The 144,179-nt window shown below is 36.8% G+C and overlaps 3 protein-coding genes across 7 annotated transcripts; 1 reads left to right on the top strand and 2 right to left on the bottom strand.

The window, feature by feature from the left end:
* The first annotated feature begins 30,715 nt into the window (after nt 1-30,715).
* LOC131152905 (F-box/LRR-repeat protein 4) lies at nt 30,716-42,016 on the top strand. 3 transcript variants are annotated; one of them, XM_058104856.1, is made up of 2 exons: nt 30,716-31,432; nt 40,938-42,016. In XM_058104856.1, exons 1-2 carry the CDS (start codon nt 31,102-31,104, stop codon nt 41,831-41,833), a joined length of 1,227 nt encoding a protein of 408 aa, XP_057960839.1. In that variant the 5' UTR covers nt 30,716-31,101; the 3' UTR covers nt 41,834-42,016. The 3 variants fall into 3 exon arrangements, with proteins under 3 accessions (XP_057960839.1, XP_057960838.1, XP_057960840.1); XM_058104855.1 differs by having other exon boundaries at nt 30,830-31,441; XM_058104857.1 differs by lacking the exon at nt 30,716-31,432 and adding an exon at nt 37,093-40,711.
* An 8,452-nt stretch (nt 42,017-50,468) lies between these two features.
* Nucleotides 50,469-57,725, bottom strand: LOC131153174 (protein COFACTOR ASSEMBLY OF COMPLEX C SUBUNIT B CCB3, chloroplastic). 2 transcript variants are annotated; one of them, XM_058105302.1, is made up of 3 exons: nt 57,303-57,725; nt 56,557-56,604; nt 50,469-51,090 (listed from the first exon to the last, which is right to left on the bottom strand). In XM_058105302.1, the coding sequence occupies exons 1-3, from the start codon at nt 57,537-57,539 to the stop codon at nt 50,614-50,616; spliced, it is 762 nt and encodes a 253-aa protein (XP_057961285.1). In that variant the 5' UTR covers nt 57,540-57,725; the 3' UTR covers nt 50,469-50,613. The 2 variants fall into 2 exon arrangements, with proteins under 2 accessions (XP_057961285.1, XP_057961286.1); XM_058105303.1 differs by lacking the exon at nt 56,557-56,604.
* Nucleotides 57,726-58,735: 1,010 nt separating this feature from the next.
* Nucleotides 58,736-119,868, bottom strand: LOC131153173 (protein S-acyltransferase 11). Of its 2 annotated transcripts, none has more exons than XM_058105299.1 (4): nt 119,685-119,868; nt 107,153-107,375; nt 91,642-91,940; nt 58,736-59,392 (listed from the first exon to the last, which is right to left on the bottom strand). In XM_058105299.1, exons 1-4 carry the CDS (start codon nt 119,691-119,693, stop codon nt 58,910-58,912), a joined length of 1,014 nt encoding a protein of 337 aa, XP_057961282.1. In that variant the 5' UTR covers nt 119,694-119,868; the 3' UTR covers nt 58,736-58,909. The 2 variants fall into 2 exon arrangements, with proteins under 2 accessions (XP_057961282.1, XP_057961283.1); XM_058105300.1 differs by having other exon boundaries at nt 107,237-107,375; nt 119,685-119,859.
* Between the last annotated feature and the right edge of the window lie 24,311 nt (nt 119,869-144,179).

Raw genomic sequence — 144,179 nt, 5'->3', positions numbered from 1 at the left:
GAATAAAATAAAAAAATCAAAGGGGTGACCCTAATATTGCTTGCAACATGCTTGATGCCCATGAGGCCATGCAATGCTTCTTTTTGTTACTACCAATGTTTCTCAAGTGTGTGGGTGCAGTTACATACATCTTCGCATGGGCAATTGTTTCCATTGAGTTAAAAAATGTGTCTTACACGCAGCCAACTTATATATGTATATAAGACACTTATGTAAATTTCAACAGGAAAATCTAAAATCTCCCAAGTTTCTTGAATAAGAAAGTACATCACTTAAGTTTTTTTTTAACTACTAATAATGGAATATATTTTTTGTTAACTGAATGAAAGGGAAAAAACAAGATAATTTTATTAATGATGCAAATTCTTTTTTTAAGGTTATCAACTCATGGAATTTTGATCTATCAATTAATTGAAATATCAAAAGGCTTTTTGATAATTGTCAAAAATTTGGGGAAGGGGGGGGGTGGGGGGAGGGTTTGCTGTGTCATATTTTAAAAAAGAAAAATAAAACCAAGGACATTCTTTGGATTTTACTTTGTGAAAATCAACCCGTTTAAAGTAGAAGTATGGAGATCACACTTGAATGCTAGAAAATTTTATAATATTTATTGTTGGCATGAGCTGTCATTGTAAACAACCAAGAGAAATTTGAGGCATTTGAAATTTGTAACATCCCATAAATCAGGGTGGTTAGCGTGAGCTATCATTGTAAACAACCAAGAGAGATTTGAGGCATTTGAAATTTGTAACATCCCATAAATCAGGGTGGTTAGCTTGAGTCTAGGAGATGAAAAACTGTATAGCAAAGTTAAGTTTTTTGTATATAAAAAAGGACAGACGGCCAAGAAAAAAAAAGGAGTAGAATACAAAAGACAAATTTTTTACATGGTATCAGAGCCAAACGAGTTCTGGCTACCTGTATTGCATCCTAACCATACCTCTATTCATGGTGGACTCTGATGATATGAACTCTTTTGGCAACACGTCCAATCTCTCTGATTCTATCCTTGAATTAACTACAAGGATAACCGAGGTTTTGAACAACACTCGGACCCTGACCATCACCACTGAAACATCCGCTGCTCTGATCGGCATTAAGTTGGATGGTTCCAACTATGCATTGTGGTCCCAGGTTGTTGAGATGTATATCTCTGGCAAAGATAAATTGGGGTACATTAATGTTGAATTTCCCTAGCCGCTATCCACTGATCCCTCCTTTCGCAAGTGGTGCACCGATTATGCCATTATTAAAGGTTGGTTAATTTCTTCCATGGATTCATCCTTGATTGGCAATTTTATTCAGTTTCCTACGGCAAAGGTGGTTTGGGATTCCATTGCCACTACCCTCTTTGATGGTAGTGATACATCACAAGTGTATGATCTTCGACGCCGTGTGACACGGCTAAAGCAAGCCGCTGGCTTGCTGGAAAAATATTATACTGAGTTGCAGGGTTTATGGCGTGAAATTGATTTTCGCTGGCCAAATCCTATGGAATACTCTGTTGATATTCAGCATTATAATTGGATCATCCAGGAATACCGTGTTTATGTGTTTTTGGATGGTCTTGATGATCGGCTAGACAAAATACGGGCTGATGTTTTGCAGATGAAACCATTTCCTACTGTCGAACAAGCGTATGCGCGTGTTAGATGGGAGGCTATTTGACAACAGGTTATGACTACCCATGACCCCGATGGGCTCCAGGGGACTGTCTTGGCCTCAAAATCACTTACGTTAAGCACCTCTGCCCCTGGTAAATCTTCCAAGCCCCGAAATTCCACTTATTCAAAAAAATGTTCTCATTGTGGAAACCATAAGCACACACGTGAAACTTGTTTCAAATTGCATGGGTGCCCTGATTGGTGGCATGACCTTCAAGCCCGTAAACGTCCTGTTGGAACCAAAATGAATGGAAATTCAGGCACAGCTGCTATTGCTACTGCAGAGCCTCATCTCTCCCTTATACAACCAACTACAACGTCCACGGAGACTCCTCCTAATTTGAACTTAGGTATCCCTAGTCTTGCTTTTCCTACCTCCCACTGAGATGCAGACTATGGTGCATGGCTTCTTGACTCGGGGACCACAGACCATATGACTTTTTCTGCCTCGAACTTCTCTCATACCTCTCTTCCGCAACGCACCAGCATAGCCAATGCAAATGGTGTTATCTCAGCAGTCACTGGCGCTGGTTCTGTGACTTTATCTCCATCCTTGCATTTATCTAATACTTTACTTGTTCCGTCTTTATCCCATAAATTGTTGTCTGTAAGTCAGCTTACTGCAGACCTTGGGTGTGTTGTGCTTATTTATCCCAATTTCTGTCTTATTCAAAATATTCTCACCAAGGAGATAATTGGACGTGGTACTAAGAGGGAGGGATTATATTATATGGAAGACATCAGTATCGGCCAGGCCAATCACATAAACCATCTGTATGCCGATAAAGAAACACTACTTTGGTTGTGGCATCGACGCTTGAGACACCCATTTTTCCTTATTTGAAGCATGTTTTTCCTAATTTGTTTAAGCATTTACAGACTCTTGATTTGAAATGTAACACTTGTATTTTGGCTAAGAGCCATCGCGCTACTTATCCTTTAAGCATGAATAAAAGTGACATTCCATTTACGTTAATTCACTCTGATGTATGGGGGCCCTCACCTGTTACTAATATGTCTGGCTTTCGTTGGTTTGTGATTTTTGTGGATGATTGTACTCGTATGACATGACTTAACTTGATGAAACACAAAGATGAGGTTCTTAGTGTGTTTGAAACGTTCCATGCTATGGTTGGTACCCAGTACGGTGCCACCATGAAGGTTCTCCGCTCTGATAATGATGGTGAATATGTCAATAAGCACCTTAAAGCGTACTTTACTCAACATGGTTTAAGTCATGAAACTTCATGCTCACAAACACCTTAACAGAACGGTGTTGTCGAGAGGAAGAATAGACATGTTCTTGAGACTACCCGTGCTTTGCTTCTCGGTGCTCATATGCCTAAACGTTTTTGGACTGATGTTATCTTAACTGCTATCCATCTTCTTAACCGAATGTCTTCCAAGGTTTTATCCTTTAAGACACCACTCCAATGTCTTTCTACTTATGTGTCACTACCTATTGCACTAATGCTTCCTCCTCGCATCTTTGGGTGTGTTGTCTATGTGTATCTCCACAAGAACCAGCACACTAAACTTGATCCGTGTGCATGTCGGTGTTTGTTTTTGGGCTATGGCGTCCATAAAAAAGGGTATCGGTGCTATGATCCTACCACCCGTAGACTCTATGTGACTATGTATGTCCAATTCTTGGAGACTGATATGTTTTTTTCCTCTTCGGCACCTACTTCTCCTCTTCAAGTGGAGATGCATAATGAGAAGTTGAATTGGTTCCAACATGAGGCGCTAAATGAGTTTGATTGGTTGGCGCCAAATGAGGGGCCACGTGAACATGAGGGGAAAGATGGGCCGAATGATCACTTACGCATTGTGAACTGTGAAGCTGAGATATATCCTACTACAGAGCATGCAACATCTAAGACTGAACCTATATCCCCTCCTTCTAAAGTGCTAGTCGAATCATCTCCTAAGAATACTCCTAAGGTACTCAATGTTATTACACTCTTACATACCGATGACATAGATACAATTGTGGCAAGCCACCTAATAGATACTCTCCAGATATTGAGGAACGAAGGTCAAGGTATCCTATTGCTAACTATGTATCCACCAAGGAACTCTCTGAACCTCTTAAGAAATTTACACAAGAACTCTCCATATGTCAAATTCCTACCAGTGTTCATGAGGCATTGGCAGATCCAAGATGGACCCGAGCTATTGAGGAAGAAATTGAGGCACTACTAAAAAATGATACATGGAATCTTGTTCCATTACCTAAAGGAAAACGAACTGTGGGGTGCAAATGGGTGTTCTCCATTAAACACAAAGCAGATGGATCTATTGAACGATATAAAGCACAACTGGTAGCGAAGGGATATACGCAGACATATGGTGTCGATTATCAGGAGACTTTCTCACCTGTAGCCAAGCTAAATACAGTTAGGGTATTATTGTCTCTTGCCACAAATCTTGATTGGCCTTTGCATCAATTTGATGTAAAGAATGCTTTTCTCAACGGTGATCTCCAAGAAGAGGTTTATATGGATGTTCCTTATGGTTATACAACATCTTCAAAGAATGGAGTGGTGTGCAAATTGCAGCAAGCGTTGTATGGACTGAAGTAATAACCACAAGCGTGGTTTGGAAGGTTTAGCTTGGCAATGAAGAAATATGGCTTCCAACAAAGTAACTCTGACCATACTTTGTTCTTAAAGGATTAGTTAGGCAAGTTAACTACTTTGATAGTCTATGTAGATGACATTATTATTACAGGAGATAATGAAGACGAAATCTCTCTACTTCAAAAGGCATTAGCAACTGAATTTGAGATGAAAAATCTAGGAGGACTCAAATATTTCTTGGGAATTGAAGTTTCTAGGTCTAAGAAAGGCATATTTCTCTCCCAACGAAAATACATACTAGATTTGCTAACCAAAGTAGGGATGTGGGAGTGTAGGCCTGCAGACACCCCCATGGTTTAGAATCACAAGCTTGGAGAATACCTAGACCAAGTACCAACAGATAAGGGAAGATACCAAAGGTTAGTTGGTAAACTCATTTATCTCTCCCATACTCACCCAGATATTGCCTATGTTGTAAGTTTCGTAAGTCAATTTATACATAATCCAAGTAAGTGTCATATGGAAGCAGTGATTCGAATACTTCAATACTTGAAGTCATCCCCGGGCAAGGGACTTATGTTCTCAAAACATAACAGTCAGCCGATGGTTTATGGGTATACGGATACAGATTGGGCAGGTAATATCACTGATAGAAAGTTCGCATCAGGATATTTTACATTTGTTGGAGGAAATCTTGTAACCTGGAGAAGCAAGAAACAAAAAGTGGTACCCTTGTCAAGTGTTGAAGCTGAGTTTAGGGGAATGGCTAAAGGTCTTTGTGAACTCCTTTGGCTAAGAAAGCTACTCACTAAAATCGGGTTTGCCCCCACTTGCGAGATGGATCTCTTATGTGACAATAAAGCTACAATTTCCATTTCTCACAATCCTATTCAACACGATCGTACTAAACATGTGGAGGTAGATCGACACTTCATTAAAGAGAATCTTGAAGCAAAAACAATTAGGTTTTCATTTGTGAAATCCAAAGATCAATTGGCAGACATCCTTACAAAAATTGTATCTAGCAAGGACTTCTACAACTCACTTGACAAGTTGGGCATGCGAGACCTTTATGCATCAACTTGAGGGGGAGTGTTGGCGTGAGCTGTCATTGTAAACAACCAAGAGAGATTTGAGGCATTTGAAATTTGTAATATCCTATAAATCAGGGTGGTTAGCATGAGCTATCATTGTAAACAATCAAGAGAGATTTGAGGCATTTGAAATTTGTAACATCCCATAAATCAGGGTGGTTAACTTGAGTCTAGGAGATGAAAAACTATATAGAAAAGTTAAGTTTTTTGTATATAAGAAAGGATAGAAGGCCAAAAAAAAGAAAGAAAAGGAAGGAGTAGAATACAAAAGACAGATTTTTTACATTTATCAATTCTAAGATATGCCTGGTCTAACTCTAAACATTGCGTTGACAATTGGAAAAAAAAAATCCCTAATTCATATCATCTTTTAGTCCATTTTTATCATTTCATAGCGTTTCTACTCATTTTCAATCATATTTTTTTCCATTTTTTGGATGACTTGAAAGGGTCCGAAATTGTTAGGATTAGTTCAAGAAGGTTTTTGATTTTTTGCACGAAAATCAAGAAAAAATTTTCTTCTGAGGTTTGTCTCCTTTTTCTTCTAATTTTAGCCTTTTTAAAAAAATTTTTACAAATTTTTTTGTATTTTTCTTGGGTTTCATTCATGTTTTTATTTATTCTAATAAATTATTTTAAAAAAGTAATAATAAAATAATAAAATTAATTAATTAAATATTTGATGCATGGCAGCACGCGCTACACGTGGACAACCTTGCATACACATGTGCAAACATGTTGGTAGCTATAAAAATAATGTCGTTATGGTATTTTGGTTTTTAAAGTTAAAAAAAAAAAAACTTATTGTGTATGTGCTGACCTATGCAAGCCCATGCTAGAGCACCCAAAATGGTGTCGTTTCTTTAATTTTTTTTCCCAAAAAAATAATAACATATATGTTAGGGGAGCCTAAAATGACATTGTTTTGAGACCCGCCTTGTCTTCTTCCTTTTGGCTTGCTTATGCACACTAACTTGCCACTATCAACTACTTTTATGCCATGAAAGCTAGCAAGCCAATTATGCTAACCTAACTAACACAGCCCTATTGATGAAACAGTAGAAAATAAAGTAGAAAACATAACGAAATGAAATGAAGGAAGTGTTATTCAATTCTCTGCACAGTGCAATTACAACAACTAGATATATATAATGGAGAAACAGAATAATTGTTGCAATATATTTCAGCCACAGCAAATGAAGACTTTCCATGTGTATAACTGAAATTATTCTTTATCATTCTGACTTGGCACATGGCTAGGTGAGGTGTCCATTGAGAGTTGTTCCTGTGTAGTAGAGGCAGTGCTAATATGCCCCTATGAGCCAAGCATGTCTAGAAGAGTAGTGAGACTTGATTGAAGAGATGAAAATTTGGATATAGAAAAGGGCTTGGTAAAAATATCAGCCAGTTGATCCTTGCTTAAGAGAAAAGAAACTTGCAGAGCATTGGCCTGAATCCGATCTCGTACAAAATGATAGTCAATATCCACATGTTTGGTACGAGAATGTAGCACATGATTCATGGATAGGTAAGTGGCTCCCATATTATCACAGTAAAGAGTAGGAGGTTTTGATAAGAAGATTCCCAACTCATAAAAGAGAGATTGAAGCCATAATAGTTCACATGTGGCATGAGCAAGGGCCTTATATTCAGCCTCCGTGCTCGATCTGGCTATAGTAGATTGCTTCTTGGAGCTCTATAAGACCAAGTTTTTGCCAAAAAATGTACAATAGCCACCAATTGATTTTCTATTATCAGGGCACCTTGCTTAGTCGGCATTGGAGCAAGCAACCAGGCAAGAGGTAGAAGATGATTGCAAAAAATAAACCATAATGAAGTGTATGATTTAAGTAGCGTAAAATACACTTAACACTCTACCAATGAGATAGGCCTGGGGCATGCATGAACTGACAAACATGGTTGACAAAGAAAGCAAGGTCTGGCCTGGTGAAGAGCAGGTACTGCAAACTGCCCACTACACTTCGATATAAGGTAGGATCTTCCACAAAGGTGGAGTCAAAAGTAGACAACTTAGTGGAAGGGGACATAGGGCTGCCAACGGGCTTATAGTTTAACATGTTCGTCTTCTTGAGCAAATCCAAGATGAATTTCCTTTAAGAAATCATAAGTCTGATAGAATCAAGGCGACATTCAAGACCTAAGAAATAATGTAAATCACCCAGATCTTTAAAGGGAAAATCAGCACGTAAAACAGAGATAAGATGAGCTAAAACACTCGTACTGGAACCAGTAAGCAATATATTATCCACATAGACTAGGAAATAGACCACCACAGATTGATGTTGATAAATGAATAGGGAGGTGTTTGATTTTGAAATAGTAAAACCCAACTTCAGTATCCGAGTGTTGAGACGTGCATACCAGGCCCGTGGAGCTTGTTTAAGGCCATATAAAGCTCTATTGAGTTTGCAGACATAGTTGGGAAATTGAGGGTGTACAAACCCTGGTGGTTGAGTCATAAAAACATCTTCATCAAGAGTCTCATGCAAAAAGGCATTTTGAACATCCAACTGATGAATCAGCCAACCAGAAGACATGACAATAGAGAGAACTAACCTAATGGAAGTTGGTTTGATCATAGGACTAAATGTTTCATTGTAGTCGAAACCTTTAAGTTGATTGTAGCCCTTAGCAACCAGTCTAGCCTTTCGTCGATCAATGGAACCATTAGATAGGTGTTTGGTCTTAAAAATCCAGCGACAACCAACAATATTTTAATTATGATCAGGAGGAACCAGCAAACAAGTATTGATGGACATAAGGGCATCAAATTCCAATTGCATCGCACGCCTCCATTCTAAAAATTTAGAGGCTTGAGTAACAGAGGAGGGTTCGTTGGGAGTAGTCGTGGAAGTGGCATGAGCACAAGACCGAGGTCAAGAAACAATGCCATCAGTCCGTATTTTAGGGCAAGATTTGTTTGCTTTGGCTCGGGTTTGCATGGGATGGATAGAGGTGGAAGGGATTGCGAAGGGAAAAGTGGATGCAAGAGAGGATGAAGGTAAGGGTGCCATAGAAGAATTAGTAGAAGAGCTGGAAGGAGGGGAGGCGAGTGAGATGATGGGAGGATGAGTTCATGGGCCAGCCGAGAGGGGAATCGTGAGATAGAGACAAGAGAGTATTGGGGCGTGGAGATAGGCTGGGCCAAGGAGAGAGTTGATTAAAAGAAGGAAAGGCCCATGAGACTAAGATGGATAAAATATGAGTAACTGAACATGGAATGGGGTGGGCTGAGATAGACAGGCGGAAGGTGGACTGGAAAGGGAAGCAGAGAAGGGGAATTTGGTTTCATCAAAGAGAACATCCCTAGAAATATACATTCTGGTAGTAGGGATATGGAAGCACATATAGCCATGGTGAGAAGAACTATAGCCAAGAAAAACACACGGGAGAGACCTAAAATTCAATTTATGATTATTAAATGGCCTAAGATTAGGCCAACATAAGCAACCAAAAGTTTTAAGAAACAAGTAATCTGGTTTTTGATTAAATAGAACCTCAAAAGGTGATTTTTGATGTAAGGTGGGAGTGGGAAGGCGGTTGATTAAGAAAACCATAGTGACAAAATCATTGGACCAGTAAAAATGGGGTAACAAAGAATGAGCAAGGAGAGCAAGATCTATTTCTACAATATGTCTGTATTTCCTTTCAACTGAACTATTTTGTGAGTGTGCATGCGGGCAAGAAATTTGATTACAAATACCAAAAGGTTGCAACACTTTATTAAGAGATCAAAATTCACCACCCCAATCTAATTGGAATGAACAAAGTTTTGCATTAAAAAGTGTTTCTACATTACGCTTGAAGGAAAGAAAAACTGAAACTACATCATATTACATCGTAATGGAAAAATCCAGGTAAACCTATTGAAGTCATCAACAAAAGAAAGATAATATTTAAAACCACCATGAGAGAGCACTAGAGCAAGACCCCAGACATCAGAAAACATAAGATGGAGAGGCATAGGAGAGTGATAGGAGGACCGGCCATATGGGAGTTGATGGAGTTTGGCCTTGCAACACAAGGAGCATAGACTTGAGGAGGTGGAGGATATGATAGGTAGAGATACTTTAGAAATTATTTTGTGAACAAGTTGCATGGAAGGATGACCAATTCGAAGATGCCACTGAGTTGAAGAGACACGTTCACAAACAGAAGCTTGTGGAGAAGGATAGGATTGTGGAAGAGCATACATGTCATATTTAATAGAGCCGTGAAGAAGAACTTGCTAAGTTCGGGAATCCTTTACACAGAAAAAAGAAGAGTGAAATTCAAAATAAACAGAATTATCTTCACACAACTGGCGGATAGAAATTAAATTCTTAAAAATTAAAGGAACATGATAGAGTTTAGAGAGAAGAAGATTTTCGTGAGTCGAGGAGATGGATGAGTTGCCAACATGTTGTATAGGTAGGGAAGTACCATCACCTACACGTACTTGTTCATCACCCTTGTACTTAGAAGAAATAAAGGAGAGATTAGAAAGATCATGGGTGAAATGATGAGTCGCAGCTGAATCTGGGTACCAGTTGGTGTCTACAACGGTGGGAGAAGGTGAGTGAGAATGGGGACCTAAAGTCTAGTAAGTTGTGAGGGAAGTTGGAGGAGGAGATTGAAAGCTATAATCAAATTTGTGATAGCAAGTAGAGGCTCTATGACCTTGCTTATGACATACTTGACAAGTAGGCCGATTAGATGAAAAGAAGGATGGGGAGGGGGAAAAACCACGACCACCATTTCGGCCACGACCAACATTGTAGAGACCCAAAAAATTATAACTATTAAAATAATTAGGAAAGATAATAAATGGAATAGATAAATAAATAATAAGGGAAAAAGGGAATATTTAAAAGGAAAAGACAGCATACCTCGTCGACGAATCTTCTGTCTTCGTCGAGAAGTGTCCTTCTAGAGATCGTCAACGAATTTCAGTTCCTCATCGACGAAGAGATCCCGAGTGAGTGAATTTCAGATTTTAGGTTTCGTCAACGAATGCAACTTCTCATCGACGAATTTCCTTATGTGGTTCGTCGACGAATCCTGTCTTCTCGTCAACGAAGCCATGTGGCAACATCATGTATAAGAAGATTTGAGGTGGCTTCTCTATGAAGAATTCACTTTTTCTTCATTTTCTCTATTTAAAATGCCTCTCTCTGCCTTCTCTCTATGATTCCGGCATTCGGCCTAGATTCAGCCGGAATCAACAAACTAAAATCGCTATGGTATTCTAGGGGAGATTCTCTACACATCTAGCATAATAGATTTTTAAACTGGGCTTTCCAGGCATCGTTCCAAGTTTGAGGTAAGGGTTAGGATTCCTAGTTTTGGGGTTTGAAATGTTTATTTGAGGTTTATGGGTTGAGGAAATGTTGAAAAAGTAGGTTATTTGGGCTTTATTTGATTAAACTAGGGTTTTTTATTAAAGGTTCGGGTGAGTGCCGCAGGCATCATTTTGAGGTTCCTACTGACGTAGTTCAGGAAACCAAGTAAGGGAATATATTATATCAGGATTTTTGAGGAAATAATTGGTGAAAAATGGAAATACTATGTATATACGTATATGATTTTCACGTGGGTTTTAAAAAGCCAACCAAATTGTATATTTCTGAACCTAGGATTGTGCTACTAGATATTATTTGTGAAAATCAAAAGTTAAAATGACATATTTTCTGGTTAATTGTGTAAGAGATTAAATGTATATTTTCAATATATTAATGATGAATGTGGGTTGGCTTATTTTAAAGTAAACGTATAAAACATGTTGTTAAATTGTGTGGCATGAGTAAAAGGAAGTTTTTGTGTTAAACTATAATATATGTGTGAGATGCAAGAATACTGGAAATGCATCGAGAATTTAAATGTTATATGATTTATTTTGCATGTGTTTGACAATGTTAAATTACAATGAATGGTTTGAGAACTCCGGTGGAGCAGAAAAGGGCACAGTATTATTGCGGATATATATGGTAGCACTAATGCACCCACACATCTTAAATAGAGTGCGGAGACGGGATGGTTGATTGTGTTGGGAAGGGTAGAGTCCCCTTGGAGTCTAGACCAGTATGGGAACAACCAATCAGACCTATAATGGGGCGGAAGCATGACTATGGTTTTTCATTAGTATAAAGGGTTTTAAACGCATAATTGTAAGTTTAACCATGGATAATATGAGAACAATGGATATGGAAATGGCTTATATGGGAACAATAGATATAAGAACAATAGAAGGAAATGATATGAAAACAGAATATGTGAAAGCAGACATGAATACAGAAATGAGAAATATAGAATATGAATGTGAATATAATGAATGACACAGAGATAATAACATAAAGAGTAATGTAAAGTATTATCAGTATTATAGTAGTATTACATGTATTTGGGGTGGGATATACTCTTCGTCTAAGGGGGCTTGCTAAAAAAGGTGAGTGCCTTGATAGGTATCAGATGCAGCTATGGGCTGCATAACGTATTCGGGCAGACGGAAGCTACTTGTATGGACGGGTAAACTTTCTTATTCTCGGGAGCCTTCACTATTAAACCTTTGTGTGAATGTGTGAGTACGAGATAAACTAACCATCTAAGGGCTTACTAAGTAAGGTAAGTGCCCTAATATGCTTCAGTTGTAATTGTACGTTGCTTAGGGTATCAGAGCAGAGGGATGCTACTTGTATGGACGGGTAATCACCCCTATCCTTGGGAACTCTCGTTGGTAAAATACCTTACATTAGTTTGAGTAGGAATAGAGAATGATTTCTTAATTATGGTTCCACTTGAAAATAATGAATATTTATGTTGTATATAAACCTTATGATAGCCACATTGATTTAATGTATTCCATCCTTATTGAGATGTGTCTCACCCGATATAAATTCTATCTTTTCAGGATCTTCATGTGATCGAGCTTAGTGAGCTCAAGGCTGGTATAGCATTTTGTTAGAGAGAAAGGGTATAACTTTGGATATAACATTTTGGGGTTGTAATATATTTATGTTTTCAAAATTATAATGTTGTGAATACTGGATGTTGGTTTGTACTTTTGAGATTATACAGATGTAGAAACTTTGGTATATTATTGAGGATTTGATATTGTTTCCGTTGCGTACTGATATAGAGCCAGATACAGGTAATAGAACACAGGGCACTTAGGCCCCACTTGGCGGGTTCGGGACGTCACAAGGTGGTATCAGAGATATATTTCATATAACACTCTAGACCTTGGTTTTGGGTTCGGTGCGTTACAAAGACACCCTCTAAACCATCCTTTGCCATGAGGAAAACCACGTCCTCGAGGGGCTGTGTTGCCAAAGTGTTTTAGAGTGGCATTAGCCGAGAATTCAGGAGTTGCAGTAATACCAGTGAGTTGATGAGTTAATCTGGACTCGTGTGTAAGAAGATGACTATAGACCTGAGTTGGAGTAAGAGGACGTGACCACCGATTCATAGCCTGAGCCTAAGCCAGCCAAGAGAAAGGTAATAAACTCAGAAGATGATAATGTTTTACCAGTCAGAGCAAGGGTATCTTGGAGAAGTTTGACATGTCGATAGTAATCAGCAATGGAGTCCGAACCCTTTTTGAGTGTGGTGAGTTGTAACATTATTTGCATAACACGGGCTTGGGATGTTGCATCAAATAAATCTTTGAAAATTGCCCATACTTCTCGAGAAGAGGAGGCCTCTAGAACATGAGCAATCAAGGGTTCAGAGAGAGAAGCAATGAGTACACTTATGATGGCTTGGTCTTTTTGTTGCTAGGCCAAGAAGGCAGGAGATGGTTTGGAACTTTCGTCGAGCAGTTGGGGAGCAAGAATAGTGCCATCAACATAGCTGAATAGATTCAGGCCTCAGAGGTAAGGAATGATTTGCCCCTTCCATAGCTGATAATTGTCATTGGTTAATTTGATAGAAATCAAATTAGTAGGGAAGGGAAAAGAGACAGTTTGGGTGGAAGATTTCACTGTGGCAGGAGATTCAACCATGGAAGCAGGTGCTGGAAGATTAGACTAGCGAGAGGAGCCGATTGATGTAAGTCTGAAGAGGCTCTGATACCATGATGAAACAGTAGAAAATAAAGTACAAAACAAAACGAAATGAAATGAAGGAAATGTTATTCAATTCTTTGCAAAGTGCAATTACAGCAACCATATATATATATAACAGAGAAACAAAATAATTGTTGCAACAGATTTCAGCCACACCGAATGAAGGCTTTCCACGTGTATAATTGAAATTATTCTTTATCATTCTGACTTGGCACATGGCAAGGTGAGGTGTCCATTGAGAGTCGTTCCTGTATAGTAGAGGCAATGCTAATACCTATCAATATGTGCATATTAGAATATGACACCTTGATGGAGATGACTATATGAAGATATGTTTATGGTCTTTGTCTTGCACTTTGGAGGTTCACGGAGTCACCATTAATAATTTTTATGTTGGTGTGGTTAAGTCAGTTCACCTAATTACTATCAATTAATTTTTTTTAATTAATCTTAGGGTCTAAGGAATCAATAATCAATAATCTATTTTCTAAAGTCATGTTTGGTAGTTTAGTTATGTAAAAGGAAGGTACTAGTAGCGTTTATACGCTCATTCTTTCAAATGGTACCAATTCATAATATTCAAACATTACTAAAAAAAATGTCTTCAATTCTTCAGTGAATTAGGTTACCTTTTCTCTAAATATTGTTCCACCTTACAACCATTGGGTATCCCATTAGAGTTGTAAAGTTTCCCTCACATCAAGACCACATGAAAAATAGTTATAGCATGCCATTTTGGGGATCCATCATTGTTATAATGTAAGTTGGTATGAAAATTTTGTTTGATTACTATATATGCATGTTAATATTGAGTGTAAGCATGTTATCTAGGATTCATTTATACATAAAAAAAAATTTGCACAAAACTCTGCATAATATAGAATCATGTATGCAAGTGGTTGATTGCCTTCTATGAAGCAGTCGATCGACTTGGCTAGAAACCAAGTTGGTTTTTTTTTTTGGAATTTTTTTTCTAATCTTCTAAGTTGTTTCAAGATTAATATGTTATCTGATAAGATTGGTTAAGTGTTCTAATAATTGATTTGTGAAATTTTTATGGTTTTTCATTTTAAAAAACCAAAAATCACCATTTTTCAAGTTTTATGGTTTCTCCATTTAAAAATAAAAAATCATTTATTAGAAAATTTACCATTTTAATATAATATCCATGATGTACCTATTAGGTAGCTTAAAAGGCCTTTATTTTATAAAAAAATTAGAGATTTCATGTTGTCCAGTTTTATGATATTTCACTTAAGAAAACCAAAAGTTATTTTTAGAAAATTTGTCTTTTTAATACACTATCCATGATGTAGCTATTGGATAAGTTAAAAAGCCCCTTTTTCTAAAAGAAAAAATCAAATTTTCAAGTTAAATTTTCCTCCCAAAGGAACCAAAATATTCCTATTTTATTAGATCATTTCCCTTTTATACAAATACCCATGATGCAACAATAGGATTAACAAAATGACATTTTTTTTTTTAATTTTTAAAATTTTTTATTTTTATAAATACAGTTTGTAATGTTTTCAAGGTGAATTTCAAAAAATACAAATTTTCCATTAAAATTTCAATTTTTTAAAATTCAATATTTTTCAAAATAGAATGGAAAAATGTTTTTAAATCAGAATTAAAAATATTTTTGGGAAACTACATTTGGCTTCATCCCATTTCCCGGTGTCACGGGCTGACTATTTTCATACCTTTGTGAAAGGGTTGTGCGGCGCTAGCTAAAGCACTCTTGTTTAACTAGCCAGCCTATTGTTTACCAACATTCATCTACGAAACACTTTCATTAGCATTCAATCAAAGGGAAGCGAAACCATTAAGCAATCATGAAAGCAGTGGCAAGCAAGCAGTAAACATTGAATCTACGCAATCCATTAACAACACCTCTGTTGACAATATGTGTTTAGCGAGGGAGGCAAGCAGGTTAAACACGTTGACAATAGCTAGTAAGTTTTACAATGACTGATGAACACTCATCCTCCTTTAAAGAGGTTTTTATGTAATTATCATCCTGGCATTGAGGAGTCATACTGCCTTATTTGTCGTACAAATAAACTACTAGCAAAAAATAACCCTACACTAGTATTTACATGATGGAAACCCATCCCAAGCATACAAGACAAGCGGTCACAAGCAAGCATAATGCCCTGAACAAGCTTAGCTCGTGACACTCCCCCACTTATGTAGTCAACGTCCTCGTAGACTTTGGCGCTAGGTACACTTCAACTTTGTCCACAAACGGTTGCATATATTCCGCATAAATCCAGCTAATTTCTTTGTCATCAAGGCATTTCCACTTCACTAGGAACTTATGCCGCTTCTTCCTTAAGGATATGAACTTTTTTCCTACAAGGATCTTTTCAACTTCACGTCTATTAGGTTGCACTGTCTTCAACTCTACTATGTTTGACTGACTTCTGCTTAGATCATCGGTGTCGGCATTGAACTACTTGAGGCAGTTGACATGAAACATATAATGCACTTTCATCTGCTTAAAGTGTTGTGGTCTTCTTCCCTGATCTGCCCTGGGACTCTTTCCTCTGTACGGCTCACCCACTGTGTAAGGTAGCATCGACTACTGGCCTGTAATAAGCTCAAAAGGGTTCTTGTTATTTGTTGAGCTCCTTTGGGCATTGCCACAGAACGGAGCCACATCAAGTAGTTGCACCCCATTCTTTTGGTTGTCATTGACAAACTGGCGCAAGTGCTTTTCTAGTAGCTCTTTGAATCTCTTCATCTGTCTATTTTTCTGTCAGTGATAACTTGGAGAGATGTCAAGATGTGACCTAAATATCTTGAAAAAATTATGTCAAGAAGTTCTTAGTGAACATTAAGTCACGGTCACAAACAATAACTCGGAGAACACCCTAATATCTTATAGTAGTCACAAGGAACAATTGTGTCATCTCCTTTGCCGAACAGTACTTTGGTGCGGCCATGAACGTACCATACTTGCTCCTTGTCTTATTGGCAAGTGAGACAAGTCCTAGTATAATAAAACACATCATCATGCATGTGTGGCCAACAATACCTCTTCCTCAGTAGTCCTATCATTGGAGTCATTCACCATGAATACCCCTCAATAAACTTCTTGCAATAGATAGTAAGGCCAAGAAAGGAACGCAACTCCTTCAATGTCATGGGGATCCTCTATTCTTGAATCATCCTTACCTTCTCCAGACCCCTCTAGATACGACCTTGTTTAACCACATAACCAAGGAATTTGTTACTCCACTAAGCAAAAAAGCACTTCTCTTTCTTCATACACAAACTGTTTCTCCTCAGCCTGTCGAACACCTTCCATGGATGCACTTCATGTTTCCTCTAAAACAACATCGATGCTCCCAATAGGGCTTTAGAAGGGCGAACACATCCCATTTCCAATTTATCAAGCTGGCTCCTTAACTATGCTATCTCTAGAGGTGCCATCCAACATGGCCCTTTAGCATGTGATTTCAATCCTGATAACAACTCAATCTCATGCTCCACAGTTCGTTGTGAAGGCAAATTGTGAGGCAGCTTCTAACAACACCTCCTTGTACTCATCCAACACCACTTGGATGATCGTAGGCACTAGCTCTTGGCCTACTTCTTTGTCTACCACTACCATAGCTAGACGTGTCTGCTCACCCTTTCTCAATCCCTCATTGAGTTGTATGGCTGAAAGGGACTTCTTGTCGTCTCCTTTCATTGCAACGACTTGCACCATGCATGAGTGATCTCCCATCCGATATAGGGAACTAGCCGAAGGCATCAGCTTTGCCTTCGTCCCCCTTAGGAACTCCATTCTCAAAATTACTAGTAAGTCATCCAATGGCACTAATGTGAAATTTGCATGACCTTCCCACTGTCCAAGCTTCACAATCACTTCCTTGGCTACTCCTAGAGTAGGTTGGGCTGCAAAATTAACTGCTTTCATGCGTCCTATATCCTTCTCTAAGGATAAATTGAGTCATCGTGCTTCCATCCTCGAAACAAAATTATGAGTAGCCCCCGTATCTATCATAGCGCGGGTACTCTTCATATTTATTCTCAAGTCCACAAACATTAACCCTTTTGCTCGTGTAACTTTCAGTGCTTTTGCCTGCTTTTCCAATGCATTCACCTACCGCATTGCACCTACCTTTGAGGCATCATCCTCTTCCTCCTCACTTTCCATCACTTGTCTCGAAGTGGAAGCTTGTAAGGCATTGAGTAATCCTTTGTGTTGACACTTACTCAGTGAGGTCCTCCACACAAGTAGCACGAAATTTTACTCTTCCCCTTCATAGCACACCAACTCGCCACATGGGGCCCGGGGTGCTACTTTAGGGACGTCTATGTACCTTATACCATATTCCTCAAATAAAAGCAGTAGAAATAAATGATACATTCTCTAAAACATTACCAAAGTTCTAAACTGCTAACATACATAGAAGTCTCCCAATATCCATATTACATCCCAGCCAAAAGAAAGAAACCTAACTCAGTCCATACGCCCATATTACATATCTAGGGATTTCAAACATAACTAAAATACATTAGAGTTTTTACAGACACACACACAAAACTAAACTAGCTTCCACCTGACCCCGGAGTTCACTAAGCTCGATCTTAAGATGGTCCTGAAAAATGATTTGCATATTGGGGTGAGACACTTCTCAGTAAGGCAGATTAAGTTAATATCAGTGTGTGGCCAATGTGAGTTTTAATTTATACAAAATATCATCAATTGTTAATTAACCACAGTTATAAAATCATTCTCCGACCATACTCACATACACATACACACACACACACACACACACACACACAAACACACACACAATTATTTAACGGCGAAAGTTCCTGAGGATAGGGGAGATTACACGCCCATACATGTAGCTCCCCTCTTCTCTAATATGTTATGCAACTTGGTATGACTATAACTGATACTTATCAGGGTACTCGCATTTCTCGGCGAACTCTCGGGCGGAGAGTTTACTTCGCTATAAAGATTCATGCATTTTAATTCATGTACAAAAACTCACACCTTTACAGTTGAAAAATATGCATTTGATTCCTCAGTATAAACCAGTTTAATAAATAATAACACCATTTACATAAATTATCAAATATGCGTAAAAGACACTCCCTAGGACTAAAAACTATTTACTTCCCCCATGGTATGAGTTGTGTAGCCCGAAGGCTAGACTTATGCCCTGCGGGATCAGCCCAAACACAGTCAAAGTAACCATTTGCAGTACGTCTACAGGCATCCACAACTCAATTGCAGGTCTGCTAGCCTTACCACTTCTTGGTCCGGCCCCGAGGAAAGGTACTCCATCCTTACATAGGCTAAACAGCAGAGACCACCGTGCACTTTTTAGTACAGAGGGGGGCATATGATCTTAATAATTCCCTAGCAACGGTACCATGCTCACCATACAATTGGTCCTCAAGGTTCTTAAACCATATCACGCAATTTAAGTAATAAAAACTGTAGTTTAAATCCCATTTCATTACAACCTGCCATTTAATAAAACCCAGCCCCCAGCCGTTAAACAAAACCCAGCTCACAATCGTTAAATAAAACTCAACCCTCAACCATTAAATATAACCCAGCCCTTGGTTGTCAAGTAAAACCCGACCCGCAGCCATTAAATAAAACCTAGTATTTTGAAAATGCAATTCTAGTATATTTCACAAACAATTCAGTATTTTTCACAACCATACCCAAATTCAGTTATACCATAACCCATACCGATTATTCACTTGCCACACAATTTTAATATTTGAATATAGCCATTTAAACAACCAAGAAAATACAGTTTGAAGTTCATAAGATAAAACCCAGTTTTCCATTGTTCGTTTTATCTAAAATACCACATCATATATCCTAAATTTATAAAGTTTACTTTGAGCAGTTGGTTTTTGAAATAACCCGTGTGATCAAAAAAAAATATATATATATATTATATAAAGCAGTTTAATCGGTTCAAACTTAATAAAAACTTGACTTAACTTAATCCCCTTATCTGTTTTCCTAAAGCTACGCCTACAGGGATTCCAAAACTGCGCCCGTGGCACTCACATACCCTGAATTCATAAATCCTAATTTAATCAACTCAATCCCAGGAAAAATATTATTTTAACATTTCCCAGACCCACAAATTCCAAATAAATGATTAAACTCCCAAAAATATCAAATTTTCTTAATTCCCTAAATTTTACCCTAGCCTTGGAGTGGTGTCTGGAAAGCCCAGTTCAAAAATCTACTCTGCTAGACTTGTAAAGAAGTGCTCCTAGATCATCGAGGTGGTTTTTGATCGTCAGTTTGGCTAAATATTGGGGAGAAATTGAAGAGAGAGAGAGAGAGAGTGGGTTTACCTTATCCTAAGAGTGGTGCTTACGACGCTCCTACAACAAATCCACTCCAGTTAAAATGTCAGTGGCTAAGAATGGAACCCAGGGGTATTTTCCGTTCTTCGATCGATGCACGTTTGGCTAAAGAAATCAAGGAGAGAAAAAGAGATGGTGAGGAGAGAGAAATGGAGTGAGAGGAGAGAGATGAGAGCAATTTGGCAAGAGGCTCTCTGGATTGAAAATTTTGGATTGAAATGGATGGATTCAAAATGGATGGTTCCTAAATCACTAACCTATATATATATATATATATATATATAAAATATAATATAATATAGGATTATTATATTATATCTTTATATTACTTTTATCCTTGTATATCTATCATTCTACTCATTTAATTAATTCAATTTAATTAAGAATTAACTAATTAATTAATTAATTTATAATTTTTTCTAGGTTACTACATTCTCCCCTCCTTAAAAGAATTTCGTCCTTGAAATTTTCTAATCAATCTTTTTTCCTAACCATCCTCAAAATCCAGTGCACACGCCCGCAACATATCCTCTAGAATTTGAATGGTCCTCTCAGACTTCCCATCCATCTGTGGGTGAAATGTAGTACTAAAAGAGAGTTGAGATCTCAAGGTATCTTGTAAACTCTTCCATAATAGAGAGGTGAACAGTGGATCTTGATTTGAAACAATGGAAACTGGGACGCCATGAAGTCGTACAATCTCCTGCACATAAAGTTCTGCTAGCCTATTCATAGAATAACTAATTCTAATTGGAACGAAGTGCGCAATCTTCGTCAGCCGATCCACTATTACCTAGATGGCATTTTTTCCATGCACCACCGAAGGAAACTCCGATAAGAAGTCCATCGAGATATGTTCTTACTTCCACTTAGGGATATCAAGTGGTTGCAGTTGTCCTGCTAGCCTTTGTTGCTCTACTTTTACCTGCTGACATGTTAGGTACTGCTCTAAAAATTAAGAAATCTCCCTCTTCATGTTACTCCACTAGAACGATTCTCATAAATTTCTATACATCTTCTTACTTCCCAAATGAAAAGTATAAAGAGAGTGATGAGCCTCCTCCAGAATCGTCTTTTTAATCTCTGCTTCGTTAAGAACACACAATCTGGCATGAAATCTGAGAACTCCATCCTCATAAACATTGAAGTCCGATTGTTGCTCACTCCGTACTTTCTCCATAATTTCCATTAACTCCGCGTCTTTCCTCTGAGTGGCTTTAATTTTCTATTGCAAGGTTGGCTGTGTAATGCCCCAACCTGGGTCTGCTAGGGAGTACTGCGTCTCTCCTCCTCCACCTAGACTAGAAAACAAGGGGGCGAGCCTTATCGGACTAATGACTAACCCCATAGACCAACACATGTCCTTTTCAATATGTTTTGTCCTCACTCACACACTTCCTGAGAAAAATTCCTAGGAGGTCACCTATCCCAAGATTACTCCAAGCCAAGCACGCTTAACCATGAAGTTCTTATGAGAAGGTTCCCAAAAAGATAGGTGCACCTTATTGATATGGGTAGTAACATCTAATCTTTTAAGTTTTTCATCCATGGGGTATCACATTCTCCCCCACTTATAGAACGCAACGTCCTCATTGCGAACCCACATTTCCAAACCTAGGCGATATGAATCTCATCACACTTCTGGCTGGGTGTTGGCTCTATACCATTTGTAACGCCTCAGCCTGGGTTTGCCAAGGAGTACTGCGTCTCTTCTCCTCCACCTGGACTAGACAATAAGGGGGCGAGCCTTATCAGACTAATGACTAACCCCACAGACCAACACATGTCCTTTTCAGTATGTTTTGTCCTCACTCACACACTTCCTAAGAAAACTTCCTAGGAGGTCACCCATTCCAAGATTACTCCAAGCCAAGCATGCTTAACCATGAATTTCTTATGGGAAGGTTCCCAAAAAGAAAGGTGCACCTTGTTGATATGGGTAGTAACATCTAATCTTTTAAGTCTTTCATCCATGGGGTATCACATTGCGTGCTTGGCTTGGAGTAATCTTGGGACAGGTGACCTACTGGGAAGTTTTCTCAGGAAGTGTGTGAGTGAGGACAAAATATACTGAAAAGGACATGTGTTGGTTTGTGGGGTTAGTCATTAGTCCGATAAGGCTCATCCCCTTGTTGATATGGGTAGTAACATCTAATTTTTTAAGTCTTTCATCCATGGGGTATCACAGGCTGAATAATCAAACTAGAAATGAACGCCTGTGAATTCCCTTCTACTAACTCTACACCCAACCTCTCCAGGTCTATCCTGATCTGATGCGATACAAAAACCACTGAAACTGATGCACCCACCGACTTCTGACTCAAAGCATCAGCTACCACATTAGCCTTTCTTGGGTGGTAACTAATGGTACAGTCGTAGTTTTTAATCAACTCAAGCCATCTTCTTTGCCTTATATTCAATTCCTTCTGGGTGAAAAAATATTTAAGGCTCTTATGATTAGTAAAGATCTCGTACTTTTCACTGTATAGGTAGTGCCTCCAGATCTTTAATGCAAAAACTACAGCTGCCAGCTCCAAGTCGTGCATCGGATAATTCTTCTCGTAGTCCTTGAGTTGGTGAGAAGAATACACAATAACCTTTCCTTGCTACATCAAGACACACCCAAGTAGTTGTTCTTCACTGTCATCTTATTAATTTCCTAGTAGTCGATGCACATTCCTCATCGACCCATCCTTCTTCTTCATAAACAACACCGGCACTCCCCAGGGTGATACGCTCTGTCTGATAAGTCCCTTATCAAGTAGTTCCTGCAACTACTCCTTTAGCTCCTTTAATTCATTCGAAGCCATTTTGTATGGAGCCTTAGAAATTAGTGTTATCATTGGATTTAATTCAATGGCAAACTCCACCTCGCGATGAGGAGGTAATCGCGGTAAGTCCTCAAAAAACACATCCGAGAACTCCCTTATCACTGGGATATCCTTCATCTTAGTCCCTCCCTCGGTACTTCTTTTACAAATGTAAGGTACCCCTGGCTACCCTTCAGAAGTAACCTCGTTGTCCGAATGGCTGAAAGGATATGCGATGCAAAGTGCACACGACCCAACGAATTTAAACTATTTCTCCCCCGGAGGTCTGAACACTACCCCCTTTCTGTGGAAATCGATACTCGCATAGATGGATGCTAGCCAGTCCATCCCCAAAATGACATCAAACTCATGCATGTTAAAAAAAAAATTAAGCTAGCAGGTAGCATTCTCCCTTGTATCTCCATTGGGTAGTCTCTGATCACCTTACTACACACCACAACTTACCCTGTCGGCGTAACTACACCTAACTCGGTATCTAACAACTGAGTCTCTACCTCATATAATTTAACCAATCCCGAAGACATGAAAGAGTGTGTCATACCTGAGTCAAACAACACAACAACACTATTCGACAAAATGGAAATAGTACTGTCACCACATCGTCGGCGTTCTCCGCATCTCTTGGCATAAGCGAGTACATCCGTGCCTGAGCGGTGCCCCTCTAGTGACCACCTCGGGGTGCCTAGTTACCTTCCCGATACTAATGTTGTGGAGGAGTGCGAGTCAACGTTGCGTGGCAGTCCCGTGCCATATGTCTAGCCCAACCACATCGGTAGTAGCCAGCTGATCCACCCCTGCACTTGCCCTAATGTCTTTGTTGGCATCTAGGATAAGTAGGACGTGGTGGATTCCCCTGATGGGCTTGATATCCCATCTCCTTCCTCGAGCTCGTGAAACTACCAGGCCTCCTCCTCTATGTACCCTGGCTGGTGCTAGTCTGAAATTCCTAAGGCAAGGGCCTCTTCTTCTAGTTTATTGCTCTCTCACCCTCATAAATACTGGCCTCAATTTCCATGGCTTTGTTCACCAACTTAGAAAAATTCCGAGTCAACAATGCCACCACCTGTGCATGTATCCCCTGCCTTAAACCCTTCTCAAACCTCCAGGCCTTCCTCGGCTCGTTCGGGATCATGTATGGAGCAAAGAAGGATAGCTCTACAAACTTGGCCACGTATTGTTGTACAGTCAAGTTTCCCTGAGTCAGATTCAAGAACTCCTCTGCTTTAGCCTCTCAGGTGGTATTAGGGAAGTACCTGTCGAAGAAAACCTCCCTGAAATAGCTCCAGGTTATAGCTGTAGGACCTGGCCGCTGTTCCTCCACCAATTTTTCCAATCTCTACCACCTTTTTGCTTGCCCCACTAGTTTAAAAGTAGCGTACTGCATTTTTTGTTCCTCCATGCACTCCAACACACCTAGCAATTCCTCTATCTGTTGAACCCAATCTTCAACTACAATCAGGTTCGCCCCTCCTACAAAAGCCGGCGGATTGGTCCAGGTAAACTGCTAAAAAGTGCAGACCCGACCACCTGGTGGCTGATCCTAGTTCTAGAGTCCCTCTGGTCCTCCTTCCTAGTCTGCCGCATTGTACTTTGCAGCACTGCCGAGGCATCCATATCATCCTCATTGAAAGTATCCATGTGATTATCCCCTTCAATTACGATGTCCTTTCCTTTGGAATCCATCTTGAAGATAGGATAGAAACCGACTTAGAACTTTCATATTTATCATGATTGATGCAAGTATGGAATGAAGAAGCAATATAACATATGAGTTCGTAGTTAAAAATAATCATTTACACAATCCTGCCACAAAATCATCAAGGTATCAGCCTCTAATCACAACTCCGAGACTAAACACCTATTCACCTGACCTAACATTCCTACTTAAGTTTCCAAGTTCTAGTCTCTCAACCTAGAAACGAAACCATCGATGGATTTACCATGGTTTCCTAAAATCGTCATTCTAAGAAAAACACAGTAGACCGTCATAGGATTACTGCCTCTAAGCTTCCGAACCAAGACTTGCCTAATCTACCCATTCCTATCTTTAACTTATCCTAACCTATACTCAGGTAATTATCAACTATCAAAGTTTGCAAAACCTAGAAAACCTTGGCTTTGATACCACCTGTAACGCCCTGACTCGCCACGTGGGGCCCGAGGTGCTACTTTAGTGACGTTTGTGTGCCTGATGCTATATTCATCATATAAAAGCAGCGAAAATAAATGATGTTGACTCTATGAGTCCAATCCGGTTTTGATAATGACAAATCACTTGGTATTTGATTTGGGCATTGAGTTTGTGAACATGAGCCATATTAAGCATGCACGGAAGGATAACGAGTCATGGAAGCCTCAAAGTAAAGCACATATATCTTGGCAAGATCTATGGAACTCAATGAGTACGAGAATCAATATGCAAGCGGCAAAGTTTAAGCATGTCTTGGGAATAGGTACTTAGACCTTATGTATTTACATTTTCATATGATTTAATTTGAGACTCAACATATGCCTTAGAATGATTTTAGGACTCATGCATTTCGTGAACATCATTAGGGGACATTCATGGACTTAGAAATAATGTCAAAACCCTGGAAAATATTTTTATAAAAGAGCCAAGAAAGAAAGCAAAAACAAATTTTTGAACTAGAAAGTAAATATGCTGAAATTGGGAACTTCGGATGACTGAACTTTAAGTTCGGTTGACTGAAAATTTTCCTCAAACGTTTGAAGAATAAGCTCAGTCATTTGAAGATTTTTGGATGAAAAAAAAAAACTTGTAGAAAAAACTTTTACTACTTTTCATCCCACTAATATGCTCCTACAGCAGCAATATAAGGAGAGAAAATTTTGAACTTATATCATGTCTTCTTGTTGCTGAGCAAAATAATGAGCTTTTGATGAAAAATCACCAAACTTGTCTAACTGGTTCGACCCCATTCCTTGAATGGATATGAATACATCTCGTAGTCGAAGACAAGGCCGCAAGTATGGTCGTGGCCATGGTCGAAATAATCACTGACATCAATGTGAGGTTACATCCACCAAAAGAGGGATAACCCCCAGAAGAGGGTTAAGCGGGTTAATGATAAAAATCAGCGACCCAGGCAACATGAAACTAAATATTACAGATGCGGAAGAAAATGTCATTGGTCACACATCTGTCATATGCCCAGGCACTTGGTTGATCTATACCAAGCATCTATAAAATAAATATATATATATTTCCCGAAAAGATAGTCCTCCTGAAGACACAATATATTTAAATTTCTCTTCTAAATATTTAAACTCCCGAAGAGATAGATTTTCTGAAGAAGCTATCTATCTAATCTCCAGAAGAGATGGTAAATATTCACCTCCTGAATAGGGTATATTTTTAACCTCCCGAAAAGATATTAAAATTCGACCTCCTGAAGAGGTGAAACATCTATCCTTTAGATGAGATAGTATATTTAACCTTCAGAAGAGGTGATAAATTATTACTCAATTTAATATTGTAAATTGGAATCATACTCCTGAAGAGTACAAATTAAGAAAAATAAAATAATGTTCCTGAGAAAACATATTTAAGTACCTGAGATGGGTGGAAATAATATTATGTTATTATCTTAGCTTTATTTCAATTTTTACATTTTATTCTCTAAATTGTCTTATTATTGTTAATTTATTCAGATGTCGAACCTAAGCAAAATTTAATTTGTTCTCCTTGATATCAAAGATAACAATTATTTATCATGAATTCTCGGTGTTGATATCCATCTAAATGCAATGAATTTAGGAAACACTATTTTAGATGGAAATACCGTATCCCTGTAGAATTGCGCAAAAACTATGATCTTCCTCTTCATAATTTAGATGAAAAATTAAAGACCGAATTTCTCACTATTAAAGATCCACTTATCCTATGGAAAAATTTAAAGGATAGATCTGACCACGAAAAAAAAAATGTGATTTTACCAAAAGCTCGATATGAATTGTTGCACTTAAGGTTGCAAGACTTTAAAACAGTCAGTGAATATAATTTAGCTCTACATAAGATTAGCTCAAAGCTAAAATTATGTGGTGAAAAAACTATTGATAAAGGCATGCTAGAAAAAACTTTTACTACTTTTCATCCCACTAATATGCTCCTGCAGCAGCAATATAAGGAGAGAAAATTTACTAAATTTTCTGAACTTATATCATGTCTTCTTGCTGCTGAGCAAAATAACGAGCTTTCGATGAAAAATCACCAAACTCGTCTAACTGGTTCGACCCCATTCCTTGAAGTGGATATGAATACATCTTGTGGTCGAAGACAAGGCCACAAGTATGGTCGTGGCCATGGTCGAAATAATTACTGACATCAATGTGAGGCTACAATCCACCAAAAGAGGGATAACCCCTAGAAGAGGGTTAAGCGGGTTAATGATCAAAATCAGCGACCCAGGCAGTATGAAACTGAATATTACAGATATGAAGGAAAATGTCATTGGTCACACATCTATCGTACGCCCAGGCACTTGGTTGATCTATACCAAGCATCTATAAAAGAAAAGGAAAAGAGTTTAGGGGCTGAAACAAATTTTGTTAACAATGTTGTTCCAATAGATTTTAATGCTGGACCATCCAACTTTGTTTATCTTGATGTTGCTGATTTCCTTATAAATCAAGATGAAAATAATGATGTAATATTTCAAGATATGTTTTAAGCAATATTGCATTTTGATTTTAATAAATAAATTATCGTATTTATTGTTGCTATGATTAATTATAATAATGTGTTTTTAAAATATGTGTTGTAGTGTGAATTGTCTTAAAGCTTTAATCGATTCTAAGATGTCTTTGGAAGAAGTTTGTTTAACTAACAATGCTACAACACACACAATTCTTCGAGATAGGAAATATTTTCATTACTTGAATATATCTTCAACAAATGTTAATACAATATCTAATTCTGCAAATTTGATTGAAGGTTCCGGAAGAGCTAATATAAAGTTACCCAATGGTACTTTATTAAAAATTGATGAAGCTTTATATTCCAGAAGATCCAGAATAAATTTGTTAAGTTTTAAAGATTTTAAACTCAATAGATATCACATTGAAACTACAAATGAAGGCAATTTTATATTACTTATATTGTTTCTGGGAAGAAACAAATTTTAGTAAAACTATCAACTTTATCTTCTGGATTGTATTATACAAAGTTTAAAGTAGTTGAATCATATAATGTCTTACACCAGAAGTGCAATGACCCAAAGTTATTTACACTTTGGCATGATCGTCGTGGACATCCTAAAGATGTAATGATGCGTAAAATCATTAAGAATTCACATGGTCATCCACTAAAGAACCAGAAGATTTTTTTATCAAATGATTTTCATGTGTATGGCTTGCTCTTAAGGGAAATTAATTGTCAAACCATATGTTTCAAAAGTAAGTCTTGAATCACCTAGTTTCTTAGAGAGAATTCATGGTGATATATACATCCACTATTTATACAATTTAGATATTTTATTGTCTTAATTGACGTAACTATTAGATGGTCACATGTTTCTCTACTTTCTACTCGTAATATTGCATTTGCTAGACTTCTTTCTCAACTAATTAGATTATGAGTTCATTTTCCCAATTATCTAATTAAATCAATTCGTTTGGATAATGTTGGTGAATTTACATCCCAAACTTTTGATAACTATTGCATGTCACTTGGAATAAATGTTGAACATCCCATTGCTCATACCTATACACAAAATGGTTTAGCTGAATCTTTTATTAAGAGAATTTAACTCATTGCTAGACATATGATTATGAGGACTAAATTGTCTTTATCTGTTTGGGGACATGCTATTCTTCATGCTGCATGTTTAGTTTGCATAAGACCAACTGCTTACAATAATCTTTCACCCATGCAATTATTTTCTAGACAACAACTTGATGTTTCTTATTTAAGAACTTATGGTTGTGCAGTAAATGTTCTTATTGCCCATCCTCAAAGAATTAAAGTGGGCCCTCAATGTAAGTTTGGTATCTATGTTGGTTTTAATTTTCATTCTATTATTAGATATTTTGAACCTTTAACAGATGATTTGTTTAAAGCACAGTTTCAAAATTATCATTTTGATGAAACTGTATTCCATATATTAGGGGGAGCAAAATTAGTGCCTAAAGCACAACATGAAATCACATGGATACAAATGGGTATTTTTGCGCAAGCGAAATGAAAATAATGAAATTGATATAAAGCAAGGCTTGTAGCATAAAGTTTCTCACAGAATCCCGTAATTAATTATGAGAAGACATATTCTCCCATGATGGATGGAATCACTTTCAGATTCTTAATTGAGCTAGCATTCGCTGAACAAGTGAGCATGCGTCTTGTGGACGTAGTAACATCATACCTATATGAATCATTGGATAATGAAATTTATATGAAAATCCCTGAAGGATTTAAATTGCTTGAAGGAAAATCCAGAAATTTATATTCAATTAAACTCCAACATTCTTTATATGGACTAAAGCAATCAGGACGCATGTGGTAAAATCGATTAAGTGAGTACCTTATGAAAGAGAGATTCATAAATGATCCAATTTGTCCATGCATTTTTATTAAAAGATGAGAATTCATATTTGTTATAATTGCTATTTATGTTGATGATTTGAATTTAGTTGGGACTCCTGAAGAGCTCATTAAAGCTGCTAATTATTTAATGATGGAATTTGAGATGAAAGATTTAGGAAACACAAAATATTGTCTTGGCTTGCAGATTGAACATGTAAATGGTGGAATTCTTGTTCATCAATCTAAATATACCAAAAATGTATTATGACAATTCTATATGGACAAAGTTCATCATTTGTAATCTTTAATGATGGTGCAATCACTTAATGTTAAGAATGATCCATTTTGACCTCATGATGATGGAGAGGAATTACTTGGTTTTGAAGTACCATATTTAAGTGCTATCGGCTCTCTAATGTATTTGGTCAATTGTACAAGATTCGACATTACATTTACTGTAAATCTACTAGTAAGATATAACTCTACTCCTACTCGGCAGCACTAGAATGGAATTAAGCACATTTTACGCTATTTGAGAGGTACATCTGATTTGGGTCTATTCTACTCATTTGATTCCAAATCTCAACTAGTAGGATATGCAAATGCTAAATATCTATCTGATTCTCACAATGCTAAATCTCAAACTAGATATGTTTTTCTTTATGGAAAAACTGCTATATCTTGGAAATTAGTAAAGTAGACGATTACAGCAAGATCCTCCAATCATTCTGAAATACTAGCTATCCATAAGGCTAACAGAGAATGTGTGTGGCTCAGATAAATGATTTCTCATATCCAAGCAAATTGTGGTCTTCAATCAATTAAGAATATTCCAACAGTTTTATATGAATACGATGCTGCATGTATAGCTCAACTAAGAAAAAGATACATAAAGGGTGACAAAATAAAGCATATCTCCCCAAAATTCTTCTATACACATAAACTCTAGAAGAATGATGATATAGATATTCAGTAGATCTGATCTAGTACTGATAATCTAAAAGATTTATTCACCAAAGTTTTGCCTACTACAACATTCAATAAATTGGTTTATCTTATCGGAATGAAACATCTTAAAGATCTTAGCATGAGTTAATATATGAGTGACATCCAATGGGGAGTGTTATGAAAAATATGTCACCCAATCTTTCGCTACCTCATCTTCACCACTTCGGTTTTTTCATCACAATAAATGCATTGATATCCATATTGTCCTATAAAAGGGCACCTTACCCCTCACATTTGGTAGACACATCTTCGCATACTTATATACATATTGTATGCTTGTGTACTCACTTTCATGTTTGAAATAAGCAGGGTATATAGAAAAAAGAAGAGAGATAAAGAGAAGAGAGATATCTTGTAAAATGGCAATTCTGATATTTTGTATAAGACTGCTTCTAAATCATCTTATAATTTTGCTCATGATAGTGAAGTTTTTTATCTCATCCGCTCATGAAGTAAGTATGACTGAATCACGTAAATTTCTGTCTTATTTTATTTAATTTTTATTAATTTTCTATGTCTTTTATAACAATTATAAATAAAAATCAATCATTTGAATTGATAGCATGTCAACTAAAGATGAGCGATCCCCATTTTTCCGGTTCTCCAAAAAATAAAAATAAAAAACAAAGGAGAGAGTCGAGTTATGATTTAAGCGCCGTAATCGTGAGTGACAGTTAGTCCTTCGTATTTTGCATCGACGCAGAGAGAGATATATCACCATTTTGTCGGCCGACTTATACGTCTCTTTCAAAACAGCTAGTAGTTGCAACCTTCGTTTCGGAGCCATCGAAGGGTTCATCAGGGTTTCTACTGAATCTAATCTTCTTCGGTTAGGGCTCTCTCCAACTCTCTCTCTCTCTCTCTCGCGCGCGCGCGCACGTTCGCTGTGATCTGACCTGATCGGACTCGGGCACATCGCACACGGTTTTCCCTGCAATTCGTCTCTACTATGGCGAAGAGCCAGAGCATCAACGAGGCCCTGCGGGACGACGAGCTCCGAGCCATTCTCGCTAAGCTGGAGAGCGACAAGGACAAGGAAGTGTTCGGATTGGTGTGTAAGAGGTGGCTGCATTTGCAGAGTACCGAGAGGAAGAAGCTCTGCGCACGTGCCGGACCTCACATGCTTTGCAAATTAGCGGCCCGGTTCTCTCGCTTGCTTGAATTGGATCTTTCTCAGTCCGTTTCTCGATCTTTCTATCCCGGCGTCACTGACTCTGACCTTTCCGTCATCGCAAGCGGCTTTAGCAGCTTACGGGTTCTCAATCTGCAAAATTGCAAAGGCAATTTCAGTGTTATATAATTTCAATGTTATATGCTTTTTGGTCTCATAAAATTTGTTAAATTGTGTTGATTTATGCTCTGCGTTGTGTTTTAATTGTAAACAATTGCCAATTGCAAAATCCCTTTCCATTAAAAATTGCTCTTTTTTTTTTCTTTTTTTTTTGTTTTTGTTTTTGTTTTTTTAGGGAAAGTGATGTTGCACATGATTTTATATATGAACACATACTTTGTGTTAGAAATAGAACTACTATGCCAAGTTATATGTTTTGAAAAATTTTGTTGAAGAAGGAGCTCTAGCTATTGTTCCTTCTAGTGAATGTCTGCCCATTGAAATTATGAATGAATCTACTCCGGACAAGAGGAAGGTATGGCTGTGAATGAGGCTATCTCGGATGATCAAGAGGATCTTGCATGCGAAAAAGATTTATTACCCATTCCTGATTTGTCAAATTTTAATTTTCATTCTTTGTGCCAAAAGGAAACTTTTTTGGAGGGAGAGATTATTACCATTAATTCATGGGAGGATGAGAGAGACATTAGGGAACCACAAAAGCTCTTTGAATGGATGGAAACCTTTTGGAAAGAGATGAAAGTGTAGTATCTCCTCAGGCATATGAGGGTAAAAAAAGAGAGGGTGAAAAAATAATTGAATAAGTTAGCTGCTTCCATGAACCATATTGCAGAGGTAGGAGAAGAGGTAATGGGGAGAAAGTGGTTAAATTATGAGTATATGTAGTTAGAATGTAAGGGGTCTAGGGAATGTGAGGAAAGGGGCTTATGATGGAAATTTTAAATAGAATTTGCCCTTATATTGTCTTTCTTCTAGGCTAAACATGAGAGTGATTTTTTTTTTTGGGGGGGTGGGGGGTAGACTTTAGTATTTAGTAGGGTAGATGTAAACAGTGGGAAGTTTTTCCTTCTTAGGGGCTGCGTGGGGAAATTCTTTTCTAATGGGACATTTATTAAAATTGATAGTCTTTTGGGGTCTTTGTCGGTTTCACTAGGTAGGATTTAGTGGTGTTTTCATCAATCTATGGTCCTTCCAGACCCATTCTTAGGTCTTATTTTGGGATAAGCTATGTTTTTTGTATATTTTTTGCTATTCTCTCTCTCTCTCTCTCTCTCTCTCTCTCTCTCTCAATAAATTTAGAAAAATAGACAGCTTTCTACATGTTAAACTCTTATGCTGTCATGTCTGGCTGTTTTAGGTTTTTCATTTCAAAACTTGATGACAAAAATAGCTTTGTTGAAATTAATAATGTCTAAAATCATACTTTTATATTCACAAGAGGAGTGCTAGGAGTAGTTGCTCCATGCATTCTCCTCATACACTCCCCCTATGATTAAGTCACTTAGCATTTTTTTTTTCTTTAAACAATAATGAGCTCCTTGTTTAACCTCTAAGCATACTTCATGAAAAAAAAGAAAAAAAGAAAAAGAAAAACAGGTAGCACTAAGAACCCAAATATATTATAAGGCTTCTTCATTTGTTGGTTCTAGGGAAGAGGGGGGCCACAAAGGGTCTATAGCACACAGCCTCGTCACATGGGAAAACTCCACCAATGTGCCCAGGTTCTCCTTATGTCGGATGCAGTGTCACTATCTGAAATTTTGTGTACACCTTTTTCTTTGAATTCAGTAGGAAATATACTCCCAAAAAAATTTGCATCCCTAGGCCCTAGCTTTCAATTATACTATTATGTTTTGACAGAGAACTAGAAAATAAATTTTCCTAATGTTCAGAACATGATGAACATCATTATCTGCAAACTTTCCTCTAGAAACGAGTTTTAAATTTACTTCTCTCCTACCAAGCGCAGGTGGTGAGACTGCATTTCCTGTAAAAACATGTTCACCATCAATCTTATCATAAGTTGCGGATAAAATATGAGTGCTACATATAACTTGCAGTACGTATGTTTCAGCTTTAAGATTGTTAGAATATTGCAAAAAGTTAAAATAGTAGTTTAGGAAAACCCACTAGAGCTGAGTGTGGATGGATCACTGTCCTTAGATTCAATTATTTGGGCTCATAGAGAGGGTATCTTTGTGAAAATGATTGATATGTGCACATCCTCTTGAAATTCTCAATGTCAAAGAGGCACACAATGTAAGAGACTCTTCCCACCATTAGAAACACAATGAAAACTGTGGTGTTCCTTGTTCTGAATCCCTTTGGCCAGAACCATTGATGTTGAAGCCTATTGATTAGATCCATGAGGTTCGTGATTTCCACCTTGGCTCTTGAACTCAAAAACTAATGTTAAGAATTTGGGCCCATTCACTGAAATGCCCCAACAGAGAATTAATTTGAGCTTCCTTCCTTCCCAGCCTGGCCTACTTCTAAACCTGCTACAGTATGGTTGTTTATAACACTGGCCCAGATATGAATCCACTGTTTGGCCCTAGTCCAAGACAACTTCTAGACATCCATGCCTCCTCCATCAAGCCTTTATCACCCTGTTGTCCACAAGAAACCCTAGCAGCCTCTGGCACCCTAGCATCCCCAGCCGTAACCCTAGCTGCCTCAACTGTCTAATCTCCTGAAGTAATTGCTTTCCTCTGGTGACAACTGCAGAAATCCTGCGCTTGCAACTTCCCACCAGAATGAGCATTGAGCACAATAGTGCTTCTTTGTCACCAAATTGCTATTCCACGAGCTGTTTTGTGGACACCTTCACCTGTATCTATCTTCTCAGTTAATTCAACTTGGCTTCACAAGTGGTTGCATCCCTCATTTCCTTTGCCATACCACCAGTGCCAGGAAGATAAAGATGATTAACCAACACGCAGAATTCTTCTCCAAAACAGTGCCACCCCCTCCCCTTTAGATCCACCTGAACAAACACTGGAAACTTTTCTATTTTCCATCCAAGCCATAACTTTAATAACTTCCCCACCTTCATTGTACTAATTGCGATCCAATACCTTACACTTCCAACAAAATACTTTGAAAGCTCCTACTCAATTTTCCAAATGTCTATGAAACCCATTAGAGAACCATAGCAGCAACTGAGGACAATCTCACCCATATATTACACACTTGATTGTGCTTGGGAACTAAATGAGTGATATTGTCATCCACGTTATCCAATCTCAGATTGAAGGTCTTCCCCTTGATTTGGATTGAACATTGCGAGCCCCTTGATTCATCTCCTACTGCAGCCATGATGCACTTCTACAAAAGCAATCGAGAGGAAAGGAGGGGTGTTAATGACTTGAATATTTGGACTTCTTTTCAAACTTTTTTCATTTTCAAAGAATTAAGGTTACATGAATAAACAAATATGTTATGTGGTAGTGGTGGTATTGAATTTAACTTTGGATTTAAATTTACATTCCAGAATGAAAATATTCCAGTATGTTCATGCTAATTTGTGCTTTGCTAAAGGTGTTAGCATTTTCTGGTATTTGTGCTTCAAAGGCACACTTGCCAAGGCTTGGCATCAGTAGTATCTCCACAATATTTTGGATATCTCCTTTAGGTTAGGCACATGATTAGTGGACTTGTGACCCATCATTATCGTCTACATATGCCTCTACTATTTCATCAAGCTGGTCCTTTCTTTCTTTTGCTAGGTATCAAGGTGGTCCCTTTTTTTTTGCTGGGTACTGAACCAATCCTTGAATAGTCTATTCACCAACCTTAGTAGGCATGCACATGTTTTAAAAACTGAAGAGCATCACCTCGTAAAAATAGAGCCCCTTTTCAATCATATAGGTGATTTTCTCCTCATTTTGAGCATTCATCTTAATTTGATTTTACTTGAAGCATTGTAGTCAAAAGAAAAATAGAGCCCCTTTTCAATCATATAGGTGATTTTCTCATCATTTCGAGCATTCATCTAGCGCCTCATCAGGGTCGAGGCAAGGTGACCTTCAAGAGGCGTTGGCAGGCGCACTGAGGCTCCAGGCGCAGTGAGTCGCGCCTTAGATATTTGACCCTTTGAATTCATTTTTTTGACCTTTTAAGAAAGAAAACGTAGCCAGACTCGAACCAGCCAGAGCCCTAGCCCTAGCTAGAGGCTTCGACTCAAGCTAGTAGGTCCAGGCTTCGTCTTCGAGCCTTTGAACCAACATGAAACCTGCAGTCCAAGCTTTGTGTTCACGTCATCGAGCCTTTACCAGCAAGAGAGCCCATTGCAGGAACCCTTCGTCTTCAAGGTTTGAGCCTTTGAACTAGCACGAAACACCTTCATCTCCAAGCCTTCACCAGCAAGAGCCTTCGCAAGAGCCCTTTATCTTTAAGGTTCAAGCCTTCAAACCAATTCGACCTTCATCTTCGAGTCTTTGAGCCATTTGCCGGCAAGAGAGCCTTCGATTAAGCGAGAGGCATCGAACCATTGAGTCGTCATCTCTAGTCTTCGTGATTCGTCAAGCTACTTTGAACTAGTAAGTCCTTCTTCTTTTGCCTTTTTTTTTTTTTTTAGTTCTTCTTTTTCTTCTTCGGCTTCTTCTTCTTATTCTTCGGCTTCTTCTTCTTCAATTCTTCTTTAGCTTCTTCTTTTTCAGTTCTTCTTCTACTTCTTCTTCTTCTTCTTCTTCTTCTCCTTCTTCTTCTGTTGCTGCGTCTGCTTCTGCTTCTTCTTCTTCTTCTTCTTCTTTGATGCTTTTGGACCTTTGGCCTAGAAATTTCATTTCCCTTTGAAGCTTGAACTCCCGCATGCCTCACCTTTGTGAGGCGAGCGCCTTCGCTTTGCGCCTAGTGCCTCGCGCCTTGGCTCCAAGTACCCTTTGCACCTCAATGTGCCTTGCGCCTTTGACTACTATGACTTGAAGAAGAATCCATGAAGCTTTCTTCTTCTCCTTCTTCTTCTTTAGGGCTTAGTGTTTTGCTGCTGCTTCTTCTTCTTTGATGCTTTTGGGCCTTCGGCCTGGCAATTTCATTTCCTTTCTAATTTGAAGCTTGAACTCCTGCATTTCTCACCTTTGTGAGGCGAGCGCCTTCGCCTCGCGCCTCAGCTTCAAGTACCCTTTGTGCCTCAATGCGCCTTGTGCCTTTGACTACTATGGTCTTGAAGAAGAATCCATGAAGCTTAGTAGCTCGTGACCCAAAGTTGAGTTTACGAGACGATCAATTTAAGAGTGTTGGGAGCAATCTTTGGGCTAGGTCAGTTGAGATTGTAAAACCAATGCATGCCGTCTTGTAAAACCAATGTACACCGTCCATTTCCATTAGCTTTTCCCTCCAAACCACATTTGCGAGCTGCCCTAGGTACTCAAGGGTGCAATGCTTTGGTGGCTACAGTTTACAGGAGTGGATTGAACTAAACTGCTACTATTATTATCTTGTCCCATGTTTGAATAGTAACATGGGGTAGGCTAATTATTAGAAAGACCAAAATGCCCTTGCAATGAAATTTTATTTATTAAAAAAAGATTGAATTTTAATATATTATTTTATTTTATAAATATTTAAATATTTAAATATTATAAAGTTATCTATTTTCATCATTTTAACCATTTTTATCTTACGATATTTTCAAACACTTCAAAACAAAAATTTTGTAAACTCATTTTGCATGAGCCCTTGCAAATAAGTTTTGTGATAGCTTAAATTAATTTTTTTTAAAGTTAATTTTGACATGTTGCCTTTTATCAGTGAAGCAAACTCAAACATTGCATATATTTCAGTTTCAACTAAAAATGAAAATAAAGAGTCAAATATGGTGGGAAATTGAAGAGGGGCATACTTGCAAAACAAGTGAAGGAAGTGAAGGATAACTGGATAGGCCCTTGGAGTAATTGATGGTGGGAAAAGCTACTGGAGCTTCAAGGTGGGAGCAAAGTTGCTGAAATCATGTTCGGTCTTGACCTCCATGAACACACCCTTGCTGTCGTACTCAATCTTGATGCGGTCACTGTTGTCTTTCTTTGGTTGCAATCCTGAGGCCAACAGCTGTGATGCCGAGAAGAAGCAGTTCTTAGACCTTCTTGCTTCCTTTTTCACTTACTATCAATCCCAAAAAAACACAGACATTGTTGCACAAGTGATGGAGAAGATGGTCCCAGGCAGGAAGAGACCCTCAATCCATTTAATTTGCTCTTTTGGCTAGCTGGGGGTGCCATTTATTTATTTTGGGAGAGGGGGGGGGGGGGGGGGGGGGAGGTGTTGGGGTGGGGGAAAGGTAATCGGCTAGTCTATCCCACATAAAATGACTGTGTCCCTACTTGGGTGGTCCTCTTCTATTAGTGTGTTGCACCAAACATGGGCTTAGGGTCCTTAGCCTAGCCTAGCCTATAGATCAAATGCACACTAATTTCTTTGATAAAGCAAAGATTCCATTAGTTTCTTATCCACCTTCGTGTTGATGGTTTCCATTGTCTGGGATGAAGCTCCTTTCTTTTATATGACTGATGTGCAGCCCTGGTCTTCATTGAGCTGATGTACAATGACCCGGGAACAATGCTGGGCATTTCAACAATTGCAAGGTGAAGGCTTGTGAGTTTTCTACTCTCGGAGCAAATGCATCAGTGCAACTCTCAGATCCGATGATAGCATCTTTCAAATTTGCAATTCCCTGGCCGGAGCATATTCATGTAGGGTAATGGCTGTTAGCTCTCCCACTAGAGAACCAGTATACTGTCAGCTTGTCTCTCACATCTAGGTCATCTATAACCAAGGTGTCACCTGGAATTCTCTTTTGAGGCTGTGACATAACATTGTTGAGCTGCTGATCGATCTCTCTTGACTTGACTGACCCTTTGACTAGTCAGGAACTTTCAAGGAGCTGGTAAGTGGAGGTAATTGCTTTCATGAAATTAAGTCTTGGCTGACCTAATGTAATGTTGTATGCAAAGCCAATCAACTACAATGAAATTGACCATGTTTTGGTTTCTTCCTCGTCATGGTAGGGTTTTGGGCTGCAAAGGTTGTCCTGCCTCTCCAAATGCCACAAAGGGGACCTGGACAATCTCCATCAATCACTTCCAAGTTTCATTTGCTCCAGTGTGGATAGAAATAGGATGTCAGCTGAGCTCCCATTTCGGGATAGGGATGTGGAACCAAAGAGAAAGAAAAGAGGTCTTTGGGATGGGTTTCCTTTTATGGACAAGCACTATTTCCTTTTTTTCTTCGACCTTTGCATTGAAAGAAGGGATTAAAAACAACCTTCTGTACCTTAAAGTTGGCAATGAGCATAGAGACTGCAAGTGCTTTGTCATACCTGAACTTCTCCTAGGTTATTCTCTGATAAATACATCTCCTACTCTGTTAGAGGCTTCTTTGGTGGCTGCACCTCTTGAGGTTTGAAGACCTGTCATGCATATATCTCCTGATTGAGCTACTTCCAACTTTGTTGCATGCCCCTCCAAAAATAGTTATTATCTCCCTTGGTGTGGGATTTTTATATGGGATCTCTAATATCATCTTTTTGGATGTCTATTTCCACCCCCAGCTTTCTTGACAAACCTCCCAGAGTGACCTTTGCTAATCAAGGCTTCTGTATCATTCTTCTAGTTAAAGCACCCCTTTGTGTCATGTCCATAGTATTTATAAGTGGCAGAACTTCAGCCGGTCTTTCGCTTGAGCTCAGAGGAGCAGGCCATTGGAAATAATCCTAGTCTTTGATCTACATAAGAGCCTTGCTGTGCAATGGATTTAGCAGGATGTAATGGTTCAATTTATCTGGCTGGGGGAAATCATCCTGAAGTCACTCTACTCTCTTCTCACCTTGTTGATTTTTCCTTTTACCAATCTTATTAGCTCTTTCTCCCCAGCATTTCTCTTGAACCCCCCATGATCCTTCAAGCCAGCATAATCTCTTCCCCATTTATGTATCTCTGAGCTTTGGCTATCAATTTGCCATTGTCAATTGCACTTAGAGATTATAGGAACCTTCCTGGTTGTAAATCCATGGATGGGGTAGCTAGAGCAATTCTTTATTCTAGCAATTTACTTCTAGTGTTCTGCTGTGAAGTGGTGGATGAAGTCCTTCATGGATGGCTACTGTGCAAGGCTCGTCAGTTGATCTCTTCACCAGAGTTATTAGGGGATGTGGTATCATGATCATGCTAGCCCTTCGATGTCTTTATGAATGTACGGCACAATTATCGCAGTGGGTGCTTTGCATCAGCATGAATGCATTGAATGGGTCCAAGTGGCCGGTTGGTTCCTACTTGCACCATATGTCTCCAGGTAAGGCACTTTGAACTTATTGGCAGAGGGATGCTATCATAATTTATTGGGTGTACAGTGTGTTGGAGCTCCCTGCTGTCGCCATGTCGTGTTTGCTACCTTGCATCTCCCCATCATATGCTTAAACTTATAGTTTGTTTAAATTTCTCATGAAAAATGAAGGAATGGTGGATGACTGTGCACCCCCCAATGAGGTCCTCAGTCTTATCTCCACAAGCTGACAGTGAACCATCTTGGTGGGCACAGCCTGCCCCAGAAGTGGTGGAAGGTTGGCCCTGGTGCTCGAAGTATCCCCAGAATTAGTTGCTGAAGGGTCACCAATTGGTTTGCAGGGACTACATCCCTAGTGTTGGGGCTGTTAGGCTGTTGTTCTATGGAGTTTGTACCTTTTATCTGTGAGTTCCTCTGCAGCTGTGGATTTGTGTCATCAGAGATGGCGTTCTTTCAGTCATGCATTGATGATAAAACTTGTTCTTCAGTTTCGGCAGGCTGCCATTTCTGTTGTCATATGAAACAACCTGCCATTCTTGTGAACAATCCCTGCACAGAACCATCAAGAAACACGCCATGGGAGGTCCCGAGTCACCTTTGGAGGGCCTGACTGTTGCTCAACTTAGAGGAGAAAGTGATAATGGTGGGAGAATGAGCAACATTGAAATTACCTTTCCCATGTTGATGTTGCCGGCTTATATATATTAGTACTGCTGGTCTTGCTGAATCATCTGGGTGCTTGCCATGCTTATTATCTGAAGATTCTCCTGTGATTTCATGTGGCTTCTACGAATTTCTGGTTATTGTCTGGCCAGAATAAGGAGTGGCTGGCCCTAGAGTATGTGTGTGTGGCTTGAAAGGTGAATGGACTTTGGACCACCATGGTGAATGAAAGAAAGAGCATAAACCCCTGTTGTTGCAGGAGCTTCAGAGCTGAGCAGCCTCTAGCACTAAGCTGGTGTATAATATCAGCTGATGATTTCTGCACCTGGGCCAAGCTGCCTTGAAGGAGTAAAACAACATGGAATTTCTGGTCAAGAAGGGGGTTGCTGGTCACTGCTGGTCTGCAATGTCTATCTTAGCTGCCCTGATCCTTTTGAGCTGCTTGGATGGGAGCCCAGAAGTCTACATCCCCCCAACACAGCTCATTGTAGGTTTATTTTCTAGCGGTGTTGATCTCTGAAATTGAAAATATTCTTGAATAATAAAGATCAGTTTTCAATTTGCGATTTAATTTTATCTGTCAATTATTTTTTTTTAAATTTAATATATTATCCTGGAAAAAAGGACTAGTTGATTTTATATTCTCATCTTATTTTCTTTAAACTTCCCTAAAAAGCAAAAACCTCATTTGTTGTTTCATCCTTGTACAACAGGTATCACTGATAATGGGATGGTTGCAATTGGATGTGGTCTATCTCTTCTACAGTCCTTAGATGTGTCTTACTGCAGAAAGTTGACTGACAAGGGAATGTCGGCTGTGGCTGAGGGCTGTCATGACCTGAAAACTTTGCAGCTTACTGGCTGCAGATTTATTACTGATGTAGTGCTGCAAGCCCTTTCAAAAAACTGTCACAATCTAGAAGATCTTGGTCTGCAAGGTTGCACCAGTATAACCAACTCTGGGCTTAATGTCCTTGTAGAGGGGTGTCGAAGGATAAAGCTATTAGACATAAATAAATGCTGCAATGTTGGAGATATCGGGATCTTGAATGTTTCTCAGGCCTGTTCATTGTCTCTGAAGACACTGAAGTTGTTGGATTGCTATAAAGTTGGAGATGAATCTATATTCTCACTGGCCAAGTTCTGTAAAAATCTTCAAACTCTTATTATTGGTGGCTGCCGAGATATCTCTGATGAGTCTATCAAATCATTGGCTGCTGCTTGTGGTCACAGCCTAAAGAACCTGCGGATGGATTGGTGCTTAAATATCTCCGATTCTTCATTAAACTGCATTTTCCGTCAGTGCAGAAATCTAGAGGCTCTTGACATAGCATGTTGCGAGGAGGTGACTGATGCTGCTTTCTGGGGATTAAGCAATGGTGGATCAGAGTTGGCTTTGAAGATTTTAAAGGTCAGCAACTGCCCAAAGATCACTGTGGCAGGAATAAGCATGGTTTTGAACTCATGTAGTGGTCTAGGATATCTTGATGTGAGATCATGCCCACATATTACGAAGGCAGGTTGTGAAGCAGCAGGATTGCAGTTTCCTGAAAGTTGCAGTGTGAATTTTGTAGGAAGTTTATCAGAGCCGAATGTTTGTGAAATATAACTTTAGGCAATTGCAGAACCTGTGCAAGAGCTTGATGCAATGCTGCTGCAATATGGTTATGGCTTCTCCTAGTCTTGCCTTTTGTTCTTCCTCATCCCATGCACTTTCAGGCTTGTCTCTATGTATAACCCTTAAATCACTTTGATGAGCACTTTTTTTAATGTAATCATTAATAATTTGTCAGCTTGGTGTGAAATCTGCATTTAGATTAGGGAATGGTTGTATGAACGAGTGCCTGATTCATGTGCATCCTCTTCATTTTCGGTGCTTCACTCAAAAGTGTTTGCTGGAACATTGTATAATTATGCAGATTGGGATGCAGACAAATGAATGTTGGGGATTCTTAAGCTGGTTCTGGATGTCATGAATCTCAATCTGTTAAAAGCTTCACATAGGAGATTTCTTGCCCTATCTTTGGGAGTTTGAAAGTGGACATCAAATTACGAAAGTTAGAAAGAATTTAATCTAAGTATTGCATTTTATTAGAACTTATATAAGTTCCAAGTCTTGAAATTCATGTTTTCAAATACGGATGGATTATTCACGTAATTTAGTGAATAATCTAATAATGTTAAGAGTTGGGACTGATAATGAATGGAGTCTGTTGATAAGTTCATGGATTGTGTCTTGTAGGCATTTGTTTGTTTTTTTTTTTTTTTTTTTTTTTCTCTTTTTGATTTTTTCTTTTTTGGAAATTTGACTGCCATAGTTACTACACTAGAAAGGATTATAAATTGAATGGCTATAGCATGAATTGTCACTTGACAACTGTCTTGAAGATTCTTTTCTTGTTCGTCATTCAATTCTTTAATTCATTGCATTGTGAACCAAATGTAACGAAAGTTTTATTTATTTTCGGTGGATATCGCATACTTCTCACCTCTTTTCCCAAATTAGACCTCCATCCAATATGCAAGTTATGCTCCAGAAGACAAGATGGTCTCTAGTCGACACCACATTACTGTAGCAACAGACCAGGGCAAAAATCATGGTCACAAGTTCGAGCCATTCTTAGGGACCTCCATAGCATCGATATTTTTTTCCTCCATAATTTGCCTATTGTTTTTTAATCTTCGTTATTTTCTGAGTCAAAACCATACACCTTTTACGCAATTAAGTTTAAGAAAATTTTAACATGAATATCAGATTAGTTGGCTCAGTTGTTCATCACATCTTTCTTAATTCTGACTCTGTTCCAGCAAGGCGTAGAAGCTTTTGAGCTAGCAGATTAGCTTTGTGATGCCACCCCCTCCTTTCAACAGCTGAAGCAAAGAAAGAAAGGGAAAGGGACTGGGCATATTCAATTTCTTATACTAAGCATGTCATATTGACCAATTCCAAGCGTGAGCAAATTGACTTATCAAGGAAGGAAACCCCTTCCTCCCCCTTCCCCTTCATCATCTCACTTTCTGATTTTCTTTTATTTTCTTTTCTTTTCTTGGCTATGGGGGTCTGCTGGCTGCTCTGCTCTGCTCATGTGCTCCCCTGGAATGCGTTCTGTTTGTCAAAGCTTTTGAATAATTTATAACACTGCTGCAACTTGGCAGCATTTATTTTTCAACTAGAAAAGGAGGCAATGCAATCAAAAGCAGGCATGCTAGGGATGCCACTTGTTGACAGATGACAACATAGTTCATAGTTATGAAATAATTTAATTTAAATTGTAAAATAATTAATTTTAATTAATTAAGTAATTATTATTTAAATTTATGAACAGTTTTAATTAAAATTTATTAAGTAATTGAATAAAATATGACAATTATTAGATAGCTTTCAAAGTATTTAAATTGACACATCATTTCCACCGCCTAACCATGGGATCTCAGATACCAAGGCACAGATTTGGTCCGCTCAGGATACAAATGAATCCCGGTAGATACACTTAGTTGATGCTCACAATTGATGCAGCAAAGTTGGATCCTGGGTGAAGGGTCCTGAGATGGCCGAACGTCTAATCAAGTTGGGAATAAGCTGTGTTCGTATCCGATTAACCCGGGCGTCGAACTAGGGGGGAAGACCGCCATTCCGTGGATTTGGTGCTACATTGGGGGATCCAAAGGACTCGTTGATAGCACGAGATCTCACGAGAATTTAAAAAAAAAAAAAAAAACATGTGCATATTGCCGCCAAAAATCCAGTATTAGGCATGTTAAAATATTATATAATACGGATTTAAAAATTTTATATTTTAAAATTAAAATTAAATATAATTATTATGAAGTAAATAATTGAATATAATTTTAGATTTGAATATTTTGAAAAATTTTAATATATGTATGAATGCAATTAATAATATTTTATGGATTATTTTTATTTATTATTACATAAATTAATTATTATGGGTGATTACAAAATTTTTTAGTTCAACTAATTAATATTGACTATAATAATATTATTTCAAGAAGGCTTTCGTAGGGCTTATGTAAAGTCCTACTACTTTAATTGTTCTATCAAAATCAAACACATAAAAGACATTAAAATACAAATGCAAATAATGAAACAAATGAAAGGAAATTTGAGACTTTCGTTTGGTAAGGTTGGATCTACAAAGTAGACTGTCCATACATACCTCAAGAGAGGAATCAAACCATTTGTAATTTCAAAAAAAAATATTTTTAATTCAAGTTTAAAAATAAATTTTGGGTTATTTTATGAAAACATTTGGAATTTCTTGACCTTTGGTTTTTTTAGGTGAAAAACCATAAAACCCAACTTGAAATCACTTGAGTTTTTTTCCAAAAAAGAGGCATTTTAATCTATTCAACAGTCACATCATGAATAAAAAAAGTTCAATTCTTTAAAAGAAGTTTTTGTTTATTTAAGAAGAAAAACATTAAAATCAATTTGAAAAAAAGTTTGGATTCCTGGAATGAGAACACAAACCTAACTTGACCATCATTTGAAAATATTGGAGAATAGCCAAAAGCCTTTTCATGGATGTATTGTAACGACCTGCTTAAATATTCGTATAGTAAAACATAATTAATAACAAAGTCAACCCGAACTCGTGGGTATCGGGGACACCTGTCATACATAACGAAAACCTAAGCGGTAGCAAATTTAAATCACATTTTCGTAACCATAAAATCCAAATACCAGAGTTAACTATATTCCCAAATATCTGTGTTTACATACAATCTTCAAAAGTACAAAATATATTTATATCTATATCTGTGTTTACATACAATCTCCAAAAGTACAAAATATATTTATATCTAGGAACTCACCACACCAATTTATGGTTCCTAGATAAAAAACTTACCCTCATAGCAGGGTAGAACTACACTATCTCAACGGCGGCCTCGATCTGCTGGTCCTCCTGGGTTTCTTGAAAATTATTTAAGTTCGAAAGCGAAACACTTCTCAGTAAGGGAAAATAAAGTAAATACAGTTATGTGGCAACATGAACATTTATTACAATTATACATATACAGTACATTTCATATATTTATAAACATTCATCATAACATATTGAATAATCATATACTTTCGTACTTTCTAATAAATCATATAGTTCATAAAATGTCTGGTATAGTTGATAATACTGAAAACGTACTCAGGATGAATAGCTAGTTAGTGTCATATATTACCCCCCATGACGGGTTGTGCAGCCCGAAGGCGGGACTCGACAATGGCTGGCCAACCACTGTCAAGTAAAAAATGTCTATAAGTATAATGGGCCCGCCACACCCTAGTCTGGACTGCCAGGTGGACGTCTACAACTCTACACCGAAAGCCACATGGACTATCCATCTCCCACCCCCTCATGGGGTGGTTAGCACTAATCTGAACATAGATATCTGATTTATATAGTTACGGTACCGTGCTCCTGAAATTAAACTAAATTAACATTCGGATTCTGATAACATATAATACATGATAATATAGCGTTTAACATAAGAAATTGATAGCATTTTCTATAATTTCATAAATATGGCCTCACGCCGAACATTTCATAAATACGGCTTCGGGCCGATCATTTTGTAAATACGGTCTCACGTCGAACATTTCATAAAAACAGCCTCGCGCCGAACATTTCGTAAATATTATTCTGAATAAATAAATCAATTATCATGTATTTTCAAAATCATAATGTATTGTATTATTTCATAATTCTTGAAAACATGTTTTACTCGTAAAATTGTTATAACATAATACTTGTCACGTGAAATAATGTTCATGCCACACAATGTTGAGTAAAATCATACATTTCATTATAAAATTACATTTCCTGTATAATAGCAATATTTTCCCAAATATGCATTTTCTCAATAATATTCAAATATATCACATGTTTTCCTGAAAATTAATTTGTTGATAAATAATACTAATTTGCATGGAAAATTGACTATTTTAGTTTATTCCCTTACCTGACATTGGAGAAAAACCCCCTAAAAATTCTGGTCCTACACTCGCAGGGTTCCCCATTCAACTCCCTAAAAACAATAACTCTCAGAACTAAACTTTAGTATTTTCACGTGAGTATCATTTCCTATAACTACAAAAAGATCAAATTTTGCAGAAAAAGTATTACTTCAACTCAGGGATGAACTTCAACTTGCTTCCACCGACGATCCGCTCCGGCAGATTTGGAGAGAACTTCCCCAGGAGCGTCATGGTGGCCTCAGATCGTTGATTCGGCAAACGACGGAGCCGAAATCGAAGAGAGAGGAGAGAGAAACCGTAGGGAGAGAGAGAGGGTGTGATTTTTGATTTTTTTTTCTGCGTTAAAACCGCGTTTCACACTATTTATACTAGGGGCTTTGTCGACGAGTTACGTTACCTCGTCGACAAGGTCGATAAGCAATTCGTCGATGAACTCTTCCCTTCGTCGACGAAATTCAGAGTCGCCCAAAAATCCTCTCGGTATCTTCTCGTCGACGAAATTCACCTTCGTCGACGAGCTCATAATGCAATGTCGTCGACGAACGCCTGTGCCCCCTTTTCCCTGTTTCCATTTTCTATTCTCTTAATTATTATTTAAGTACCATTATACTTCGGGTCATTACATGTATAACCCCAAAACATTTGAAAACTTTGCAAAAATCATTGATGTTTTTAAGAAAACTTGTACAAATACGTTTGTTTATCTTGAAAAAAGTGATTTTTATTAGGAAAACCATGAACACTCTGAAGATAGAATCAATCAACATTAATCATAAGTGTTCTACCATGTGTAGAAGCACTAACAATCTTGAAATTACAAAAAATCAAATCAAATCAAGAGAGTGCAAAATGAGCACTCTTGGGAGTTGGCAGTCGATCGCTAACAAGGGTCGGTTGATCACCTGTAGCTAACAACTACATTTTCAAAAAGAGGAGAGGTCAGTTGACCGCCTGTATAGGCTGGCCGACCACCTAAAAGTAAACCTTAACACACACATGTAATTTCAACTACCTATCATACTTTTTAGTATGCAATCATGATAGAAACATGTTTTACTACCCCTAAAATGTAATTTTGACATAGAAAAGTAAAGAAATCATGAAGCACAAATCATAACATTCAAAGAAACACATAGATGCTTCAACATGCTAAAATCAATCAAATGCATAGAAATGAATGAAGTAAAGGATTTGACACTAACCTTTTTAAAGAAAAACTCTCTATAGATCAAGTGGAAGGTTCTTCACTTTGAATTACACCCCCAAAGTCCCTTTCAAAAGAACATGATTATGGAATCTCTTCTTTCTCTCATTCAATAGAAAACTCTCTTGAAATCCACCAATTTATCTTGAAACTCTCACCTTACCCTCACTTGGACGTGTCCTAAAGTCTCCCATAGGAGATCTTTTTTATACCTTCAATAGAAAGGAAGGAAACCCCTTTCTAAAATTGAATTTCAAAAATTCAAAATTGAAAATAACTACTTATAACCACTAACCTTCAACTGTTAGAGGTTGATGTATGGCGCCAATGGGACACATGGTCGGCCCAAAATCTCCAATCGATTGCATGGAAACAAGTCAAAATTTTGAAAAAAAAGGGGCGGTTGGGGGGGGGGGGGGCGAGGGGTGTGTGTTGGACTAATCGATCACCCTCAAAGGCCAATTGACTGCCTACGGAAGACTGTGTGTGTTGGACTAATCGATCACCCTCAAAGGCCAATTGACTGCCTACGGAAGACTCCAACGGCTAACTATGGAGGAAAGGTCAGTCGACCACCCAATGCAAAATCATTTTATTCATTATTTCATAAATTAATTTATTTATTAATAGTGGTTATAAAAAATATTAATTTAGTTATTAATATCAATTATAATTTAAATTACAAATAGCAGTTATGAAAATTATTAATTAATTATTATGAAACTACTAGTTCAATTATTAAAACCAATTCAAAGATTAAATTAAAATTTTAAATCATAGAATTATTAATTAAATTGCCGGTGGTTATTGAAATTATAAATTCAACTATTAGTAGCAATTATGAAAATATTAATACAATTATTATCTTACTAACTAAAGAAACAAATAACAAAATTATAAGAGGTTTTGAAATATTGATTTGTTTATTTATGAGTTAAAATATTATTGGTTTAATTATTATTTCATAAAATAATTCATGCATTTATTATTAGTCGTCACAAAAATTAATAATTCAGTGTATCAATATATATATATATATATAGTTTTCCTCTCTCTTTCTCTCTCTCTCTCTCTCTCACACACACACACACACACACAAAAGAAAGAAGAACAATTAGGAATACAACAATTATAAGAAGGGGGTTTAGCAGAGCCTATACATCACATCATCTTGTTTTAACATCAATGCGAATAATGAATGATATATGAGATTAAATGTGTACTCCAAGAGGGGTGAATTGGGTTTTAAATTTTTTTTTACAAAAATTTTAGTTTAAGTATTACCCCTTTTTAAAATTAATTTGATACAATCACACAATTACAAAAATTCTTATCAGCCACCATACTTTAATCAACCAACAATCCTATGTATGAATGTAAATATGATTTCACAATTCTAATTCAAATCTTAACACTTCAATAGATAAATAGTATTCAAGTTACATTTTTCTTTTCAGTATTTATCAATGAAAATATCAATTTATAATTTCAGAAGATTGATTTTTAAGTACCCTACAATTTTCTTTCAATGGAATAATCAATTTCACAAGATTTACCTAAGCTATTTTATTCAAAAATTTAGTATTTAAATATACTCTGAATGTTTAGTCCAACAATTACAATCAATATAGTTCCTTGATTCAAATATAATCAAAATCAATATTTCAGCAAATTCCCAACAATTAAATAAGCATACACACAGTTTATATACTTGCAAGCATGTAAAAAGATTAAGGGAAAAATAGCTGAACACCAGATTTTTTATAAGGTTTAGCCAGCGGCATACGTCCTTGCCTCAAGTAACACGCTATGAGGATTCACTTTCCACATCATTACCAGGTGAAGCAATCCTCTCTCCGTTCAAGGTGAAGATCCCTCTCTAACGAGAACAACCCTCTCGTTAGGCAATGATTCAACAATCTTGAACCGTCAAAAATAAAAACAAGGAACAAACTTTGTTCGTACAATGAAATACTCTCAAAAGAGCAAATTTCTACAATTATAGAATTAATATACTTCAATAAAAAACAATAAAAAAGTTGAAGCCTAGAATTATATCACCAATGTTCTGATTAGAGAGTGAAGAATTCATGAGATTGAATCAAAACTTCAATAAGAATTCAGCAAGAGCACAATATAGCTTTCAGCAAACTTTCAGCAGTAAGATTTCAAAAATATAATTCATATGTGCTTTGTATGTTCTCATAATTAGTGAAAATATCAATTATATATAGAATAATAAAATTTCTTATCATTTTCCCCAAGTTTTATCTAAGTTTGGAAGCCAAGAAATCAATTTAGGAAACGTTATTAGCGCTATTTAAAAGTTATAACATAGACTTCAATCGACTAAGGGTTAGTCGCCTAAACTTTTTAAGTTCAGCATATTTTGAAAACCAGTGTTGAGTCAGTTGACTGAACTTTAAGAGGTCAGTCACCTGCTTCGGGTCTGTTTGCATATAAACAAATCAGAGCAACATGCTAGTCGCCTAATGATAGATCATCAATTACCTGTCCTGCTTGCTACTTTTTTCTTTTTCTTTTTTCAAAATTTTGTTTCAAAACTTAGCTTTGATCTTTGAAAACGTATGTAAGATTTTTTGAAAATATTTTCCATGATTTTAAAAATTAAGTCTCTAAGTCAATGATATTTCCTAAGAGCTTCAAACATCAGTATTGGATTTGTGAAGAACTTACATGAGACTTTTATAAGATAACACTATCTAAGCACTAAGTCTTCATGTCTTAGCTTCCATTCTCTGTCCAGCTTGAACTTTTTCTTCAATATACTTTAACTTCATCATTACTCATGGCTTTGAGCACAAACTTCATTCATCCTCTTTAAACATTTGAACTTGATCTTATGAAAGCTTTTGAAGCCCTAAAATTTACTTAAACATGGCTAAGTACCCTTTGATTAAGTATCATTTGATCCCTATTGTATTTAGGCCTCGATCTGTTTACACTTAGTGTTTGCTTGTATGCTAAATATCATTTGAATCCTAGGAAGTGTCATTTAGTTATTGTTAAAAGAATATTACATTATGTGGGGAACAAGACATTCTATCATTAAGAAATAAAATGATCGAGGTCAGTCTTCACAATTTTAAATTCCTTGGGAATCAAATCAAAAAATAAAACAAACAAACATATTGAACAACACCCTAGATGCATCTTCTAGGCATATCAACTAAACCTGTTGGGAGAGGAGGACAAGAAGGCCCTGGGGGCCGACTAATATTTCGCTGAGGAAACTGATCAACCCGAACCAGACCACCGGAGTTACATCCACTCCGCCAAGCGGTGGAATCAGCTTCCGCGTAATAACCAGAAGTGGTTCGGTCGGAGCATGTGCTATTACAAATGGGAACTTCCCCACTGGGAGCCCTGGGTACCACGACATCACTATTCTCAGAATAAACAAAAAGCTAAATACTGAGAGAAATGGTCCAAGGATCCCGATTAACAACTTTGCTGTAGTAGGGTCTAGTTCTGCTACGACCAACCTATGCATGGAATTAAGTGACGCTCGGGGAATGGTGGCCTCTGATGCTGAGAGTTCGATGCAGGGAGAAGAAACTGTAGCTTCCAAGAGACAGCTTGTTCTCCATGCAGCAGTTCTTGAGCCCCAGCCCTTGTTTCTTCTAATGGGACACTTGAACCTTCCCTACATGAAGCCAAAAACAAAGTAGATGTATGGAGTATCAGCAAACTCTCCATCCAAACAAATTGACAAAATCCGACAGCATCCTTATCAGTTTAAGATATGAACTGCGAATATTTGAAATCTTAATTTTACTTGAACCTTCCCTACATGAAAACAAAAACAAAGTAGATGTATGGAGTATCAGCAAGCTCTCCATTCAAACAAATTGACAAAATCCGACAGCATCGTTATCAGTTTAAGATATGAACTGCGAATATTTGAAATCTTAATTTTGGGGATCGGAAATTAAGAATTGATTTAGATGAAAAGATTCAACAAAATTCTAAAACTTTTTAGTTTAAGTTGAATGCATATATGTAAACACTGGGAGCATGGATTTCAGACCTCGAAATTCAATACAATTTTATATTGTAATTTTTTTCAAATTAACACATTTAAATCCAAAGCCTCTCCCGGCATAGGGTGAAGGGACATTGAAGATTACTCGCCAATAAATACTTATCTATACATAAATGAAAAACAAAGTATTATTTATAGATTTTTTTTCTTTTAAAAAAAAATGAACTTGCACTTGAAATAGCAAGACTTCAAAAAATCTTCACACCAAAACATTTATAGCATCTAGATAAACAATTCGTCTTGGAAAAAAAAATAAAAAAAAACAAAAATTTTTTGGATTTTCAAACTCTTTAGATAAAGTTTAGGAGTCATTTGGTATTATTGTAAAAAATTATGAGAATAAAAATCATAAATGAAAACTAAAAACCAGAAATAGAAACTAAAAATAAAAAACTAGCAACCTACTTAGTTTAGAAATGAACCGAAGGAGTCCATGATTTGAATTATGCTGGCAACAATAACATGACTACAAGATCAAATTTTTTTAAAATTGATGGTTGAACATTTGGGCATTGATGGCTAGAGGGCCTGACGTTTACCCTTGCCATAGGGCAGTGGGATTTGATTACCGAAGGGCATTTGAACTGTGTTTTCCAACAGGCATTTGGGTTATAATTGAGGCTAGAATGTTAAAGGACAATTGAAGCATGAATTAGTAGAGAATGATTGTGTTGGAAGCGGAAATAGCTCTATGAGACTTGGCATAAGAGGATTGAACCAGAGTGGAGACCTTGTAGGTTGTATATTTCTTTGCCGAGATGGTGGATGTATGGAATGGAGAATTGAATTTTGTATTGTGACATAAAGGAGGGTCGGATATGCTTTGAGAAATTTGTGGGATGTGAACTTGATCTTTGGGGTGAATGTTGGGGTCTAGCCTTGATTTGGTAACACTGTTGAAGCCCTATCTACCAACAAGAAAGTGTGGAAAAAAGGCAATGGAGCCCCCACTATGAGTCCTTTGGAAAGAGGAGAATTTAGAATGAACTTGTTTAAATATGAAAGGTGTGGGGAGCAACCTCTAGGTGTTTGGATCATATATGGGCCTCAAGACACAAATTATGGTAAGGCGGCCATGACTTGAATGACATCTTGAATGAGTTCCTTAGGGTCATTGTTGATTTGTTGTTTTCAGGATTTGAGGTTGACAATAGGAAAGAGTTTGCATCAATGAATCAAAGGAACGGTTTTCTACTTGAATTGTGAGAAGTTTTGGGTTTTAAGGTACAAGGATATACAGATTCAAACTAAGGATTGTGATTGCCAAAATGAGCTGAATGAGTTTCTGTGAAATCTGCAGCTTATTTCTTTGAGCAATTGGAGATCTACATGTGTTTTCAGGGGAAGCCTGATATCAGCTTGGGAATTTCTTTGATGATTCTCTGTTTGGGAATGTGTTTTATGAGGTTCTTTGAGAAATTTTGGATTCTGGTCTATTTTAAAACAGTGACAAAGAAAATGCACAAGTGGAACTAGTTTGGAGAGCCCTATTGTTCTAGCGGCTTCCACTTTGTGTTTGGTGTAGTTACAGAAAAAAGACTAGCTTGTGTACTTCAACCAACAAGGACATGGAAAAGATGAGGTTGTGGGAAGATCTCATAGTCCTACGATCTCCCATCCATGACACAGGCAAGAGGGCAGCAACTTTGGTAAGGTATGGAGATCATGTTGGATGGATGGTTGAAATAAAATAATTATGGAAAATGACAATTTTTCTTTTCTTTCCCCACATAACTCTCCTCACTCTTCTTTTAAACCAAACAAGTTGGAGATAAACTGGTGTTTTTTCAATTCTCTTCTCTTCTCTCCGACGAGTTTCTTTTCTCTTCTCTTGATTTCTCTCCAACCAAGCAGACTTCCAGTCCCAGATACAGGGAAACCCTTCACTTCTTACCATTCTCCATCATCCATAAATAGTCCATGCCTTGACCCTCCACCAAATCAAAGAGATTTTCTTTCTGTAAAAATAGGTATAGTATGATTAATTATGTATCCTCCATAACACAAATCTTGAGGTTAGAACAAAAAGATAAGGGCATTCAATAAGCATATCTTCAGGATCACTAGAGGATCTAAATGTAGTAATTCCACATCTAAATTTTGCGTTATTAGGCTGGGAGTGTCTTGAATGGACTGTGCCACCAGATTTTCAAGGAGAGAAACTACACAATATTGATGCTCCACCATCAGTTGAGAAGGTTTTCCTTTAGAAATGTTGGAGGCCTTCTTAAATTCCTTACCAAAACCTCTTGGGAATGAAACAACAATGTTATTGCAATACAAGAACATTCAAACCATAATCCAACTATTGGGAATGCAAAGATAAGTTGAGAGGGCTTGGCTATAACATTTTTTGAAACTTAAACTAGTTGCTAGCCAAATACCCTGATTTTCGTCAACCCAAAATCAAGCTAGGATAACTCTGTTTCTTTTGGCCTGAACCAATAAGTGGCTGAGTTGACAAAGGCAGCTTGAAAAATAATCTTCTCAGTCATATTTGAGTGTAGCAAGATTTGAATCTTCGACAAAAGAGAGAGTGACGGCTTACCACCAACATACATTGCTTATGTATTCTGTATATAAGCAATTATTTGTTTGAACTAGATCCAAGTACCAACAACTTCAAATATTAAAAGAACATGTACACACATATAAAGCCTAATGGTCCACTAACATCTAGGTCTCACTAAACTTAGTGTGCCTTTTTTTTATGCTTTTTTTTTTTTTGGGAGGCCATTCAAGATCATGAAAAATAATCTCAATTGTCAAATTGAAAATTCATCTTGTTTTAACTTTCTCATTGATTTTGGGCCCCTTTCGAAAATGGGTGAGGGAAACTAAATACTGGATGGAGATGGATTGATTTGACCCACTTTGGAGGCTACTTTTGAGAAAAGGGTCAAGAATTCTGTTGGAGTTAGATTTTGAAGAGTAACAAAAATTATATTTTTGATGTTGGTTTGATTGCATGATGATTTAACAACTGTAACTACAGATGCACTTATAGATGAACCTACAAATGTTTTGACAGATGCGTTGATAGATGCAATGACAAAGGTATTTATAGATGCATCAACAGATGTCTATTTTAGATACTTGATTACAGTAAATTAAGTTTACTGTATTTAGATTAACTTGAATATATTTCCTATAGTATAACTTAATTATAGTCTTGATCAGATTTCTTACTAAGCTAATGAAAAGAGGTTTAACAGATACAATGCAAATTTAAAGTCTGGTCTGACTTAACATTATTGGAGTTACTATATTTACTTTGATTGCTTACTGCGGTTATAACTGCTTTACATCTTTAGTAGGTTCAAATCGTGCTGATTATGTTCACTGGGCTAGAACTCATTTAATCTATCTTGCTAAGAAACATTAGTTGAGATTAATTTAATCATCAGTATTGCAAATCAACAACAATACTTGAATCAGTTTTAAGTTTTAAAAACAAAACAATTCACCCACCCTCCCTCTTTGGTGCCTAACTGGACCAACAAATTTACGAGGTACTAAAGCCCAGTTAATTGAGAACATCAGGGGGTCACATAGGAGCAAGATTAAAGACATAGGTCTTGCATCATCATCCTCAAACCCTTTCTACCCAAAAAGCCCAACTAATACGATCATAATCTTTTCCACAATCCAATTTCAAAACAATACCCTTCGCTCCTTTTCTAGCAGCATCTTCCACATCTCACCACCAATAAAGGCATACGAGAAACAGCATCCATCAAAATTCCAGCCAACCTAGCAGGAAAAACTTTACTCAATTTTATACACACTCGTCACCAAATTAATGGACGAAAAATGACTAACTCTTTTAGCTCCATCCTTCTTAGGAACAACAGTGATAAAAGTCGAACTAACACTCCTACCCACAACACCATCATCAAAAAGCTCATTAAAATGTCTCATTTGAACCTAATAAATAAATAAATAAAGGCCATCATAAATCTTTCCCCATAATTTTTTTATCTCTTTCCATTTCAAACACAATTTTAATCTTACTCTCTTCAAAGGACCTCCTTGGCCAATCCATTTTATCTCCAGAAGTAGGAGATCAATCCAACCCAATCATGGCTCTACCATCATTCTCTTCTAGACACAAAATCCTATAAAAATCAATGATCTTCTATACAATATGCTCGATTTCTTGTGGCGCCTGTTTGCAAAACCAATTGATGCTGAACGCAGCGAAGAACTCACGAGTAAAAAAAGAAAAAAAACATTTAAAACTCAAATACCCAATTTCCTCCAATTTCAAAAAGCCCACTCCAATGTGACTACACTCATGTACATAGACTCCCAAAATCTACTTTCTAAGAGAAAGAAATATACTTTCCTAAAATAACTGAACAAAATAAATCAAAATCTCCCAAGTTCCAATTTCCTGAATGATGTATATGGCTTCCCAATTAGAACCGCTCCATGTGTTAGGCTCACTGCTGTCTCCATCAGGACCCAAGGTTCTGTTGTTGTTCTTGTTGTTGAAGTGGAATAAATTGGATTGATGTAGCAAGAAAAGACCTAGAATGTACTCCGGATTTTAGAAGATTGAACAGAACTGAGAAAAGAATTTATACAGCTGACCCCATCTAGTAGGAGTGTGGGACATAAGGCTTTGATGTTGCTGTTATTGTTCGTTGCTGCTATTTTTAAGTCTTGGATGCATCAGTTTTGTTTCTTTGATTGCAAAGAAAAGAAGAATTTATTAAGGGTTTGTTTGGATCAAGGATTTTATGTGGGAAAAGAAAAGAAAAGAAAAATGAGGAAATTCATTTTCCCTTATCTTTTCCTTCTCAATTAAATACTAACAAAAATAAAATTTTATTTTAATATGACTAAAAATTAGAAAAAAAACTATATTAATCATGTGTAAGATCAAATTTTTTTATATATATTTAGTATATTTTTTATTTTCTTTCTTATTTTCCTTGATAACCAAATATGAAAATGAGAATTTCATAATATTTTCTTTTCCTTTCCATAATATTTTATGTGTTCTAAATGAGGGTAAAGGACAACTGTTTACAAGAAAGAGAGAAGAAAAGAAAATATGACCTGTGATGCAAAGTGTCCACAAAATCTCCCTGGTAGAAAGGAAGTAACCTACAATATCAATTGCAAAATGACATTTCACAAATGATCCTTACTGAATTGGAACCGTCCTACCAAAACTATATACTGAATTTAAACCCAGATTATTCATAAATAAGACTCAAAGTTGGGATAATCATTGCGACAGGAATTATCAGCAGCATCGTGTTAATATATAAGGCATACTGGGTTATAAACCCATGAATTTTCAGTACAGATCAAAGAAACTGCATCATTTCTCTGCTCTTCCTACCAACACCCCTTTCCAAAAACACAAATCAAATAAATAAATGAATTAATAAAAAAAACCTAGATCAAATTTTTTCCTAAATAACACAACCATAAATCAGAATGAAGCAAAAAAAAAAAAAAAATCAAACACCAGAAAGTTGATCGAATTCATCCAAGTTAAAAACCATGAAAAAGGAACAACCAGAAATGCATCAAATTTCACCAAAGAATTATCGATGGAAACAGCGCAACAGTGCAATAAATCTTCTAAAAGTGCACATTTCGCATCCTAAGTAGGGGGAGGGGTGAAGTAGTGTATAAATTTCATCAAAAATAAGAAAGAAATTTACCAAATTCAAACAATCCCGTACATCAAAATCAGATTGAAGAATGATCAAATCCCCGATAATTTGAACGAAAAAAAAAATCAAATTTAAAAGGATGAACTCTTGCAAAGAACATGGGAGAAGAAATGTTACTCTGGCATGACTGGCAGCGGTTCTAGAATAATATAGAGCATCGCGGAACACAACTTTGTTGTCATTTGCTACATATTGAGCTCGACAATACCCAAGCCGGCCAGAGAGAGAAAAGCACAATTGATACTTCAACAAATTCTGATTCGAAGAAGAAGAAGAAGAAGAAGAAGAAGAAAATGGCGAGTGGATGAGGGATGATCTTGAAATCCATGGAGAAGCTAACGAATCCATCATCATCTCTCACGCAGACCACAAAAACAGTTTGAACTTAGCTGAAGCCATTTTATCCTAGCGGTTGAAAAAAATCTTATTTGAAGTTGTAATTCTCTAAAAAAATCTTAATTTTTGAAAATGCAAAAAAAAACAAAAGTGTCCACAACTAAATGGGTCCCTAAATCACAAAAAAGCAAAAGGGAAAAACACAAAAAAAATTTGAAAGCTAACATCATTATAAACTCCAAAATTTCTAATCCATATTTGAAGTGATCTTAAATTTGAATTTGTATTAAATTTGACTAAAATATGATATAAAATTGTATTAAAGTTTGTTCAAATCAAAGGCCCAAAATCCATGAGTGTTCCGCAGATCTGTGTCCCAAATTTTGAAAAAATTAAAACTTAAAAAGAAAAATAAACTTTTTTGCAAATATTTATTTTGTGTTCATAATGATAAAATATTTAAAATTTTCGCAACACAATCAAACATAAACTACAATATTTAAGACAGGTAAATTAACCTAAAAGTTAAAAAAAAGAAAAAGAAAAATGAGAAACAACATCAATTTGACAAGTGATTTCAACTTACATACTTGTGATTCTGCCATGAATTTTGTTTAAATTTTAGTGAATAAACTCACATTTATATTCACTGATTTAAAACTCAATTTTCAATTTTAAGATGCAGACATAATGAGATGCAAGTGATGACAGAGAAACCCCAAGAACCCAAGTTTCATGAATGGTATGGCACTTCTGTAAGTGCCCCCTACGTCGAGATCCACATCCCTCACTGGTAGTGAAGGACGGGTTTTGAATGAGTATGGAAGGTCCATACAATTTAGTACACAATTAGAGTTTGTTTACCAGAAAATATAATTTTATTTTTGCAACAGTACTAAAGCGCCTAAATCTAGCACTTCTGTACTAGTTAGGTTAAATTAAACATTACTTGGAATGATCATCAAAATGGTTTTACGCCTATACTCAGATTCAAGGCAATTGGTTGCTAATTGGAGCTAAAGACGAGGCTTTGCTAACCGTCGGCAACCAACCAAACGCAAGTGCACATGAAAGAAAATGGAATGTTGGCCTTCCATTAGAGGTCTACAAAAAATAAAACAGGCAGAATCCAGAAGCAACTACAGCTCCATTCAGGGAGAAGACACATACAAGCGTATAGATATGTAAATAAAACTTCAAATTTAACAATCCTATGCAATTAAGAGATTCGAGCTCTATTTTTTTTTTAATAACAGAATTCGAAACTTAATGTACATTCAGTACCTAAAGCAGCTATATAGACAAAATAAAGACCAAATCAACCTTGTGCCCCCATTGCAGGACTAAATTAAGGGCAAAATTGAACAGAACAGTTTGGGCATTTCTGCTCACTTTTTGTGCCACTTCCTAACATTATAAAAAGTTGGCAAGTATCTCATACAAGAATATGGGCAACCAAAGAAACGAAGAAGATTCTGGATATCTCTTTCTCCACTGCCTTCAGCACCCCCTGAACTAAGATTGCTCAAGTATGTTTTTCCCGAATAGATGAAACACAGCTGCTGCCACAATAGCACACTTAATCCAATCTCCACAGAAACAGATGCAAAAAAGAGATAAACAAGAACAAGCCCTCTTGCTGACAGAAACGCTGCAGAGCTTAATAGTGCAAGAATAATTTCCTTCATAGTTCTCAGAGCCAAATCACTGCTAAATCCATATAGATGGCCAAGAGCCCTGTATTTCAGTGGGGGCCAAACATGCAACCCTACATAGGCAGACATGATTGAGACATAAATTGTACTAATGACAGCCGAAATAAGGAAGGCAATGAAGTATCGGTGGTTTCCTGCACCAACACAGTTCCCAATCTGCATCCAGAAGAAGCCGCAATTAAATAATGGTGCATCAACCATGAATTTAAAACTATAGTGCTACATTCTAGTAATTTAATGAAAAACCAGGTATCACACATCTTTAATTTTGCTGTAAACATTCCATTTTTGAGTGATTTGGAATATTTTAATTTATAATTCATTCATTGTTTTTCTTTATTTGAGAATTTGTCTACAATGGATTTGAAAATAAGGTTTGAGATTGAAATTAAGACTGTTTAAGGCCTCCATTACTTTACACCAAAGGCTGTAAGAGAAGATAATTCACCGGTTCACCCAATCATCAAGGCTAGGCTACTAGCAATTTGCTAATTGTAAATTGAGTTCTAGACACCATATTATGATTACAATGTGTTTCCTCATTTTAATATAAATAAACCAATGGAACCAATATATAAATTTAATTTATATTTTAAGTTGTAAATCCCACACATCACACGGGTAACAATCTAGTTTATTTAATATTGCTTCTCACATTGTATTAGCACAATATAACCTTTACTTGCTGCCATAGAATAATAAAATAGATACATTTTAAGAGATACTGATAATATTCACCTCGCAAAGTTTCAAGTGCATTGCTCTAGACAAATTTACTAGTTTCTTCAAAAATTGTATTTCAAATATTGACGGTCATTGCTCTACTTTATCAGTGATATCAATGAAGTAACAAGCTTTCTAAACTTACACTCATAGATTAAAAAGAATAAACTTAATACATAAATTCAAACCGCATGAGGTTTGTTCGTTCAAGTAATAGATCCCTAATAAAATTGTTAATCGTTATTTAGTCATTTAGCATTTTTATTGTGTTATGAGTTAATAGTTAGTAAGGGTATTATGGTCATTGGTATTTGTTAGAAGTTATATATGTCTTTTAGTATTATTATTATTGAGTGTGTTAGTATGTTAATTAGTGAGAGAGTTAGTAAGGAAATTATTGTCATTAGAATGTATTTAATCTGTGTTATAAATAGAGGAAGAGACCTATCATCAAGTTAGGTAATTTATTTTAATCAAATCTTAACATGATACCAGAGCATGATGATCCTATGTAAACCCTATTTCCCTTAGCCATCACTAGAAAACACCATTCCTGCATCTGTTCTTCCCAGATCCACCTCCATCCCATACAAAATCACAAAACCAACCATACACCCATAATCAGAAACCTCCCCCCCCCCCCTAACGACCCACCCCACAAAATCCCATTGCCAGTGGCCACTCCACACGCCAGCAGGGCCGACCCCACGCACTAGTGCATGAGTGAAGTTCCGACACTTTTTTCCCTTTTTTTCTTCTACCATGCTCCGATTCCTTCTTTAGACTATATTATCAAGCAGTTAGACCAGTTTTTTGCTCAAAAATTAAACCTTTTTCGACCATGCACTCGCGGTATTCCATTAATTTCTGTTCAGGGTTTGTGAAGACTTCCCTGTAACTTTTTTGGACCCATAGCAGCATTGGCATGTTCAATTGTGAGGCTGTGGCAGTGCTATATCCATCAGTGAGTTGTTCACCTCATCTGTGGTTGCATTGGTGCTTCACATGGTTTGTGATTGTTCGATTATTGATTGTTCTTCTTGTTTTTGGTGTGATTGCTGATTTGTGAGTGTTGTGGCAGTGCTATATCTTTCAGTGAGTTCACCTCGTCCGTTATCATGTCGGTGCTTCACATAGATTGTGTTGTCCTGATTAGTTTTGATTGTTCTTCTTGTTTTTTGGTGTGATTGCTGATTTGTGAGTGTTGGGATGGAATCTATGAATCCCAAAAATTTGTTTCCTACATCGCTGCCACAAATAACGACTCAAAAGTTGGATGGAAAGAACTATGTTTAATGGCCTAACACTGTTTGGATTTATTTAGCAGGATTAGGGAAATTTGACCACTTGCTCCAATCTGATTCTCCTTATGAGAACAGAAAATACGCGTGAGTTGAGGAAGATGCCTTGATTGTTTCCCTTTTATGGAATTCAATGGAGCCACAAATTGCACGGATGTTTATGCATCTAGATATGAGTAAGGAGATTTGGGATTATGTCAAACTTCTACTCCAGTAACATTACAAGTATATATAATTTATCCCAGGCAAGGTCTTAAATGTTGATTTCGACTCAAATTTTGAAGCTCCAAAAGTATGGAAATTTCGAAAAAAAAAATCGATTTTGACATCAATTTCGATTTTGATTTGAAAAAAATAATGGAAATTAGTAGTAAAGCATGAAATTCTTTGTGAAACTTTAGAAATGGTTAACAAACATAATAAAGTTTTAGAACTAATAAAATACAAATTAAATACATTTATGTTTTGTATGAGGTGGAAAAGTTGTAAAATAGTATGTGTATCAAACATATTTGTAAGATGATGTACATTAAACATATTCAGTTAATACAAATGAAATTCATAAATCATTTAAATATTATCTATTATACAAATAATGATAATTTAGACATGAATGGTTAAATAAAATGTTACTATAAGTTCAATTTTTCATATAATTTCAAAAATACTTGTAATAATCTTTTGTTTTGAAATTTCATTGTATAGTTAAAATTGGGACAAGTTTCGCTAAAATTTCGAGATTTTGATAAATTTCAGATGTTTCATTAAGATTTCGACTGAAATTATGCAAGACGGAAATTGACTACCATTTCGATTTCAAAGGTGACGGAAATCGAAAATTTTGACGAAAATTTCAACAATTTCATGGAAATTTAAGACCATGATCCTAGGAATACTTTCAATTGCAACAAGGAGATAAGAGCATTGCAAATTATTTTGGAGAGATGAAGCACATTCACAAGTAGCTTAACGTCGTGCAACCTATAACTGCCGACGTTCATGAGATGTAGAAGTAGAGGGAATAGATGACAGTTTTTCATGTTCTAGTAGGCTTGAGACCTGAGTTTGAGGTAATTTGGTCCCAAATACTCAATAGTGTCAAGCTGCCATCATTTGCTGATGTTTATTCTTGTGTCCTTCATGCTTCCTTTAGCATGCATTCTCCGACTCTTGCATCTGGCTCTGAGAGGACAACCTTTGCTACAAAAAGTGATTCTAGTTCTCTACCAAACAACCGCAAAAATTATCGCTATGGTTAGAGTAGTTGTAGTGGTAGAGACGAACGAGGTAGAGGTACTCCTCACAAGTGCACTCATTGTGGACAGAATAATCATACTATTGAGTAGTGTTGGGATCCGCACGGCAGACCTTCATGTGTTGCCAATGTAGCCACCACTGACTTCACACCTTTGGGACAGCTAATGCAGCCACCACTGACTCCTCACCTTTGGGGTCAAGTGGAAGGCAACATACAATCTCTATGTTAGAGGAAGAGTATTCCAAGTTCCAACAGTAAAAAGCATCACAAGCTTCTCTTCCCATTGCATCTCTTGCCCAAACAGGTAATAATCACACAGTATGATTGTCATCCAGTACTTCTCATCCTAGTCCTTGGGTCATAGACTCCGCTGCCACTGATCATACCATAAGTATACCTAGCTCTTCCTCCACTCTTCAATATCATACAAATTTACCTTGTGTTACTTTTGCTGATGGATCCACTACTGTAATCAAGGCAATTAGGACTATAAATCCCACTTCTTCTATTTCTCTTCCTTCGGTTTTATATATTCCAAATTTCCTTTCAATCTTATGTCTGTTAGCAAAATTAATAAATCCTTGAATTGTTCAATGACATTCTTCCTTGATTCTGTGGTTATTCAAGATTTGAAGATGAAGAATACAATAGGTGGAGGGCGTGAAGCCGGTGGAGTCTATCACTTTGAGCCGTTATCTCCTTACCGCCTGCACTACTACTACCACAACTTTCCAAATTCATTGTCGCCTAGGTCATCCTTCATTGGAAAAGTTAAAAATGTCTCGTTCCTAGTTTGAATTCTGTGTCTATTCTCGATTGTATGTCTTGTCAATTAAGGAAAGCAACATCGTGTTTCTTCCACTTCCCGGGTCAATAAATGGGCTGCAAGCCCTTTTATGTTAGTTGATTTAGATGTCTAGGGTCAGTTTCCGGTACTTTGTAACCTTTGTGGATGATTATTCAAGAATGACTTGGTTATATTTAAATAAAAATTGTTATGAGTTATTTCATGTGTTTTGTGCCTTTTGTTCTGAAATAAAGACTCAATTTGGTTTTCCAATTCAAATACTCAATGCTAAAGAGTTTTTTAGTGCACTATTCACTACTTATACGACTCAGTTTGGTATTGTTCATCAATCATCATGCGCCCACACTCCTCAACAAAATGGGGTTGCAAAGCAGAAAAATAGACATCTTCTTGAAATCACTTGCACTTTACTTAATCAAATGAAAGTACCTAAAGTGTTTTGAAGTAATGTTGTACTTATTGCTTGTTATCTGATCAACAGAATGCCATCCTCTACTCTTAGTAGTAAAATTCCCTACTTCATTCTCTTTCCTAATTCACCTTTATTTTCTCTTCCTTTTGGCCGTGTGTCCTTTGTTCATCAACTAACTCCTGGGGTGGATAAATTGGATCCTCATGCTATTAAATGTGTCCTTCTGGGCTACTTACATACTAAAAAGGGATATTGTTGTTATAATCCTGTGCTGCATCGCTTCTTTGTTTCTGCTGATGTTATCTTCTTTGAGTCTACACCATACTACACCCAGTCACTGAGTGCTTCTGAGCTCAATGAGTCTCTTCCTTTGCCTAATCTTCCAGATTCTACGTTGCTATCCTTGCCCAGCCAACCATCTGAGTCTCTATGTAGTTCGAGTCATTCTCATCACCTTGATTATCCTAATTTGCAAGTGTATTCACGACAGCGGCTGCAAGGAAGAGAGTCCTCTCTAGATTCTACTACCACGCCTTTAGTTTCCTCGTTTGATGATCATACTTCCCATGATGTTGATCCTCTTATTGCTGTTCGGAAAGGTATGCGCACATGTACTCAACACCCCATTCCCAACTATGTTTCTCATGACTCCTTATTACCTTCCTATTATTGTTTTGTCATTGCTTTATCATCGGCTACCCTTCCTAAATCTGTTTTGGAAGCCTTAGCCCATTTAGGGTGGAGGGATGGTACAATTGAAGAGATGAATGCTTTACATGACAATGGTACTTGGGACATGGTACCTCTTCCATTTGACAAGTCTGTGGTTGGTTGTTGCTAGGTTTACACTGTGAAAATCAACTCTAATGGTTCTATGGCTCATCTAAAGGCCCGCCTTGTTGCTAAGGGATACACTTAGGTGTATGGTCTTGATTATTCTGATACTTTTTCTTCGGTTGCCAAACTTACATTAGTTTGTCTGTTCATCTCCTTTGCTACTACTTGTCACTGCCCTTTGCATCAACTAGATGTGAAAAATTCCTTCTTGCATGGGTGACCTTGAGAAGGAGGTTTATATGGAGCAACCACTTGGGTTTGTTGCTCAGGGGAGTCAGGTTTAGTGTGTCAGCTAAAAAAGGCTTTATATGGTTTAAAACAATCTCCCGAAGCATGGTTTAGTCATTTTAGTGTTGTAGTACTTGAGTCTGGCCTTCGACGGTGTGTTGTGGATCATTCCTTGTTTTATCATCATACTTCATCAAGTAGGATCCTTCTTATTGTTTATGCAGATTATGTTGTTATTATAAGTGATGATGATAAAGGTATTTAAGGTCTCAAACTTTTTCTACAAACTAAATTTTAGACCAAAGATTTGGAACCATTGAAATATTTCTTGGATAAAGAAATATCTAGATCTCATATCAAAATTGTTGTTTCACAAAGGAAGTATGTTCTTGATCTGTTGGATGAAACTGACTTGTTGGGATCTAAACTTGTTGATACAACCATGGATCCTAACAGCAAGTTAATGTCGGATATAGGTGATTTGTTACCTAATCCTAGACAACACCAGCGACTTGTTGGAAAGTTGAATTATCTCACAATTACTCGGCCAGATATATCTTTTGCAACAAGTGTCGTGAGTCAATTTCTAGATTCTCTAAGTACAAATCATTGGGATGTAGTAATTCGCATCTTGAGATATCTCAAAGGTGCATTTGGGAAAGGTCTTTTATATCGTGATCAGAGTCACACTTATATCCATGGATATACATATGTAGATTGGGCTGGATCGCCTTCCAATCGGAGATCCACCACCAGGTATTATATCTTGGTTGGTGATAATTTGGTTTCTTGGAAAATTAAGAAACAAATTGTGGTGGCAAGGTCAAGTGTTGAATCAGAATACATAGCTATAACACACACTACCTATGAACTTGTCTGGTTGAAGAACATGGTTGAAGAATTGGGTTTTTCACATTCTCAGCCTATGAAGTTGATGTGTGCTAATCAAGCTACTCTTTATATTGCCTCCATTTTAATCTTTCATGAGCGAATGAAGCACATTGAAGTTGATTACCACTTTGTTTGGGAGAAACTTCTGCAAAAGTTCATTACAACCACTTAATGTGAATTCAGACATGCAGCTTGTTGGTTTGTTTACAAAAGCATTGGGGGGTGCTCATGTTAAATTCATTTGTAACAAGCTAGGAGCTTATGACATTTATGCTCCAGCTTGAGAGGGAGTGTTAGAGGTTATATATGTCTTCTAGCATTATTATTATTATTATTGAGTGTGTTAGTATGCTAATTAGTGGGAGTTAGCAAGGGTATTATTGTCATTAGAATGTATTTAATTTGTATTATAAATAGAGGGAGAGACCTATCTTAAAGTTAGGCCATTCATTTTAATCAAATCTTAACAGCATTGTACTTGACATATATTATAAATAGATGGAGAAACCTATCATTTACGTTCGATCTTCCATTTTACCCAGTTATTCAAGACCGTATCAGAGCATGAATTTGAGACCTAAAACCTAATTGTTACAACAACCATCAAAACCAAAGCCTAAAACCCTAATCCCTTGCATGTCTACCATCATAGAAGAATTCCTAGCAACACTATAGCCCTAGAAAATAGACAGTAGCTGCTAGAAGTTAGACCAGTCACTGGAAATTTCTTGGGTGACACTGCCAATTCGAAAACACAATATCTACTATAGATTTTTCAAAAACAACACCGTAGTCACCCACAGAGACTTCCAATATACCTCCCACTGAAATCCCATCTCCGAATAGTGCCTGACGCCAATCAAAGGCTGCCAGGGCCAACCCCATGTGTCGATTCATGGATTCATCGAGCGGTGCTTGAATCCATCTATAAACATATTAATGAAGTTATTTGTGATGTTTTTTGTTCACATATCTCACCTTTTTTAATTGCTCATGTACAGCACCCGAGAAATGGTTGTTTGATGCGTCCCAAATCTATTTGTCAATGGTTATTGAGTTTATTGGGTCTGAAACAGAGGTATTTGCTGTATTTTTTATTGATGTTCTAATTCCTACCATAGACCATAATATCAAGCTATTGGGCATCTTTTTTGACCAATCCATCCCAACACTCACAAATTTAGATCAATGATAACAAGATTAATTGTTGGAACAATCGGAACAACCATGAACAAGATGACTCACCATGAACGAGTTGCTTAATATCTTCTGTGCTTTCTGTTCTCAAATAAAGACTCAATTTGACACGCCAGTTAGGATACTTCATTGTGATAATGCTAAGAAGTACTTTCGTATCCAATTCACTACCTATATGACTAATTTTGGTATGATCCATCAATCCTCTTGTGCCCACATTCCACAACAAAATGGAGCTACAGAGCCAAAAAAAAAAAAAAAATAAGACAAACATATTCTTGAAGTCCCTTGTACCCTATTGTATCAAATAAATGTCTTTAAATTTTTTCAAAGTGATGTTGTGCTCATAGCTTGCTCTCTCATCAATAAAATGTCATCTTTTGTCCTTGGTGGTAAAATCTCATATTCAGCTATCTTCCCTAAGGCTCCTTTGTTCTCCTATCCTCATCTATTCGGCTAAGCGTCCTTTGTCCATCAATTAATTCCACGATGGATAAGTTGGATCCTCGTGTATTTTTATGGGCTATTCTTGTACTCAAAAGGGATATCAATGTTACAACCCTACTTTACATCGATTCTTTGTCTTTGTTGATGTCACCTTTTTTAAGTCTATACCATACTACTTTGATTCCTTGAGTTTCGTTGACCTCGATACATCTCTTCCTCTGCCTTGCCTTCAAGATTTCGACCTATTATCTATGCCCAATCTTCCTACATCTTCATCCTATTTGAGTCCTTCTCGTTGCTTGGATCATCCCAATTTGCAAGCATACACACAACAACTCAAAGGAGGGGAACCTCCTCCAACTTCTACTACTGCGCCTCTAGTTCCCTCATCAAATGATCTTATTTCCCATTATAATCATCCTACTATAGCTCTTCAGAAAGGTAAATGCACTTGTACCCAACATCCAATCTCTGATTTTTCTTGTTATGATTTCTTGTCACCTTCGTATTAATGTTTCGTTAGTACTTTGTCTTCAGTTGCTCTTCCAAAATTTATTTTTGAAGCACTATCCAATTTGGGTGGAGGATTGCAATGGTTGAAGAGATGTGTGCGCTACATAATAATGATACTTGGGATTTGGTGCCTCTTCCTCCTTATAAGTCTTTGGTTAATTGTCGTTGGGTGTACAATGTGAAAGCCAATCCTGACAATTCTGTGGCTCATTTGAAGGCCTGGCATGTTGCTAAGGTATATACTCAAGTGTATTGTATAAATTATTTAGACACATCTTCTCCGGTTGCTAAATTGGCTTCAATACACCGGCTCATCTCTTTAGCCACTATTTGTCATTCACCTCTACATTAGTTAGATGTGAAGAATGTTTTCCTACATGGTGGTCTTCAAACAGAGGTGGGTATGGAGCAACACCTAGGTTTGTTGCTCAAGCGGAGTCCGGCTCAGTGTGTCGACTTAAGAAATCATTACATGGACTCAAACAATCATCTAGAGCATGTTTTCACCAATTTAGTGTTGTAGTACTTGAGTTTGGCCTCTGACAATGTGCAGTAGATCACTCTGTATTTTATGTCATACTCCATCTAGCAAGATTTTGCTTATTGTGTATGTGGATGACATTGTGATCATCGATGATAATGATCAAGGCATCAAAGACCTGAATCTTTTCCTACAAAGTAAGTTTCCGTCTAAAAACTTGGGACCATTGACGTACTGTTTGGATATAGAAGTTACTTTTTGGATATAGAAGTATTGAGATCTCGTATGGGAACCATCTAGTCACAAAGGAAGTATGTTCTTGATCTTTTAAATGAAACTTGACTGATGGAATCCAAACCTGTCATTACACCCATGAATCCTAATAATAAGTTAGTGCCAAATATGGGTATTTGTTACCTAACCAAGGACAATACCAAAGACTTGTTGGAAAGTTGAATTATCTCACTCGCTTGACTAGATATATCGTTCGCAACAAGTGTTGTGAGCCAGTTTCTTGATTCCCCAAGAACAAGCCACTAGGATGTAGTATTTCGCATTTTAAAATATTTCAAAGATACTAGGGTAAGGTCTCTTATATTAGGATCAAGGAAACACTCATATTTAAGGATATAAAGATGCAATTTGGGTCGGTTCATCTTCTGAATGAAGATTCACAACTAAGTATTGTATCTTTGTTGGTGTTAATTTGGTGTCGAAACAAATTGTGATGGTTTAGTCAAGTGTTAGAGTTAGAGTATACAGCTATGGTGCACACTACATGTGAACTTGTTTGGTTGGAGAACATGTTGGAAGAACTAGGTTTTCCACATTCTCAACCTATGGAGTTGATATGTGATAATCGACCTACTATTCATATTGCCTCCAACTCGGTCTTCCATGAGTGGGCAAAGCACATTGAAGTTGATTGCCACTTTATTCGGGAGAAACTTGTACAAAAGCTCACTGCAACCACTCATGTGAAGTCTGAGTTTCAACTTGCTAATTTGTTCATTAAAGCCTTGGGAGGTGCTCATGTGAAATTCATTTGCAACAAGGTAGGAGCATATGAAATATATGCTCCAGCTTGAGGGGGAGTGTTAATGTTGTTTAGTCATTTAACATCATTATTATGCGTTATAGTTATGTTAATAAAGGTATTAAATTCATTGGTATTGTGTTTGACATATGTTATAAATAGAGGGGAGACCTATCATTCAGGGTAGGCTATTTTACCCAAGTATTCAACAAAAACAGCCTAATGTCGTTTTTAACATACTTGCATGCTTACATATCTACGTACATATGCAAGTATTTTTTTTGGCAAGAAAGTGGTTTATTTTTTCAAACTTACCAAAAAACACTATACTCCAATTGGCTCGCACTTCTAATGCAGTAGCCAAAATTCAATGCATCTTCATTCCTAACATGCCTATGGATATCTTTACTTTGACGATAAAATAAAATATATTAAGAGAGGAAAACGAGATTACAACGTAAAATAGGACAAGCAAGCCTCAAATAAATATAAAATAAAATAAGACCTAACTGCCAAGCCATATAAGAAACCCCCCTTTAAGCCCTCACCCTCATAGTTCACTGAACACTAAGTTTGTTAATTCACACAGTTCCTTCTTCAATTTCCTTGTACCTCCATCCAAGAGCAGTTCGTTACCTTCAAGACTAGAACAACACAAACCCGTTGTCACCAATACTATCCTTTCCATTAGGGAAAGTCCTAACTACCACACAGAATTCTTGCAAGAATTTCCCCATCCATCCCCTTTTTGTCCCCACCACGAACAAATGTTGAAAAACGTCTTCCTTTCCATCCCAACCCAATCTCCAAGAACTTCCCAAGTTTTGTTTGCCAAATCGCCAACCAATACCTCACACTATCAAACCTATTGCTTTGGAAGCCCCTTCCAACCTGCAAAATTTGAAGCCAAACCATCAGAGAACCATTTTGCCACTTTCAAAGAAAGCCTCAATCATCGGTTATGCATGGGATTACGCTAAAAAATAAATAAAACATCTCCTTTACCCACTTTTTCCAGCCTCAAATAGAAGGTCTTCCCTTCAATCTGAATGGATTTATAGCAATTCCCTCCTTTCATGTTACATGGCAGCCATGATAACAGATCTATAACAAGAGAAGAATGAGGAGAGAGCATTAAAACCCTTTCCAAACATGCCTATAGATACAACAACAAGAAGCCTTAAGTCCCACTAGGTGGGGACGTACCATAGTAGTCAAAGGCGCAAGGAGCATTGAGGGGCAAAGGGTACTTGGAGCCGAGGTGCGAAGCGCGAGGCAAAGGAGCTCACCTCACAAAGGTGAGGCACACAATTATAAATTAGTGCACAATGCCTATTTGATGGGTAATTGATATCAAGGTCTTAAATTTCGATTTTGACTCAAATTTCGAAGCTCCAAAAGTACGGAAATTTCGACTGAAATTTTGATTTCAATTTCAATTTCAATTTGAAAAAAAAAAAAAAACGGAAAAATTAGTAGTAAATCATGGAATTCTTTGTGAAACTTTAGAAACGGTTAACAAACATAATAATATAAGTTTTAGGACTAATATATTACAAATTAAATACATCTATGTTTTGTATGAGGTGGAAAAGTTGTAAAATAGTATGTGTATCAAACATATTTGTAAGATAATGTATATTAAACATATTCAGTTAATACAAATGAAATTCATAAATCATTTAAATATTATTTATTATACAAATAATGATAATTTAGACATAAATGGTTAAATAAAATGTTACTGTAAGTTTTTTTTTTATATAATTCCAAAAGCACTTATAATAATCTTTTGTTTCGATAAAATAAATTAAGATATAAATTTCACTTCACTCCTAAATTTCTCATTTGAATTCTGACAAAACTTCATCGTATAGTTAAAATTTCAACAAGTTTTGCTAAAATTTCGAAATTTCAACAAATTTCAGAAGATTCATTGAGATTTTGACAGAAATTATGCAAGACAGAAATCGACTGCCTTTTCGATTTCGAGGGTGACAGAAATTGGAAATTTCAATAGAATTTCTACAATTTCGTGGAAATTTAAGACCATGATTGATATATTACACATCAATAGTAATATTACAATTTAAAATGCCAAATATTCAATACCAAAATATAAAAAAAATAGAAATTATGACAACTAGTACCAAGTTCCAAGTGAAACAAACATATTTAACATAACTAATTACACATGCAAGAGTTCAAGCTTCAAATTAGAAAGGAAACAAAATTGCTAGACTGAAGGCTTAAAAGCATCAAGATAGTGGCTAAATGCAAGTTAATCTATAACTTGCCAAAAGCAGGGGCAGCCTACTAGCCACCAACAAGCAGCAACAGCAAAAGAAGAAGAAGGAGAACTAAAAAAGAAGAAGCAGAAGAAGAACTAAAAAAGAAGAAGCAAAAGAAGAACTGAAAAAGAAGAAGCAGAAGAAGAACTGAAGAAGAAGCAGAATAGGAACTGAAAAAGAAGAAGCAGAGCCGAAGAAGAAGACAACAACAATAGCAAAATACTAAAGAAGAAGAAGAAGAACAAGAACAAGAAGAAGAAGACTTACTAGGTTGAAGCAGCCTGTCAATCACGAAGACTAGCGATGAAGAGTCAATGGCTCGAAGCCTCTCGCTTGTTCAAAAACTCTTTTGCTGGCGTAAGGCTTGAAGAAGAAGGTCATGCTAGTTCAAAGGCATGAACCTCAAAGACAAAGAGAACTTGCAAAGGCTCGAAGACTCTAAGGCCTAAGGATGAAGATGTGGTGTTTCGTGCTAGTTCGAAGGCTTGAGGACGAAGATTGTGCTAGTTTGAAGGCTCAAACCTCGAAGACGAAGGGCTCCTGCAATGGCTCTCTTGCTGGTGAAGGCTCAAAGACATGAAGACAAAGCTTGGACTGCGGGTTTTATGTTGGTTCAAAGGCTCAAAGACAAAGCCTAGACCTGTTGGTTTGAGTCGAAGCCTCTGGCTAGAGCTAGGGCTAGGGCTGGTTCAAGTCTTGCTACGTTTTCTTAAATGGTTAAAAAAAAATTGAAGTTAAAAGGTCAAATATTTAAGGCGCGACTCACAACGCCTGGAGCCTCAATGTGTCTACCTGTGCCTCTTGAAGGTCGCCTCACCTCAACTGTGATGAGGTGCTAGCTTCGTCGCCTCACTGCGCCTTGCGCCTCAGGCGCACTTTTGACAACTATGGGTTGTACATGAATTCGTTTTCTCCAATTTTCCTCGATCGAGAGAAATTTTTCTCTACTAGAACAAGGGCTATTAAATCCTTCCTCACTACCCCATTCGAAGTTATTTTAGGCCAACCCCTACCCATTTCATGCTAGAAACAATAAATAACTCATTCCTCACAGGTGCTCTACTAGGCTTGCATTTCAAATGCTCAAAACATTTAAGTTGCATCTTTGACCGATGCTATGCCTAATTTATTGCGAATATGCTCATTTCTTAGTTTATCTTTTATTGTTATACCACTCATCCACCTTAACATTCACATTTCGACAACTTTTACTTTTTTTACATGTTTCTGAATTGTCCAACATACTAAACCATAAAACATAGCTAGCCTTATAGTACTCTTATAAACTTTTCCTTTTTAATTTAAGAGTATTCTACAATCACACAACACGTCAGGCGCACTCCTCCATTTTACCTAACCTGTTTTAATTCTATGTTATACATCTTTTTCAATTTTCCTTTCCTCTTGCATAATAAATCCAAAATTGAAAGCTATTAGTGCTAATAATTTCTTGATTACCAAGTTTAAAGATTCTCTCCACTATCCCTCCTTACATTACTAAACTTACATTTCACATATTCTGTTTTATTCCTACTTATCCTAAAACCTTTGGACTCTAATGCAGTTCTCCAAATTTCTAACTTAGATTCCATTCCGCTCCTACTTTATATCCAAAAAAAAATATCTTATTATTCATTCCATTATTTTCATTTGGCAAAGGGGAACCATCTAGAATTATACAAAGAAACAAATAAAACTAAGAGTTTAATGAATGAACAAAAGGCAACGGCCAAAGGATCAAGCTTAATGTAAAAAAGAAATACTTGTTGTTATGCCTCTAATTAGTCTAATCAATTGATGTTCGAAAGTAAGTTGACAATTTTTGAATGTTAACAAACATAAGCAAGTTGACAATTTTTGAATGTTAACAAACATAAGCATAAATAATTGCTAGTACTTACAATAGAAATCAAACCTAAATTCATAACCTGCTTATTGCATTCCAAAATCTATTTAAGCTTACTCTTGTCATTCCACATTTTGGAGTATGTCGCATATCATTTCAATTCTTATACCTGTTTGAATACCAGTGCACTCCTTATTGCAAACAAAAACAGTCTCTCGTGTACATAATTTATGAGGAAGAAAAGTTTAGAAAAGGGTGAAAATCTCAACTTGGAAATCTACCAAGTTTCATTGAAATCATTTTTCTTCTTTCAAAGCGACGTTCATTCAAATAATTCCAATCTTTAATTGACTAAACATTTTTCTTTTTCTTTTTCATTTTTTAAAAACTAATTAACTGAACTTAAAGTGAGGTCAAAGGATAGAATTAGAACCTAGTATTGTTGAACTTGATGTTGGACATATAAACCACTTAGCTTTCAGGAATTAGTTCAAAAATTTTGAACTTACAAACCATCTACCATGTTAGAAGCTCAACCTAGATAGAACATGTCCAAGCACACAACTAAATATTATCAAGTACATATTTTAAAGACAGCTAATCAGGCTATATCCTATGCCAACCCCAGAGTGCTCAAGATAAAGGACTTCAAATTAATCATAAAATTGTATACCTGTATTGAAATGAGGTTCCTATGAACAAACAGGAACATAAGACGCAACTATGACTTTTTGAAAAAATACGCAGCCAACGACAATTCTAAAATAACATTGCAAAAGTACATAAATATATATGCATCGAAATTTGCATCCCAAATATAATTCTTGTTCATTATTTGTCCAATGTATGTGTTTCTTCCCATTTCTTTTCTTCTCATTGAAATTCTTAATACATCACTTTTTCTATAGTAGAAGTAGCTAGATATCATTTTAATTTCAAGTTACACCATTAATATGGATTCATTTTAGTTTTCAGTGACGCCATTACTGTCATTCTTTTTTCCTTTGACCAAAGTTTTTGACTAATAAAATAAGTTGCAGAAACCTCCTTACTAGGTGATCTTCTCTCTCTTTTTTTCTTTATCAGCAAAGCGAAATTATATTATACTAGGCATAGGCATCAAGGGATGTCGCCCAAGTACAACGACACAATGGGAAAGAAACACCCATTACGAAAAAGTATCAAGAAAATCAAGGACAACAAAGGGGTCCCTTTCAACTAGCCCAGAATTCCAAACAGAGATCATCGCAATCCAATGGTCCATGAGACCCTCACTAGGAGAGAGAATTTCTATAAAGGGTCTTCTATTCCTTTCTCTCCACACGGCCCAAAAAATAGCAAGGGGGATGAGGGGGAGAGAGCTTCTCCCTTCCTTATTAGATCTCATCCCTTTACCAGCCCATAGTTCATATCCCACCGTAGCTGCAGTAACCCATTTCTAATTTACGATGGAGATGGCTAAGTTCCACAATTTCTTGGTCCAAGAACAATGTAGGAGTATGTCAACCGATTCCTCCTGCTCCAAGCATAAAAAGCATCTATTGACAAGAGACGACCTTCCTTCTGAAGATTTTCTATAGTAAGGATTTTTCCAACAATAGCTTCCCATGTGAAGAAGGCAACCTATGAACGGGCAGCCGTTTTCCAAATCAGCTTCCAAGGGAAGTTAGTGTTGCTCCCAGCTAAGGTGTTTATAGAAAGAGTTGATAGTGAAGTTCCCATCTTTCCTCAAAACCCACGGAACTGGATTGACAATGAGACTTATAGAGACCCCAGAAAAAAAAATCTGCAAAAATATCAAGTTCCCAATCAAAAGCATTTCTATTCAAGGAAATATCCGAAACAATTCCTTGACTAGTGAAAATGGAAGGGGAAGAGGAGCTGAGTTGTGAATTACCACACCAAATATTATGCTAGAAGAAAATATCAGCTCTGTTCCCCACATGGAAATAGATGAGAGAAGAAATTCTCCCATCCGCTTCTAATATATCTTTGAATACCTTACCATGTGCTTCCTTTGAAACTTTAGAGGTCCAACTATTGTGATAGAGACCATACTTGACAGCAATGACATCCCTCCAGAGGTGATTTTTCTCAATCGTGAATCCTCAAAGCCATTTCCCTAAAAGGGCCTTATTAAAAAGATAATCAAGGATCTAAGGCCAAGGCCACCCTTTTGTAAAGGTTGTTTAACCACTCCCCATTTAACACGGTGATATTTGAAAAGAGAATCTTCTTTGGATGCCCTCTAATCTCTTGGAGACTACACTAGGGATAGGGAAAAGAGACATGAAGTAAACGAGAAGATTGTATAGAGAACTTTTAATAAGAGTGAGTCAACCACCTTCTGACAAAAAGTTCCGTTTTTAACCAACAAATTTCTTTTTGAACCTATCAACAATGGGATCCCAAATACCATTGTCAAAGGCTCAAACTTTGCTTGTGAAGGGAGGCCAAGATAGGTTATGGGAGAGGCACTCAATTTATAGCCAAGGATACTTGCAAGTAAAGGACCACGATCACAACATTCCCCAATGGAATGATTACACTTTTGCACATATTCACTTTTAAGCTTGAAACCACTTTGAAACCAAGGATGATGCATCTAAGATTAAGAATTTGCTCCAGCTTATACTCACAAAAAATGATAGTGTCATCTGCCAAAAAAGGAAGTGGGTGATTTCCATTGAATCATTGTTCCTTCCAATGCCAAGACCCTTTAGAAGGGTGCATTCATTTGCACCAGTTATCATAAGACTCCGCACCTCCATGACCATGATGAACAGATGGAGGGAAAGGGGGTCACCTATCCTTGGACCACAAAACGTTCTATAGAAATTAGTGGGGCAGCTGCTGACCAAAAGTGAAAAAGATGGTGTTGATACACGCTACCAAATCCATTTGCTCCAAGATTTACCAAAACCCATTCTTCTAAGAATGTACCATAGAAAACTCCATTTAATGTGGTCAAAAGCCTTCACCACATCCAGCTTGCATACCGCTCCTCTTTTCCCATCTTGAATGTAGGTGTCACGAGCCAAGTATTTCACACCTTTGTGAAGGGTCATGCAACACTAGTTAAAGCATTCTTGCTTAACTAGTTAGCCAAAGGTTTACCACAGTTTACCAACAAACACATTCATAACAATTGAATGAAATGTAAGCGGAAGCAGTAAGAAATTCAAGAACGTAATGGTAAGCAAGTTGTAAACAATGAAGCAACATAATTCATTAAAGCAATACCTATGTTAACCATATGTGTCTAGAGAGGAAGGCAAGTAAGCTAAACACGATTACAATGACTAGTGAGTTTTGCAAATTGATGAATACTCACCCTCCCCTAAAGAGCTTTCTATGCTATGCTAATCTAGCTTTGGCACTAGGAAACATCAAATTGTCTAGGGAGTCATACTCCCTTTTGTACACTAGGACAAAAATACCCTTAAGAAATAAACCTACACTAGTATAAGCATTATGGTAACCCTACACATGCACATGAGATAAGCGATCACAGGCAAGCACAATGCCCTAAACAAAATTGGCTCGTGATGCTCCCCAACTTATGCGGTCGACATCCTCGTAGACTTTGACACTAGGTACTATTCAACTTTCTCCACAAACGATTGCATATCTTCCGCAAAAATCCAGCTAATTTCTTTGTCTCCAATGCCTTTCCACTTTAGTAAGAACTCATGCTACTTCTTCCTTGATGATATGAACTCTCTATCTACAAGGATGACTTCAACTTATTTTCTGTTACGTTTCATTATTCTCACTGATGCTCTGGTTGATTGACTTCTACTTCGATCTTTAGTGTCAGTGTTGAATGGCTTGAGGCAGCTGACTTGGAACATGGGATGCACTTCCATCCAAGCCGGAGGACCAACCTTGTAAGAGACCTCCCCAACTTTGGCCAAAGATGGGGACTAGCTCTTCATATTTGCAAAGCAGTCTCCTATCTCAACCTTGTAGTGACCTAATCTATTTATGATTGAGCTTAACAAGCACCAAGTCACCCACATCGAAGTGCAACCGTCTTTTCCCCTAGTTTGCCCACTTCTTCATGTGCTTTGAAGCTTTCTCTAGGTAGGCTAAAGCAATCTCTCCATTCTGTCTTTATACTTTGGTGAAGATATATGCTATGGGACTTTTCCTCTATAAGGCTCGTCCACCGTGAAAAGGTAACAACAATTGCTAGCCTGTAACAAGCTCAAAAGGACTCTTGTTGATTGTTGAGCTCTTTTAGGCATTGAAATAAAACTAAGCCACATCAAGTAGTAGCACCCAATTCTTCTGGTTGGCATTGATGAAATGGTGCAAGTACTCTTTTAGCACGCCATTGAATCACTCCGTCTGTCTGTATGTCTATGGATGGAAACTCAAAGAGATGTCAAGTTGTGAACCGAGGATTCTGAAAAGTTTTGTCCAGAAGTTGCTAGTGAATCTTGAGTCTCAGTCACTAATGATGTCTTGGGAACACCCCAATATTTCACAATAAGTTTTAAAAAAAATTGTGTTGTCTCCTTTACCAAATAATATTTCAATGCAAGTATGATACCGTAATTCAAAAACCTATCTATGACAACAAGTATAGACTTTGCATCTCCCACTTTGGGCAAGTTGGTGATGAAATCTAGTAAGACAGTCTCACACGGCTAAAATTGGTACTGGTAAGGGCTCCAGTAGCCCTGCAACCTTCTTTTACTCCACCATGTCTTGATGGCAAGTGAGACAAGTTCAAGTATAATCAACCACATCTAAGCATGTGCGGCCAATACCTCTACTTCAACAATGTCAAAGTACGATGCTATCCTGGATGTCCTGCCCACATGGTACCATGACACTCTCTTAGTAGTGTCTTCCTCAGATGTCCAGCTCATTGCACAAAGAGTTGGCTACCATGAGTCGTCAGCAATTTGTCTTCTATCCAGAACTGGCATGCTTTGCCCTTTTTCGTCAGCTTTATGAGATTCTACGCAACTAGATCTTTGGCAAGGTTCTCCTTGATGCACTCTTGCATTGTAGTGGTAACTGTACTTATCCTCAATTGAGTCACCATCTATAAGGCAGCCAGCTCAACCTTCCCACTCTATGCATCGGTAACTTGGTTCATTTGCCTTGTCTTGTGCTTAAACTAGAAATAAAACTCTGCCAAGAATTCCTGCCATCGGCCCTGCTTGGGGGATAACTTCAGCTCTGTGAAGAAGTCACTAACAACCGACTTATATCCACAAATTTTGACCCAAGTAGGTAATGTTTCCATGCATGGAGACAATGGTTCACCGCTAGAATCTCTCTCTTGAACTGTGTACCTCTATGCAGCTTCACTAAGCTTATAGCTCTCATATGCAACAAGATGTCCCTCCTGTAACAAGATTCCTCCAAGGGCATAGTCTGATGCATTTGTTTGTACCTTGAAGGGTTTCATGATGTCCGAAAGAGCAAGTACCGAAAATCTCATCATGTCATCCTTAAAGTTGTCAAAGGCTTGCTAACACTTTTTGTCCAATTCCACCCCTAAGCCTTCTTTAGCAATTCAATTAAAGAAGTAGTTCTCCTTGAATATCCCTCCACAAAATTCCTGGAGTAATTGGAGATTCAGTTAAAGGAGCAGTTCTCCTCGAATATCCCTTCACAAAATTCCTATAGTAATTGGCAAGTCCAAGAAAGGAACACAACTCCTTCATTATCAGGATCTTCTAGTCTTGAATGGCTCTTGCCTTCTTCATATCCATTCTAATATGACCTTGATAAATCACATGACCATGGAATTTTACACTCCATTGGGCGAAAGAGCACTTCCCTTTCTTCACATACAAATTGTTCTCTTTCAACCTGTCAAACACCTTGTAAATGCTCTTTATGTTCCTCCAGAGTGGAACTGAAGAGTGTAGACAACTATATCATCCAAGTATACCATGACAAACTTGTTGAGGTACTAATGAAAAACCTGGTTCATCAAGGTACAAAATGTTGCAGGTACATTAGTCAACTCGAATGGCATCACCAAGAACTTATATGCCCCATACCACGTCACACATGTCGTCTTCGGTACATCCCCATTTGCTATCCTCATTTGATAGTAGTTTGGCCTCAAGTCAAGTTTACTGAAATACTTTGCATGACTCAAATGATTAAACAAATCGGCAATCAATAGGGTACTTGTTAAGCACCTTGTCAAGCAAGCAATAGTCTACACACATCAGCATGTTTCCATCATGTTTCCTCTGAAATAGCATTGGTGCTCCAAATGGTGTTTTGGAAGGACGAATATATCCCGCAACTTCTCTAACATCACAACTTTGTGCTCATCCAACATAGCCTGGATGTTCGTAGGCATTAGATCTTAGCCCACTTCTTCATCTACCACTAACATGGCTAGATACATATGTTCACCTCTCCCTAATCCTTTTTTGAGTTGCATGGTAGAAAGGAACTTCTTGTCATCACTTTTTTTTGCAACGTCTTGCACCATGCAAGGTGTCCCATTAGACAAAGGGAACCAGCAAACGAAATTGGCACTACCTTGGTCTCCCTCAAGAATTCCATTCCAAGAATGAATTGGAAGTCATCCAGCAACACAACTGTGAAATTCGCATGTCCTACCCACTGCCCAAGCTTCACAAAAACTTTGTTGGCTACTCCCAAAGTAGGTTGAGGTGCTAAATTAACCACTTTCATGCACCCTGAATCCTTCTCCAAGGATAAGTTAAGTCTCTTCACTTCTGCTTGTGAAATAAAGTTATGGGTAGCCCCAATATCAATCATAGCATGGGTGCTCTTCTTGTTGATCCTCAAGCCAACAAACATTAATACTTTTGTCGGTGTAACTCTCGGTTTTTTTTTTCTGCCTATCCAATGCGTTAACTAACTGCATTGCACCCATTCTCAAGGTATCTTCCTCATCCTCTAGGAGCCCTCCATGATGGAAGCTTGTTTGGCATTAAGCAATGACTTGTGAGGGCACTGAGCAATCCTATGAGGCCCTTGACGTAACAAGCATGTCATCTTACCCTTACCATTGGGTGTGTTGAATGATCGAGATGATGAAGCTTCTTTTGAAGTTGATGCCTTGCTGTTGGCTCCTCCACTTTTGAGTTTGCCCTTCTTGAAAGACTTTCCGTTGTTTCTATTAACAATTATTTAGTCATTTAGCATTATTATTAATTGTTAAGAGTTCGGTTTGTAATAAGTGTAAGTTAGTAAGGGTATTATGGTCATTCCTATTGTACTTAAGATATATTATAAATAGAGGGAGAGACCTACAATTGAGTTTAGGCCTGCCATTTTACCCAATTATTCAACATGGTATCAGAGCATGATTTTGAAACATAAACCCTAAGTGTTACCACCACCATCAAACCGAAGCCTAAAATCCAAAATATGTTGTATGTCTATCACCAAAGAAGATTTTTCAGCAATACTATAACCCCAGAAAACAGCAAGGAGGTAGCAAAAAGTCAGACCAGTCACTGGAATTTTCCGGGCGACACTACCAATAAGAACATCAAATCCACTATAGATTTGTCAAAACCAACACCATAGTCACCCACAAACACTGTTGATCTGCCCCCTCTGAAATCCCACCCCCAAGTAGTGTCTCACGCACCCTCATGCACCAAACGAAGGTTGTCTGGGTCGACCCCACGTGCCGGTGCGTGAAGCCACTTTCAAGCATGGTTTTGACCTAAAATGATCCAGCAATGATCCAATCTCTCTATTAAGATGCATGTTTTTGGAGTTTTTCATGATGTTTTTTGCCCAAAGATCTCACCACTTTAATTGCTCAAGTGTGGCACCCAAGGAATGGTTGTTTGATGCTTCGTGAATCAGTTTAAGAATGGTTATTGAGCTTATAGGGTCCGAAATAGTGAGATGTGCTGTTTTTTTTTATTATTTAATGATCTAATTCCCTCCATGTGTCAAAATATCAAGTTGTTGGACATGTTTTGCTCAAAGATCCAATCTTTATTTAACCATGCACTCGTGGTAATTCGTCAGTTTTTGTTCGGTGTTAGTAACCAACTAACAGTCAATGGTGACTTTCTTGGAGCAATGACAGTGCTCATAAGCTGTTTTTTGTGAGGCTGTAGCAATGTTATATAAGTTAGTTGGTGATTTCTCCATGGTAGTTTCAGTGGTTCACTTCTCTAATTGTTCCAGTGCTGTGAGAATTGCTTTCTTGGGGCTGTGTCTGAGTTTCTTGATGCTGTGGCAGTCTTGTATTTATTTATTTGTGGCTTCTTCATGGTCGGTCACCTTGCTCATGGTTGTTTCGATTGTTCCAACAATTAATCTTATGGTCATTGGTCTGAGTTTGAGACTATTGCGATGGAGTTTGCAAATCCCAAAAGTATGGTTCCTTCATTAATCACTTGTTTGAGTGAACCGTGTACTGTGACTGTCAGAGGAGGAGTATTCAAGGTTTCTATAGTATCAATTGTCTCGACAAGCATCTTCCCACATTGCGTCTTTTGTCCAGAAAGGTGATCCTACAGTTCTTATGTTATATGTTATCCTTCCTACGAGTTGTTGGGTTATTGATTCTGCTGCCACTGACCATATAATAGGTGGAACCAACTTCTTTTCTAATCTCCAGTATCCTAAAAATCTACCTTAAGTGTTACCCTTGTTGATGGGTCTACCATTGCTATTAAGGGGATAGGAACAGTAAATCCTACTCCTTCCATCTCTCTTTCTTCTGCTTTATACATTCCTAAATCTCCTTTCACTCTCATGTCAATTAGTAAGCTTACAAAAGTCACTAAATTGTTTTGTCACATTCTTTCTTGATTATGTGGTAATTCAAGATCTAAAGACAAGAAAGACAATTGACACAGGACGTGAGGTTCATGGACTTTACTACTTTGAGTCGCCTTCTCCACACATTGCCAGCACAATCGCAGCTATACCACTTCAAACCCATTGGCGCCTTGGTCATCCGTCCTTGGACAAGTGGAAACAACTAGCTCCTACATTGAGTTTTGTGCCTAATCTTGAGTGAGAGTCTTGTCAATTGGGCAAGCATCATCATGTTCCCTTTGCTTCTCGGGTCAACAAGCGAGTGGTTGGTCCTTTAATGCTAGTCCATTCTGATATTTGGGGTCCTAGTTGTGTCACATCAAAGTTAGGGTTTCGGTACTTTGTTACATTTGTTGATGGCTACTCTAGGATGACTTTGTTATATTTAATGAAAGATCATTCTAAGTTGTTTGATATCTTTTGTGCCTTCAGTTCCCAAATAACGACTCAATTTGATATGCCAATTAGGATAATTCGTAGTGATAATGCTAAGGAGTACTTCAGTAACCAATTCAGTACTTATATGACAAGCTCTGGTATGATCCATCAATTCTATTGTGCACACATTCCACAACAAAATGGGGCTGCAAAGCAGAAAAACAATCCTATTCTTGAAGTCACTCGTACCCTATTGTATCAAATGAATGTCCCTAAAGTTTTTTTGGAGTGATGTTGTATTAACAGCTTGCTCCCTCATCAATAAAATGCCATCCTCTATCCTTGGCAGTAAAATCCCATATTCAGTTATCTTCCAAAGGCTCCTTTGTTCTCCCTTCCTCCTCATATATTCGATTGTGTGTCCTTTGCCCATCACTTAACTCCAGGAATGGATAAGTGGGATCCTCGTGCTGTCAAATGTATCTTTTTGGGCTACTCCTATACTCAAAAAGGATATCGATGTTATAATACTACTTTACATCAATATTTTGTCTCTACTAATGTCACCTTTTTTTAGCCTACACCATACTACTATGACTCCTTGAGTTCTATTGACCTTAATGAGTCTTTTCCTCTACCTTGCCTTCCAGATCCAAACCTAGTATCTATGTCCAATCCTCCTACATCTTCATCCCGTTTGAGTCCTTCTCGTCACTTGGATCATCCCAATTTGCACGTATACACACGGAGACTCAAGGGGGAAGTGCCTTCTCCAACTTCTACTACTATGCCCCTGGTTCTCTCGTCAGATGATCATATTTCCCATGATGTTGATCCTCCTATAGCTGTTCGAAAACGTAAATGCACTTGTACCCAACATCCGATCTCTAATTTTGTTTGTTATGATTTCTAGTCACCCTCTTATTACTATTTTGTTAGTACTATCTTCCGTTGCTCTCCAAAATCTATTTTTGAAGCCCTGTCCCATTCTGGGTGGAGGATAGCAATGGTTGAAGAGATGCGTGCACTACATGATAATGATAGGTGGGATTTGGTACCTCTTCCTCTTGATAAGTTTGTGGTTGGTTGTTGCTAGGTGTACACTATGAAAGTCAATCCTGATGGTTCTAAGGCTCATTTGAAGGCCCGCCTTGTTGCTAAGGGGCATACTCAGGTGTATGGTTTGGATTATTTAGACACATTTCTCTGCAGTCACTAAACTTGCCTCAGTACGTTTGTTCATTTCTTTAGCCACCACTTGTCATTGACCCCTACATCAAGTAGATGTGAAGAATGCTTTCCTACATGGTGATCTTCATGAGGAGTTATATATGGAGTAACCACCTGGGTTTTTTGCTCAAGCGGAGTCAGGTTTAGTATGTTGACTTATGAAATCATTGTATGGATTAAAATAATCTTCAAGGGCATGGTTTAGCCGTTTTAGTGTCGTAGTACTTGAGTTTGGCCTTCATCAATGTGCAGTAGATTATTATGTTCTTTATCATCATACTACATCTAACAAAATTTTTCTTAGCGCGTATTTGGATGACATTGTGATCACTAGTGATGATGATCGGCATAAGAGACTTGTTGAAAAGTTGAATTATCTCACAGTCATCCAACCAGATATATCCTTCGCAACAAGTGTTGTGAGTCAGTTTCTCGATTCTCGGAGAACAAGTCATAGGGATGCAACAATTTGCATTTTGAGATATCTCAAAGGTGCACCAGGGGGAGGTATCAGGATCGGGGTCACATTCATATTCAAGGATATAAAGATGTAGATTGGGTCAGGTCACCTTTCGACCGAAGATCCACAATTGGGTATTGTATCTTTGTCGGTGGTAATTTGGTGTCTTGGAAAAGTAAGAAACAAAATGTGGGGGCCAATTCAAGTGTTGAATCAGAATATAGGGCTATGGCACATACTACATATGGATTTGCTTGGCTGAAGAGCATGTTGAAAGAACTAGGTTTTCCACATTCTCAACCTATGGAGCTGAAGTGTGATAATCAAGCTGCTATTCATATTGCCTCCAACCCTGTCTTCCACGATCGGACAAAGCACATTGAAGTTGATTGCCATTTTATTCAATAGAAACTTGTATAGAAGCTCATTACAACCACTCCTATGAAGGCCGAGTTTCAGCTTGCTAATTTGTTCCCTAAAGCCTTGGGAGATGCTCGTGTGAAATTTATTTGTAACAAGCTAGGAGCATATGAAATATATGCTCCAACTTGAGGGGGAGTGATAATGATTATTTAGTCATTTAGCATTATTATTAATTGTCAAAGTTTATTTTGTAATAAGTGTAAGTTAGTAAAGCTATTATGTTCATTCTTATTGTACTTGACATATATTATAAGTAGTGGGAAAGACCTATGATTGAGTTTAGGCCTTCCATTTTATCCAATTATTCAACAGTTTCCACCCACGCCACTTACTTTGGATGTTGCCAAATTCTTCTAGCATAGTCAATCAAACGCTCTATGGCAGCTTGTGTAGTAGACAAGTCTTGAACACTTTGTCTAACCCCTCGAGAAAATACAGCAACTTGTCCTTCTCCGACAAGTCCCTGATATCCAACATCAAAGCAAAAAACAAGTTCACGTATTCCTTGATTGACCTATTGTGCTTGAGGTCTCTCAGCTTTTATCTGGCATTATACTCAATATTCTTAGGAAAGAATTGAGCCTTGAGCTTCCTCTTCAAGTTTGCCCAACAAACAATGACACATCATCCATCCTCAATATCATCGTACTTGGTACACCACCACAGTTTAGCATCACCAACCAAGTACATGGTTGCAGCATTCACTTTCACCTATTTTGAGTTCGTCCTCATAGCAAAAGTATTGCTCCATATCAAACCAGAAGTTTTCCAACTCCTTGGCATCACAGGCACCCCCAAGTTTTCTGGGTTTTGGCACCTTGGTTCTGCTAAACTCCGAAGTGTGAGTTTCCATAGAAAAAACCATCAAGTTGACCCTCGCAATCAGATCAACCATCTAACCCTGCAAGGTCTCTACTGCCTAGTGGAAGTCCTCTAACATTTCCACCATGGAACTCTGTTAATGGTTTTGTGATCCCTCCAAAACATCAACAGCAAGTCGGGCCATCTCTATGGCCACATTATTGGTTGTCACAACCTATGCTTCTAGCACCTCAATTGTTTCAGTAGTGGTCTTCATGGTCTCTTACCAAAGCTTCACAATCCCACAACGAAGGCAATTGAATTCACATAGTAATTAACCTAACTATGATACTGTCACCCGAGCATTTCACACCTTTGTGAAGGGTCGTGCGGCACTAGCTAAAGCACTCTTGCTTAATTAGTCAGTCAAATGTTTACCATAGTTAACCAACAAAACACATTTATAGTAGTTGAATGAAATGTAAGAGGAAGCAATAAACAATACATGAAAGTAATGGTGAGCAGGTGGTATAGATCAAAGCAACATGATTCATTAAAGCAACACCTCTGTTAACCATGTGTGTCTCTGGTGAAGGATGCAAGTAGGCTAAACACAATTACAATGACTAGTGAGAGTCTATAGATTAATGAACACTCACACTCCTCTAAAGAGATTTCTATGCTAATCTAGCTCTGGCACTAGGAAACATCAAACTATCCAAGGACAAGAGTCATACTCCCATTTTTACACTAGGGCAAAAATACCCTTAATACATAAACCAATACTAGTATATACATGATAATAACCCATCCCATGCACACGAGATGAGGTCACAAGCAAGCATAATGCCCTAAACAAGCTTAGCTCATGACAATAGAAAACTCCAAGTGGTCAAAAGCCTTCTCCATATCTAGTTTGAATACTGCTCCTTTTTTCCTATCCTTGATAAGCATCAACAATCTCATTGGCTATCAGAGCAGCATCCATGATTTGCCTACTTGCAATGAAAGTGAGCTAGTGCTTGCCGACAACTTCCGAGATTGCATCTTTAAGCCTGGCTGCTAGGAGTTTGGATTGGATTTTGTATAAACTGCCAACCACTGATCGTGTAAAAATCTTTGATATTGCAAACCCTCGAATTCTTACGAATCAAGGAGATAAAAATTGAGTTGATACCAGACACAAAATTGTTGGTTCCATTTAAGTCTTTTAAAACCCCAATGATGTCCTGCTCGAGAAAATTGTAGTACCTTTGAAAGAAAGCCATTTTACATCCATCTGGACTAGGCGTTGTATCCCCGTTGGAATTGTTAAGAGCTCAAATAATACCATCAACTGTTGGTCTCCAAGACTCTAGTCCCGTGTACAAGTTTTTAAAGATGACACCAATGTGACTATTGATTTCTGCCTCATCCACCAACATCTCTTCCTCCACTTCTACTCTTTTTAGCATATTAAATCTATGATGCACATTTGCTGCACAAAAGAAGAGACTAGTACTTTTTCCCCCCTCCTTCAACCAAAGAGCCCTAGATTTTTATCTCCAAGCCACTTCTTCTTCTAAGGAGATGCTAAGGGCAAGATCCCTTTTGAGAGTAACCTTTTAGTGCTGCTTTTGGCATTGAGACCCTTGCTGATTTCCTTATCATCCAACTCCTTAATGTTGTCAAGAAACTCCTTTTCTCTCATAGCGATGTTGCCAAAAATGTTGTTGTTCCACCATTTCAATTTTTGTTTGAGCAATTTCAGCATTGAGGCAACCACAAAGCTGTCCTTCCCTTCAATTTGCAGCTCAAGCCACCATTTCTCGACTTGTTCAGCAAACCCTTCATGTTTAAACCGCTTGTTCTCAAATTGGAAGAGGGTAGGGCCCCACTTGACTCCCACCGGTGTCAATGAGGATTGGGAAGTAGTTTGAGCTAGGACGCCGAAACAAGGATTGGGTAATCTTCGAGAAGTGTTCCTCCTAATCAAAGGAAATTATGAATCTATCAATCCTAGGGCGTGACCTCAAGTTTGACCACGTGAAAGGGCCACTAATGAGAGGGAAATCAATGAGAGCAAAAGCATTGATGAAATCAAGAATCTCTTTCATGCAAATGGAGTTAGAACAAGTCCTATTCAAGTCCTATTCCTTTCACGAGGATAAAGAATCACATTGAAATCACTCCCAATGACCCAAAGTTTATCCCATTAGTCTTTTTTTTCTGCAAGCTCTTTCCATGAAATATGTCTGGAAGACCCTTCACCTGGGCCATAGACCCCAGTAAAGTTCCATAAGAAATTATCTTCAAAACTCTTGAACAAAATAGTGACCGAGAAGGTCTCCACGGATTGGTCCAATAGTTCCATAACCATGTCATTTCAAATAATGAGAGAATACCTCCCGCATTATCTGTTGCATCCAATGCAATCCATTTATAATTCTTAATCCCCATAAACTATTAACCAACTTGCAATCCATGGAATTCACATTTTTTTCCTGAAAGAAAATAACATCCCCTTTCCAGTCATTGAGGAACGACCAGATAAAGGATCTTTATATTTTATCATTTAATCCCCTTACATTCCAAGAGATTTAACATCCTCAACATAGGATCAGATAGCCACGCCGCTGCTTCCAGCCTCTCCCACATCAGAGAACCCTCCTAACTTGTCATAGTTCATCAAGCATTCCAGTCTCTTTAATTCCATACTCATACCTTTTAAGTGGCTGCTTCCATGCAATTTTTTTCCCAGAAATGTGCCTTCTTTTCTTCTCAATTTCTTCAAACAACTGCCTTGCTCTTTCGTCGAAGCCTTCAAAGTATACCTCGATAGTCTTACTCACCAAATTGAATTTGCGAAGCACCCAATTGGACACCTGCAGATTGAAATCAGTGCTACCAAGTCCCAATTCATTTAACTCCCTCAAGGCGGAGAGGGGGTACTGTCAACAGCAACTAGTGGATCTGTGGCTGCAGCAGTGATGATTGCCAGTTTATCCACCTCAGAAGCTGGAATGAGAGACCCACCATCCAAAACAGGGTAGGCCTGCTCCACCAGTTTTTGCTTGAATTGCTGTGAAAAAAAACTTGTTGCAAGTCCAAAGAATTGAAAGGGCCACAGCTTGATGAGAAAGAGACTGCAGGTTTAACAGGCAAAGCGGGGGAGGGAAACCCAGAAAGAGGGAAACCAAAACTGAAAATACCCGGGCTTGAGTAAGAGGCGCTCGAAGAAAGACAGGCCCCTAACTCCTTGAAACTTGTGCAAGGTACGAGGCAAACAGTGATGTGGCCTGAAGACTTGGAAGGGAAGAACCTTACCGGCCTCATGGACAACACACACGAAGGAACGCATGTCTTCAACCACCAACTTCAACTGAGACTTTGTGATGGAAAACCTGATACAGCCCCAGCCTCAGAGAGAGACAGAAGCCTTTATACTGGGAACAGCGGGGAGGCGGGGCTGGAATGCGAACACTCTATGTCCTAGCTCCTTCACAGCTGAGCAAAATTTACACCAACCATTCAAATCAGGACCCTCCAGGATGGCAATGATCCTCCAGCCTCCTTCATTGATTTCGTTTAGGGCAAGGAACTTGCCAAAACAATTTTCTTTAAGTTGGAGCAGCAGCGTCTTCTCCTTTGACCTCCAGCTTTGAAACCAAGAAGAAGGCTTGATGCTGAGGGAGCTCCAGACATCATTCAGGGTAGACAAGATCCATTTGATTTCATCCGCATCAAGAAAAATGGAGACCCTCCTGCCCTTGCAATTTTCAGTAAACCTGAGGAGGTCAATCTTCTCGCCATCAAGAGTTAAGTCGAAGGACTCCCTTCAATGAAGATAGGCAAACAGCCATCCCGTTGCATGGTGGAAAGAGGGAAAGCACAGGAAGGACACAACAAAGCTTTCAGGGAACAACGGCAGAATGCTGCAAGAGGAGGAGAGTGGTCACAAGCGGCTGAAGGGTTTCGACAAAGCGCCACAAGAGCATTAGGGCTTTGACGCAAAGCAGTGATGCTACAAGAAATAAACAAAAAGCTGCAAGGGAGGGGCAGAGATCGCAAAAAGTACTATGGGCACCCATGGTAAGTGACGAGAGAGAGCTTTGAGGGAAGTCAGCTGCAAGGCATCCATGGCCAATGCTCCAGTTCCTGCTCTGTCATGCCTATCACACAATTCCAGACTGCAGATTTTGATAGGTGATGCTCTCTCTTAGAACCTCACTTCTGCACTTCATACGGGGACTTGATAGAACTTTCATGCAAGCATGCTGGAACCTTACTCCCAGCAGAACAGAACCTTGCTTTCACCATTATATAACTTATAAACACAAAAATACTTTAGACATGTCATATGCCTCAGAGTGCACTGTTTTCAATTAAAAATCAAGTTACAATGTAAATTGGAAACTTCTAAGGCATCATTATGTGAAAAATTACAGTCTTTAAAAATGTAGTTTTTAAAAATGTTAGTCCATTGTGGTCCACCCCTTCCTCGGACCCTACATACGCAGAAGCTTTGTGCACCAGGCTGCCCTATTATAGTTTTGTGTAATTTGTTGCCTATGTCGTATATAGTTCACATAGACATTTCCTAAATGCTTCTAATGTTGGACTCTTCTATGTTTTCCACCTTTCAGTTTCCTTTTCTTCCGCTTTGTGTATGTGTGTGTGTGTATATATATATATATTTTATAGTTTTGTGTAATTTGTTGCCTATGTCGTATATAGTTCACATAGACACTTCCTAAATGCTTCTAATGTTTGACTCTTCTATGGTTTCCACCTTTCAGCTTCCTTTTCTTCCGCTTTGTGTAACTATGATCAAACTTCATGCCCCAAGATGTCACTTTTTTGTCCAAAATAGCATAGGAGAAAAACCCCTTTTCTTTAGGGAGGAATCCCAACCTCTATCCATGTTTTTCCTATTTTCTTCAACCATGTTTGAGGAGTGAGGAGTCTCTTAGAAATGTCGAATATGGGGCATGGAAAACACACAGATTTAAAAGATATAGCTAACTTAAATAAGCTTCCACACTTCACAGGGCTGAGCCTGCTTGAACAAGCCTTCATTCCAGAATTTGACATAAGACTGAGCTGAGACTGCTTACCCAAACTAGGTACTATCCTTATGTATTAACGTATTTGAGTAATTATCATAATGTGTGAGGGCCTTAAGAATCTCAAGAGTTGAAGTCTACTTCAAACATTTAGTTGTTACAGCTTTTCAAAAATAAAATTCTATCACCAAATCCTCTTCTCACTCCTACCCTGATTTAAGGTTAGGCTTCTTGCCTCTGCCAACCCCGCCAAAACCATTCTACCATCCCCACCCTCCCCCCCTCCCCCCCCTCTCTCTCACACACACACTCTTTGTAGGTTTGGTCCAATGAGAGAATGGTGCAGAATTACCTATTTAAAAGCTACATCCAGACTCATCACTTCACAATAGCAATTTTTTTTTTTCCTTTTCAAATAAGAATTATTTTTTGTCAATCTCCTTTTTGAATTTTTACCTACTAACCATTAGATTTTTCTCCCCACCTTGTGGAAGTTAAGGGTTGGTTTCTGTTATAACATTTTCCCTGTGAAAGATTCAAGAAAGCTTCTTTTGGATCAGTTTCCTTGAAGGATTTAAACACGTTCATGTAACAAACATAAATTACCTTTAAATGTATTATTTTACATATCAGTAACGAGTTGAGAAATGGGAATTTATTTATTTCATGAAAAGGGAAATTTTGTACTTTAGGCTAACAGCACAGCTCAATGCTGTCAAGCTCAACCCATTTAATAAACTCATGGTTGGTATACTTGGGTGAGCCTGCATGCAGTCAAAGGATAATATATGAAGCCAATGACAATATTGGATGAATATGCCAATTGCAAAATGGAGTAACCCAGACTTGGGCGAGCCTTAGCACTTCAAGTTCAAGCCATGCTTGGGAGGACTGGAGGATAACTCAGGCCAACCCAGCCCAGCATACCTGATTGAAAGCCCTTGAAATACCAGTGCAGGAAACTATAGATAAACTAGAAAAGGTAATAAATGCTTACAAATGGGCAGTGATGATCCATGTCCAATATACATGTTCCACATGACCGGCAGTGATGGGTTCTAGGTGATTTTGGCCTTGAACAAAAGTGACAGAAGATATAGTCATCAAGCTCTCCTTTCCCCACAGCTGGATAACTACCCCACATTATAGTTGGGGGGCTACCAGCACAAGTGAATGCCGCATGTCCGAACATCAAGAGAGTACTTACTGACAAAATGAGAATCAATACAGAGTGAAAAACTCCAAATGAAAAACTGACGGAGAAAACAACAGGGTACACGGCCCACACACCACCACCTGCACTTTCAAAGAAAATGCATTAAGCTGAGATAGGCTTCAGGAACTACTAAATTCAGAAAATTGGAAAATATGTAACATAGTCAATGCAATACATCATAGTGATGGGAAACATGAGTGTAAATTAAAGTTGCAAAATCCTAATAAATCACTATACTGTATTTAATCTTAAAGTGGTTTACAATTGTTAGACGAGAAAAAGCATATGCGCAATACCAATGCTGAGTGATTCAAAGCCTCCTTGCAGATAGTCACTGTGAACTTGCTAAAAAGCCCTTCATTATGAACAAAGAAACTTATTAAAAGAAAGAAAAAAGATACATAGAGGACAAGGCATCCTCTCAGCAACTAAAAAAAATAAAAATGAACCCAAAAAATAGAAATAAAATAACATGACAAGATCAATGATGCAAAGCTCCGCAATCCCTTGGCATACTGGTCAAAGAAAAACTGCTAAAAAGCTGCTAGCAGAGCACGAGAACGAAGCAAGAAAGATTGCACAAACTAGCTGGGGTTTTAGAAACCTTGAAATTATAGCATTGCATTAGCCAAACACACAGAATTGCTGCAAGGAAGAAGCCTTCCTCTCCCTTTTCTCCAAAAAACCCTTGAATCACAATAAACACGCACTCTCCAAAGGAGACAAACCCACAGCTCTCCAATAATACCAAAACAAAATATCCTAAGAATTAGAACAATGCGACATAAAAAATGTGCACAGGTCACCCCACTCTGGAAATAAACCACACACACTATGAGAGAGAACTTTATAAGATCTTCTCCTCTGAAGCAATTCAGTTGTATTGATTTTATTAAGGACGGCAGCCCATAATCCATATGAAAGCCTTAATTCTAGACGGGATTTTGGTTTTCCAAATATTAAAAAACAATAGGAAAGGATATAGGAACGCAAGTCACATAAACACAAGGAACAAGGTACTTAGTCCCACGATCTCTACAATATAAGAAATTCCCCCAGTAGCCTTAACAGCACTTTGAACCTTGGGTAGATCACCCCCCCAACCAAAGCTTCCATGGTTTTTTAAAAACACCACCAACTTATCATCTGGAATTCGAATTGACTGAATATGCCATTTGATGCAGGGCAAATAACGTTAAAATATCACGCAAAATAACCAAAATATCGTTTCTGGAATCAATTTCTCGCAGTTCAGGAAGTTACAGAAGAAACTGAAAATTTTTTTTTACACATATGTAGGCGCATGGGGCACATGAGCCGCCCGAAGTGGTCATCCAGTGATGGTTTTCCAGATAGTGGTAGATCAAGGGGTGATGATTCCAGTGATTGTGGCAGAATGAAGAAATAACTCATGGTGGGATTTTGAAAACTGGGGGGGAGGGGGGGACTGGCTGGAACAGATGTTGGATAGAGTTTTAAGTTCTAGGAGAAGGCCTTCTGTTGGTGCCTCTTTGATGGCGATGGAAGTATCATAAAATGGTGCCAGGAAAAGGGGTGCTCAAAATCGTAGGGCACGAATGTAATTTTCTAGAAAGTTGCAGGATAATGAATAGTACTCTGATTATGCAATTTTCCCTGATTACTTCATGTAAACTGTTGAAATTCTTTTTTTTTTAAAGTTGGCAGAAATTGGAAGTGAATTGGAGTGGCTGCAATTGGCTCAGGTCTGTGGACTCTGGTTCTGATGGCAGTGCTTCATACTATGGCTTGATGGAAGCAAGATGTTGTGGTTAGGCTTTGAGGTGGGACAGTAAGAAAAAAAAACAGAGGGAATTGAGAGAGAAACAGAGAGGAGAGGAGAAGAAGAAGAAGATAGAAAGGAGAATCTATTGCAGGACAGAACAGAAAATCAGAAACAGAACTGAGAGAGAAACAGAAGGGAGAAGAAAGAAAGAGAAAGGAGGACAAAGAAGAGGGAGAGGCTGCAAGAGAGAGTAGGAAACCAGTTCTGCAATTCTCAATTTGAAATGACTGTTGTCTCATACAACACAAACAAAGTACTTTTTTTACATCTAACAAAAACACATAATTACATAACAACCCTGACATAACAGGAAATTAAGTGACACAAAAATGTAGAACATGCATAGTTTCCTAAATCTATGCTATTGTAGGTGGCCCCCTGTCACCATGTTTCAAAAATCTTCTCAACAGTGAGAAATCACTGCAAGCATTATGCGAATAAAAATCCCGAAGTCTAAGAGTTCACACCAAAGATTTCTCCTTCATAGCTACCCAAAAATTTTCAGTTGTAGCATAATCCATCTATACTCTACTTCACCCATGGTGATGAAAAAAGAATTCCAACCAGCAATCACAACAATCCAAAGCCATAGCTCCATATACTGCAATAATTCATAACTGAATGTCTTCCTGTCAACCACAATAGTCCGACGAAAACTCATCTTATTCCTTGATGTTTCAGCAGTGTAATCAGATGGAGTTAACCGGATAAATTTGATGGATTATGCATGATTATCATTACCAGAAATTTCACATTGGTTCCAACTTCCGAAGTAGTACTCCTTGTTATGTGTTTATTATTCATGAACAACTTGCTAAAAACCCCTTGAAAGTTTCAATTGCAAAAAATAATGAAAGTCAAGCCCCAAACCACAAACAAAATAATTGCACAGAACATTACCTTTTTACCAAAAAATTTCTTTCACTAAACACAAGATAAATTTAAAGGAGCCAAAAAAAGGAAAAACAAATAAAAAGGTAAACGATGCTCCAGAAGATCAACAAAACGACAGAAAGTAGAAACTTCCAAAAAGGGCAAAAAAAAAAGATCTCAACAAAGAATTCAAGACATGGAATTTGAAAACAAAGCAAGGAGGCTTCCCTATTCTCAAATTTTCTCCTATTCCAATCCTTCCATAGACTCCAAGTCCAAGTGATGCAATTAGTGGCAGCTTTCCAAGCACCTTTTTATATTATTTTTATTTATATTTATTTCTTTTATTTTTTTGATAACAAAAGAAGATGATTTCGTTAAGAAATAATGTACAAAAACGAGAATAAGAGATCCTCCTAAATAGAACAGGCAAAACACAAAGTAGAAAAAAAGATAGGAAAAACACCAATCAAGCCAACAAAGATAACTAGTCCCATTGTCTGTCAGAGAAGCTCACTCCCTTAAAGAACCTTGAGCCAACTTACAAAAGCAAGGCTAAGTAATGAATTTCATCCCATGGCAAGGAAATATACAGCTTCTTTCCAGAGAAAATAACACGTATTACACTCAAACCATAAACCTCAACACCGCAGAAAATGCACGTCTCCATAATGCTGCAGGATCCTTCTTCCTGCCAAAGCCACAGAAGAGATACGCAACATATTCTCCACTGAGTTTGGGCAAACCCAACTTTCTCCAAATAAACCAAAATTCTTGTTCCATGTTTTCCAAGAAAAATTAGAGTGCAAAAACAAATGAGAAGCTGTTTCTGAACTGTTAATGTATAAAAGGCACACATCTGGAGAAAGTGCCTCTGAAGGTCTCTACCATGCAACATACTACTGGTGTTAACCCTATTAAGCATAACCAACCAAATAAAAAGCCCGAACCTTTGGGGGGACTTTGGCCTTTTAAAATTTTTTTAACCAGCCGAAAGGAAAAATTAGCCCTGGTCGATAGATCACAAGAAGATTTGCAAAAATAAATCCTTGAAGAATCCAAAGACCAATAACAACTATCCACACCCAAGGAAACACAACAATTATCCAACACCAACAACATAGATGAGAGCTCATCTGCCTCCCTATCATTAAGAGGCATGTGAAATTGAAATCCCTAGAAGACAAAAGACCATCTGAAATGAAAAAGAAGAAAGGCTTTAATGCCACGAACTCAAAAGATAAAGATGAGGAAACGAAGTGGACAAATTACTTCTTTAGTGTCTATAGATAAATTTACCCGCCTGTCTTCTTGGAAACTCCAAGGCAGTCCCAGGCATTTCTTTCTTCACCCCCATTAGCTGGAAAAAAGAAAGGAAGAAGGAAAAAACAAAAAAGAAAACAGGACCATCCACTGGCCTTCAACACATAAAATATCAATCTGGAATTGTAATACCCGCAGAGAATTATACTACCCATCATTAAAACAGGTCCACACAAAAATGACACCTGCCTACTTCTGGCAGAACTAGAGGCAACTACACAAATTTGCACGGAAATTCTGGGACACAACCACCGACCGAAAAATTATAGTGCTTGACATGAAAAGCTCCACACCCCACTGCCTAATCATATCTTCCCGCTGCCAGTAAACTTTAATAGGATACTACTGATCTGAAACTGCCTAATCATATCTTCTCTCCATAATTCTAACTTAGATTCTATTCCACCCTTAGTTTCATCAATCAATACAATATCATCTGCAAACAATTACACCATGGAACTTCATTTTGGATACTTCTAGTAAGTTCATCCATGACTTGAGCGAAAAGATAAGGGCTCAAAGCAAATCCTTGATGTACACCTATTATGATTGGAAATTCCCCAATCTCTCCACATATAGTTCTAACATTAGTCATTACTCCATTGTACATATCCTTAATGACATTAGGATACCTACTACATGCACCCTTGTTTTTTACTAAAATCTACCATAGAACTTCCCTGCGTATCCTATCAATAAATACCATTTGCAAGTCCCTCTTCTTTTTCCCAAACTTTTCAAAATCTTCTTCAAAGATTATATAGCTTCTGTAGTAGATCTCCCAAGCATAAAATCAAATTGATTTTCAAGACCTTCATTTCTAACTTTAATCTTTGTTCAACTACCCTTTCCCAGAGTTTTATTGAATGACTCATAAGATGAATTCCACAATAGTTACAACAATTTTGAATATCTACTTTATTTTTGTATATAAGTATTAAAGCACCTTTCCTACATTCATCTAGCATTTTCTTAGTTTTTATAATTGTGTTAAATAAATTAGTTAACCATATAATTCCGTTATCAACTAGGCATTTCCAAACTTTAATTAGGATATTATTTGGTCCAATAGCTTTTCCATTCTACATCTTTTTTAAAGCAAAATTAACTTCGTTAACTCTAAATTTTTGTGAATAAATCACATATTTTTAGCCTTTTCATCATTTATCAATTCTAAGTTCAAGATTTCTACTTGGTTTTCATTAAATAGTTGTTAAATAATTGGGTAAAATGGAAGACCTAAGTTCAAAGATAGGTCTCTCCCTCTATTTACGATATATGTCAAGTACAATACCAATGACCATAATACCCTCACTAACTCACACTTACTAACATAACTTTAACACATAATAATAATAATAATAATAATAATAATAATGCTAAATGACTAAATAACCATTAACACTCCCTTTATATCATATGCTCCTAGCTTGTTACAACAAAATTTTTCTCGAACACGTCCCAAGACATTAGTGAACAAATCAGCAAACTGAAACTCAAACTTCACATGAGTGGTCATAATGAGCTTATGTACAAGTTTCTCCCAAAAAAGTGAAATCAACTTCAATGTGCTTTGTCCGCTCATGGAAAACTAGATTGGAGGCAATATGAACAGCAACTCGATATCACACATCAGCTCCATAGGCTGAGAATGTGGAAAACCTAGTTCTTTTAACATTTTCTTCAATCAAATAAGCTCACATGTACTGTGCGTCATAGCACTATACTCTGACTCAGCACTTGACCTGGCCACCACAGTTTGTTTCTCACTTTTCCCAGACACCAAATCACCACCAACAAAGTTACAGTACCCAGTTGTGGTGTTTGGTCGGGAGGCGACCCGGCCTAATATGCATTTGCACATCCTTGAATATGACTATGACGCCAATCCTAATATAAGAGACCTCTCCCTGGTGCATCTTTAAGATATATAAAAAATCGAATTACTGCATCCCAATGACTTGTTCTCAAGGAATCGAGAAACTGACTCATAACACTTATTGCAAAGGATATATCTAGTCAAGTGACTGTGAGATAATTCAACTTGCCAACAAGTCTCTGGTACCGTCCTGGGTTAGGTAACAAATTACCCATATTTGGCTTTAACTTACTATTGGAATCCATGGGTGTGTCAACAGTTTTGGATCCCTACAGCCCCATTTCATCTAAAAGATAAGAACATACTTCACTTGTGAGAAGACAATTCCTGTACGAGATCTCAATACTTCTATACCCAAGAAGTACTTTAATGGTCCCAAGTCCTTGGTATGAAACTTACTCTATAGGAAAAGCTTTAGGTCCTGGATGCCTTAATCATCGTCACTAGTGATCACAATGTCATCCACGTACACAATAAGCAAAATCCTGCCAGATGGATTATAATGATAAAATACAAAGTGATCTTATTGCACATTGTCAAAAGCCAAACTCAAGAATTACAACGTTGAATTGGTCAAACCATGCTCTAGGAGATTGTTTTAATCCATATAATGATTTCTTATGCCAACACACTGAGCCTAGCTCCCCCTGAGCAACAAACCCAATTGATTGCTCAATATAGACCTCCTCATGAAGATCACCATATAGAAAAAGCATTCTTCACATATAATTGATATAAAGGCCAACGGCAAGTAGTGGCTAAAGAGATGAACAAACGCACTAAGGCAAGTCTAGAAAATGAGAATGTGTAAAAATAATCCAAATCATACACCTGAATATATCCCTTAGCAGCAAGATTGGCCTTCAAATGAGCCACAGAACCATCAGGATTGACTTTTACATTGTACACCCAGTGACAACCAACCACAAACTCATTAGGGGGAAGAGGTACCAAATCCCAAGTATCATTATCATGTAGCACACACATCACTTCAACCATTGTAGTCTTCCACCCAGAATGGGATAGAGCTTCAAAAATAGATTTTGGAAAAGCAACAACAGACAAAGTACTAATGAAATCGAAATACAAGGGTGAGAAAAAACCATAACAAACAAAATTAGTTATTGGATGTTGGGTAGAAGTGCGTTTACCTTTCCGAACAGCTATTGGAGGATCAACATCATGAGAAATAAGATCATCTGACGTGCAGTACTAGAAGCTGGAGGAGGCTCTCCTCCCTTGAGTTGTTGTGTGTATACTTGCAAATTAGGATGATCTAAGTGACGAGATTGGATGAAGATGTACAAGGATTAGGCACAGAGAATAGGCTGGGATCTAGAAGGCAAGGTAGAGTAAGGGACTCATCAAGGTCAATAGAATTCAAGGAATCAAAGTAGTATGGTGTAGACTCAAAAAAGGTGACATCAGCAGAGACAAAGAATTGATGTAAAATAGGGCAATAAAACTTATATCTCTTTTAAGTATAGGAATAGCCTAGAAAAATACATTGATAGCACAAGGATCCAACTTATCCATTCCTCGAATTAACTGATGAACAAAGGACACATAGCTTAATATACGAGGAATGGAGAACAAAGGAGCTTTAGGAAATATAATTGAATATGGGATTTTATCACCAAGGGCATAGGATGGCATTTTACTGATGAGGGAGCAAGTTGTGAGCACAACATCACTTAAAAAAACTTCGGGGACATTCATTTGATATAATAGGGTATAAGTGACTTCAAGAATATGTCTATTTTACAGCTCTGCAACTCCATTTTGTTGTAGAGTGTGAGCACAAAAGGATTGATGGATCATACCAAAATTAGTCATATAAGTAGTGAATTGGGTATTGAAGTACTCCTTAGCATTATCACTACAAAGTATTCTGAATGGCATAACAATTTTAGTCTCAATTTGAGAACAGAAGGCATGGAAGATATTAAACAACTCAGAAGGAAAGGGGAGGGAATTTTAATTGTTCCAGGACGTTTCGTTAAATATAACCAAGTCATCCTAGAGTAGTCATCAACAAATGTAACAAAGTACCAAAACCCCAACTTCGACGTAACTCGACTAGGACCCCAAATATCATAATCGACTAGCATGAAAGGACTAACCACCCATTTTTCAACCTAGGAAGCAAAGGCAACACGGTGATGTTTTCCCAATTGCCAAGACTCCCACTCAAGATTAGACATAACTCAATGTAGGAACTAGTTGTTTCAACTAGTCCAATGACGGATGTCCAAGGCAACAATGGATTTGAAGTGGTGTAGCTGATGCTATGCAGGCAATGGGAGGAGAAAGCAACTCAAAGTAGTAATGCCCACGAGCCTCATGTTCCACATCAATTGTCTTCCTCATCTTCAAATCTTGAATAACCACAAAATCAGGAAAGAAAGTGACAAAACAATTTAGTGACTTTGTAAGCTTACTAATTGACATAAGATTGAAAGGACATTTATGAATGTATAAAACAGAAGAAAGAGACATGGAAGGAATAGGATTTACTGTTCCTCCCCTGAAGCAAAGGTAACTTAAGGATTTTTAGAGTACTGGAGGGCAAAAAAGAAGTTTGTTGCACTTGTTATATGGTTAGTGGTAGCAAAATCAATAACCCAAGGACTAGCGGGAAAGATACTAGATGACATACAAGCTATAGGATTACCTTTCTAGGCAAAAGATGATTGTTGAGATGATTGATACTGTAGAGAACTTGAATACTCCTCTGATATAGTCACATTACACAGTTTACTCAAACAAATGACTAACGATGGAACCATACTTTTAGGATTTGCAAACTCCATCCCAACACTTACAAACCTAGACCAATGATAACAAGATTAATTGCTGGAACAATCGAAACAATCATGAACAAGGTGACCCACCATGAACAAGTCACAAATGAATCAGTACAAGGCTGCCACAGCACCAAGAAACTCAGACACAGCACCAAAAACTCAGACACGGCCCTAAGAAACGAACACACAGCAGTGGAACAATTGGAGAGGTGAACCACCAAAACTAACATGGACAAATCACCAACAAACTTACATAACACTGCCACAGAGTCACAGAAACAGCTTATGAACACTACCACTGCTCCAAGAGACTCCCCAATGGCCTTTACTAACTCTGAACAACAACTAACAAATTACCACCAGTGCATAGTCAAAACAAAGATTGGATCTTTTAGCAAAACACAGGCCCAAAAGCTTGATATTTTGGTCTATGGAAGGAATTAGAACATTGGATAAAAAACAAAGCAAATCCCACTGTTTCAGACCCAATAAACTCAATAACCATTGACAAACAGCTTCACGAAGCATCAAAAAACCATTCCTTGGGTGCCGCACATGAGCAATTAGAAAGGGTGAGATCTTTGGACAACAAACATCACAAAAAAAACTCCATTAATATGTTTATAGAGGGATTTGAGCACTGCTGGATGAATTCAAGCCAAAAACATGCCTGAAAGTGGCTTCATGCGCCAGCGCATGGGTTCGGCCCTGGCAGCCTTTGACCGACACATGAGAGCACATGGGGCACTGCCTAGAGATGGGATTTGAGAGAGGGGGGGGGGGGGGGAGATCAGCAGTGCCTATGGGTGACCATGGTGTTGTTTTTGCAAAATCTATAGTAGTTTTTGTGTTCCCGAACTGGCAGTGTTGCCCAGGAAATTTCTTGCAACTGGTCTAACTTCCAGCAGCTGCTAGCTGTTTTCTAGGGCTATATTATTGCTGCAAATTCTTCTATGATGGTAGACATGCAGCAGATTTAGGGTTTTAGGCTTCGGTTTTGATGGTGGCTGTAAGAATTAGTGTTCAGGTTTCAAAATCATGCTCTAATACAATGTTGTTGACTAATTGGGTAAAATGGAAGATCTAACTTCAATGATAGGTCTCTCCCTCTATTTATAATATATGTCAAGTACAGTGCCAATGACCATAATACCCTTACTAACTCACACTTACTAACATAACTCTTAACACATTATAATAATGCTAATGACTAAATAACCATTAACAATAGCTTACTAAAGTAACTTCGCTATCTTTCTTTTCTGTCTTCTTCCTTAACCAAGACAATATCATCCTCACTTTTTATACATTTTACATTACCTAAGTCCTTACTCTTTCTTTCTCTAGCTCTATCAAGTTTAAATATGTCTCTTTTCCCTTCTTTTATATCTAATTTAGCATAAAATTATTAAATGATTTATGTTTAACTTCACTAACGTCCTTTTTTGCATCTTTTCTCACCTTTTAATACTTTTCAAAATTTTCCATATTTCCACATTTTTCCATGTTTTACACCAAATTCTTTTTGTCTCTATAGCTTTGGACATCTTGATCCCACCACCAACTTTCTTTGTTTTTTAAGAATCTTCCTCTTGTATCACGTAAAACCACTTTTTCTATCTTTTCAAATAAAGCTAGCTATCCTACTTCAAAGAATGTTTGTGTCTACATCATCCTCTATTGTCCAATCACTATCTTTGATCATCATACCTTTAAATTTTATTATATTTTCTCCCTTTAGGTTCCACAACCTAGTTCCCTTGCACTAATTTATATCATCTTCTTCAATTTTTTAATACATATATCTAACACTAAAACTCTATGTTTTGTAGTTAAGATTTCACCTAATCACTCTACAATCCTTACATGATAAATGATCTACCCTCCTAGTTTAAAAAAAATGTCCTTGATTTTTATTTTGCCCAATTTTAAAAATTATTAAGTGTTCTTTTCTCTTCTTAAAGCAAGCAGTCATTGTAATAAAATCATATGACATGACGAATTCTAAGATAATATCCCCAGACTCATTTTTATCTCCATATCTATATCCTCTCCTAACCTTTATTAACCCTTCCAATGTGTCCATTCAAATTTGCTCCTATGAATATTTTCGTAGTCCCTAATATCCCTTGTATGATACTATCCATGTCTTCCCAAAATTGTCTCTTAAAGTTTTCTGCTAAGCCTACTTGAGAAGCATAAGTACTAATGACATTTATTATCTCTTGGCCTAAGACCATCTTGATTTTTATAATTCTATTCCTCACTCTTTCGACATCTACAACACTATCTTTTAAGCCTTTGTCTACGATAATTCCTACCCCATTCTTAGATTTTTCTTTTCCAATTTACCAAAGTTTGAATCTTGATTTTTCAATTTCTCTAGCTTTCTCCCCTACCCACTTAGTTTCTTGAAGGTAGATAAAATTAATTTTTCTTCTAATCATTGCATCCACAATCTCCACGCTTTTAACCATAAGTAACCTATATTCCAAGTTCCTAATCTAATCCTAGTCTCCTAAACTAACTTCTTCCCACCCAAGTCTAGAATGATGCAGAAGCCCTCACATATTTGACACCATACCCTGGGCACCAACACAGCACGTTACTTCAAGGAGACAACCTAGCCCACCCTCACCAACTTTTCGCTACACCTAGGTGGTATAAGAGCAAAGTGTTGCTCACAGGGGATACCCAAATGAGTAAGTGACGACTTCTTCCCTAAAAGAATACATGCACTACACTCCATCCACAACCCCCAAAATACTGCAAAGAAGGCACATTTCCATAGCACTGCCCTTTCCTTTTTCCTGCCAAAACCAGCAAAAGAGACTGCCAAAAAGTCCTCGATTGCCTCTTAACTCACCCAGCATTCACATAAAAGGCCAAATAAATTGTTCCATATCCTCCAAGCATAATCACAATGTATAAAAAGATGAGATGCAGATTCCAAACAATTAAAATGAAGAACAGAGTCTGAAGATAGAGCCTTCAAAGGTCTCCTGCCTGTAACAAGTTATCGGTATTAATTCTATCAAGCGCAACCAACCAAATAAAAGCCTTGATTTTAAGGGAACTTTGGCCTTCCAAATGGATCAATAGAGAGGAAAAGATGAATTAGATCTGGTCAGAAAATCACAAAAAGATTGGCAAGAATTAAAACCCCGAAGGATCCAAAGACCGATATCAACTATCCTCCACCAAAGAAAATCGACAGTCATTCAATTAAGACTAGCAAAGAGAATAGCTATACAAACTATCCATCTTTCAACGACCCACAAAAATGAAAAACCCAAGTTGCCCAAAGTTTAAGTCACAACTTTTGTCTGTCCATTGGTTTGGGGATAGTAAGCACTCAGCAATCTCCAAAGATTTCCCCAGAAGTGGCTGAGGAACTTTGACTCTGTATTGGATGTTATTGTCTTGCGCAAGCCATGTAACCTCATTCTTGGAAAAACATGTGTGCTACATGAGTTGCATAAAATGTCTGTGCCATTTTTGAGAAGTGCTCAACCACCACAAAACAGAATCAATACCTCTGGCTTACTTTTAGGCAAACCCACCACAAAATCCTTATGTCAACCTATGGAACAGTTAGCTCAAAGATACATAGAAACCAACAATTTGCTGCTGGCATTTGGCAATTTGACATGTTCGACATCTTTCCACATACTTGTAAATGTCACAATGTAAAGAAGTCCAAAAAAAAAACCTTCCAGGGACCAAATTCAGCATTTTACCCTGACCAATGTGCCCAATATCATGCAATTCAACAATTAGAAACTCACTTAAACAACCAGTTGGAACAAACATCTTGTTTCCCTTGAATAAATAGCCATCTTGTAGGACAAATTCAACAAGCGCTGCATTGTCCAGTTGTCCCTGGTTTCATGCCTCTCCAAGATACCTTTGAAATAGGGGTCATCCATGTATTGCTCCTTGATAGCTTCCATTCCCACAACACTGTTAGACATCTGCCACCTTGTCCCTTTGAACGAGCCTCATAGTGCAATATGATAGTATATTCTTGCAAGAAGACCACTTCCTCAGCACATCCATGATTCAGTTACTTTTGAGAGTTTAAATAGCATAAAGCTTCATGATTTGAATGTGAAACAAACTCTCAGTAAATCAAGCAAAGGTGCTAAAATTTTAAAACTTGGACAATAACATAGAATTTCAAATCATAGGTGCAGTCATTTTGCCACATCCCATTGAGTTTCTCACTGAAATACGAAATTCGATGCCCTTCTTGACTCAGAACAGCTCCAGTCCCCAATTTACAAGCATCACAACCCACTTCAAAAACCTTTTCAAAGTCTGGAAAAGCTAAGAGAGGAGCTCGTGTCGTTAATTCCTTAACCAGCTGAAAGCTCTCTTTTGCCTCAAGAGTCCAGCAATAGTCTTGCTTTTAAGACGCACTGTAATTGGTGCCATGATGGTAGTGAAACAGGCTAGGAGTTCATCAGTGACCAATGCCATGACCATTGGGAGAGATTGCCCCCGTCAGTTATTTAGGTGGGGATTCTCTACTTGAGCAATCCTGCTTGATCTAACAAATGCACATGCAAAATGTCCTCAACTGATGATGAAGAAAGAGGAGTAAACTCCCACTTTAATGTTTTTCATTTCAAACTTTTCCCATAGCCAGTGAGGTTTTATGATAGCATTTCTAGGCTCTCTCCTTTTTTATTTTCTGCTTTATGTTAATTTATTTATTGAAGATGGCCTACACACTACATTTGCATAGATGTGTTGAAGTAGGACTTCGGTCGAGTGTATGGGCTAAGACATAAAGATGTTTGAAGGGCTTAGGAACTTGTGCTCTGGTCAAGTAACATCTAAAGAATTTGGTAAGAGGGAATCATGTTAGCAAGGCAATCGTTGGGGATCATCATAAGGAGAGAGGAAGGATGGTTACCTTGCAATGTGAGGCTGTAGGATGTTTCAAAGTTCTGCAGCATGGAGGAAATAATAAGCATCACCATGGCAAGGAAGAATGATTTGTGTCTATGCAATGGGATTTTGGAATATTGGTGTTAGGGCTCGATATACATTGTCGGAAATTGGAACATAACCTAAGACCTAACCAGCTTAAGCTTTAAGTAAAGTGGTAATCTAACATGATATTAGAGCCAAGTTGCCAAGAGGTCCTTGGTTTTAGTCTCATTGACTGTACTGTTTGGCTCTAAAGAATTATCTTATTTCCTGTAATGGGTGTAATTTACCGTTTGTTTCTCTCTCCACGTGCACGTGCAACAAAGCTGCACATGCGGGAAAGTGTTGAGGCTTGGCATACATTGCTGGCCCACAACCTAACAGCTTAAGCTTCTAGGTAAAGAGGTAATCTAACAATTGGCAGGGTCCAATGGTGGTGTCACATGGCGTCAGCACTGAAACTTCAAATGGCAGATGAGTGCACCTAAAGCAGCAGAGAGCTGCCATTGCCAACCTGGAGCTGGAATGATCTTGTACATTAAAACTTTGTGATATTGGCCATAAGCCTGTGTTCTATTTTTTGCCTTACAGTAGGTGGGTTCCATTGGGGTGGTTGTTTGGATCAAAAGGGGTATAAGTCAAGATGATAGACCGAAGTACTATTTAACAACTCAAAAGATCAAGATTTGCTCTGATAACAATCTGGAATCTGGTGCAGGACAAAAAGGGGAAATTGAAGAAAAAAGGAATCAAGGGAAATAACTCAAAGAACAAGGGGAAAGTTTCTTCAACAACTCTACTCTATTCATCAAAAATCTTCCAAATAATTACAAAACAATAATAATTAAAGGGCTAATACACTTTGGAGCCAGGAAAATAAAAATAGGGAAACCTAAAATTACTAGGACATTACTTGTCTAACAGATAAAACCCAAGAATCTACTTCTTTATGAGCTAATAAAATAATATCAGAAAAATATCACGAAATCAGGTCAATAAATTACATTAAAATCACAAAAGCCTAAAAATTTCAAAATGTCTTGCATTTGACTTGTCTGCCTCTTTCCTCATACTGCAACACGTGTATATACCGTGTCCGTGTCTGGTCATGTCTCGTGCACCGTGCCTGTTCCCAGGCTTCTTGGGTTAAGAATTGTGTGTGCATCTGTAGACAAGTATGAGTTTGTGCGCACATGTTTTACACACTAGATACAAACCATATCAACAGTAGAAAGACAAACAAATTGAAGTTTCTACTTTTCTCCTCAATAAATATGCCTGGTGAAAAGAAAACAATATGAGAAGGTTAATACTCTAGAGTACTAATTCAAACCAAAAAACTGAACATTGCTATTACATAAAAATCTCCTTGCTGATTGATCTCCGATATTTTTAATTGATCCAATCTAATACAATATTTACAACCATTTAATGCATGATCTGTTAATTTTCTTTACTTTTACAATTAAAATTACATCCAAACATTTCTTTCTAGTCCCATTTCACTATTGCATTGTTTTATTCTTTAAGCTATTTTAATATGCAATAACATTCACATGCTATTCATGCAACATAAATTGTGTTGTGTCTTAAAAATTGACAAAACAAAACATGCAGAGACAGAGTGAACCAAAAGGACTATGAAATTGAGAATTTGCAATATCATACATATCACAAACAGCATGAATATGAGGAGAACACAAACAAAGAACTGGTCTCGTAGTCGTCTCCATGGAAGTAACTTGGTTTTACATTTCGATAAATTTTGGTCTGTTACTGCTCCACACCAACCACACTTGAATACAGGAGCATTAGAGGGATGACGAAGGCACAAACCACAACCCCAGCATGTTGTTTCCCGATCCTCAGAGACAGATTTCACAAATTGCTCCTACACATGAACAAGAAATAATTGGGCAGGAAAGAAGATTATGAATACTTTTCTAAATTTAACGAAACATGCAAGGATAAAATCATCAAAAAGACCAAATCTCTCGTCAATCAGTTACACAGACCAATATACTATGGTCAATGCATTTCAGATCAAAATCAATGGTTTTGTTGCTTTGATTTAATGAAACACCAATCAAATAGACTGCATGTGGTGGTGAATGATAGTGTCCAATCAAAATCATTTCTTAAAGATAATTTTGAAAAAAGAAACATAAAACACTTGGAAGAACCAAAACCTGCCTGAAAAGATATTATCGAGACCAAATCAGTCTGATCAACTTAAAATTCAATGGCAGAAAACCTTTAAATGCTTATTATATCCATTCGAGAGCAGAAGCATGGAAGATAACCACCCCAACAGATTCAGACTCAGAATTTGACGTATGTACAAATGTTCTATTTCATTGAATCAAAGTATCATAGTTATCATAGAAGTACAACAAGATCTGCTACAGCTCGAAATAAGACAAGGCACCAGATGAACAGCAATAAATCAAAAAGTTTAGTCAACATGCATGCAACAAATTGGCAGTGGCTGTACAATGAAAAGCAGAACTCATAAACCTTGTTTTGTTCCCTACAATGAATATTAAAACTCTCTACTGGTGACCAAAGAAAAAATAAAAATAAAAATAACCATGCAACACCATTTTACATAAATTTCACTAGAAATTAGAGAAGAAAAAAAAAATCATGGGGAAAACATGAAACATTCTTTTAAATAAAAGGGCCAGACTTTTCATATTTCAGATGGATGAAACCATAATGTGTTATCCCTATTTGCACGCGTGCAATCATGCAAAGTATTCATCATAATGCTAATGGCCAGAACCCATGGGTTCCATCAATTTTTTGATTGCAATTATCAACAAACCTTCAATACCTTTAAGAACATTTTTAAAAATGCGTACAACATAAAAGGGGCATATTAGTGTTTGGAATTATACAAGCCTCCTCTAATCTCAAGCTAAAGCGCCCTTAATAGCTTCAGTTAGTTACAAGATTCTCATGTAGTAGCTAATGCTGCTGCTTCAAAACCACATTTTGAAAATTCGTACACAGAACCTGGTAGAAACCCACTACAATCACTGGCTCCATCATGATAAGACCTCGTTCACATAGTGTTTTCTTTTTATTTGGGAGCAATCAAGCAGATCTCCGCCTTACCAGCAAAACCAACCCCTCTAGGACAAACCACGGTCTTGTCATTATATACCTTGATGCCTGTAGGCTTAAGATTTTGTAATTTTGGCTTAAATAGAGATGGAATTTAGTAATTTACAATAAATTTTTACAATTTTTTACCCATTGTCTTTTATGTAACTGCACCAGCTTATGCGCAATGAGTTAGACAAGTTTATTTTAACATGTTATAATTTTTGTCAATATATTACACTTAGTCTGCCTACGCATCCGTTTGACTCTTCCACATCTCATTGCTTCACAGCACCCATTCCTAATCACGCAACTATGTATGTCACCCCTCCCTCCCCCCCTCATGAGCATGCCATGCATGGCGCCCATTATTCTTGGTGTTTCTGGTTTTGTTCATGTTTGGGCTGCCTTTCCCTTTAAAAATTCACGATTCTATGGTTTTATGAATTTGTCTATTTTCAAGCATGTCCCCAACATTGCAAAAAATCTACCCTTTGTCAAAGCATTTTCTCCAAGGAATAATCATGCTCAGAAGATTCCTCTTGCTTGCAATCTCTCCCCTTTTCAAGAAAACAAAAGAGTTCCTCTGACTTTCTCTTTCCCTACTTTCAGTTATTCAGGTTTCCTTACCTCTATATTAGCAGCGTAAGATACAAAAACTTATTGTTAACAGTTGAATATACTCAAATATAAAAGAAGAATGAGATCTCAGCTAAAAATACCTATTAAGTTCCTCACACTATGCATAAAAGCAGGCCCACAAAAAGAAAGAGTATGTGATCACCATTCTACATAGTAGTCAAAATGCCAACTGACCCTAAGACTAGAGGGATACACACTGTGTGGTTGCTATTGCAGGCAGAGTTGTGATCAACAATTTATACCAAATGAACCATGTTATAGTATTTTTTTTGTTGAAATACCTTCTGCTCTTATAAGTTTGTTTTGATTTCCAAAACACTAATTTTTTGTTAAAATATCTTGCATGCCTGTGCTATTCACATGATTTGATTTGAGGATTTCCAATAGACTAAAGTTGTATTTTAACTTTTGATATTATTTGTTTTAATAATTGAAGTTTCCATGAAAAGTGTTTCCAAGTCTTACATTAGACGCTGTCTTATATTTAGACACAGCATTTGACGCAGTCCTGCATTTGACGCAGCATTTGACGCTTTCTTCCATTGGATGCACACATAGACGCAGATTTCCATTAGATGCGTTAGCAGATGCAGTTTCCAAAAATCCAGAAACTGATTGTCTGGAAATTCAGAAAATGAGCTAGTTCTTGTTGCAATTTGAATTATTATGATTTAATAACTAAAGATATGATTTTTAAAGGATTGTTTTATTTTTTATAAAAGAAGAAGATGTATTAAGAGAAATTACATCATATGCAAGGACAATAACTCCTCAATAAAGAGAATATAAACAAAAAATAAAAATAAAAATAAAACTACACAAACATTACCCAAGAAAACCCCTCTTTAAACCCTTCCCATCATAATTCACCAAACACTTCAATTTTGCTAATTCCCTCTGACCCTTCTTAACCTTGCATTTACCAGCATCCATTAAATTTCATTTCCTCTGTAATCTGACGTGTGTAGACCCAATTCATCCAACAAATGCTGAGTTTGAAGATTTTCCTCAGAGACCTCCTCTATAGGTAAGGGCAAACTCCATCTTTTCCCAATTGCTTTCCTTCCATACCATCATTTTCAAAAATACTAATCCCCTCCTTGGCACATATGTTAAATCCCCAAGTTTATCAGATGAATCAGAAACATAACCATACTATTCCCAAATTTCATCTAAAAGCAAACCCTCATCACAATCAAAATCACTGATGTCCACATTGTCATTATCTGAAAAGTCTCCCAATTTTTTTTTCCCTTGCAGCTACTCAACTCCTCACTGGTCCCACCCTTCTGGCCAAGTGATTCTTCCATTATGCTAAAATTACCTCCTGCATCTCTTCTCAACAATTTTCTGAATATCTCAGCAGAAGTAGCTCACTTTTCTTCAAACTTTTACGTCATTTCAGTACCCCATTAGTTCTGCTTTCCGACAAGTGTAAACCTGAATGTATCCGAATTTTCTTTCTTGGTATTTGATTCCCCCCCCCCCCCCCCCCCGAAACCAACATTGTTCGCCTGATTGTTGACCTCACAAGAATCATGATTTTTAATGAAACCCCTTCCTTTGTTTAACCACACTAGAAGACCCACTTGAGGTCTTTTCTACCACTGGAAACCCTTGTCCCACTAAAAGAATAGAATCATCAACAAAAATTCCAAAATGGAAAAAGACTTTTTTTTACCGCCACTTCCCCTCTAATCCTTTCGGTACCCTTGCTACTTACTAATGAAGAATGAGAACCACCTTGATCATCATGATTCTGCTTTGGAAATGAGCACTACAATATAGGGTTTGTACCTAGATTCTGCTTGGAAGACAACATATCTATTAAGTCCCTTGGCTGTGTACGCCCGTTAATGAGAGAACTGGCTTTGAAATGTAGGTTGCTCTTGAACTCCCTCAATTTGCACTCCAACTTCTGTCACTGCTGCTCCAACTGAGAATTTCCTTTATTACATCTTCTTGCAAGTGTGCTCTTTTCAATCCTTCACTCCCAGACACAAAGTCTTGGTCTCTAAAAATACCAGCAGAAGAGTCCTCTTGGGCCTTATTTGAAAACTGAACACCTAGAATATTTGTTTCAGCCTGTTGGCATCTATCAGCATTATTCAAACAATGGGCCTGTTTAAAAGAATGGCCCAACTGAGAATGACCCATCTGAGATGAAACCTCCTTACTTTCCAAAAAATGGCCCGAATCCTTTTTACCAAGACTATGGGCCTGTTCAATTAATTGGCCCAGTTTGGTTAAAAAAGAAGCTCCCCCTTTTTCAATTACCTGGTCCAGGTCCAAAACGAAAGCCAAACATTGCGGCCCAAAATTCCTTGCTTCATCTTCTCCAAGCACAACCCTAGCCACTCCTGCTATCTTTGCAGCTTCTTTGAAAACCCTAGATGCCCCGACTCTGTGGACATTCTCTGATCGATCAGCTGTAATTTCCGGCAACAAAACCACAGGTTCCAATGGCAACTCACCCCCAGAACAAAAACAAATTGTGCTTTCCCATACTCCACACTATGCTTCCATGTCTGGATAGGACTTCGCAACCATCGCCTTCACCTTTGCCTTCGCCTCTCTTCCCTTCCAACACCACTTGACTCCACGATCTGGGAGCTGAAGGGCTTGCTTCACCTTTACCTTCAGAATCATGACAAAATTCCTCAGCTATGTCAAAGAAACCCTTTGCAAAACTTTGCCATCCTTCACATTTAGTGCCGCCAGGGACGAAAATACTGCTTACCTTCAAAGCCCAGTCCTAACCCAGAAATTTTCCTACCTTAGCCTCTCGAATTGACAGCCAGGACAGTATGTTTCCAAGACGAATCCTTCAAAAACCCCTTTCCTCCAATCAAAAATTGATAGAGCATCAGCAAACCAACTTACAGTCTCTTTAGAGAATCTTACCCATCTATTACGAGAAATATTGTTCTCAAGAACGAATAAGGAGCTTCCCCCACCTTATCGATTCTCAGATCGAAGGTCTTCCCTTCGATCTGAATCAAATGATTTTTCATCATCTACTTCTTTCGGAGGGCGGAGGGTTTTGTGAGAAAGCCATCAGATTTTTAAAGAAAGCCATCAGATTTTTAAAGAATTATGTGTGCTGATATTTTGTAAGATTAAAAGATAATTCAAATTGTGGTAACTTAGAGCTTCATTGTCTTGGAAATGAAAATATTTGTTTTAGAACAAAGTTTTTCTTGCTCTCCATTAGCAAAGTGTAATGCTCTTTGTGTTCCCATAAGCTCAAAATTCAAATTGTGCATAATTATGGTTGGTTGGCTCTTAGAACAAATTATTCCCTTTCTGTCTGTGCTCACCTGTGCTTTGAGTTTTCATAGATTAAAATCGGAATTTAAAACTGTCTAATGCTTTAATCAAGTTATTGGTAACATGTGTCTTGGTATTCTTATATTTAAATTTAAAATTTGCTATCATTATGCATTAACTCTAGTTGTTGGCAGCCCAAACAGCTCTTTCCTTGTATTATCTATAAATATGCAACTTGTTCTTCAAAGCTAAGGGAAGCACAAAAAGATATATACTCCATAATATACAAGAGAGTTGTTGTGCTACTCAAAGATAGAGTTGAACAGAGAAATATTTTGCGAGAAAGAAAAAGAAAAAAGAGCAACACTCAGAACCTAAGATCCTTCATTGAGAATACAATTGCTAGAATGGAAGAAAGAAGAAGAGCTGTGCTGAATTTTTCTAAGAACCCAAGAGCTCATCTAAGATTGTTTTTGTGCTCTGATATTATATCTTGTTGAGAAGTATTTCGTGTTGTATGGTTTTATATTTTTTGTAACCTTATATTGTGAAGGATCTTTTCATCTGAGTTGGATTTCTACCCGATTTAGGACAGGTTTTCCAAGTGCTCTTTAGCATAATTTGTTAGAGGGTTTCTACCCCAACTGAGATTCTACCCGGAGGCTGTTTGGCCAGGCTGTCCAAATTCTTTCTAGCACAAGTTTGTTAGTGACTTTCTAGACTAATAGGGTTTTTACCTAGAGTGAGGACAGGTTGTTAATGAGGGTTTTTGTACTCTTTTCTTATAGTGAATTCTCAAGTGTTTGCTTGGGGAGTGGATGTAGGCCACGGTTTACCGAACCACTATCAACTGGTTGTGTCACCATTGTGTAATTTGATTATTTTCTTGGGTGTTCGCATAAACTTGCTTCCACATAATTTCTCTATTATTACACTCGAAAAATAATTACGTTTGATTACATTTTTAGACACCCAATTTAACCCTCCTCTTGGGTGCCATATACTGGACCAACAATTGGTATCAGAGCAGGTGCTCTTATACTTTATCTCGTACACTACAGTATGATTCATGGAATCCATGCAAAGACTAGTTTTCCAAAGGACGGTCAACTATTAAACCTCCTTTTTTTGGTCCTACACATATTGGAAAGCATGCATGAATATATATATTCATTCTACTGATGTTAACATTTGGAAAATTATCATGAATAGATCTCACATACCATGTAAAATAATTGATGGTGTTTCTATTGTGAAATATAAGTAGGAATGGAATTTTTTTTTTTAAATGATGATAATAAAATTCAGTGTAATGATAAGGCTATGAAATGTTCTTTATTGTGCATTAGATTCAAATGAATTGAATAGAGTTTATAGTTGTGAATCTGCAAAAGCAATTTGGGATAGACTTAAGACTATACATGAAAGAACAAATCAAGTTAGAGAATTTAAAATTAATTTATTGATTCATGACTACGAAATGTATCGGATGGAAGAATTTGAATTTGTATCTTACATGTTAACTAGATTCACTAATATCACAAATTTTTGAAGCTTTGTGTAAGATTTTTCCTAATGGTGAACTTTTTAAGAAAATTCTTAAGTCTTTACAAAAAATATGGGAAGCTAAGATTGCAAATATAAGCCTATAATAGAAGCAAAGAACCTTAGTACTCTATCTATGGATGAGCTGATTGGGTCTCTTATTACACATGAGATGACTATAAAGACTAGCAAACAGTATGTTCAAGTAACGAAAAATAGTGCTTTCAAGGCTGCAAAAGATTCTTCATCAAATGAAAGTTCAGAATATGAAGAAGAAGAAAAAGAAGAATTATTAGAAAACATAGAAAAAATTTTAAGGAAAAAGGGACTTGTAAAAATAAAAATATCTAAATATGAACAGAAAATAACTTGTTTTGAATGTAAAAAGCAAGGATATTACCGTATTAACGATCCTCCCATTAAGAAAAGAAAAACCAAAGCTAAAAAGAAGGCGATGGTTGCTATAGACTCTGAAAATGAGTCTGATAAACAACAGATGACCAATCTTTGTCAGATGGCAGATCTAAAAGAAGAATCTAAGGTAAGTTTCTCTACACCTTCATTTTCTATTATGAAATTCAAGTAGCATTTGAAGAATTATATTCTCTGTATTTGGAAAACAAGAAAAAGATGATTGCTTTAGAAAACGAGAATTATGAGAGAAAAAGGATTAATCAAGTAGAGCTAGAAGAGTTTGATTTCCAAAGGGGTGATCTTGAAAAAGAGGACTGCTTTAGAAAATGAGGATTATGAGAGAAAAAGGAATAATCAAGTAGAGCTATAAGAGTTTGATTTTCAAAGGGATGATTTTGAAAAAGAGAATTTTTGAAAAGAGAATTGGAAACATGAAAATGAAAGCATCACTTTGAAAGATCAAGTAAATGATTAGAAAAATATTCTTGAGAAGTTTACAAATGGACAAGAACATTTGAATATTCTTTTGGCTAATCAAAGATGCATGTTTGAAAAGAGTGATTTTGGTTTTAAACCAACTGTAATTTTTGAAAGAAGTACAAGAATTTCTTTACAAAACCTCCTTAATATACATCACTTTCACAATAGCAAGAAGGATCCTTTAGAAAGAAATTGTTTAGCAAAACAAAAATTGAATAGTTTTCTAAAGAAAATGTGAAACAAGTATGGATTCCTAATTATATATTGCATATTCATACTAACCCACATGGACCTAATCAAGCATGGGTACCAAGAGAAAAATATTATTGCAAGCAAAACCAAACAAAAGGTAATTTGAAGTGCATGTTAGAAGCATACTTCAATCTACTTAAAGGGTATGATTATGGCAATGGGTACAGTGTAATTGGTAGGACACCCAACACCATGACTGAGGATGAAATTTAAACTTCCACCTTAATGAACCAAGCCACATAATCATCTTGTTTGAGGTATTCTTGTTGAGAAAGACATTGGTGTTTCATAAGAAAATTTGCATGGTTCATTTAAAAAAAAAAAAATGGATTCCATTTTTAAAATGTGCTTTAAAATCAGAAAAAAAGTGTGCATCTTTGAAAATATGTTTTTACACAATTTTAAAGGGGGAGCTTACTTTTCAAATTGTCACTAAAGGAAGAAATGTAATTTCTTAACAAATTTGAAATTCCTTGTGTGTAATAAGTTACCTCGGTAAATTTTAGCCTATTTGATCTTATGCAATATACTACTTCTTCTAACTCCTTCCCTTAACTTTTTTAATGTTAATAAAAAAGGGGGAGAGATATTTGATACTAGAGATGGTATGTCCATGATGTGCTACCACTACTATTCATGTTTTATTGCTAAAACTTAAATTTTCACATCTATCTAATGTCAATCTGATGGTTATTGCTGAATCTGTTAAGACCTAAGTCTATGCTGAATCCATTTCTGAATCTATTGCTCATTATGTTTTTTTTATAACAAAAGAAGAGATATTTCATTAATAAGAGAAGAATTTACAAAGAGGAGATAGTCATCTCCCGTCAAATGGAATAAACCAGAAAAAATAAACTAAGAAACAAATAAAAACGTTGAATCAGAGCAAAGAATTCCTCCATTCTAGCGGAATTCCGAAAAGCCAATCCTCTTAAAGCATCCAAAGCCAACACACCATAAAGAGGCCAAGTATATCTTCTCCCAAACCAACTGCCAATTCAATTTTCTCGTTGAAAAAATCCATGCATTACGCTCCAACCATAATCTCCACAACACCACGAAAATCCCGCATCTCCAAAGTGCAGCCCTATCCTTCCTTCTCCCAAAACCCTCAAAACAGATAGGCAACATTCCCTCCACTGATGTCGGGCAAACCCAAGTTTCTCCCATCACACCAAATAATTCATCCCAGATTTGCCAAGCATAATCACATTGTAAAAACAGATGAGATACCGTTTCAGAATTCAAACAACAGAGCACACGAACATCTAGAGATAAGGCCTTCAAAGGTCTCCTGATCTACAACAGATTATTAGGATTGATTTTATTAAGCACAATTGGCCAAATTGAATCCTTAATTTTTGGGGGAGCTTTGGCCTTCCAACATAGAGGAAAACAAGAGTTGGAATGGGTCAAAAACTCAAAAAAAAAGATTTACAAGAATACACCTACAAATGATCCAAAGCCAAAGACGAGTATCCCTAGCTGAATATGTTCTAAATCTGTTTTGAATTTAAATATATTCTGAATCTATTTCTGAATATATTGCTAAATCTGTTCTGAATACGTAACCTGGTTCTTAATCTATAAATGAATCTTTTGGATGATCTGCTGATCGTCTATTGATCATACATATATATTTTTCTTGCTTTTTGATGGCACAAATTCAGGGGCACCTTTCTAAATAGTTTTCCTTCCTTTACTCTTTTTGATGATAACAAAAAGGGGGAGAATTCACTGATGGCATAGATTTAAGGGGCCACACTTGAATTTTTCATTGAAATCTCGAAATTTTAGCAAAATTTGTCAAAATTTTAACTATACAATGAAATTTCGTCGAATTCAAATGAGAGAATATGGAGTGAAGTGAAATTTCTCTCTTAATTTATTTTATTTATTTTATTTATTTTATTTATCTATATCAAAACAAAAGATTATTACAAATGCTTTTGAAATTGTATGAAAAAATAAACTTACAGCAACATTTTATTTAACCATTCATGTCTAAATTATCATTATTTGTATAATAAATAATATTTAAATGATTTATGAATTTCATTTGTATTAACTGAATATGTTTAATGTACATTATCTTACAAATATGTTTGATACACATACTATTTTACAACTTTTCCACCTCATACAAAACATATATGTATTCAATTTGTAATATATTAGTCCTAAAACTTATATTATTATGTTTTGCAACCATTTCTAAAGTTTCATAAAGAATTCCATGTTTTACTACTAATTTCCATTATTTTTTCAAATCGAAATTGACATTGAAATCAAATTTCCCGTCGAAATTTCCGTACTTTTGGAGCTTCAAAATTTGAGTCGAAATCGAATTTTAAGACCTTGCATGATAATAACAAAATTGATAGGTTGAAGAAAGAAGTAAGTTTGTTTTTTTTCCATGATGGACTTGGGTTGAATCCTTGGTGCAAGAATTACTTGTGAGAAGACAAGTGGCAACCTTTGGTTATCTCAGGAGAAATTTGTTGAACAGGTGTCAAAAAGACTCAAAAACATAAGGAAAAACTAACACATTCTCCTTTGCAGACCACTTCAAGCTTAGTACTAACTACTAAGCAGTGTCCTACTAGTGAGAAAGAAAAAGAAGTAAAGGTTAGGTTGCCTTATGCATCTACAATTGGCAATTTCATGGGTGCTATGGTTCACACCAGGCCAAATATTGCTCATGCAATCACTATTGTTAGTTGCTTTCTTTCTAAGCTAGGTAAATAGCATTGGGCTGTAATAAAATAGATTCTTAGGTATCTCAAAGGCAACTTCAAGTTGTTTATGCTTTGGTGATGAGAAACTTGTGTGGGATGATTTTACAACAGCGGCATTGACACTAAGAAGTCTACTTCAAGATACTTGATGACATTCTCAAGAATGAAATGATGCCCCAACTCAACTAAATATCAAAACTCCTTACAAATTGCACCAACACTATGCAAAAGGAAAAAAGATCTCTGAGATCTGTTTCTTGGATCCAAAAGAGAGTACTCTATTGCTTTCTCTACAACCAAAGCTAAGACATTGCCACAAAAGCTAGCGAGGAACTTCTATGGTTGACATGAATTAAGCTTAAAGCAAAAAAAAAAAAAGGTGCTTCATTGTTACATTCAAAGTGCCATCCATCTCAACAAGAACTCGACATCTCATCCGAGATCAAAGCATATTGATGTAAGGCGTCATTTCTTTGGATATGAAGGTTTTCGAGCTTTACAAAATTCATATGGATGAAAGCAACTCTGATATGATCCCTAAATCCATGTTTGTATGAAAATTTGTTATTCGCATGAAGGTAGCAGACCTTGAGGAATCCTTAGAGGGGGAAATTTATTGGGTGGTGTCCCACCCATGTGGAGGTGCCTACCTCCTCTTGTCATATAAAAATGGGGGAAAAAAAAAAAGAAAAAAAAAAGAAAGAAAGAAAGAAGAAACAAAGAGTCAACATAGTTAATAGGATTGTATGGGGGCTTGCCATGCAATTATTGTAGTTGGCTAGCTGCATTTTATTTTGGGTAATAGAATTGAAAAGGCACAATTCTTGCAATTGCTTGAGAGGGTATGGTTGGGAGCAAGGAGAGAAGAAAAACTTGAGTTTTTTCTTCACCATTTCCACACCTTTGAAGTAAAGATCGAATGATCGTTTGAAGCTTGATTCTGATGAAATTTTAGTACATTCCATCGTCTTTCATTGTTCCATCATCTTCAAACATAGAAACATCCTCTAAACTATCGAGTAAAGATGGAGGCACACTGAGTTGGATAACCACAACCCCATCTTATCCACCAATTATTGAGCCTCTATATCTTCCCCATTATATTCACCCCTCAAATCCAAGGATGAGCAAGATACCAGCCTTAGTCTGCTCAACCTTCTCTCTTTCAGTGTTCCATCATCTTAAACATAGAAACATCCACTAAATCATCGAGTAAAGATGGAGGCACATAATAAATATCATCCAAAAAAAATCAAAAGCCTCTAATACGATAGGCAAAGACCCATAACACGGCATTTCATCCGCAGAAAGCATCAAATTAATGCAATTTTGTTCATGCCAACAACAAAAAAGGATGATTTGTACCTTGGAAAAATAAAGTGAAATGCGATAAATGATAAATTAAAGTAGTACCATAAGTAGAATGCAATATAGTGCAAACACGCAAGCAACTGCATATTGTTCTTAATAAACATAGAATAAAACAAAAACACATAACGTTTTCTGTTATTATTGAGGTACTTCCAACAAGCTAAAACCCGAAAAGACCAGGAAGGTGATAGAGTATCATTGTCGAATAGCTCTAGAAGAAGAAGAAACACACAATAAAAAACCCAAAAGATTTTCTTGTTTTAGTCATACATTTTAGTCCAGTAATACGATAAAACCAGAAGGAACCAGAAAGAAGCAGAAATAACATCAGCAGCAACGCTGCCAATAGCAAAACAAGATGAAGTCATTGAGCATACCTCGGCCATTTCCGAAGAGAAAATGGAATTTTAGACGCAGAATTTGAGAGAGAGAGAGAGAGAGAGAGAGAGAGAGAGAGAGGGAGGGAGACGCGACGGAGCGATTGATTGACCCGGTCCAGACGGCATCCACAAGAGTCGAGAAATTATTAGGTAGACGGTATACATCCTTCATAAACTAATTAATAAAATAATGACATTATATGCAATAGACCATATAATTAAAACATAATTAACTTTTCTTTCAAAATTAATAAAAAAATCATATTTAATTTTTCTTCAAATAAAAATAAATACAAAGAAAATTCACAATTAATTTTCTTTCCAAAACGAATTACAATAGGATTTATAGTTAATTCATGATTAAAAATTGAAAAAAAAAACTCATGTTTAATATAATTATTTAACAAAAGGAATTGAAATTTTAAGTATTAATTTAATCAATAGTTTTAGCAAATTCGTTGATTGTTTATCAAAACTTTTATATTTTATTTAATAAAAAATATTATAAAGTTACTATGCTAATTTTTTTATGGACAAATTAATGGTTTATTTAATTTTTTGATATCTATAAAATTATTTAATCATATGATTATTTTAATTATTTTTTAAAATTTTCTTTGGACTAACCATAAAATTTTGTAAAATATAAGAAAATACTAGTGTTGTACTTTTCATACAAAAAGAAATATAGTTCATTCTAAATAATAATAATAATAATAATATGTTTAATTAAATAATAACACATTTTATTTTTTAAATATGGAATTGCATGGACAAAAATGAATAATAGAAAAAGTATTGATTTACAAAAGAAAATTAACTATGTTTTTTATTTTTTAGATTTTGACCATAAATTAACTTGGATATCTTTGTAATTTGTTTTGGGAAGAAATTTTAAATATGGGTTTGTTTTTTTATTTTTATGGGAAGGAAAATTAATTATAGATTTTTTTATTTTTTTGGTAAGAAAATTATTTATGTTTTACTTACACGGTTTAGTAAATAAGTTACACTAGTTTATGAATGACGTGGTAGATTTAGTATGAAAACTTCAATATTATTTGCATGTGAAAATAGTAAAAAGTTTTTGTTTATGAATGATGTGATCAATTTGCTTGCTAATTTTTCATTTTTATTATATATGCATGAAATAAATGAACAATAGGAAAAAGTTTTTGCACTATTGTTGTGAAAATAATTTTATTTTTCATTTCTAATTTCTCAAATATTTACAAAAATTTCACATTATTTTATAATTTCTAAATATATATAATTTTAAATATATATTTTTTAATTATATTTTTTTTAGATTTCTAACTCATACTTTTTTGTTCAAGCTTGACTCATTTAGCATATATATAACTCGAGCTCAACTCGAGCTTGACTCGACTAAAAAGCTCATTTCACATATAAATCAGTCGAGCTCGAGTTCAAGTTCGAGTTCAAAATTGAGCTCAAACTTGGCTCGACTAAAACTCATTTCGAATTAATAAACGAACCAAACCACTAAATAATTAAATAATTAATAATTAATAAATATATTTTTAGAAAATATATTTTAAAGTAAAAAATTTAAGATCAAATATTTAATGTGATTTATATTGAGTTTGTTCACGAGTCTAATATCGAGATAGTTCATGAGCTCAATATCAAGTTAGTTCACGAGTTACTGAACGAGCTAATAAACGAGTTAGCTCACAAGCTATTAAGTGAGTCAACTCGCAAGCTATTAATTGAGTTAGCTCACGAACCTAACACATTAAGTATGAACCAAATCAAACTTGACTCATTTAGTTGACACACTCAATATTTGAGCTCAAGCTCGACTCGTTTAACGTAATAAATGAGTTTGAGCGAACTATAATTGAGTCAAGTACCAAGTAGCTTATGAGCGTCTCAACTCATTTGCAGCCTTTGAATTATTTATAGATTTTTCTTTTAATTCACACAAATCTCAATTCAAACCCCTAAATGCAACTTATCCTATATAAATTTTGAAAATTTAGAAAACAAATTGTCCTTTTTTTGTTATCATTTGGAAATCTATAAATAAAAAAATAAAAATTTTGTTTTACACATTTAAATAACTCTTTATTTTCTGTATTTTAAAAAACAAATCTTGAAAATTTTAAAAAATAAGCTATAATTTTTTGAAAAAACTGAAAATGGAAAATGGTTTTCACAACTAAACGTGGCCTAAATAAATCCATAGTTATATTTAATTACTGTTAATTATTTTACAAAAAGAAAGTTATAAATTTAAAGTCTATTTTTTATCAAACTTAAATTAAATCATTTTGTTTCAAAGTATGCTTTTCATATTATGTGATGAGTTTAATTATATAAATAAATATTAATTATTAAGAAATGGTATTCTACATTATATAATAAGATTAGTTCAAAATGTATTTATTTATGTATTGGTATAGGTAAGGATTCCAAGAATTTATGCATGCATAATCTTATTATATGAGTTATTTTTCTTGACATATTATGTTTGTAAATAAAAACAAAATTTATCTTTCTGTAAATGAAATTTATATAAATTTAAGTAGACAAAGTTATATTAAAGTTTGTTGTCTTTTTCAAATGCTTTTTGTAGGGATAAAATTAAAACATAAATTTAATAAATTCTATTTAGCTTCTTAATTATCATTAAAAAAAAGTTTGGAATGAATACTTTGTACATAATTTAAATAAAAACTATTGAAATATTCATTTCAATATATTAACAATATCAACTAAGATTTATTCTTGACTAAGAACAGGATCGTTTATCTTATAAGATTGTAAAGTTGTTCCAGGTGAAAATTTGGCTACTCAACATAAAGTCTTAGTATTAGATATACATATTAAAAATTGGAAGAGAAGAAGTAGTATAAATCAACACAAGAGAACTAAATGGTGGAACTTGAAGGGAGATAATATAGTAAAATTTAAAAATAAAATGAACAAATAGTATGATTGGACAATAGGGAATAAGATTTATGCAAGTGTTGTTTTGAATAAAATGACAAATTTTATCATAAGGATAGCGAAAGAGGTTTTAAATAAGTTCAAAGGAAGATACTCAGATAGTAAAGAAAATTTGTGATTGGATCAAGAAGTCCTAAAAACCATTAAGACAAAAGAAATTGGTATAAAATATGACAAATTTGTAGAATTATATAAAATCTTGAAAAATATAAAGAAGTAAGATAATTATTAAAAAAAATTATTCGTGAAGCTAAACATAGAGTTTATAATACTTTATATACTAAACTAGATACAAAAGGAGGAGAAAAATACATTTACAAACTTGTTAAAGCTAGATAAAGAAAATGTAAAGATTTAGGTTATGTAAAATGTATAAAGGACGAGAATAATAATGTCTTAATTAGAGAAGAAGACATAAAATATAAGTGGCAGAGATACTTTAATAAGTTGTTTAATGAAAATAAAAAAAAAATATTGAACTTGGAAGTGACAGATGAGGAGAAGACTAAAAATAAGAGATTTATTATTAAAATTAGAGTCCTTGAAGGTAAAATGATAATAAAAAAGATGAAAAGTGAGAAATTTATAGGATTAGATAAAATACCAATTGAAGTTTGGAAATGTTTATGGGGTAAAATAATTATTTGATTAGCTAATCTATTCAACACTATTATAAAAACCAAGAAAATGTCAAAAGAATGGAGGAAAAGTCTGTTAGTACCTTTATACAAAAACAAAGGTGATATTTAAAACTATAATAACAATCATGGAATAAAGATTATGAATCATATGATGAAATTATAGGAAAAGGTAATTGAGCATAGAATAAGATTAGAAATGAAGATTTTGAAAAATCAATTTGGTTTTATGCTTGAAAGATCAACAATAGAAGTTATTTATCTTTTAAGAAGTTTAATGGAAAAGTGTAGGGAAAAGAATAGTGACTTACATATGGTTTTTATTGACTTAGAGAAAGCTTATGATAGAGTACTTAGGAAAGTTCTTTTATGGATCTTAGAAAAGAAGGGAGTTTATAGTAGATTTATGGATGTCGTTTAGGATATATATGATAGAGTAGTGGTGAGCATTAGGACTGTAGGAGGAGAATTTAAAATTTTTCCAATCACAATAGGTATACATCAAAGTTCTACTTTGAGTCCTCATCTTTTTACTTTAGTAATTGATGAACTAAAAGAGAATAACCAAAATAAGATCCCTTGGTGTATGTTGGTTATAGATGATGTTGTGTTAATTGATGATAGTAAGAGCTCAGTGCAATCTAAGCTAGAACTTTAAAGAGTCACATTAGAATCTAAAAGGTTTAGGATAAGTAGGAATAAGACAAGATATATAAAATGTAATTTTAGTAATGTAAAAAGTAGCAATAGAGAGAACGTAAAACTTGATAATCAAGAGATTAATAGCACTAATAGATTTAGATATCTTAGATCTATTATGTAAGTTGAAGGGGAAATTGAAGAAAAGGTAGTACATAGAATTAAAACAGGTTGGGTAAAATGAAGGAGTGAATCAAGTGTGTTGTATGATCATAGAATACCCTTAAAATTAAAGAAAAGTTTTATAAGACAATCGTAAGGCAACTATATTTTATGGTTCATAAAGTTGGGCAACCAAGAAATAACATATACAAAAAATAAAAGTTGCTAAGATGTGAATGTTACGGTGGATGAGTGGTTTAACATTAAAAGATAAAGTAAGAAATGAGCATATACGTAATAATTTAGGCATAACTCTGGTTGAAAACAAGATAAGGGAGAGACAACTTAGATGGTTTGAGCATTTGAAATGCAAACCTAGTAGAACACTTGTAAGGAGAAGTGAGTTAGTTATTGTTTCTAACATGAAAAGGAAGAGGGGTAGGCCTAAAATAGCTTGAAATGAGTTAGTAAGGAAGGATTTAACCATCCTTAATCTAATAAGGAAAAATGCTCTTGATCAAGTAAATTGGCTGAAAAGGATTTATGTATCTGACCTTATCTAGTGGGACTTAAGGCTTGTTGTTGTTGTTGAAAATATATTACAAAAGGAAAGTAAAAAAATTATTAATTTTTAAATTTAAGTTTTCAAAAAGTGAAAATATGTTTTAAAATGTATTTGACAATAGCTCCACACATTTTTAAATTTAAAAATAATTTTCTTATTAAATTACATATAGATATATATACACACATAACCTTTACCAACCACAATACGTTGCATCTAATCTACTTCAGTTCTTAGCATTTATTCGATATATTTCCTATAGAAAATATTTGATGAGATAATAATCCACATCGATACCAAAAAGTAGTACTAATTTAAACACATCACCTGGTAATGAGGATCACGAAAATGTCGACACACCAACTCCTAATCTTCATAGGAGTTCTTATCGAATGGGTGTCGTTCAGCTTCATCTTCCATCTTCTTAAAATGTTTGTGTAGGTTTGTTGGTAACTCTTAAATCGAGCACATAAGTTCCTGTTCACGGCTTTTTTGACATGAGGGTCGATGAAAATGTCAATATCAAACGACACATGCATATGATATATATATATATATATATATATATATAGAATGTTAGAGAGCAAAAAAATAAAGTATATTAACATTAATAGAATTTGTTGGAAAGCATATCAATATGCGCTCGTACAGAACCAAACACTGCTTTTCAGTCACCTATGGCCAACTGTGGCACATGACTAGAGCAAATTGTTGACATATAATGTTGACCTCGCGTACTTAGGACTGGCACCAGTCATCCATTGGTGTCATGTAGCTGATGGGAATCTCTATCCTAATACGCTCTCTCGTCAGCTGCTAATGCCTCCGGAGCTTGGTTTTTTTTGCTACACCACGCCCTAACCTCGTTTATGATGAGGTCGATGCTGAAAATAGATTTTGAGGATTCATAATATATATAGACACACACACGTATCTAAGACAATCAATTTATTAAAAAAAATTAAAGAATCATAATCTTACTAACGTTGCTCATGTGATTGCGCAAATCGTCCTGGGTCTCCCCAATTGATAGATGCACATCGGCATGGGTTGCCTTCGGCTTTGTAGGTGACGCATCAGCATATACATGCTCCCACTGTATCGGCGCCGCAGCATGGTCCTAACTGGTCGTGCTGGTCGGCCTACGCCTTAACTCTCTAAGATCTCCTAGTGCCATGTCTGCATCATAGACAACATTGAATAAGATAGTTGCATATCAGATATATGGAATTTAATATAACAATATAACATGCTTACCCTTATGAAGTGCAGTATGATTACAAATCCTCATATCAGTGTCATCATCACTTTCTAGTATCTTTTCCTTCTTAGTATAGTAATTCATCATTGTTTCATTTTTTATATCAGTTTCATCATTGTTGATGAAATCAACATGTACATCATCAATTTCAATGTCATTAGTCCCTATGTGTTATACTGTGGCACCAATCATATTCAATGGTATAGGATTAGCTCCTTCCTCATCAACATAATTGTCACCAAACGAGGCCACATTCGAATTAGATTGAGTTGTTGCACTGACAGATGGCACAACTTATTGGAAAGCATCCTCAATTACGTTCTTCTCCCCATCTACGACTTCCATTATATTATACAAACTTCTATGCTGAATTTTTTGTGCCATATGCCAATCACCCTTCAATTTTGTGTCTTTTTATGGTTGAACACTTATTCATTCTGCGTTGTTATGACAAAGTAGTCATATTCATACCATGTCCTACTAAAATTGACACTAGTAAAGTAGGTATATGTGTTTATCTCACTCTTTTTATTGCTAGTATCCCACCACTCACATTTGAACAAGTAGATGAGTCTATGGGTTCCATAGTTTAGCTCAATAATGTCATTTAAGATACCAAAATGGTCAATATTCTCATCTCTTCTGTGCCTAATACGGCAACGCCACTATTTTGGGTTCTTCTATGCAGTTGAAGAGACTTCATATGAAACCTTAAGCCATTAACAATGCAACCATTGTAGTGGTTAACTCGTTGATCGGAGTCACATGCCAATGCGTACAAATCTTTACTTGTCATTAGTTCTTTATTAATAATACATGACTTTCATTTAGTAAAAGGAAGTTTAGATGAGTTAACCGTCATTGAAACTTTACGTTGCTTTAAACTCATGGAAAATTTGTTACTTACAACCACTTGACAAATTCTTTCTTATGTCTTTCTTGAACATTCCTTTCATTTTCCTTCATAAGTTCAACTTTATGTTCACTATGTGCAGTAATAGTACATGTTAATATCAACTAAGTATATATATATATATATATATATATATATATATATATATGCATATACACAACGCAAAGTATGGAATAAGAAACCACATACTCGATATATGGAACAAATTCATCACAATTATTGAGGACAGGATTGGGATGTGTGGGATTTTGTGCGAGGGAAAGCTGAAAGGGTGTTTGGGTAAACTTTTTAGTGACGGTTCCAAAAACCATCACTAAAATGCAACTATTAGTGACGGTCAACAACCATCATTAATAATAGAGTATTAGTGATGAAAACTTTCTTCACTAATATCTGATAAATCGTTACTAATATTTTCGCGCGATAGTTTGAAAAGGAAAACTGTTGACTTTTTGAGTTCGATCCCTATTTTGATGCTGACAAAACATTTGTATCTAATGTATATATTTAGTGCATGAGCAGGTATATAATTAGCACACACATAAATGAAAGGTACAATGGAAGCCATGAGGATCCAAAAGCTTATATACACTTGGTGTATTCCATGGAAATGAGAAGAGCAAAAGGAAAAGAAGACACATGATTTGACTTGTAATGCATTTAGTTTAGATTTTAATTTGTAATAATGCATATCATGCATGATGGGATGACAGCTCAACAAAGGTCATAGACTGACCTTAGGTCCCAAAACCTTCATCAAAAATCCCTTAACTAAAAAGTCATACTCGTACATATAGGGGTGAAATCTTTAAAGTGAAAATTAGGGCGAAATTTTGGTTTTTCACTGACCTCGGTCGACCGAACCTTTTAAGTTCAAAATAGCTTAGTTGACCAACCATGCCTTAAAGGCAAAATGGTAATTTTGTTCAAGGTCAACCGATCGGCCCAAAAATGAACATAAATGGACAATCAACCAACCATAAAAGTTATCGACAAAACTAATGCTCAGTCGACTAGGCTAAATGAACTAAATTTAGCCTCAACCGAACAACCTTCATGCCCAACCGACTATTCATAAGACTCAATTGACCGAAGTATTGTAACTTTGGAAATTGCCTGTGGTCAGCCGACTGGCCTCTTTCTCAGTCAACCGACATTTTGCACAGCCGACCGATAGTGACTCGAAAATTTGCACAACGAAAGATCTCAAATATATTTATTTACCAGACTACTAAAAACCTTTATTACATAATATCTCCAATATCAAAATTAACAACCCTAAAATTTCAAAGCATTAAAAACATAACTAATTAAATATTTCTCCTAACTAATTCTTCTATCCCACCCATGCTTCCGCTAGGCTACTCTAATTTCGGTTAGGCTCCTTAGGGTATCTAAAATGCATGAAAATAATTGGGTGAGACACCTCTTAGTAAGAAGGAATACATCCATTAATTTAACTTTAAATAAAAATGATATTTGTAAAATGTAACTCACACCTATATAGTAAAAAAAATACTTATTTTCCTTCAGATAATAACTTCGGCTCAATAATAGCCCCATTTACATAAATTTACAAATATGTATAAAAGAACCTCTCATTTTGGACTAACAACATGTTTAACCCCCATGACAAGTTGTGCGGTCCGAAGACTTGACTTAGCCTTGGTTAGCCAACCAAAGCTAAGTCAAAAGTTTATGTTTGTAAGATCAATTTGCCTACCAGGTCCAGGTCCGAAAATAGGTGGGTACAACCCTTCTGAGGCCAAACTGACTATCCACTGCCAACACTTTCACAACAGTGTGGCTGCGTTGATTCTCATCTATAACTATGGTACCAAGCATCCATTGGTCCATCAAGGTTCTTAGAACATATAATGAAATTCACATAATATAACAGATATCATAATCTCAATTCTCAACATATAATTCGCAGTAATCTCTCCCCATCATTCTCAACAATCAATTTCTCAACACACAATTCACAATAGTTTTTCCAGAATTTTCCAACCATCCACGTAATCGGTATTAAACCATCAAAATCACAATATCCGCATTATTCCCAAAAATTTTAGAAATCAGTATAATACCACAACTTTTGCCATATAATATCATAAAAATTCCAACAGGTTTAAATATTGTTAGCTTTGGTGTATTCCCAAGAGGGGGGTGAATTGGAATTTTAAAATTTATTTCCTAGGTTAAACGAGATACCCGTATAACACAACATAGGGTCTTTCTAATCATACACCAATTGCGCAGATAATGATATACGAAAATTAAATCATGCACAACATTCACAATATAACATACATGTGCGGTAAATATAAAGTGCGGAAATATAAATAGACACACGATATGTTATCGGGGTTCGGCCAATACTGCCTACGTCCCTGCCTCTAGCTCGCAAGCCCAAAAATTTCACTAATGCTCACTTAACGGGTGGAGCGGCACAGGTTACAACTAGGTCAATTCAAGTGGCTGACCTCAACCAACAAACCTTACCAGGATGGCGCACCCAACTTTCCTAACCAGGTTTAAACCAGTCCAGGACTATTCAACAGAGTTAGTCTCCTTCTTCAAGCCCGTGCCTGGAATACAACAAATATGTATAAAATTTTTGCATACACGGAGATATGCTTTTTACACTAAACAGATTATGTACCACTAAGCACAATATAATCAATCAATTAATGCACATAAAAAATATAGGAACTATAAGCTCAGTGATGTGAATGTGTGCAATCTACACTCACTATAATGTGTGTTCTCAAATAAGCACAAGAGTGTATACTATAACTATTTTTGAAACTTTATATCAATATATCTCAATTATAAGTTTAGGGTTTCAAAGATTTCTACCAAGAGTATTCTAAATATCTCAAAACAATATTTTCTCAATATTCAAGCACAAGGAGATATTCAAAAATAAGTTTGTAAAATATTTTTACACACAAAAATATAAGCCCAAATGAGTCTTGCAATAACAATGCAAAGACCACTTAGCTATAGGATTTTTCCCACACAAGATTTATCAAATTAAATCGTTGGAAAAATCCTTATTTAACCTTCAATATGAAAATCAAATATCTCAAACAAGATTTTCAAAAGCTTAAGTACAAGAGATATTTTTGAAAAACAAGCTTTGTCAAAAATATTTTTCTTCACAACACAAGACTAGCTTTTAAGTCTTGCAATAAGAATGCAAAGACTCACTAACTTAAGAAGGTTTCCCACAAATGAATTTATGAATTAAATCACTGGGAACACCTCTAGGCTTACTCTCACTAAAATCAAAATCAATGCACTTATGTGAGAGTATAAGCACATACGATTTATATGGAACAACTCAAAATACTCTTTCTTAAAAGGGTTTTGCAATAGAATGATCAATGGAATAGTATATGGCTTTGAGTATGAAGAATATGGAAGTAGGAAAGATTTTGGGCAATAAAATTTTCAGAGAATTTTTTGCTAATCTAAAGCCCTAATCACGCCTTAATTTTGCAAATCAAAGGCTATATATAGAAATGGAAAGAATTATAGCCGTTGGGGACATATAGGGTATTATTAGGATTGTTTTAAAACATTTTAACCCAATTAACCCTGTTTTATTATTTTAACTGCGATAAAAATATTGGGGCAACTCGAGAGCACTGGTCGACCGAAGTAAGGTTCGGTTGACTGAGTTGTGCACGTTCGGTCGATCGGGCATTAATTGAACTAGAAGTTTGGTCGACGAGATACCAAGGTTCTAAGGCGATTTTTCTTTACTATGCGGTTCGGTCGACCGGGAGGTTTTGAACTAAGTAGTTCGATCGATTGTAGCATTGGATTCTCCCACGTGTGGGTACGATTGACCAGGTAGTTGGCTTAAGAATTCGGCTCGGTCGACCGTATGGTCAAATGTTGACTTTAGTGGGAGTTCATTCGACCGGGAGGGAATGAATTGACATGGCTCGATCGACTGGGCAGTGGTCAAACTATTGACCCGGGCACCGATTCGATCGACAGAGAGATATTGTACTTGTGCAGTACGGTCGACCGAACATGCAACTTAAGTGCATTTCGGTTCTATTTAATTATGTAATCACTCTTTCCATATGACCATATATATATGTGTATGTGCGAGTGTCCTAGGGTCATTTTAGGCCTTTTTTTCATTTTGAGGACACTAAAAAAATCCAGCATTGGTCGACCTCCCTAAGATCTTACTAAGGTCATGATTTTGTATAGGGACTTAGAATCTTTCTAAGGTCTTTGAGCTTGTAGTTCCTACATGCATGATATGCATTAAATATTACAGACCTTTGTCTCCTAATTATTATTACAGACCCGAATTGAATGATAATATAAATTACAACATCAACGAATCTTCAGGGTCTAAAGGCTTCAAGCTTTCATGTGCCATCAAATATAAACTTGCTAATAAGAACTTGCACACAAACTTGAAAGCCATCAAATACTTGAGTATTTGTCATTATCAAAACCGGGATATGACCCATAGGGTCAACAATCTCCCCATTTTTTATGATTACAAATACTTGCCTACTTCTCCCCCTTTTGGCAACAGCAAAAAAGACCTAAATAAACATTTAAGTATATAGACAAATAATCATCTGAATACAAGATATGTTTGGGAAAAGGTTTTTAGAAAATTAGGTAGCATGCCATTTGAAAACAAAACATTTTTCCCAAAAATACCTGTATACAAGTGACCTAATTGAGTAATATATTGTCATTATATCCACGACTACTTACTCAAACATTCCAGTATTCTCAACACATAAAATAGAGGTATAATTTTCAATCATTCAAGAAATATAATAGCTGTACGATGCAAAAAAAATGACAAAGATAACCTTAGCAATTAAGCACACAAATAATATAACTGGTTATTTAAATGGTTTAAATGTCATGAAAATAAGGTTAGACCATAAGCATACACAAACCATTTGCAATTGAAACATATCATAAGACCCGTGAAAGATTTGAGTTAAAGACACATGACATATGATACCAAAAACGAGGTTTGAGCATAAAAATAGTCTAGTAAGTTCGCATGCATTTTCATATAAAATTACCGAACTAGTTATGCAATTTTTTAAAAATAAATATGTATGTAATAAATATATATCCCCCTTTGATATTTGCAAAAAAAATATTGGGGGTGCTTGCTGAAAAATGAAACTTTAATTTAATGCAAGCAAACTACATTTTCTAGTTTGTTAATTAAGCACACAAACTGAAATATAATCAGAAAACCACAACCATAATGATCATAAAAATTTAACAATCGCACGCAAGATCTTATGGCAAATCAAGTAATTGTGGCAACAACAACATATTTCAAGTTTTTAATTTTTAATAAAATATTTCATTTAAACACATGTCACACTTGATTCAACAATAGATCTAAGTTAAACATATTTGTGAGCAAAACAAAATAGGAACTTATGTTTAGATGCTCCCCCTATCAATTTGAGTACGTGCTTAGATTCTTTAACTACTTATGCTAACCAAAGATTAATTTCATTATATTTAGTAGTATAAGCCATCAATCCAAATCTTAAAAATCAACTATACTGAGTATTTTGTCGATTGCATTTGTCACTTGATTAGTATAGTTGTCCCTATAGAACATAGATGCATCAGAGAGTATATATTGAGGCGTGCAATAATGTTCATAACCCAAGAACATTCTATATCATATCATAAGCCTTTAAGCACTGGATATAATGTTTAGGGTATTCTCAAGAACCTCGATATTTAGTAAACGAAAGTGTTGTATATGGATCATTTATGCACTTCCTATAGGGATGGATCTGAGCCTTTCTAAATGGTTGATGATTATGTTAGGATGAAGTTTAATTATCTATTTGGTTTCATTTATCCTTTCAAAAATGTTTTAATATTAATTTTATCATAATCATCTTTAGCATAAGGTTTTATTTTGGGAAAATTCCTGTCAAAATTTTAGCAGCATACCTTCTGTAAATCAGACATTTTCACATAAAACCTGTACCTGATAGGTTCAATTAAGCAATTTATAATTAAGTTCAAGGCACACGAGAACCTATATCCACTACCAGCATGCAATTATACATCAACTGCATCTGCTATGCAGGAGGCTTTCAAAACAAGCATGCAATCCAGTAGTAATCAACAATTCATAAAATATAATCTATCCATTAAAGAATATAAAGAGCAGAGGATAGATTTGAGTTCAGTACAGTGCGGTTATTCATTAAGGCATAAAGACATAAATGTTATAAGAATATGAGAGCATTTTCATATATAGATATGCAGGTAAAAGCTCCCACTGAGTTATGCACTTAACTCATTTAATGCCTTTTTCAATTTCTAATTTCTTTAGCCAAGAGTTAAAAGATTTTCAATGGTTTAATCTTGGTGTGAATGCCTTAGGCTTATTTGACCAAAAAGTCACAATGTACATTCGTTTAAGTGTGATAAGCCTATGTCTGCCTCTTTTCTTATAATATTTCAATACGTGAGAGAGGCTCGAGCTAGAATGACTTTTGATTTAAAATTGCACTTGCATAGGTCTACTTGAATTTTATACATTCATCTAGATTGAGACCTGTGTGATCATATTAGCCATTCAACTCATCTCTAAGTACATAAAGCTCTAAAGGATATGACTTAATGATTTGAGAGCTTGTGAAGGGAAGATAAATAAATACTCTTTGAAAATTTAAATCACTAATGGGTACAGAAGAGTATTTAGGATAGATAGGACATTTTTCAAAAATGTTTTTGTGATGGTAATCATGTCCATGCTTGGGCAAAGAGCATATAGGATATGTGAATGTTGTGAACAATGCTCTTTGGTGATTGGAAATACCCTTTAGATATTATCACAATTTGGAACAGGGATACAAACCAAGGAAAGGATGAATCTATACCTAATATGATTGTGGTTGGGTAAAGATTTCCCGTGGAGGGATTAATTCAAAATTAAAGGATTTACAATTTAAATTCAAAGGGACCAATCCCCAACTGGATGCCTCTAATTTGGTTATAACTATGAGAAACACTCAATATATATTAGTCATTTATGATCAATAGTGCTTTAAGCCTAGAGTGATGACTTGATTTTGATTTAGGCTTTTCATATTTAAAAGTGAGTTTAGGGCATAGTGATATATGATATAAGATAGAACCCTAACACTCAATTTTGTACAGTGGACAACAGTTGCTTAACTTTGTGATTTTCATGTTAGCATGGGTTAAGCATTTAGAAATAAGTATTAGACATAGATGTCATGTCCATTTGGAAGTGGATGAAGGTTCTTAGTATAACAAGATAGTGTTTAGTGAGTGCGTATATTAAGATTTTCATTTTAAGCAACAGGCACTTCCCAAACCTACAGTCATCACATCCCCCTAAACCTAGGAACTAAGGAAGAATTAAATAATTATGCAATTTCTATTAAAACCATCCTTCCTCAACTCCTACTGAGTTTGCTATCATGACAACCCATATCATCTCTTTACTCAAGCCTTTAACACTTCTAAGTAGACAGTTAAACCACACGTGCCCTTTTCTTTTATGAAATAAGCATATTTTGTATATATGTGAAAAATTATGTTTTTTTAAATTCTTTTTGCTTGATGAGGCAAGACTATGGGAAATATGAATTAAGCTTGAACCCTTTTTGAATAGAATTATCCTTTTAATTCCTAAAGGTTTATTATGATTATTCTTTTCATTTTCTTCCAAGCAGTTAATATTCAATATCTTCTCAATCTTTTTTTTCCTTAGAATAGCATGATAATCTTTTAATTCATCTAATTGATTTGCTTTCCATTTATTCTCATTTTTCAAGATTGTTTTCTACTTAGACATCCTAACTAGAAGTTTATGCATTTTAAATAAAGTACATTTTAGCTCTTTATTTAAGGGCATGCTTTCATCATAAACATCAACATATGATTCATCACAAAATTTTCCACAATAAACATCGCATGCATCATTAATAGTATTATCAACAGATGATTCAGTACATGACACAACACAACATTCATCACAAGAATCATCAAACGAACTAGAGTGAATATCATATACCTCCTTATTGATTTCAAGCTCATGATTTACCTCCTCCTGATCATTTGAGCTTGGAGCATTCAGAGGAGTTACGATCTCCTTCTCCTAAGCCATATTTCTTTTCTAGTTCATCCCAGATTTCTTGTGCACTATGAGATGCCACAAACTCAAGTAGAATATTAGAATCTAAAGCACAGTATAATAAGTCCATGGCATATGAATTCGTATGCATTAACTTAATATCATTTTCACTTAAGGTCATACGAATCCCATTAACAATCACCCACCAGGCCATCCAATCCATTGATTTTATAAATATGCTCATCCTAATTTTTCAGGTGGTGTAATCGACACCACAAAACAATGGAGGACTGGAAGGTGATTGTTCCTCACCGAATGGGGATACACCAAATTGAGTCATTGCAACCTTTTTGCAAAAACGTTTAAGTCTAGTGCAACGAGGCTCTGATACCAATTGTTAGCTTTGGTGTATTCCCAAGAGGGGGGTGAATTGGAATTTTAAAATTTATCACCTAGGTTAAACGAGATATCCATATAACACAACCTTGGGTCTTTCTAATCATACACCAATTGCACAGATAATGATATACGAAAATTAAATAATGCACAACATTCACAATATAACATACATGTGCGGTAAATAAAAAGTGCGAAAATATAAATAGACACACAATATGTTATCGGGGTTCGGCCAATACTGCCTACATTCCCGCCTCTAGCTCGCAAGCCTGAGGATTCCACTAATGCTCACTTAACGGGAGGAGTGGCACCGACAATTAGGTCAATTCAAAGGGCTGACCTCAACCAACACGCCTTACCAGGATGACACACCTAGCTTTCCTAACCGGGTCTAAGCCAGTTCGGGACTATTTAACAGGGCTAGTCTCCTTCTTCAAGCCCGTGCCTGGAATACAACAAATGTGTATAAAATTTTTGTGTACATGAAAATATGCTTCTTACACTAAGTAGATTATGTACCACTAAGCATGATATAATCAATCAATCAATGCACATAAAAAATATAGGAAGTATAAACTTAGTGATGTGAATGTGTGCAATCTATGACACGCCCTGAACCCGCAGATAGGTCCCAGGTGTGAAAAATAGTAACCTAACTTGTCTCTATATCAATTAAACATATATGATACAATATTGGAAGAGGGTCCGACCCCGTGGGGTATATGGTAGCCCTACAAAACATACACATACACATCCATACTCATCAAATACACAGCGAAAACTGTTCAATCTATCTATATAACATACCATACTTGAGTTTATACAGCACTAGGGTAAACGTTCTCGTAATTAAAAAACATACTCTAAGTGTCTACAAAAACCATCACGACAACCCGGTTACAAAACTCATACCTATCCAGGCAATAATTGTAGCTAAACGACACCCTCGCTTCCGGATGCTATGATGTTAGTTTCGGGGTGAGATACCTCACAGTAAGGAAGAAAGCAGGTTATATCAGTGTGTGGCATACTAGTGTTATTTTATGTAAAACATAACATCATATAATATGATACAGTTTTGAAACATTTCCATATAGTTTCATACAGTTCTATACAGTTCCAGTATTTTCACAAATCCATTCCAATACATACGATACCCAAACATATGGTTAGTGTTGTCACACTCAAGCAATTGAAACCCTGTGATAACCGAAGCCTCACAGTGGTACGTTACCAATACGGTGTAGCTCACACCCATCGGTGACCAGCCGGAACACACTGGTGATATTTCACTCCCTCGGATATAGAGCCATCGAACACTCTCCCCCATGGTAATGAACCAGTACATGGCGCAACGTACGGTAATTAGCCGCCACATAGCTATTTCAGCGTACGGTAATTAGCCGCCACTAGCTGATTTCACAAAATCTGGAATCATTTTTGAACTCATGTTCCTATACTCATCAACATACGGTAATTAGTCGCCACTAGCTGTTTTACAAAATACCTGGAACAATTACATACAACCATACATTCCACACTTATTTGATATACCATAAATCATATCGTTTTCCAACTCAAGCATATAATTTCATACAAATAGGGATTCGGTCACCTCAATAATATAGTTTAAATACCACATACAGTTTTCCAAACAAAGTAGAGATGATACCCAAAAATCCTGATTTCTCGGAAAACTGTAACCCAAAAATCTCACATTTTACCTAATAGATTGACCCAAATAAGTAGTCAAGACATACATACGATGGTAACCTACAGGTTTACCGATCTTGATTTGAAAAATAAACTGATATAAATAGAATCCCCTTACCTTAACCCGAAATCGAACCACAAACTCTACGGCTCTCAAAACTGTTGACTTTTTGAGTCTGATCCCTATTTTAATAATGACAAACCACAGTATCTCACTTGTGTAACTGAGTGTGAACAGGTTTATATTTCTGTAAGCACAAGTGATGAATGCAAAATGGAAGTCGTAAAGAGCACTAAGAAGAACATCAATCGTCATATTCCAAGGAGCATTGAGGAGCAGAAGACACGAAGACCTTATTTATTTTCTCGGTTGTAATAGTAATTAGGGTTGAATGTGGATGCATCTTACATGATTTAAAATTGAAGCTCTACCTGACCTTAGATTGACCATAGGACCTCCAAATAACATGAAAAACTCTTTTCATAAAATGCCTAACTTATACAAAGGTTTTTAAATGGTTTAAAAGTTAAAAGAAGGCAAAAACTAAATTTTTCAAAGGGGTCGGTCAACCGGCCAGTCGACCGAATGTTAGAAATGAGCAATTTTATCACTCAATTCGATCTCATATCAAACCATGTTCAACATGAAAATTTTGGAATTTTCCCATATCTTGCGTTTGACACCAAGAACGTCTAAATTGGAGTTACACATAAAAAGTTATGGCCAAAACACTGAAACGTGTCTGTAAGAGAAAAACTCCCTATATGTTTTTTCCGTCTCATTGATGGGTATTTTATCAAACCAAAACTCGTTTTAATAAAATGTGTTCAACATTAAAGTTGTGAAATTTTCTCTTACCTTTCTATTGATATCAAGAACATCCAATTTGGAATTGTACAAAAAAATTTATGGCTAAAACACTAAATAGTGTCTGTGCAGAAAAGTCGAGGCCGGTCGACCAAACCTTCACTACAGTCGACCGAAACTCGTGGATTTCAAGCCTCGGTCGACCATACTTTGAGCCTGGTCGACCGACCTTCTCGGGAAAGTGCCCCAACAGTAGAAAAATGGCTAGTTTTCAAAATAAAAATATATTTTAAGGTCCCAACAGCTGTATAACGGTCACAAGGGGTTTTTGCCTATAAATACAACCCCAAAACACTTGAAAATTGTTGGAGAATCCCTTTGTTAATTTAGTTTATCATTCTTTGATTCTCCCACACTTCTATACCCCATTTGTTCTTTAAATTCTCTTTTTTCTCTTACTCTTCTTTTATTTGAAAATCATTTTGGGAGAAAATATTCTTGGGTGTTTTATGTGAAGAGGCTTGAACATATATCATATACATATATATATTGCTTGATGGCTTTCTTCTTTCATTTGTGATATATTTTCAAAGATTAAATTTCTCTCATATTCTTTTATTTGGAAAAATATTTTTTGGAGAAATTTATTGTGAATAATGTCTTGAAGGCTTGGGTTAATATTCTTGCTCATATATTTTGCTTGAATGCCTTCTTGGGATTAATTTTACTAAGGTCAATCATTTTGAAGAAAACCCTAATATTCTCCTACTCTTATCTTGAAATACATTTGTTGGAGAATTTCTTTGGGTTATATAAGAGGGAGCCTTGAGCATATATCAATTTAATATATACTTGCTTGAAAGGCTTCTCCTTTTATTTTATAAAGGTCAATCATTTTAGAAGAGAAAACATTTTCCAAACTCTCAAGTTTTACTTGAAAAATATTTTGAGAGAAAACCCATACTCTACATAAGCTTCATTTCAAAATCATATGAGAATGCATATTAGATTTTAATGTTGTACATCCCTACTTAGTTTAGAAGCATATTTTATGTACAAAATGATTTTCATGTAATGGTTCGGTTCAGCCCGTTAATTGAATTGGGGAGTCTCAGCCCCACAAGTGAGACCGGTTCGGTTCAGCCCGGAATTGAACTGAGGAGTCTCAGCCCCGTAAGTGAGACTAGTTTGGCTCAGCCTAGCAATTGAGCTGGGGTTTTCCTTGTCCCGTAAGGAGAGGAGGTAAAAGGCTTTTGCTCCGCCTGGTTAAGTGAGCAGGTATAGTGGAATCTTTGGGGGTAAGCTCAAGGCGGGGATGTTGGCTGGTTTGGCTAAACCTAAATAACAAATCTGGTGTTGCTTTTTCTATCTTATTTAAATTCTTGCACTTTAATTTCAGCATGTGTATGAATGTTTATTTAATTTCAAAATTATTCTCATGCACACATTTGATTTAAATAAGATACTGCACACGTGTATGTTTGTTTTTATTGTTAAACTCACTTTACATATACATGTTGAATGGGATATGATACTATGGTGAATCAGCGAATTGTTAAAATTAGCCAAAAAGTTTTTAAAACTCAATTCACCCTCCCTCTTAGGATCACACCAATTCCAACAAAAACTATGAACTGAGACACCAAAACCTAAACAACACAGAACATTACTTCCTTACAATTCGTACTACTACACATATTTCGAAACAAAAATGGAAACCGAACCTTACCTCGATTTTGGACCAAAACCCGAAACTGCTCGAAACGAGATTCCGATCCACTATTCGTGAAGAGAATCTTGCCCTGATCTATGCGGTAACGTCGGATTTACGAATCAGGTGATGAACCGTGAAGGAATCTAGAGAGAGAGAGAGTGATCTTCACGTTCTAAAGAGAGAGGGAGAGGATATTTTTGATTTATTAGCTTGGAAGTAATGGAAACTGATATTTATAGTCCTTGACTCGACCGTCCTTGTTGATGACGCCATATAGATAGCTCGTCGACGAGACAAGGACCTCGTTGACAAACCTGATATTATTGGTTTCTCAAAATCCCTCGGCTTCTTCTCGTCGACGAGCCTCTGAATTTCGTCAACGAGCAGCATCTAGACTTCGTCGACAAACTCTGGCTTCACTGACGAACTTTGATTAATTACCAATTTACCCTTCTTTTAAATAATTAATCCATATATCACGGTTCGGGTTCTTACAAGCTCCCCTTCTTACAAAAATTTCGTCCTCAAAATTTGCAATCTCTCTTTACGAATTCATTTATACTCTTGAATACATACAAACTCTAAGAAGAACCGGCAGCCATTTATACGCAGCCCTGTCACAATACATACATTCCCACACTTATGGCGGAGGAATACCGTGGTTACATACATACACGGTCTCGGGAGCTCACAATAAAACAAGACTCTCCTAGAGACTAACCACACAATACTAATACGATAACTGAGTACTACATACATACATACATACCCAAACCAACCCTTCTATCTAACTACTACTCGAAATAGCTGCGGATACTTCTAGCGTATTTCCGCTTCTAATTCCCAAGAAGCTTCTTCAACCGTGCGATTCCGCCACAAAACCTTCATTAACGGTATCTCCTTGGTACGCAACTTCTGAACTTTTCGGTCTAGAATCTGAACTGGTACTTCCTCATACGCCAAAGTATCCCCAAGTTCCAAAGACTCGTAACTAATAACATGCGACGGATCCAGCACGTACCTCCTCAACATGGATACGTGAAATACATTATAGATCCTCAAGAGTGCAAGAGGTAGTGCAATTTAGTAGGCTGCCGAACCCACTTGTTCTAGAATCTCGAATGGTCCGATATACCTCGGGCTTAGCTTGCCTTTCTTTCCAAATCTCATCACTCCTTTCATCGGAGCGATTCTCAGAAATACCTTACCCCCCCACCTCGAACTCTAATTCATGCACATTTGCGTAGCTCTTCTATCAACTCTGAACCAATTTAATCCTATTTCGAATCAAACCCACCTTCTCAAATGCCTGATGTACAAGTTCTGGTCCTAACACCTGACGTTCACCAACCTCATCCCAATACAAAGGAGATCGACAGCTCCAACCATACAAAGCCTCGAACGGTGCTATCCCGATACTAGCATGGAAGCTATTGTTATAGGCAAACTCCACTAGTGGCAGAAACTGAATCCAACTACCACCGAAGTCTAACACGCAAGCCCATAACATATCCTCCAAAATTTGCATTGTCCTCTTCAACTATCCATCAATCTGGAGGTGGAATGCTGTACTGAAAGTAAGCTTCGTCCCCAGTGCTTCCTGTAAGCTCTTCTAGAATCGAGAAGTAAACCTCGGGTCTCGATCTGAAACAAAGGACACCGGTACCCTGTGCATTCTTACTATCTCATGCACGTACAAGTCTGCTAGCCTACTCAAAGGGTAGCTAACCTATATCGGTACAAAGTGAGCAAATTTCATCAACCTATCCACTATTACCCCGATAGCATTCTACTCGTGAAGAGCTGGCGGAAATCTGATTACAAAGTTCATGGAAATATGCTCCCATTTCCACACCGGAATAGGCAAAGCCTGCAGCGGCCTTGCCGGCTTATGATGTTCAGCTTTCACCTGCTGACACATCAGACACTACTCCGCGAACTGAGCAATCTGCCTCTTCATACCACTCCACCAGAAGGTCTCGCGCAAGTCCCGATACATCTTTGTACTACTAGGATGTACTGAATATAATGAACGATGTGCTTCCTCCAGAATTGTTCTTTTGTTCTCATCGTCGTTCAGAACACATAGCCTGGTCCCAAACCTCAACACACCTCCCTCAGAGATGTTGAAATCTACAACCAATCCCTACTGTACTTTCTCCACAGTCTCAACCAACTCCGCATCCCTAGCTTGCGTGACTTTAATATGCTCAAACAAAGTCGGCTGGATCACTAAGCTAGCAATGAATGCCTGATGATCTCCAACCACCAACTCTATGCCAAGGCTTTCCAGATCTCGTCTGATATGATGCTGAGCTATAATTGCAGAAACTGCCGCATGCTCTGAATTTCGACTCAACGCGTCAGCTATCACATTAGCTTTCCTTTTTGATAACTAATTGTGCAATCGTAGTCCTTAATCAACTGTAGCCACCGCCTTAGCCTCATATTCAACTCCTGAAGTTCTGTTGGAGCCATCCAGTATGGAACTTTAGAGATCGGTGTTTTACCAGGCGGCAACTTTATTGCAAACTCTACCTCACGATCCGAAGGTAAACCGGGTAAATCTTTCGAAAACACATCTAGAAACTCGTTGACCACTCGAATATCCTCGAGCCTCAACTCCTTCCATGGCGGTTCCTTCACATAAGCTAGGTACTCTTGACATCCGTCCAAGAGTAGCCTCCTCGCCTGTAATGCCGATAAAATCTGTGGCGTCGAACGCATGCACGATCCCACGAACTTATATTCCTCCTTCCCAGGAGGTCTGAACACTACTACTTTCCTACGACAATCAATCACCGCATAACTAGAGAATAGCCAATCCATCCTCAGTATGATGTCGAAACCAGACATGTCGTATACTACAAGATTCGCCGGTAGCAGCCTTCCCTAAATTACCAATGGGCAGTTTCCAAATATATTACTACAAATCGTTACACTCCCAGTCGACGTAGCCACATATAACCTCTCATCCATCACACGAGTTTCAACCCCACACAACTTCACAAAACTAGCAGATATAAACGAATAGGTTGTGCTTGAATTAAATAAAAACAGCTCTATTTGAAAACAGCAACATGGTACCTGTCACCATGTTCCCAGCGTGTTCTGCATCTGTTGGAGTAAGTAAATATACCCTCGCTAGAGCTGTGGTTGCCTGGTAGTTTCCCCGAGGCATCTGATTACTCCCACGGTTCTAGCTCTGTGCAGGTGTATCTCTCCTCGGTGCCTGACAGCTCCGTGATATGTGGCTCGGCTTGCCACAGTTGTAGCAGTTACCCCAGAACGGCTGACATTCGCCATCGTGTCATTTGTGGCACTTGGCGCACGATGCGGAGGATGGATCCCCTTGAGAATTCTATTGCTTGGTGTTCTATCGATAACCTGAACTATAGTTCTTCTTCTTCTTCCACTGTCCCTGCCAAGGACCAGGCTGAGGCCCAGAAGATACTGGCCTCTTCCTCTATTCCTGCGCCACCTTATCTCCCTGAAGGTCGATCTCAACTATGGTGGCTTTATCCACTAGAATAGAGAACTCGCGGATTTGCAACATCCCCACAAGCCAGCGGATGTCTTTCCTCAGACCCCTCTTAAACCTCCGAGCCTTCTCGTACTCGTTCGAGACCAAGTACAGCACGAATCGAGATAAATTGATATATCTGGCTTCATATGTCTGCACCGTCAGGGTACCCTGCATCAGGCCCGAGAACTCATTGACCTTCACATCACAAGTGGAAGTTGGGAAGTATCTCTCGAAGAATACCTCCTTGAAGCGGCCCCACGTCATACCCGATGGACCAGCTCTCTATTTCTCCAGCAGACTCACTACAGTCCACCAACGTCCGACCTCTCCATACAGCTGGAAAGTAGCGAAAAAGACTCCTATCTGTGTAGTGGAGGACTTCTAGAATCCTTTTGGTCTTCGAGACCCAGTCCTTTGCTATAATCGGATCGAGTCCTCCTGCAAATGTCGGAGGGTGCATAGGTGTGAACCTCTTGATGGTACACCCTGCATCGGTAGGAGAGCTCTCGCATCTCCTAACACTCCATCCGATCTCTCGCATAACCTGCCTCGTCAAACCTCATGGCACGGAAGGAGACTTATCACTCGAAGTCCCCTCGGAGCCACTATCCAAGTTGTTATCCTTGGGCTCCATTTTGAAAACAAAATAGGAATCAGTTAGAATTTCTATATCGTACACAATTAACACAATCATTAGAACTAATCAAGTCAACTACCCCTCTAATGGGTCTAGGTTTGTCCTATCACACTAACACGAATCCATCAATGACTTGCGGTGATCTTTCTGAAATCATCATTCTCGGAAGGACACAGAACACCACCAACGAGTCCCCGTCTAACAACAACACAATCCTCGACCTACTCTACCCATTTCCTACATCCTATACTCTGGTATGTACACATAAATACACCTAACCAAGTCTACAAGAACTGACAACCTGGTTAGCTCTTATACCAAGCTGTCACGCCCCGAACCCGTAGATGGGTCCCAAGTGTGAAAAATAGTAACCTAACCTATCTCTGTATCAA

This window comes from Malania oleifera, chromosome 4 (assembly GCF_029873635.1).
Source record: "Malania oleifera isolate guangnan ecotype guangnan chromosome 4, ASM2987363v1, whole genome shotgun sequence".
NCBI lineage: Eukaryota > Viridiplantae > Streptophyta > Magnoliopsida > Santalales > Ximeniaceae > Malania > Malania oleifera.
The sequence above is the reverse complement of the archived record's forward strand: the minus strand, read 5'-3'. Positions and strand labels throughout refer to the sequence as shown.

Excerpts from the sequence above, each read along its gene's own strand:
- LOC131152905 (XM_058104855.1), top strand. The coding sequence starts at position 31,102 with ATGGCGAAGAGCCAGAGCATCAACGAGGCCCTGCGGGACGACGAGCTC. Across the intron at positions 31,442-40,937 it reads AAATTGCAAAGGCAATTTCA|GTATCACTGATAATGGGATG; the intron begins GTGTTATATAAT and ends CTTGTACAACAG.
- LOC131153174 (XM_058105302.1), bottom strand. The coding sequence starts at position 57,539 with ATGATGATGGATTCGTTAGCTTCTCCATGGATTTCAAGATCATCCCTC. Across the intron at positions 56,605-57,302 it reads CCGCTGCCAGTCATGCCAGA|GTTACTTCCTTTCTACCAGG; the intron begins GTAACATTTCTT and ends TTGATATTGTAG. Across the intron at positions 51,091-56,556 it reads GTGGACACTTTGCATCACAG|GGAAGGTTCAAGTGTCCCAT; the intron begins GTCATATTTTCT and ends GGCTTCATGTAG.
- LOC131153173 (XM_058105299.1), bottom strand. Across the intron at positions 91,941-107,152 it reads ATTCATGCTGTTTGTGATAT|GTGGTGGTGTGTGGGCCGTG; the intron begins GTATGATATTGC and ends TTGAAAGTGCAG. Across the intron at positions 59,393-91,641 it reads TGGATCATCACTGCCCATTT|ATTGGGAACTGTGTTGGTGC; the intron begins GTAAGCATTTAT and ends TTCTGGATGCAG.